The 144,179-nt window shown below is 47.4% G+C and overlaps 1 protein-coding gene and 1 long non-coding RNA gene across 2 annotated transcripts; one reads left to right on the top strand and one right to left on the bottom strand.

Moving 5' to 3' along the window:
- Nucleotides 1-46,206: 46,206 nt before the first annotated feature.
- On the bottom strand, nt 46,207-121,702 carry stoml2 (stomatin (EPB72)-like 2). The gene is made up of 10 exons (XM_072497117.1): nt 121,556-121,702; nt 79,745-79,897; nt 62,903-63,002; nt 61,198-61,256; nt 59,252-59,353; nt 56,809-56,943; nt 55,873-56,017; nt 49,998-50,077; nt 49,752-49,880; nt 46,207-46,908 (listed from the first exon to the last, which is right to left on the bottom strand). The coding sequence occupies exons 1-10, from the start codon at nt 121,592-121,594 to the stop codon at nt 46,753-46,755; spliced, it is 1,098 nt and encodes a 365-aa protein (XP_072353218.1). The 5' UTR covers nt 121,595-121,702; the 3' UTR covers nt 46,207-46,752.
- LOC140409591 (uncharacterized) lies at nt 81,565-96,534 on the top strand. Its single transcript, XR_011940411.1, has 4 exons — nt 81,565-81,655; nt 94,976-95,089; nt 95,188-95,231; nt 95,984-96,534. It is a non-coding gene; the product is annotated as an uncharacterized lncRNA (long non-coding RNA).
- Nucleotides 121,703-144,179: the final 22,477 nt, after the last annotated feature.

The following is a 144,179-nucleotide window of genomic DNA, read 5'->3' as shown; positions in this document are numbered from 1 at the left end:
ACTTTGCACCATCTCCTCCAGAACCACTGGTTGAAAGAAATTCTCAACTTTTACTTCCGGTTGAGGCTATGCCTAGGTAGGTCGCACGGTCAGCAGCTCCCGCCAATAACGGACTTTTGGGCCCTTTTAAGGAGCTCCAGCGGCACTTTGACGATGATTCCCGGTGTGGGAAGGTAACAGTGAGGGTCCCCCAGCGCTGTATGGAGTGGACCAGGAGTGGGGCGGTCAAAAAAGCGGCTTTGGAGAAGAGAAGAGAACGGGTGTGAAAAAGCAAGATGGCTGCTGCCGGGGATCAGGCAGTGTGGGCCCAGTGGTCACGGGAGCAGCAGGAGTTTTTAAGAAACTGCTTTGCGGATTTAAAGGCGAAGATGTTAGCCCCGATGAAGGCGTCGATTGAAAGGTTGGTGGAGACCCAGAAGATGCAGGGGATGGCGATTAAGGAGGTGCAGCAGAAGGCCTCTGATAATGAGGACGAGATTCTGGGCCTGGCGGTTAGAGTGGAGGCGCACGAGGTGCTGCACAAAAAATGGCAGGAGAAGCTGGAGGACCTGGAGAATAGGTCAAGGAGGCAGAACCTGCGGATTCTGGGTCTCCCTGAAGGCGTGGAGGGGTCGGATGCTGGGGCGTATGTGACCACGATGCTGGGTAAGCTGATGGGCGCGGGGACTTTCCTGCGGCCCCTAGAGCTGGATGGGGCGCACAGAGTCCTGGAGAGGAGGCCGAGGGCAAACCAGCCGCCGAGAGCTATGGTGGTAAGGTTCCACCGCTTCACCGACAAGGAGTGTGTCCTGCGATGGGCGAAGAAGGAGTGGAGCAGCAGGTGGGAGAACACCGAGATCCGTATTTATCAGGACTGGAGTGCAGAGCTGGCCAAGAGGCGTGCGGGATTCAACCGGGCCAAGGTGGTCCTCCACGGAAAGGGGGTGAAGTTCGGGCTGTTACAACCGGCGAGGCTGTGGGTTACATATCGGGACCGGCACCACTATTTCGACACGCCGGACGAGGCGTGGACTTTCATCAAGAATGAGAAGCTGGACTCGAGTTAATGGACTGCAGTATGTTGTGGGGGTTGTTGGTGGGGGGGAGGGGGAGGTGTTATGTTGGGGTTTTCCCCGTGTTTTCTTGTGTTTTGTGGCCCCTTTGCCCTGGGCCCTTGAGGCTTTGGGTGAGGTGGCAGTTGGGAAGAGCTGCGTCACAAGAGGTGGGGTCGGCCCAGACAGGGAGAGCGGTTTACCCGTGAAATGGTGGGGGTGGCACCTGAAGCTGGGGGTTTGAGTGTACGGTACTTTGTTTCGTTTTTCTTTCTCTGTCCACACGGGCGGTAGGGGAGGACTCTCTCTACCCCCACTTAGGTGGGGGGGGGGAGGGGTTGGAGATTTGTAAGGGGAACCAACAGGGGGATTGGAGGTGGAGGCAGGGGCGGCCGGGGTCAGCATGAGTCAGCTGACTTACGGGAGTACAATGGGGGGGCTAGGGGGGGTTAAGCGGATGCTTGACTGGGGGAGGGGTTAAGGGGGGGGGGCTGTGCTGACTGAGGAGGAATCGATGTTGAAGGGGAGAGTCGGGATGGGGAGCCTCCGCCTGGGGGGCTGGAGTGTGCGGGAGGCGCGGGCACGTGGCTGGCCTAAAAAAGAAGATGGCTAGTCGGCAGGGGTGTGGGGGGGGGGGTTGGTGACCAGGCTGATCACATGGAACGTGAGAGGCTTGAATGCGCCAGTCAGGGGCTGTTTAGCACAGGGCTAAATCACTGGCTTTGAAAGCAGACCAAGGTAGGCCAGCAGCACGGTTCAATTCCCGTACCAGCCTCCCCGAACAAGCGCCGGAATGTGGCGACTAGGGGCTTTTCACAGTAACTTCATTTGAAGCCTACTTGTGACAATAAGCGATTTTCATTTCATTTCATTCAAGAGGGCCCGTGTGTTTTCGCACTTAAAGGGGCGAAAGGTAGACGTAACCATGCGACAAAAAACGCACCTGAAGATCGCGGATCAAACCAGGCTGAGGAAAGGGTGGGTGGGGCGGGTTTTCCACTCAGGGCTGGATGCGAAGAACAGGGAGGTCGCAATTATGGTGAGCAAGCGGGTGCCATTTGAGGCGGCGGGTATTGTGGCGGATAAAGGAGGTCGATATGTTATGGTGAGTGGCAGGTTGCAGGAGGCCAGGGTGGTGCCAGTGAATATGTGTGCTCCGAACTGGGACGATGCAGGGTTCATGAAGCGGATGCTGAGTAGGATTCCGGATCTGGAGTCATGCAGTTTGGTAATGGGGGGGGACTTTAACACGGTCCTGGACCCGGCACTGGACCGGTCGAGGTCGCGATCGGGTAAGAGGCCGGCAGCGGCCAAGGTTCTGAGGGGGTTCATGGACCAGATGGGGGGATTGGATCCATGGAGATTTGCCAGGCCAAGGGAAAAGGAGTTTTCCTTCTTCTCCCATGTACACAAGGCGTATTCATGGATTGATTTTTTTCGTGGTAAGTAGGGCATTAATCCCGAGAGTGGAGGGGGTGGAGTATTCGGCCATTGCGATCTTGGACCATACCCCGCACTGGGTGGAGTTGGGGCTTGGGGAGGAGAGAGGCCAACGCCCTCTGTGGAGAAAGGACGTGGGACTACTGGCGGACGAGGAGGTCTGTGGGCGGGACCGGAGGTGTATCCAAAGCTATGTGGAGGCCAATGATAATGGAGAGGTTTTGGCGTGTGTGGTCTGGGAGGCGCTGAAGGCTGTTGTCAGAGGGGAGCTAATTTCAGTCAGGGCCCACAGAGAGAAGAGGGATAGGATGGAGAGGGGGAGATTGGTGGGGGAGATACAAGTATGCGGAATCCCCCGAGGAGGGGTTGTTGATGGAGCGCCGGAGCCTGCAGGCGGAGTTTGACTTGCTTACCACGGGGAAAGCAGAGGCTCAGTTGAGGAAGGTACAGGGAGCAGTGTACGAGTATGGGGAGAAGGCAAGTAGGATGCTGGCGCATCATCTGCGGAAGAGAGAGGCGGCCAGGGAGATTGGGGGAATTAGAGATGGGGGGGTAACACGGTGCTGAGCTTGGCAAGGATCAACGAGGTCTTCAAGGACTAAGGACTTTTATAGCAAATTGTACGAGTCAGAACCCCCGGAGGGGGGGGGGAGGGGGGGATGAGGCAGTTCCTGGATCAACTGAGGTTTCCACAGGTGGAGGAGGGGCGAGTAGAGGGTTTGGGGGCCCCGATTGAGATGGAGGAACTGGTTAAGGGGTTAGGGGGTATGCAGGCGGGCAAGGCCTCGGGATCGGATGGTTATCCCGTAGAGTTTTGTAGGAAATTCTCGGAGCTGCTGGGTCCGCTGCTGTTGAGGACTTTCAATGAGGCTAAGGAAAAGGGAATCCTTCCCCCGACGATGTCGCAGGCTCTGATCTCGCTTATCCTCAAGCCTTATCTGGAGAAGGCTCGTGTTAATGTGGAGGGACGCGGAACCCCCAAGCGTAGAGGCTTGGGTCAGTGGCATGGCGGGATTTCTCAGGTTGGAGAGGATAATGTTTGCCTTGCGAGGGTCCTTGCAGGGGTTCTCCCGGCGGTGGCAACCGTTCCTTGACTTTCTCACGGAATGTTAGGTGGAGATCAGCAGCAGCAGCAAATCAGAGGGGGGGGGGGGGGGGGGGAGAGGGGAGGAGGGGGAGGAGCAGGTGGGGGGGGGGGGTGGTTTGGGCAGTGGTTGGATTTTGTTTGTTAAGGGCAGATACCCCACCTATTTTTGTTAAATTGTTAAATGGTTAAGTTGTTTTCTGTTTTATTGCTATGTTTTCTTTCCGTTGTTTTTCTTAGTGGTTTGTAAAAATGATTGAAAAATTTTGAATAAAAACAAATTTAAAAAAAATGAAATTCTCAACTTTTCTCTAATCCTTTTACCTGTAGGAAAGAGGGACTTTTAAGAAATAGTGGCTTTTTAGAATTGTATGGAACGAGCTGACACAGCACTTAATTCTCTTTCTCGTGCTCTCTCTGAACAAAAACGTAGACAATACTAACGAGTCAGGGACCAAGACAAGGTAGAGATTTTTTTTATTTAGAGTTGAGCGTGCCCAATTAATTTTTTCCAATTAAGGGGCAATTTAGCGTGGCCAATCCACCTAACCTGCACATCTTTGAGGTGTGGGGGTGAAACCCACGCAAACACAGGGAGAATGTGCAAACTCCACATGGACAGTGACCCAGAGCCGGGATTGAATCTGGGACCTCGGCGCCGTGAGGCAACAATGCTAACCACTGCGCCACCATGCTGCCCTGACAAGGGAGAGATAAAGGTCACAAAGATTGCACACCCCACGCTGAGGTCACGAGACTCGATAAACATTCCAGCCCATTAACTCCTTCGCTCTTCACAGATGCTGCCTGACCCGCTGAGCAATTGCTCTTTTTATTTCAGATTTCCAGCATCTGCAGTATATTATTTTTGTATTCGGTAAGCTTTGTACCCTGCTTCTTAGAATTCCTGTCCACAGGTGAAGTAAGTGAGAGATTTCGGGTAAAGCACCATCTGGGGATTATTATACGGCTGTAAAGCCACATCCTATCATTTAAATAGCCTGCTGAAGTTTTAATATGCTGTTGTGGTATTTTGCCAGGAAAGTTTGTTATAAAAACAGTTTAACAACCTTCTGAAAAGTTATTAGCGCTGTGAAAAGCTGCAGGAAACAAATTGGGCTGCTGAAGCCCTGAATCAGGGATACCCAAGTCATTGCTGGATATGGTTTTGTCTCAGAGTCCATTGAAAAGAATTAACAACCATAGCACGGTAGCATAGTGGTTAGCACAGTTGCTTCACAGCGCAAGGGTCCCAGGTTCGATTCCCAGCTTGGGTCACTGTCTGTGTGGAGTCTGCACGTTCTCCCAGTGTCTTCATGGGTTTCCTCCGGGTGTTCCGGTTTCCTCCCACAGTCCAAAGATGTGCGGGTTAGGTGGATTGGCCATGCTAAATTGCCCTTAGTGACCAAAAAGGTTAAGTGGGGTTCCTGGGTTACGGGGACAGGGTGCAGGTCTGGGCTTGGGTAGGGTGCTCTTTTGAAGGGCCGGTGCAGACTCGATAGGCCGAATGGCCTCCTTCAGCACTGTAAATTCTATGATTCATATATCTGCAATTAGTCACTAAGATATTCAATTTAATGCTGAGAAATTTCTTAATCATTGTCAGTTGTTTTGCAGCTTGTGGAGAATAGTACCTCACCTGCGGTTTGAGTAAAACAGTAAGCTCCTCTTTTCATCTTTTATTTTTATTTGTCTGTTTCTCTTTGATTCTTTGGGCGAAATTCTCCGGAAACAGCGCGATGTCCGCCGACTGGCGCCCAAAACGGCGCAAATCAGACGGGCATCGCGCCGCCCCAAAGGTGCGGAATCCTCCGCATCTTTGGGGGCCGAGCCCCAACCTTGAAGGGCTAGGTTGGCGCCGGACGAATTTCCGCCCCACCAGCTGGCGGAAAAGGCCTTTGGTGCCCCGCCAGCTGGCGCGGAAATGACATCTCCGGGCGGCGCATGCGCGGGAGCGTCAGCGGCTGCTGACGGCATTCCCGCGCATGCGCATTGGAGGGAGTCTCTTCTGCCTCCACCATGGTGGAGACCGTGGCGGAGGCGGAAGGAAAGAGTGCCCCCACGGCACAGGCCCGCCCGCGGATCAGTGGGCCCCGATCGCGGGCCAGGCCACCGTGGGGGCACCCCCCAGGACCCCGGAGCCCGCCCGCGCCGCCTTGTCCCGCCAGTAAGGTAGGTGGTTTAATTTACGCTGGCGGGACAGGCATTTTAGCGGCGGGACTTCGGCCCATCCGGGCCGGAGAATCGAGCGGGGGGGCCGCCAACCGGCGCGCCGCGATTCCCGCCCCCGCCGAATCTCCAGTGCCGGAGACTTTGGCAACCGGCGGGGGCGGGATTCACGTCAGCCCCCGGCGATTCTCCGACCCGGCGGGGGGTTGGAGAATCTCGCCCTTATGTCTATTTTGTCTCTATCCCTCTCCTTTCTATTTTAAATAGAGAAAAAGTGTTTTGTTTCTTTTGTGGTGTAACGTCCACTACAGTATCTACATTTTGGATTATAGTTTTTTTGATGAATAGAACATTCACTTAGATGAGTGCCCCATGATGCTGAGCTCTTCCAATGTTGGGGGATTTACCCACAGACCAAGAAAGTCACAGATTGTCTGTGCTGGGTTCGCTGTTAGGCAAGGCAGGGAAGATGTGGGGCTGTGACAAATAGTCACAGTTCTCCTGAAAGCGAGAGGAAGTAAATTATTTTCCTTTTCTTTATTGCGATCTAGTTAATCTGATAGGAAGCGTATTTGTTTAGCTCTCTGAGTGTAAATGGATGATCATGTCAGAGAATAAAAATTTGTTTTTTTAATAGCCAACAAGTGGCACAGAATTGTTTCAAAAAAGTACGTTCATAAATGTTGAGAGCAAATCGTTCCAAGCCACTGTTACACAACATCTTCCGCAGACACGAGAGAGAACTAGTTACTGGCCCTCTCTGTTAAGAATTGGTGCATGGCAAAGAACTTGGAGGGAAAATTAGAGGGAATATTTCGAACCCAGAAAGAATTTCACACTAAGCTAATTAAGAACATAAAATATTTTAATTCAGATGTGTTATGAGTAACTAATTCTGCTCTCATGCAAAAACGCAAAGACAGTCAGAAAAAATTGTTTAACATACCATTCACTTCGAGCTTACCTATGCTAAATTCTTTGTGTGCCCTTCACAGCTCCTTTAAGGCACACTGTTTTACCATACATCATGATTTCCTCAGAAATTGAGATAAAGGCTGTGCCAGCCTCTAGATAAGTACTTTCTAGTAACCTTCAGGACACAAAAGATATCAGCAGACCAAAGGCAGATTTAAACAAAATACTGTTTTGAATCCACATTGGGAAAGTGCGTTCTCTTTTTTTGTCTGTGAATGTTTAATGATGATTGTTTTTCCTTTAAAATTCGGCTCACATCACCTTAGCTGTTGAAACATTCATTTAAAACAACCACTATCACATGGAGATCTCTGACATATTTACTTTAAAAATTGTCTCAGTAGGAATTTCCACTTTATAAAATCAGTAGAGGAACGTCATTTTAAATTTTTTATCATTTCAGTAAATATCAATTCACGGACCATTTATTTATGTGAGTAGCAGAACTGAGAGGAATCTTTCTGGTGCCAGGTTTCTAAGTTAGCTTCATTAAAGTGACTTCTCCATGAGTCTGCATTTACACCTACTTTGAGTATTAAAACAAAACGAACAGACAACCTCGAAAATCAAAGGCTGAATGTTACATTTGGAGAATCTTAATCCCAACCACAACCCATGAACACTGAGAGCCAAATTTTCCACAGGACATGGGTTTTACTAATTGTGGACCATGGTGGCTCAATAGTTAGCACTGTTGAATCAGCGCCAGGTACCCAGGTTCAATTCCAGCCTTGGGTGACTGTGTGAAGTTTGCACGTTCTCCCTATGCCTGTGTGGATGATATAACCTGCCTATTGGCTGGGGACAATTGGTTACCCCATGACTCTTGAGGAATATGAGTTCCCCCAATGGCGGGGGGGGGGGGGGGGGGCGCAATCGTTAACCTTTCAGCTGTATATGGAGCTGGCTAGTCTGGTACCAGCTAGAGAGAGAGAACCAGTAGTGAACTACAGGTGCTGTGTAAATATTGTTGTAAATAAAAGTTACTTTTTGTTCCACTCTACAAACACATGCTGGACTCTTCGTGGCCTTCACAAAAGTGGGTTTCCTCCGGGTGCTCCGGTTTCCTCCCACAGTCCAGAGATGTGCAGGTTAGGTGATTGGCCATGCTAAATTGCCTCTTAATGTCCAAAGGTTCAGTGGGGTTACGGGGGATAGGGCAAGGTAATGGGCTGAGGTAGACTACACATCGTGTAGACTCGATGGGCCGAATGACCCCTTCTGCACTGTAGGGATTCAATGATTCTATGATTGCAACCAACTGTACAATAAGTGCAGAGGGTCAGGCCTGCGGCCAGGGGTGGGCGTTGCACCGACATCAGCCATATGCAAGCAACCCGATAGCTTGTCAATCCAGAATTGAGAGCCAGAATTCCCAGCAGTATAAGGTTCTTGCGTTACACCTTCTGGCTCAGAGGTAGGTATGTGACCACTTAACCAAAGTCTCACTTGCATCTTGCATGTAAAGACATGTTACGTGTCAATGCGTATGTTGTGAAATAAAAATCAGCTTGTAAATCATTGATGACATTTAACTTCACACGAACAAAGCAGCCTGTGAGAATGTGATCAAGTGGTCAATATAGTTTTATGTAACTTTGAAATGTAAACCCGAAGCCACAAGTTTACACTTGCACTATTAGACATTTGTTATTGCTATCAAACTGATTTCACAAGGGCAAAAGGGATCAGAGGAGGTGCTTTAAAGATGTTTACTCAAATTATTGTGAACTACTTCTGCCAATATACAAAAAAGAGAAATTACATTAGGTATTTCTGAACAGGCGAGTAGTGTGGCAACTAGGGGATTTTCACAGTAACGTCATTGCAGTGTTAATGTAAATCTACTTGTGACAATAATAAAGATTATTATTATTCAAAAATAAATTGCTTTAAAACTCCAAGGGACAGAAAACCTACATCAATTTACATGTAAATCCTGTGGCTTTTTGCGGCATATAATCTATAAGCTCCTGGCCATCTACCACTTCAATTTTCCACCCACTCCTATTCTGACCGCTCATCAAAACTATTTTAATGAGACTCAACATGTGTTTGAATGACAGCAACCCACATTGGCTTTAATATTAACATTGATAACTTCAGAGTTTAACGACAGTTCCAGTTTTATCTCTGGCAGCAGGCAGTGGCAATATAGGGTGCATGCGACTGACTTAAAGCTGGGGGCGGATTTCTGCCGATACTGCGATCAAGGAGGGGGAAAGCTACCTGGACGCTTTGTACCAGAAGATGATCATAACCGTTAGGATAGGGTCTTTTTGTTTGGAATGTGGCCAGGGACAGGAGGGTATGACTGCAGCTGAGGCAGGTAAGGGGACTCAGAGGACAGCTGTGTCAGCCCCTGCAATTCTCCAACAGGTTTGAACTTCTTTCAGCTTGTTTGGATGAGAGTGGGAGCTGCAGGGTGACTGAGTTGACTGACTATGACACCGTGGTACTCCAAACCATTCAAGTGGGTGGGAACAAAAAGGAATGTAATGGTAGTAGGGGGACGGTATAGTGAGGGGGATTGTCACTGTGGTGATGTACATCACTGTAAGTACAGAAAGAGTTAATGTACATACACTACACCTAGCTAGACACTAGAGGGAACACCAGAGACATGACACACAGGCAGTCAACCAATAGGTCAGTAAGATAGGACACGACCAATGGGCAGTGACGATACACAAAGAGGTGACACTACCACAGAAGGGCATTACACCAACCCATATAAAAGGACACATCACACATGCTCAGTCTCTTTCCAGTGGAGACACTCAGCGAGTACAGACACAGGGTTGATTTAACATCACACCCACCACGTGGATTGTAGCAGACTGGTTAGTCAGTCTGAGTAGCTATAGCAGGATTAACAGTAGCGTCGAATACAAGTAGGAGAATTGTTAATAGTTTAATAAATGTGTTAAAGCTATCTCCAAGTCTGAACCTTCCTTTGTCAGAGTGCACATCAAGGAAGCAGCTTATGCTACGTCAAGAGCATAACAAAACAGTCACTTCCCTGAAACAAAGAGCGAGAGTCCAGATAGCTGTGTTGCCTGTTCGGTGCCTGGGTTTGTGATGTCTGCTCTGGGCTGGAGAGGAGTGCACAGTGGGCAGGGGTAGACCCAGATGTGATCCATATAGGTACCAACACCATAGGCAGGACAAAGAATGAGGTTCTGCATAATCAGTGTGAGGACCTAGGCACGGAACTAAGAAACAGAACCTCAACGGTCATAATCTCAGGATTATTACATGAGCCACATACAAATTGGCACAAGGCAAATCAGATTAGAGAGATGAATGCAAAGAACAAAAAAGAACAAAGAAATGTACAGCACAGGACATCCAAGCCCGTGCCGACCATGCTGCCCGACTAAACTGCAATCTTCTACTCTTCCTGGGTCCGTATCCCTCTATTCCCATCCTATTCATGTATTTGTCAAGATGCCCCTTAAATGTCACTATCGTCCCTGCTTCCACCACCTCCTCTGGTAGCGAGTTCCAGGCACCCACTACCCTCTGCGTAAAAAACTTGCCTCGTACATCTACTCTAAACCTTGCCCCTCTCACCTTAAACCTATGCCCCCTAGTAATTGACCCCTCTACCCTGGGGAAAAGCCTCTGACTATCCACACTGTCTATGCCCCTCATAATTTTGTATACCTCTATCAGGTCTCCCCTCAACCTCCTTCGTTCCAGTGAGAACAAACAGAGTTTATTCAACCGCTCCTCATAGCTAATGCCCTCCATACCAGGCAACATTCTGGTAAATCTCTTCTGCACCCTCTCTAAAGCCTCCACATCCTTCTGGTAGTGTGGCGACCAGAATTGAACACTATACTCCAAGTGTGGCCTAACTAAGGTTCTATACAGCTGCAACATGACTTGCCAATTCTTATACTCAATGCCCCGGCCAATGAAGGCAAGCATGCCGTATGCCTTCTTGACTACCTTCTCCACCTGTGTTGCCCCTTTCAATGACCTGTGTACCTGTACTCCTAGATCTCTTTGACTTTCAATACTCTTGAGGGTTCTACCATTCACTGTATATTCCCTGCCTGCATTAGACCTTCCAAAATGCATTACCTCACATTTGTCCGGATTAAACTCCATCTGCCATCTCTCCGCCCAAGTCTCCAAACAATCTAAATCCTGCTGTATCCTCCGACAGTCCTCATTGCTATCCGCAATTCCACCAACCTTTGTGTCGTCTGCAAACTTACTAATCAGACCAGTTACATTTTCCACCAAATCATTTATATATACTACAAAGAGCAAAGGTCCCAGCACTGATCCCTGTGGAACACCACTGGTCACAGCCCTCCAATGAGAAAAGCATCCTTCCATTGCTACTCTCTGCCTTCTATGGCCTAGCCAGTTCTGTATCCACCTTGCCAGCTCACCCCTGATCCCGTGTGACTTCACCTTTTGTACTAGTCTACCATGAGGGACCTTGTCAAAGGCCTTACTGAAGTCCATATAGACAACATCCACTGCCCTACCTGCATCAATCATCTTAGTGACCTCCTCGAAAAACTCTATCAAGTTAGTGAGACACGACCTCCCCTTCACAAAACCGTGCTGCCTCTCACTAATACGTCCATTTGCTTCCAAATGGGAGTAGATCCTGTCTCGAAGAATTCTCTCCAGTAGTTTCCCTACCACTGAAGAAAGGCTCACCGGCCTGTAGTTCCCGGGATTATCCTTGCTACCCTTCTTAAACAGAGGAACAACATTGGCTATTCTCCAGTCCTCCGGGACATCCCCTGAAGACAGCGAGGATCCAAAGATTTCTGTCAAGGCCTCAGCAATTTCCTCTCCAGCCTCCTTCAGTATTCTGGGGTAGATTCCATCAGGCCCTGGGGACTTATCTACCTTAATATTTTTTAAGACACTCAACACCTCGTCTTTTTGGATCTCAATGTGACCCAGGCTATCTACACACCCTTCTCCAGACTCAACATCTACCAATTTCTTCTCTTTGGTGAATACTGATGCAAAGTATTCATTTAGTACCTCACCCATTTCCTCTGGCTCCACACATAGATTCCCTTGCCTATCCTTCAGTGGGCCAACCCTTTCCCTGGCTACCCTCTTGCTTTTTATGTACGTGTAAAAAGCCTTGGGATTTTCCTTAACCCTATTTGCCAATGACTTTTCGTGACCCCTTCTAGCCCTCCTGACTCCTTGCTTAAGTTCCTTCCTACTTTCCTTATATTCCACACAGGCTTCGTCTGTTCCCAGCCTTTTAGCCCTGACAAATGCCTCCTTTTTCTTTTTGACGAGGCCTACAATATCTCTCGTCATCCATGGTTCCCGAAAATTGCCGTATTTATCCTTCTTCCTCACAGGAACATGCCGGTCCTGAATTGCTTTCAACTGCCACTTGAAAGCCTCCCACTTGTCAGATGTTGATTTGCCCTCAAACATCCGCCCCCAATCTATGTTCTTCAGTTCCCGCCTAATATTGTTATAATTAGCCTTCCCCCAATTTAGCACATTCATCCTAGGACCACTCTTATCCTTGTCCACCAGTACTTTAAAACTTACTGAATTGTGGTCACTGTTACCGAAATGCTCCCCTACTGAAACATCTACCACCTGGCCGGGCTCATTCCCCAATACCAGGTCCAGTACCACCCCTTCCCTAGTTGGACTGTCTACATATTGTTTTAAGAAGCCCTCCTGGATGCTCCTTACAAACTCCGCCCCGTCTAAGCCCCTGGCACTAAGTGAGTCCCAGTCAATATTGGGGAAGTTGAAGTCTCCCATCACCACAACCCTGTTGTTTTTACTCTTTTCCAAAATCTGTCTACCTATCTGCTCCTCTATCTCCCGCTGGCTGTTGGGAGGCCTGTAGTAAACCCCCAACATTGTGACTGCACCCTTCTTATTCCTGATCTCTACCCATATAGCCTCACTGCCCTCTGAGGTGTCCTCTCGCAGTACAGCTGTGATGTTCTCCCGAACCAGTAGCGCAACTCCGCCTCCCCTTTTACATCCCCCTCTATCCCGCCTGAAACATCTAAATCCTGGAACGTTTAGCTGCCAATCCTGCCCTTCCCTCAACCAGGTCTCTGTAATGGCAACAACATCATAGTTCCAAGTACTAATCCAAGCTCTAAGTTCATCTGCCTTACCCGTAATACTTCTTGCATTAAAACATATGCACTTCAGGCCACCAGACCCGCTGTGTTCAGCAACTTCTCCCTGTCTGCTCTGCCTCAGAGCCACACTGTCCCTATTCCCTAGTTCTCCCTCAATGCTCTCACCTTCTGACCTATTGCTCCCATGCCCACCCCCCTGCCATACTAGTTTAAACCCTCCCGTGTGACACTAGCAAACCTCACGGCCAGGATATTTATGCCTCTCCGGTTTTGATGCAACCCGTCCTTCTTATACAGGTCACACCTGCCCCGGAAGAGCTCCCAGTGGTCCAGATAATGGAAACCCTCCCTCCTACACCAGCTGTTTAGCCACGTGTTTAGCTGCTCTATCTTCCTATTTCTAGTCTCACTGGCACGTGGCACATGGAGTAATCCCGAGATTACAACCCTCGAGGTCCTGTCTTTTAACTTTCTGCCTCGCTCCCTCAACTCCTGATGCAGGACCTCATGCCCCTTCCTGCCTATGTCGTTAGTACCAATATGTACAACGACCTCTGCCTGTTTGCCCTCCCCCTTCAGGATTCCCTCTACCCGTTCGGAGACATCCTGGACCCTGGCACCAGGGAGGCAACATACCATCCTGGAGTCTCTTTCACGTCCACAGAAGCGCCTATCTGTGCCCCTGACTATAGAGTCCCCTATTACTATTACTCTTCTGCGCTTTGACCCTCCCTTCTGAACATCAGAGCCAGCCGTGGTGCCACTGCTCTGGCTGCTGCTGTTTTCCCCTGATAGGCTATCCCCCCCGACAGTATCCAAAGGGGTATATCTGTTCGAGAGGGGGACAACCACAGGGGATTCCTGCACTGACTGCCTGCCCTTTCTGGTGGTCACCCATTTCTCTGCCTGCACCTTGGGTGTGACCACATTTACATAACTGCGATCTATGACGCTTTCCGCCACCTGTATGCTCCTAAGTGCATCCAATTGCCGCTCCAACCGAACCATGCGGTCTGTGAGGAGCTCCAGTTGGGTGCACTTTCTGCAGATGAAGCCATCCGGGATGCTGGAAGCCTCCCGGACCTGCCACATCTCACAGTCAGAGCACAGCACCCCTCTAACTGACATTGCGTCAATTAATTAAAATTAAAATTAAAATTAAATTTTTTTTTTTTTTGGAATATTTTTTTTTAATTTCAAAGTTACTGTTCACTATCTGTTTCCTAGCACTAGATTTCTAATAGAATTGCGGAAGCTAAATATAGTACTCTCCGATCTCTGGCTTAGATGTCCCTCTAAATTATAATTAAGTAATTATGTTTAATTAGTTACCAATGCTCAATTTTTTAAATTTAGTGTAGAATCCCAACCAGGCACTCAGGCCACAGCTTTTCTGTGATGTCACTTCAGTTTCCCCCCGACACACACACAATTTGAAAAAGGTACAAAAGTAAAAATGAGTAAAAATCACTTACTTACCTTCTTAGTGTTAATAATAAAATATGGTACTTACCTCACACCAATGGGTTTTATTATTAGGTTAGAGGAGGAGGGCGGGTGGGAAACACTACACGTGTAGTGTCTCGGGTTTCCTCTCCACCAGAATTTATTGGTGAGGGTCTTCCCAGATGTCCGCGGGTCGAACTTCCTGTTCCCGCCTTAAATACTAAAATATTTTTAAAAACAGAAAAGAGGGACCGAAAACGGGACCAGGTAAGTGTTTTTAAAGGACAGACTTACCTCCCAGCAATCACTTCCGCACTGCCCCCGCTGAAATTGAATCACCAGCTCTTCTCCCGCCGAAATCGACTGGCCTGCCCCTGCAAAGACAAGTGTTTTTAAAGGACAGACTTACCTCCCAGCAATCACTTCCGCACTGCCCCCGCTGAAATTGAATCACCAGCTGTTCTCCCGCCGAAATCGACTGGCCTGCCCCTGCAAAGACAAGTGTTTTTAAAGGACAGACTTACCTCCCAGCAATCACTTCCGCACTGCCCCCGCTGAAATTGAATCACCAGCTGTTCTCCCGCCGAAATCGACTGGCCTGCCCCTGCAAAGACAAGTGTTTTTAAAGGACAGACTTACCTCCCAGCAATCACTTCCGCACTGCCCCCGCTGAAATTGAATCACCAGCTGTTCTCCCGCCGAAATCGACTGGCCTGCCCCTGCAAAGACAAGTGTTTTTAAAGGACAGACTTACCTCCCAGCAATCACTTCCGCACTGCCCCCACTGAAATTGAATCACCAGCTGTTCTCCCGCCGAAATCGACTAGCTCAAAGACTGGTGTGGCAGATGTGGGTTCTGGTCCGTGGGGCACTGATACCAGTACTGGAGTAAGTGAGATCTGTACCATTGGCACGGTCTACACCCAAAACACCCTGGGACCAATGCTCTTGTGAACCACATAAATAGGGAAGTAAATAGTGGGGCAGGGTATCAAATTGAGGAAGATGTGGTAAATCAAAGAGCAGAGACAAGGTGAAAGAGAAAAATATTATTACAGGAAATTAAAAGCAGACCAAGACAGGAAAGGTTAGAGAATACAAACCTAACAGTAAATTAATGATGAGACGAGAGGTTATAAAAATAAAAGGATAAAACTAAAATCTCTGGGCTGGATTCTCTGGTCGCCAATGTCAAAATTGAGTTTGGCGATCAGGCGGAGAATCACAGTTCCCAACCAAATCGGGGGCGTCGTCGCTTTCGCAATGCTCCGACCCCTCCAAAGCGGCCTAATCTGCGAGTACAAAAGAACAATAGAACATTACAGCGCAGTACAGGCCCTTTGGCCCTCGATGTTGCGCCGACCTGTGAAACCACTCTAACGCCCATCTACACTATTCCATTATCGTCCATATGTTTATCCAATGACCATTTAAATGCCCTTAATGTTGGCGAGTCCACTACTGTTGCAGGCAGGGCATTCCACGCCCCTATTACTCTCTGAGTAAAGAACCTACCTCTGACATCTGTCTTATATCTATCTCCCCTCAATTTAAAGCTATGTCCCCTCATGCTAGACATCACCATCCGAGGAAAAAGGCTCTCACTGTCCACCCTATCTAATCCTCTGATCATCGTATGCCTCTTTTAAGCCACCTCTTAACCTTCTTCTCCCTAACGAAAACAGCCTCAAGTCCCTCAGCCTTTCCTCATAAGATCTTCCCTCCATACCAGGCAGCATCCTGGTAAATCTTCTCTGCACCCTTTCCAATGCTTCCACATCCTTCCTACAATGCGGCGACCAGAATTGCACGCAATATTCCAAATGCGGCCGCACCAGAGTTTTGTACAGCTGCAACTTGACCTCATGGCTCTGAAACTCAATCCCTCTACCAATAAAAGCTAACACACTGTACGCCTTCTTAACAACCCTATCAACCTGGGTGGCTACTTTCAGGGGTCTATGTATATGGACACTGAGATCTCTCTGCTCATCCACACTACCAAGAATCTTACCATTAGCCCAGTACTCTGTATTCCTGTTACTCCTTCCAAAATTAATCACCTCACACTTTTCTGCATTAAACTCCATTTGCCACTTCTCAGTCCAGCTCTGCAGCTTATCTATGTCCCTCTGTAACCTGCAACATCCTTCCGCACTGTCCACAACTCCACCGACTTTAGTGTAATTCCCAAATTTACTCACCCATCCTTCCACGCCCTCCTCCAGGTCATTTATAAAAATAACAAACAGCAGTGGCCCCAAAACAGATGCTTGTGGAACACCACTAGTAACTGGACTCCAGTCTGAACATTTCCCATCAACCACCAGCCCCTGGCTTCTAACAGCTAGCGAATTTCTGATCCAAACTGCTAAATCACCCTCAATCCCATGCCTCCGTATTTTCTGCAATAGCCTACCGTGGAGAACCTTATCAAACGCTTTACTGAAATCCATATGCACCACATCAACTGCTTTACCCTCGTCCACCTGTTTGGTCACCTTCTCAAAGAACTTACGCCGCGTGACGTATCAACGGCCTCAGGACGTTGTCTGAGGCCCGCCCCCGATGCTCCGCCCCCGCAGCATTGTGGTCTGTTGGGCTCTGCACAACCTGGCACTGCAGGGTGGAGAGTAGCTGGACCAGGAGATGGAGGAGCACCATCTGCTTGGATGAGGAGGAGGGCGGTACGGGTCAACACCTGGAGGAGAAGGATCTCAGATGATGGCCCGGGCCTGCATGAGGCGAAGAACTAGGGACGCACTCAGTGCATCTTGTTTGGGGATGATCAGGACTAGGGAGTGAAGACCTCTTACACCATGGGGCCTGACATCAACTCACTAACGTGGTGCCTGTGGGAGCTGCTCGTTAAAGTTCCTACAAACACGTGCAAGGTGCTAAAGCCATTGGCCATACACTGCAGGGGAATGGCGATTACTTGCTTTGAGTACAGAGCAATGTTCCTTTCTTCCTCAGCGATATGTATCACTCCTGCCTGACAGAGAGCTGAATGCATCCTGCCAATTTTTGTGATTCAGAGAAGCTGTATAACAAATCTCGGCTATGACTGTCCCCTCTGAGATCAAGTGTCCTGGTGTTTGTCATGTTATGTACTTTGGGATAACACAGGCTGCAACTGAATGCAGCTTTAACCAAACGATACTCCAGACCTTGAAGTTAGTTCAATCTGATTTATTGAACCATTAGCACAGTTAGCACAGTTCTCTATGAGTTCGACTCTCTGTTAACCTAAGTGTGGTTCTCTGTCTGATTGAACCAGACTAGCTCTTAGCCACGTGCTGGAGGTGTGATACTGTACATACACCCTGACTCACTCTGTAGATGTTCATCAGTGGAAAGAGGCGGAGTGTGAGTGCCTCGTGCCTTTTATAGTGAGATACCACCCCTGAGTGTCCTGCCTGCTCATTGGTCTTGTCCTGTTCTCTGTGTTCATTAGCTGCCTGTCTGTGCCTGTCTGTATATCATTATCTGCATGGCTGCATATTATGACATCTCTCCTTTTTTTAAATGTTTCGTTGGCACATGGGAACGTACTGACATGTGGTGGCATATATTAACATATTTACAAGTGGTGGCAGGATCCCAGCGCTATGATGGCATTTCCGTTGTAGGACCTTGGGGGGCTTCTTGATGTGTTTAAAATCTGCCTGTGAGAGGAGGTTGGCAGAAACACCTGTGTCCAGCTTAAACTGGATGGAGCAGTGGGTGACCTGCATCACCGCACGCCATTCGTCCGCAGAATCCACAGCGAGGCTGGATTGAATTTGTGATGGGTTGGATGTGGCATATTCACATTTGGTAATGATGCCCACACAGTAGGCGGAGTCCAGGCATTCTTCCTCTGGATCAGTTGTGCTGCCAGGATCAGAATCCTGTTATCGTTGTTGCACACTCTGAATGCGCTGTCGTCGGAATTGGGAGCGCTGGCCCCTGACTGGTGGTGCAGACCTGCACAAGGCTGCATAGTGTCCAGGCTTCCCGCAGTTTAAACATCGCTTGCCTCTTGCAGGGCAGTGTTTCTTTAAGTGGGCGTTGACGCAGTTCGAGCACGTCATGACGTCGGCGTCCTGGCGCTCCGCGCGTCGTCGCACATGCGATGGGTGTCGGCCGCTTCGTTATCCCATTCGCATCGCGCATGCGTGGGACCCCCAGAAAAGCACGTGAAATGGCCGCTTTCGCCAATGCTGAGGCGCTGCATCTGGGAGATGGCCTGCACACTCATGCCTCGTGGGAAGCAAGTTTCTCATTTTCAGCCGATTTGTACTGGGCATAGCGATTTTTGGCGTGTTCGTGCACTGTGCATGTTTCAATCGTGACTGGCAGGATCATATGCTTGATTTTCAGTAGCTGCTCTCTTAGAGGATCAGAGTGAACTCCAAAAACGATTTGGTCTCTGATCATGGAGTCAGCAATATCACCAAAGTTGCAGGACAGCGCTAGCAGTCAGAGGTTAGTAAAGAAGGAGTTGAAAGATTCATCTTTACCTTGTAGACGGTGTTTGAATATCGAGTGCTCGAAGATTTCATTTTGATTTCAACTTCACAGTGACTGTCAAACTTGTCCAGGATGGTCTGAAACTTTGTCTTGTCCTGGCCTTCGGTGAAGTGAAAAGAGATGAAGAGTTTGATGGCTTGATCATCCGCTGTTGAGAGGAGAAGCGCGATCTTCCTCGCATCAGACGCACCCACGAGGTCTGAAGCTTCGATGTACAGCAGAAACCGTTGCTTGAATGTCCACCAGTTGGCACTGAGATTGCCGGAGGTCCTGAGCTGGTGAGGAGCCTGAATCTTCTCCATGGTGCCGGGATACATTCGCTGGTCGTCACGGAACAGACTGAGGTAAACCACCTAGATTAAGCAGTCTCCTGGTAGCATGTCGTGTTATGTACTCCGGGATAACACAGGCTGCAACTGGATGCAGCTTTAACCAAAAGATACTCCAGACCTTGAAGTTAGTTCAATCTGATTTATTGAACCATTAGCACAGTTAGCACAGTTCTCTATGAGTTCGACTCTCTGCCAACCTAAATGTGGTTACTCTGTCTGACTAAACCAGACTAGCTCTTAGCCACGTGCTGGAGGTGTGATACTGTACATACACCCTGACTCACGCTGTAGATGTTCATCAGTGGAAAGAGGCGGAGTGTGAGCGCCTCATGCCTTTTATAGTGAGATACCACCCCTGAGTGTCCTGCCTGCTCATTGCTCATGTCCTGTTCTCTGTATATCATTATCTGCATGTCTGCATATCATAGTAAGAAGTCTTACAACACGAGGTTAAAGTCCAACAGGTTTGTTTCGATGTCACTAGCTTTCGGAGCACTGCTCCTTCCTCAGGTGAATGAAGAGGTATGTTCCAGAAACACATATATAGACAAATTCAAAGATACCAAACAATGCTTGGAATGCGACCATTAGCAGGTGATTAAATCTTTACAGATCCAGAGATGGGGTGACCCCAGGTTAAAGAAGTGTGAATTGCATCAAGCCAGGACAGTTGGTAGGATTTCGCAGGCCAGATGGTGGGGGATGAATGTAATGCGACATGAATCCCAGGTCCCGGTTGAGGCCGCACTCATGTGTGCGGAACTTGGCTATAAGTTTCTGCTCGGCGATTCTGCGTTGTCGCGCGTCCTGAAGGCCGCCTTGGAGAACGCTTACCCGGAGATCAGAGGCTGAATGCCCTTGACTGCTGAAGTGTTCCCCGACTGGAAGGGAACATTCCTGCCTGGTGATTGTTGCACGATGTCCGTTCATTCGTTGTCGCGGCGTCTGCATGGTCTCGCCAATGTACCACGCTTCGGGACATCCTCTCCTGCAGCGTATGAGGTAGACAACGTTGGCCGAGTTGCACGAGTATGTACCGCGTACCTGGTGGGTGGTGTTCTCACGTGTAATAGTGGTATCCATGTCGATGATCTGGCACGTCATGCAGAGATTGCCATGGCAGGGTTGTGTGGTGTCGTGGTCACTGTTCTGAAGACTGGGTAGTTTGCTGCAAACAATGGTTCGTTTGAGAATGCGCGGTTGTTTGAAGGCAAGTAGTAGGGGTGTGGGGATGACCTTGGCAAGATGTTCATCGTCATCAATGACGTGTTGAAGGCTGTGAAGAAGATGACGTAGTTTCTCCGCTCCGGGGAAGTACTGGACGACGAAGGGTATTCTGTCGGTTGTGTCCCATGTTTGTCTTCTGAGGAGGTCGGTGCGGTTTTTCGCTGTGGCGCGTTGGAACTGTCGATCGATGAGTCGAGTGCCATATCCCGTTCGTACGAGGGCATCTTTCAATGTCTGTAGATGGCTGTTATGCTCCTCCTCGTCTGAGCAGATCCTGTGTATACGGAGAGCTTGTCCATAGGGGATGGCTTCTTTAATGTGTTTAGGGTGGAAGCTGGAGAAGTGGAGCATCATGAGGTTATCCGTGGGTTTGCGGTAAAGCAAAGTGCTGAGGTGACCGTCCTTGATGGAGACGAGTGTGTCCAAGAATGCAACTGATTTTGGAGAGTAGTCCATGGTGAGTCTGATGGTTGGATGGAACTTATTAATGTCATCGTGTAGTCGTTTCAGTGATTCTTCGTCCTGAGATGAGGCAGATGGGGTGAGTGTAGATGGGAGTCCCGCCAGGTCAGATGACGATGAAGTCTGGCATGCATGGGATGTGAGTGGGAGCGGGGATGTGAGGATCGGATTACCAACTGGAGGGGAACATGGGGAGTGGGGCGGGCACCATGAGAGGTATTGGGAACCGTGAGATGGCTGGGTGAAAGATTACTGTGGAGGTGTGAAGGGTGTGTATATTAAGGAGGGAAATAACCATACAGTAGGGTGGAGCATAAAGGAAGAAATAATTAGAGCTTGTCAGAAAGATATGGCTATAATCACGAGAGATTTTCATTTACACATAAACTGAAAAAGTCAGATGGGCAAAGATATCTAGATGAGGAGTCCATAGAATGTTTCCAAGATAGTTTCATAGAATGGCATGTTCTGGAGCAAACCAGGGAGCAGGCAAGACTAGATCTGGTATTGAGCAATGATATTGTTGTAATTAATGATCTCATAGTGAAGGCGCTCCTGGGTAATATCTACCATAATATGATTTAAGTTTACTTTTATTTTGAGGGAGAGAGGAGTTGGTCTGAGACTATCGTTTGAAATTTAAATACGGCCAATTATTAGGGCATGGAAGCTGAGCTGGCTAAAGTGAATTGGCAAAATAAGTTAAGGGATAGATCAATTGAGATGCCCTGCAAACCTTTAAGGGGCCATTTCAGAATGCACAGGATATATTTCAGCGAGTAAGAAAAATTCCAATGGATCTGTTGCTCCGTTCGGTCCCAACAGCGACGCCAATACTGTGGGTATTTCTATTTATCTTAGTGAACCACAGGCCTTCCCTTATATCGATCAAATGACCACACAACCAGTTAGTTGGTTCAAAAGATGTTTTATTTACATACACAAGAGTTATCTCAATATGCAAACACAATATCTACTACGAGTTAAACTACCCCTATCAGCTACAATAACCTCTACTTAACTTCAGGGCGACCGGCACTGTGCAAATGGTTAAGGCCTTTATCTGGATTTCCTTTGGCTGGTTCGAAGAAAGTGACTCTGTCTCTGCTGGGCTCATCCGTCAGGTAGCGATCGTTGCTTTTGAACTCAGCTGGCTGTTCCTGCTACAGTTGGCTGGCACAGGCCGGATCCAAAAGAGACACACATGGCTGTGCTCTCTTTTATCCCTCTGGGATTTCGCGCTCTTTGGGGAGGTCCTTAACCTTGGACCCAACAGTTCAACAGGGCTCTGATCACTCTCTTCGATTTCGGCCAATAAAGGGGCGGGTGCTTTGGTAGCTGGGCGGGTCCTCAGCAGTCATTGACATTGGCAGTTGTGCTTTCTGAATAAGGGGAGTGGTGCCGATCTGTCTGTGGCTGTACCGGCTGCTTGATTGGAGTTCTATTGTCCTGGGAAAATGGGCCATTAAAATGGTTTTTGCTCGTCATTTAGGGAGTCGGAGTGTCTGAATGACACGGTAGATTATTGCAATTACTAGAAGGGCCTCTACTATGTATGAAAGGGGGTTCCATTTGGCAATGTTTTTGCACCAGGTGGGGGTTTCGATGTCTGTCTTTATGTGTGGTGCAGTGTCCGGGCTGGTGGTGGTCTGTTGTGTGGTAATGTTCGGGGCTGGTGTATTGTTCGTTACAAAGGTTTGTTGCACGTGCAGTCGCAGAAGTCCAGCGATGATCCAAACGCTTGTCAGCAGTCCCTGCTTCATCCTGTGTCTTCTGTTTTCCGGGTAATCCTGGGGGTGCCAGCATAGTATCTGTTATTATCTTTGGTTAATATCTCATTTTATTAGTCTTTCTCTCCTTACTCCAGTTACCCGTTATGATTGTCACCATGTGTGACTCCCTCACTTTCTTTCAAAATACCATTTTGGAGAGACAAGAAATGCAAATTTTTTTTAAAGTACAGAGACCCTCGCAGCTTGTGGTTGATGCAGGGAGTGGTCGGACAATTTCTTCGACCAGTCTTTTCGTTACTCGCAACCAGTGGTGGTTGAGGCTTATCTTAACCAGCCGAATTTCAGGACGGCCAGTTTTATAGATTTTTGTCCCAGGGCTCAGAGGTAGTTCGCGTGTAGCAGTGTGTATAGCAGCAGTGATCAGTAACCAATTGTGTCATATGTGTAAATAGCATGTGGAGAACGACCAGGGGGTCGTGGGAGGTAAAGGAAAGAAGGGGTGAGTGTTCAGAACGTAGCAAAATGCATTCTTTATACCACAACCAAAGGGAGAGTAGTGAAGGTGAAACTAAGGCCTGCCAAAGGCAACGCAGAGTGGAGAGAACCATTCCAGAGCGTATGAAGTAATGGGAACATGAGGTGTGTGTGTGGGCCGCTGTGGGAGAAGAATGGGTGGAATCCCTGGGTAAGGTGGGGATTAGTGCCGTTACTCCACTACCCGAGCTTAACTGACTGGATGAATTTGGAGTCCTCAGGTAGGGCGCGGATTAGTGCCGTTACTCCCTACCTGGGTGACCTGGGTGGGCGATAAGAGTTTGTAGTCATGTGGAAACTTGCCATAAAGACTAGGAGAACAGTGATCTGTTTCTCAACAAACGTATGACTTTAACTGACATTGGGTATCGTACCCTCGAATCAGAAGAGTAATTTTGTGTTGGGCGACATGAATTAAAACCATGTAGTAGAAAAAAGCAGGAAGAAGGCGGGCAGGCTCCATCAGAACTGTGGACACCTTAATACTTAGGCGGTGTCTCTTTCTCATCATCTGGACACCTCAGGGTTCTTACCAAACAGTGTTGTAAAAAGCGTTACCGAAACGAGAGTCAGCATTTGAATCATCACCATCTCCCGGTGGCCATACTCATGTCTGCCCTTTCTGTGCCTTGGCCGTGTGGCCCGTCGGATGGTCCGAATCGTTTGTGCCTTACTAGTCTGCAAGAGTTGTCGCGGTGACAAAGAGGGGCTTGTTTGTTGTGAGGCGTAGGGGTGGTGGGAGTGGAGGGCAAGTTACTGTGGTCGGGCGGTGGCTGTGGCGGTGGCTGCGGGAGGCATATAGGGGGTCAAAGATATCTAAGTCGTGGTTCCGGGAGCTGGGGTGACTGGGGGCAGAGAGATTGCGCCAGTGTTCAGGGATAGTAATAAAATCAGGGAGGCTCTCGCTGTCGTCAAAGTCAAGTTCAAGGTGAAAGTCTGTACCTGTGGGCGGAGACATGTTCGGGTCTGTGGGCGTGGACGAGGAATAAATACCGGCATGGCTGAGGGAGGGTTGGCGTAGGAGTTGGACTAGTTTGTCGATGGGCGGGGCGTAATCGTCCCCTATTGCCAGAGAGATGTGGTGGGAGTGGCTACATTGTGATCCATAGACTTTGAGTTTACCGTTGGGATATGTTACCTTTGTCGGAAATGGAGTAGGGTCCTTCAAACTTTGGGGATAGGAAAGAACTGGGGTTGTAAAGTGAAACCATTACTTGCTGACAGACTGTGTACTCTACGGGGTGGACGGTTTTGTCAAAGCAGGCTTTACTCTGCTTCTTCTATCGCCTAATCGGACAGCTGCAGCGAGTTGTGCCGCTTTAATTTTATCTGTAACCTGTTGAACTGCTTTGTCGTGGGTGAGGGTGGTTACTGTAGGGCTTGCCAGATCGAGGCCTAATAAATATTCAACACCCTTCATGGGCCGTCCGGTCAGGAGAGTGTGGGGGATGAAACCTGTGGAACTGGAAACGGTGATCCGAATAAACATGAGAGCAAATGGGAGGACTGTGTCCCACGTGGTATTGTTCTGTTGCACCATCTTCCTAATGGTCGCTTTTAAAGTTCGATTCATTCTCTCGACAGTGCCACTGGATTGGGGGTGATATGCTATATGGAATTTCTGCCTGATCCCAAAAATTGTTAAAACATTTTGCATGACTCTGCCGGTGAAGTGGGAACCTTGGTCTGACTCAATGCTGCGGGGGAGACCCCAGCGTGTAAATATCTGTTGGGTCAAAATCTTAGGGGTGGCCTTTGCTGTGTTTGTCCGTGAGGGAAATGCTCCTACCCATTTAGTAAAGGTGTCGATTACAACCAGCACGTACTTGAAACCGTTTCTGCAAGGGGGAAGGGGGCCAATGTAATTGATTTGCAAATATGTCCAAGGGCCATTCACAGGTCGGGTGTGATGTAATTGTCCTTTCTTTGAGTAACGTTCGGGATTGTTCTGAGCACAGATAAGGCAATTCTTGACAGAATGGGTTACATCGCTTTTTAAATCGAGCCACCAACACAAAGGTCTTAAATGGGCAATGGTGACTTCCGGGTGCGGCGATGACCAGCTAAGTCGCACGTTTCGGCAGCTCCCGGTGGAACGGACTTTTGGGCTCTTAATAAGAGCCCCAACGGTAATTTTAACGGCTAAAAGTACTGTGCGGTAAACCAGAAGGGAATCCCCCCTGGATACAGATGGAAAAAGGAGAAGAAAGTGGCCGGATTGCGGTGGATCCTTTAGAGCAGCGGCAAGGAAGGCAAGCAAAAACCAAGATGGCGTCGGAAGGTGGCAGTTTAATATGGGGCCCTGAACAACACGAGTTTTTGAAACGCTGCATGGAAGAGCTTAAAAAGGAGATGAAGAAGGAGCTGTTGGCCCCGATATTACAGGCAATTGAAGGGCTAAAAGATGAGCAAAAGACCCAGGAGCGGGAGCTTCGGGTTGTGAAGGCAAAGGCTGCCGAGAACGAGGACGATATACAGGGCCTGGTGGTGAAGACGGAGATGCACGAGGCACACCATAAACGATGTGTGGAAAGGCTGGAGGTGCTGGAGAATAATGCGAGGAGGAAGAATTTAAGGATTCTTGGTCTTCCTGAAGGTGCAGAAGGGGCGGACGTCGGGGCATATGTGAGCACGATGCTGCACTCGTTAATGGGACCGGAGGCCCCGACGGGTCCGTTGGAGGTGGAGGGAGCATACCGGGTGATGGCGCGAGGACCGAGAGCAGGAGAAATTCCCAGAGCCATAGTGGTGAGATTCCTCCATTTTAAGGACAGAGAGATGGTCCTCAGATGGGCAAAGAAAACTCGGAGCAGTAGGTGGGAGAACGCGGTGATCCGCGTATATCAAGACTGGAGTGCGGAGGTGGCGAGAAGGAGGGCGAGCTTTAATCGGGCCAAGGCGGTGCTTCATAAAAAGATTAAATTTGGAATGCTGCAGCCGGCAAGACTGTGGGTCACATATCAAGGGAAGCACCACTACTTTGAGACGGCGGATGAGGCGTGGACATTTATTGTTGAAGAGAAATTGGAATAAGCGGGTTATTAAAAAAGAACGTTTGAGACAAAGTGGTGGGGTGAATATGGGGGGCGAAGAGGGGGGAAAAAGGGGGGAGAGATGATTTTTATGTTGTTAATCCTGCGACCCGGTAACTTTTCTCTCTTCCACAGGTTGTGGGGGAGGGAGGAAGGGAGGTGGAGGAGCTGGGGGCGTTGGCCATTGGGCGCGTTGCCAAAAGGGAAGCGCGGGCTTTGTTCCCGCGCTATGATAATTATGGCAGGAATAGGGAAGCAGGAAGGAGCGGGCGTCGCACGGTGCGAGCCGAGGTCACGGGGGGAAGCCGAGGTCGGCCAGAGTTTGCTGACTTCTGGGAGCAACATGGGGGGTGTAACTACGCGAGTGGGGGATCTAGCGGGGGGGAGGGGTGGGAGGGGGGATTTACTGGGTTGCTGCTGCTGGGGAGAAGGGGGAGCTGGTATGGGGTGGGGTGGGTGGGGCGGGAGGGCACCGCCTGGGGGGGACACAGCTGCGTGGGAACCGGGTGAGGAGCTGGATAAAAGGGGATGGCTAATCGACAAGGGGGGGGGTAAAGAGCCCCCCAACCCGGCTGATCACGTGGAATGTGAGAGGGCTGAACGGGCCGATAAAGAGGGCACGGGTACTCGCACACCTTAAGAAACTTAAGGCAGATGTGGTTATGTTACAGGAGACGCATTTGAAACTGATAGACCAGGTTAGACTACGCAAAGGATGGGTGGGGCAGGTGTTTCATTCGGGGCTAGATGCGAAAAATAGGGGGGTGGCTATACTAGTGGGGAAGCGGGTAATGTTTGAGGCAAAGACCATAGTGGCGGATAGTGGGGGCAGATACATGATGGTGAGTGGCAAATTACAGGGGGAGGCGGTGGTCTTGGTGAACGTATATGCCCTGAACTGGGATGATGCCAACTTTATGAGGCGCATGTTAGGACGTATCCCGGACCTAGAGGTGGGGAAGTTGGTAATGGGTGGAGATTTTAACACGGTGCTGGAACCAGGGCTGGACAGATCGAGGTCCAGGACTGGAAGGAGGCCGGCAGCAGCCAAGGTGCTTAAAGACTTTATGGAGCAGATGGGAGGAGTAGACCCATGGAGATTTTGCAGACCTAGGAGTAAGGAGTTTTTGTTTTTCTCCTATGTCCACAAAGTTTATTCGCGAAGAGACTTTTTTGTTTTGGGAAGGGCGTTGATCCCGAAGGTGAGGGGGACGGAGTATACGGCTAAAGCTATTTCGGATCACGCTCCACACTGGGTGGACTTGGAGATAGGGGAGGAAAAAGAACGGCGTCCACCCTGGAGAATGGACATGGGACTAATGGCGGATGAGGGGGTGTGTCTAAGGGTGAGGGGGTGCATTGAAAAGTACTTGGAACTCAATGATAATGGGGAGGTCCAGGTGGGAGTGGTCTGGGAGGTGCTGAAGGCAGTGGTTAGAGGGGAGCTGATATCAATCAGGGCACATAAAGGAAAGCAGGAGAGTAGGGAACGGGAGCGGTTGCTGCAAGAACTTCTGAGGGTGGACAGGCAATATGCGGAGGCACCGGAGGAGGGACTGTACAGGGAAAGGCAAAGGCTACACGTAGAATTTGATTTGCTGACAACGGGTACTGCAGAGGCACAGTGGAGGAAGGCACAGGGTGTACAGTACGAATATGGGGAGAAGGCGAGCAGGTTGCTGGCCCACCAATTGAGGAAAAGGGGAGCAGCGAGGGAAATAGGGGGAGTGAGGGATGAGGAGGGAGAGATGGAGCGGGGAGCGGAGAGAGTGAATGGAGTGTTCAAGGCATTCTATGAAAGATTATATGAAGCTCAGCCCCCGGATGGGAAGGAGAGAATGATGTGTTTTCTGGACCAGCTGGAATTTCCTAAGGTGGAGGAGCAGGAGAGGGTGGGACTGGGAGCACAGATCGAAATGGAGGAAGTAGTGAAAGGAATTAGGAGCATGCAGGCGGGGAAGGCCCCGGGACCGGATGGATTCCCAGTTGAATTTTACAGGAAATATGTGGACTTGCTCGCCCCGCTACTGATGAGAACCTTTAATGAGGCGAGGGAAAGGGGACAGCTGCCCCCGACTATGTCAGAGGCAACGATATCGCTTCTCCTAAAGAAGGAAAAAGACCCGCTGCAATGCGGGTCCTATAGGCCTATTTCCCTCCTGAACGTAGACGCTAAGATTCTGGCCAAGGTAATGGCAATGAGGATAGAGGATTGTGTCCCGGGGGTGGTCCATGAGGACCAAACTGGGTTTGTGAAGGGGAGACAGCTGAATACGAATATACAGAGGCTGCTAGGGGTAATGATGATGCCCCCACCAGAGGGGGAAGCGGAGATAGTGGTGGCGATGGATGCCGAGAAACATTTGATAGAGTGGTGTGGGATTATTTGTGGGAGGTGTTGAGGAGATTTGGCTTTGGAGATGAGTATATTAGATGGGTACAGCTGCTGTATAGGGCCCCGATGGCGAGCGTGGTCACGAATGGACGGGGGTCTGCGTATTTTCGGCTCCATAGAGGGACGAGGCAGGGATGTCCTCTGTCCCCATTATTGTTTGCACTGGCGATTGAGCCCCTGGCAATAGCATTGAGAGGTTCCAGGAAGTGGAGGGGAATACTCAGGGGAGAAGAACACCGGGTATCTCTGTATGCGGACGATTTGTTGTTGTATGTGGCGGACCCGGCGGAGGGGATGCCAGAGATAATGCGGATACTTGGGGAGTTTGGAGAATTTTCAGGATATAAACTGAACATGGGGAAAAGTGAGTTGTTTGTGGTGCATCCAGGGAAGCAGAGCAGAGAAATAGAGGACTTACCGCTGAGGAAGGTAACAAGGGACTTTCGCTACTTGGGGATCCAGATAGCCAAGAATTGGGGTACATTGCGTAGGTTAAATTTAACGCGGTTGGTGGAACAGATGGAGGAGGACTTCAAGAGATGGGACATGGTATCCCTGTCACTGGCAGGGAAGGTGCAGGCGGTTAAAATGGTGGTCCTCCCGAGATTCCTCTTTGTGTTTCAGTGCCTCCCGGTGGTGATCACGAAGGCTTTTTTCAAAAGGATTGAGAAGAGTATCATGAGTTTTGTGTGGGCCGGGAAGACCCCGAGAGTGAGGAAGGGATTTTTGCAGCGTAGTAGGGATAAGGGGGGGCTGGCACTACCGAGCCTAAGTGAGTACTACTGGGCCGCCAATATCTCAATGGTATGTAAGTGGATGGGAGAAGAGGTGGGAGCGGCGTGGAAGAGATTGGAGAGGGCGTCCTGCAGGGGGACTAGCCTACAAGCTATGGTGACGGCGCCGTTGCCGTTCTCACCGAAGAAATACACCACAAGCCCGGTGGTGGTGGCTACTCTGAAAATTTGGGGGCAGTGGAGATGGCATAGGGGAAAGACGGGAGCCTCGGTGTGGTCCCCGATAAGAAATAACCATAGGTTTGCTCCGGGGAGAATGGATGGGGGATTTGGAACATGGCAAAGAGCAGGAGTAACACAATTGAGAGATCTGTTTGTAGATGGGACGTTTGCAAGTCTGGGAGCGCTGACCGAAAAATATGGGTTGCCCCAAGGGAATGCATTCCGGTATATGCAACTGAGGGCTTTTGCAAGGCAACAGGTGAGGGAATTCCCGCAGCTCCCGACGCAGGAGGTGCAGAACAGAGTGATCTCAAAGACATGGGTGGGGGACGGTAAGGTATCAGACATATATAGGGAAATGAGGGACGAGGGGGAGATTATGGTAGATGAGCTGAAAGGGAAATGGGAAGAAGAGCTGGGGGAGGAGATTGAGGAGGGGCTGTGGGCTGATGCCCTAAGTAGGGTAAACTCATCGTCCTCGTGTGCCAGGCTAAGCCTGATACAATTTAAGGTGTTACACAGGGCGCATATGACTGGAGCACGGCTCAGTAAATTTTTTGGAGTAGAGGATAGGTGTGCGAGATGCTCGAGAAGCCCAGCGAATCACACCCACATGTTCTGGTCATGTCCGGCACTACAGGGGTTTTGGGTGGGGGTGACAAAGGTGCTTTCGAAGGTGGTGGGGGTCCAGGTCGAACCAAGTTGGGGGTTGGCTATATTCGGGGTTGCAGAAGAGCCGGGAGTGCAGGAGGCGAAAGAGGCTGATGTTTTGGCCTTTGCGTTCCTAGTAGCCCGGCGCAGGATACTGTTGATGTGGAAGGAAGCCAAGCCCCCGGGTGTGGAGACCTGGATAAATGACATGGCAGGGTTTATAAAGCTGGAACGGATTAAGTTCGTCCTAAGGGGATCCGGTCAAGGGTTCACCAGGCGGTGGCAACCGTTCGTCGAATACCTCACAGAAAGATAGAGGGAATGGAAAAGAAGAAGACAGCAGCAGCAACCCAGCGGGGGGGGGGGGGGGGGGGGGGGGGGGGGCGGGGACCAGAAGGACTCTCAGGGATGTTAGTGTATAAGTATAATATGTATAGGTTATTGTTGTAGGTAATTGTATACTGGACTGCCAAATTGTATTTTTGGAGAGTATTTATTTGGGACAAGGCAGTTGCCATTTAGTTTTGTTTTTTAATTTTGATGTTGTTTATATACTATTTATTTCTTGTTTAAAAAACTGGCCATTGTTATTTATATTGTTATATTACTGTGTGAAAGATACACAATGTACTGTTATGGTTGGCCAAAAGTTTTGAATAAAATATATTTTTTTTAAAAATGGGCAATGGTATTGTCGATCCCCTGATGTCCGTGTCCGTCATGAAATTGGTAAATGAATTGGTTTCTGTCCTGTGTGGGGACCACATAAATTCCGTTTTTTAAAACTGTGCCGTCCTGTACAGTCAGTGCGTCCTTCCATTTATCATAGGGGGCCGGGAAGTTGCTGTCTAAAACCTGTTTGAAGGTGTCGGCTGCTTTTTGGGCTTGAGATATATCCTCAATATTGGTCTGGGAAACCTGGACTGAGTGTATCGGTTCGCTTTCGGGTGGCTGCCAGAAGTGACCATGGCGTGATCCTGCTTTGGCTAAGGCATCTGCCCTTACATTACCGGGTGGTGAGTAGCGATGATGGCTTCTTACTTTAATGATACCGTATGTGCGATCTGAGGCTGTCTTAAGAATGTGCTTTAACAACGGGGCAGAGGGTAGGGGTTTTCCATTGGCTGAAACAAAACCTTGAGATTTCCCCAACGGCAGGAATTCTGTTAAGCTGTTGCACACATACAGGCTGTCCGAGTGTATGTCTGCGGGAGTTGGAAAAGAGTCGGGGTGCTGAATTACATTGGCTATGGCTGCGAGTTCTTCTGTTTGGGAACCTAGGTGGCCGGGCAATTTTAAAGAGATCTCTTCGAGTGGGCGTCCCTGCGCGTCTTCCACGTAAATTCCACAAACAGTAATTCTAACTCCGTTTTCAATTGTGGAGGAACCGTCGACATAAATTTTTAAAGTAGCCCCTGTGGTTTGGGAATCCTGTGTCTTACTGTTTGCTCGTGGGTGTAGTGACTTTGGGATAAAGGGTCCAGTGTGGTGTTGGGCTGCTATGATCTGGCACTCATGTGGGGTCCCTGCATAGTGGAGATTATCGGCCAGAAATTTGTGGGTTTTGGTGCGTTTTACCGTAATGTCCCTGCCTTGTAATAGTAGTGTCCAGTGAGATGTTCTGATTTGGCTGACTGAACCATCCTTTAATCTACCGTCTAGTAATAGTTGCGTGGGGGTGTGCTCGGTCAAGATCGTGACTGGGTCAAGGCCTGTGATGTACGCAAAGTACTGTACTGCCCAAAAGACTGCAAGCAAGTGCCGTTCGCAGGCTGAGAATCCTTGCTCTACGGTGTCTAATACTCTTGAGGCATGGGCTACGGATCCTAAGTGATCGTGTCGTACTTGCAGGAGCACTGCTGATAGGGGTCGGTCGGTGGTTGCTACTTCTATGGTATAGGACAAGTCAGGTTCTGGAACTTGTAAAGCGGGGGCTGTGCCTAGGGTGCGTTTTAAATCGTCAATGGCGTCTGTGTGCTGCGGAAGCCATTCCCACGGGCGTTCTTTTTAAGGACCTCTGAGAGTGGGGCTGCTTTGGTGGCAAAACCATCTATATAATTTCTGCAATATCCTACCAAACCTAGGAATGACCGGAGTGCAGTGACATTTTGGGGCAGGGGCAATTTAACGATGGACTCGATCCGTTTTTGCTCAATTTCTCTCTTCCCGTGGGTGATGATGGTGCCTAAATAAAGAACCTTTTCCTTTAAAATCTGGGCCTTTTTGGGGTTCATCTTACATCCGATTGATTGCAGTAGGCCTCGTAATTCAGATAAGAGCTCTACGTGTTCCTCTTTTGTGTCCGTTTGCAAGAGCAGATTGTCTACATATTGTATAAGGCATTCGGGTTGGGGAAATTTAGAAAGTCTGTTGGCCAATTGTCGGTGGAAAATGGAGGGGGAGTTATGGAATCCTTGTGGGAGGCATGTCCACGTGTACTGCTGCCCTTGAAATGTAAATGCGAATTTATACTGGCAGGCCCTGTCTAACGGGATGGACCAAAAGCCATTGTTGATGTCCAGCACTGTGAAATATTTTGCCTGTACTCCCTGTTTGAACATGATCGCGGGACTCGTGACAACAGTGGGGGCTGCTAAAGGGGTTACCTTATTAAGTTTTCGGTAGTCAATCGTTAGTCGCCATAAACTGTCGGGCTTTCTTACAGGCCAAATTGGAGCATTATTTGTGGAAGTTCCGGGTTGAATAACTCCTTGGTCTAACAAACTGTTAATAACCTTCAAAATCTCACCCTCGGCTTGCTGTGGGAAACCGTATTGCTTTTGCGGCTTTGGATCGGGACCTGAAATCTTTACCGTACCTGGGATCTTCCCACAATCGTGTTTGTGTTGTGCGAATGAGGCTTTGTGATTCCTGAGGACCTCTCTAATTGTCTGGTCTGCACTAATTGTTTGCGGATTAAACCAATAGTCCCCTACTGAGCAAGTCTTGTTTTCATAATCCCCTACTGTGAGCATAGCGGGAGCCCTAGCTGTTTTAGCCATTCGCCGCACACATTTGTTTACTGGGACAAACAAAAGGATATGGGAGCTCATGAAATCAATGCCTAAAATGTGCTCTGCGATTTGGGGTAAGTCAACTGAAACGACGGGGTGTTTGGTGCGAATGTTCCCTATCTGGATGGGCTTTGAGCGCTATGTCTTCCAGCAACTGGCAGGTCTTCAAGCAGAAATTCAGTCTATACATTGAGTCCTCAGGCCCCGAGGATGCGTCAAATGCCAGAAAGATCGCGCTGCTCCTATCGACTGCGGGGGACCAGGCCATCCAAATCTTCAATTCGCTCACTTTTGCCGACGGCAAGGACAAGACCAAGTTCCAGACCGTGTTAGCCAAATTCGACAGTCACTGTGAAGCCAAAATGAACGAGAGCTTTGAGCGCAATGTCTTCAGCAACGCCTTCAGGGTAAGGATGAGCCTTTCCAATCCTTTCTAACTCATCTCCGCATATTAGCGCAATCCTGCACCTACGGTGACACCGTTGATTCCCTCATCAGGGATCAGATCGTGTTTGGGGTCCAGTCCGACACCCTGCGGGAGCAGCTCCTAAAAATAAAAACCATGACCCTTCCAGTAGCCATCGAGACATGTAAAGTGCACGAACAGGCGGAAGGTCGCTACTCCCGCCTTAAAACGGCAGAACAGGACCAACTTGCCTCCCACGAGGCAGAGAGTGTACAGTCCATCGCCCGAATGCGGCGCCTTAGCATCGATGAAGGTGGCCATTTTGCGCGCTTTTCCCGGGGTCCCACGCATGCGTCGTCGCGCATGTGCAGTGTGGTCAGCCGCCGCTCAGACCTGCAGAGTGTGGTCTTTGGCCGCTTCGTTCTCCCGGAGAACGAAGCGGCCGAAGACCACACTGCGCAGGTGCGAGCGGCGGCTGACCGCACTGCGCATGTGCGACGCCGCATGGAGCGTTATGACGTCAACGTCATGACGTGCCCGAACTGCGGCACCGCCCACTTAAAGCAGCAGTGCCCTGAAAGAGGCAGGCGATGTTTAAATTGCGGGAAGCCTGGCCATTATGCAGCCTTGTGCAGGTCTGTACCTCCGATTGTGGGCCAGCGATCCCAGTTCCAACGCAAACGAGTTTGAAGTGTGCAGCAAGAGCTGGTGGATTTGGAACCTGGTAACACCACGGATCCAGAGGACGACTGCCTGGAGTCCCCATATCGTGTGGGCATTTTTACCACATATGACAAGGCCTCCTCAAATTCAGCAACACGCCTACCCATCCTCAACGTGGATTCTGTGGACGAATGGCGTGCTGTCGTACAAGTCAACCAATGCAGCATCCGGTTCAAGCTGGACACTGGTGCTTCAGCCAATCTCATCTCTCAAGCAGATCTTGCTCGCATCCAAAGGCAGCCAAAGATTCTTCCGCCGGCCTGCCAGCTGCTTGATTATAATGGCAATGCCATTACTGCGTTAGGGTCTTGTCACCTGCATGTCTCCAACAAGGCCATCAAAGCCACACTGCGATTCGAAATCGTCGCCTGGCCAGGCTTTCCCGCTTGGTGCCCATGCATGCAAGCTACTCAATCTCGTCCAGCACGTACATGCCATGTCCTCTGCCAATATGAATCTTGAGGCTGACATTGATGTAATCCTGGATGTGTTCAGTGGGCATGCCGCCGTACCGCTACAAAATCTTACTCAGGCCTGATGCCACGCCTGTGATCCATGCACCTCGCCGGGTGCCGGCTCCTCTGACGGACCGTTTAAAGGCGCAGCTGCAGGAGCTCCAAGAACAGGGTATAATCTCTAAAGTGACGGAACCGACTGACTGGGTCAGCTCGATGGTCTGTGTGAAGAAGCCCTCTGGAGAACTGCGCATATGTATAGATCCCATGGATCTTAACCGAAACATAATGCGGGAACACTACCCGATCCCGAAGCGGGAGGAGCTAACCAGTGAGATGGCACACGCCAAATTCTTCACGAAGCTAGATGCATCACATAGCTTCTGGCAGATACAACTGGACGAGTCCAGCAGGAAGCTCTGCACGTTTAATACACCTTTCGGAAGGTACTGTTACAACCGCATGCCGTTTGGTATTGTTTCAGCCTCTGAAATCTTTCACAGGATTATGGAACAGATGCTGGAGGGCATTGAGGGTGTGCGGGTTTATGTCGATGACGTCATTATATGGTCCACGACCCCAGAGGAACACATATCTCGTCTCCAACAAGTCTTTAGACGCATACATGTCAACGGCCTCAAGTTGAACAAGGCCAAATGCTCCTTTGGCATGTCATCAATCAAGTTTTTGGGTGATCAAAAATCCCAGCAGGGCGTGCAACCGGACTCGGACAATGTCAAGGCCATCAACACCATGAAGACCCCGGAAGACAAAAAGGCGGTACTCTGCTTCCTGGGTATGGTTAACTTCTTGGGAAAGTTCATTCCCAACCTCGCATCACACACCAGGGCTCTCAGGCATCTGGTGAAGAAGTCCACTGCCTTTCAGTGGCTACCCACACATAAAGCAGAGTGGCTCGAGTTAAAGGCAAAGCTCACCACTGCTCCGGTACTAGTATTTTTTGACCCAGAGCGGGAGACAAAAATCTCCACGGACGCCAGCCAGGACAGCATTGGTGCGGTGTTCCTCCAGAAGGATGACTCCTCGTCCTGGGCTCCAGTGGTCTATGCGTCCAGGGCCATGACTCCAACTGAGAAGAAGTATGCTCAGATAGAGAAAGAGTGCCTGGGCCTCCTCACCGGTATTGTAAAGTTCCATGATTACGTCTATGGTCTACCAACCTTCACAGTACAGACTGAGCACAGACCCCTAGTCCATATCATTCACAAGGACTTGAATGACATGACTCCCAGGCTACAGCGCATTCTCCTTCGACTCCACAGGTACGATTTTGAATTGGTTTACACACCGAGCAAGGAGCTAATCATTGCGGATGCCCTGTCTCGCGCCATCACCTCGCCCTGTGAACAGGTAGACTTCATCCGCCAAATTGAGGCACAGGTGCAACTGTGTGCCAGCAACCTTTCGGCCTCAGACGAACGAGTCGTCAACATTTGAGAAGAGACTGCCAAGGACCCTCTTCTGCAGCGGGTCATACATCACCTTGCAAATGGTTGGCAGAAAGGGCAATGCCCCCAGTTCTTTAATGTCAAGGATGACCTAACAGTTGTCGTGGGGATCCTCCTCAAGCTGGATCGTATTGTTATTCCTCGCAGCCTCCAGAGCTTAGTGCCCAAACAGATCCACGAGGGACACCTCGGTATCGAGAAATGCAGGCGCAGAGCCTGGCAGGCTGTCTATTGGCCTGGAATCAATGAGGACATATCCAACATGGTCCTCAATTGTGCGACTTGCCAGCGTTTCCAGCCTGCTCAGCCCAAAGAAACACTCCAGCAACACGAGATCGCGACCTCTCTGTGGTCTAAGGTGGGAATCGACCTTTTTCACGCCAATGGGCGTGACTGCGTGCTTATAATTGACTACTTCTCGAGTTACCCCGAAGTGGTGAAACTGTCCGACTTCACATCAAGGACTGTCATCAAGGCCTGCAAGGAGACATTTGCCAGGCATGGTATTCCGCTCATGGTCATGAGCGACAACGGACCCTGCTTCCACAGCCAAGAGTGGTCCAACTTCGTGAAGCTATACCAGTTCAAGCACATTACCTCGAGCCCACATTACCCGCAATCTAACGGGAAGGTCGAGAAAGGGGTCTATATCGTGAAGCAATTGCTCTGCAAGGCTGCGGACTCAGCTTCTGACTTTAACCTTGCACTCCTGGCGTACAGGGCAATCCCTCTGTCCACCGGTATGTCTCCGACACAACTCCTTATGAATCGTGACCTGCGGACAACTGTTCCGGCCATTCAGTTACCTGACCTGGATCACCTCCCAGTGCTGCAAAAGGTGCAGCAACTCAGAAACCAGCAAAAGCTGACATACGATGCTGATGCTACTGATTTGCCTGTGCTCTCTCTGGAAGATGCTGTTCGCACCAAGTTGCCTGGTGGAGGCTGGTCAGCTCCAACTGTTGTTCTTCGACAGGCTGCTCCCAGGTCGTTCGTGGTTCGAATGGTTGATGGATCCATTGTCAGGCGCAACAGAAGGGCACTACGCAAACTTGCCTACCCACCACCGGATCTCACGTTCCCAGCTGTCGTTATGCCTTTTTTGGCAATCCCGCCTGTCAAGGCATCGTCGTCCCCACCTTCACCTCTCAGGCAATCGACAAGGATCCGACACCAGCCCGAGATTGGACTTATAAATATTTCCTTCGTACATATTGTTCTGTATCTGCACGCTAGACACCTTACATGTACATATACCTTCACTCGCCATTTGCTGTAAATAGTTATATCTGTAAATATGCTCTAAGCAACCGACAATTTTTTAACAGGGGGATGTCATAATATGCACCCATGCACATCATGAGGTAAAAACAGGCAGTGACAGACACCCAGGTTAGCGACAGTCAGGGTGTATATATCAGTCAGCACCTTCTACACGTGGATCAGAGCTAGCCTGGTCTAGTAAGTTAGAGTTAGTACTTAGAGTAGTAAAGTGTCAACCCACAGCCAGCTGTGTGCATTGTTACAGAAGTTCATTAAATCGTATTGAACCAACGCCTACGTTTGGTGTATGCTTTACCGTTCATCTGCATCCTGTTGCCGTCTGTGTTATCCAAGGGTAAATAACACGACAGTGTGGTAACCGGATTCATGGGGGTTGAATTTTGAGTGCTGGTGTGTACTGCCTGTGCAGTCGGTGCAGCGGGTGCTTTTCTTTTTGGGGCATGGGGGCTTGATTTAGATTTTCCGTGTCCTCAACGTATCTTTGGGCGCTTTCATTTAACTCTTGCCAATCGGGAGCATCTTCCTAATCTAAATCCTGCCCGAAAGTGTACCTGAAGCCATTCTGTACTGAGAGTAGCGACTGGAACTTTTCTGTCCTCTGTCGGCATTTAGCAAGGACAACGGTACTCTGCCTCTGTTCCTTAGGGGAGTTGTGGAGCGCTCTCAAAGCTGCTTTTAAATCTGTGCATTTGCTAGTTAGCTGGGTGACCTGTTGTTCTGTTTCCTCTCTTACCAGGACAGCGCGCTGTGTATCTTTTTAGGCTTTATCGTATTGGGTCTGGAAGCTACTAAGGTGAACCAGACAAGATTGATGTGCGCGTTTTACATCGGCCATTTCCTTATCCTTAGCTGCTAACTGTTCCTGGAGTTGCTCAATTATCTTCTCGCTTTCGTTACTGTTTCCCTCGTTCTTTTCTTCCTTCTCAATTAACTGCCTACGGAGCATCTTCGCGACCTCCACTGTGCCAAACAGGACACTATTGCCATCGGCTTTCTGACTTTCCCTACATTTTTCTTGTGTTCTCCCATCAAGTCTGTCCTATCTTTCCTGGACGTGATTCATCATTAACGCAAAGATTTGACCAGAGGGGCCATCCTTTACCCTTTAAGTATTTCCTTAACTCTTCCTCCCATATGAGGCATTGCTCTGCTCTGTTGGTCGCTGCAACCTCGGGTTCCTGTGGATTCATCAATCTTTCCATTGCTTTAGTGGCCATTACTTCTCTTATCTCTTTCACTCCTTATAATTTGGGACAGGGGAATAAGGTGGCGAATTGAACAGTGGGTATGGCTTAAGCTATTTTCCGGCTCACAATCCCTCGATAGTTGTACACAATTCTAACGAGTTTACCTTACTCTTCCTGTTAAGTACGCATGCGGGTTAGTGCACACTTCCGAAATTCGGTTATTTGGTCGATATGGGACTTGCACTTGTGGTTCTTTCTCTTTCTCGCAATTGGATTCAAAGTTTGTGGGTTCTCTCAGAGTGACAAAGTCACTTCTAATCGAGTCCCGTCAGAGTTCGCCAATACTGTGGGTATTTCTATTTATTTGAGTGAACCACGAGCCTTCAGGGGCTGTTTAGCACAGGGCTAAATCGCTGGCTTTGAAAGCAGACCAAGGCAGGCCAGCAGCACGGTTCGATTCCCGTAACAGCCTCCCCGAACAGGTGCCAGAATGTGGCGACTAGGGGCTTTTCACAGTAACTTCATTTGAAGCCTACTTGTGACAATAAGCGATTTTCAATTTCATTCCCTTATATCGATTAAATGGCCACACGACCAGTTAGTTAGTTCAAAAGATGGTTTATTTACATACACAAGAGTTATCTCAACATGCAACCACAATATCTATTATGATTTAAACTACACCTATCAGCTACAATAACCTATACCTAACTTCAGGGCAACCGGCACTGTACAAATGGATAAGGCCTTTATCTGGATTTCAGTTGGCTGGTTCAAAGGAAGTGACTCTGTCTTGAACTCAGCTGGCTGTTCCTGCTGCAATTGGGCTGGCACAGGCCGGATCCAAAAGAGACACACATGGCTGTGATCTCTTTTATCCCTCTGGGATTTCACGCTCTTTGGGGAGGTCCTTAACCTTGGACCCAATAGTTCGACAGGGCTCTGATCACGCTCTTCGATTTCGGCCAATAAAGGGGCAGGTGCTTTGGTAGCTGAGCAGGTCCTCAGCAGTCATTGACATTGGCAGTTGTGCTTTCTGAATAAGGGGAGTGGTGCTGATCCGTCTGTGGCTGTACCGGTTGCTTGATTGGAGTCCTATTGTCCTGGGAAAATGGGCCATTAAAATGCAAATGAGCGGGAGTTCTGATTACCTGTATTTTAGATACACATAGGCTGTGTATCTGTCTGAGTCCTGGATTGGCCATAATTCCCATGGTCCTTTGCAGATGGCCATCTTAGATGGCTGCAGACATCATCCATGGTTAACTAAACATAGTATCAAACTATTAAAAAGAGCATTTAATTGTGCAGTTATGGTGGCAGAAGATTGTAATAATAATAATCTTTATTGTCACAAGTAGGCTTACATTAACACTGCAATGAAGTTATTGTGAAAAGCCCCAGTGCCTGTTCAGGTTCATAGATGGAGAATTCAGAATGTCTAATTCACCTATCAAGCACATCTTTCAGGACTTGTGGGAGGAAACCGGAGCACCCGGAGGAAACCCACGCAGAGAATGGGCAGACTCTGCACCGACAGTGACCCAAGATGGGAATTGAACCAGGGACCCTGGCCACTGTGAGGCAACTGTGCTAACCACTTTGTACAGAATATAAGGAAAAGCAAAGGATGACTAAAAGATTGAGGGAAAAAATCTGATTGCAAGAGAAAGTTTGCCAGACATATAAAAACAGACAGTAAGATTTTTTTTTAAAGCATTAACAAAGCAAAGGTTGACCCTATAGAAAGTGAGTCTGGAGAATTGATCATAGAAAACAAGGAGATGGCAGATTAAATGAACGCATTGCATCAGTCTTCACAATAGGGGATAGAAGTAACATCCCAGAAGCTTTTATTAACCAGGAAATGGAAGTGAGAGAACTCAGGAAAACTAGTCAACAGAGAAGTGGTATTGAGTAAATTGATGGAGCTGCGGGCTGTGAGCCTAGGTCCTGATGGTCTTCATCCTAGGATCTTAAAAGAAGAGTCTTGTGAGATAGTTAATACACTGGTTTTAATTTTCCAAAACTCCCGAGATTCCAGGAAGGTTCCATTAAGTTGGAAGATAGCAAATGTAACTCCATTATTCAAAAAGGGGAGGACAGGAACATATAGGCCACTTAGAGTGACATCTGCCATGGGGAAGGTGATAGAATTGATAACGAAGGAGTTTATAACTGGGCACTTAGAGAAACACATGGTAGTCAGGAAGAGCCAACATGGTTTTGCTGAAAGGAAATCATGTTTAACCAATTTATTGGAGTTCTTTGAAGGTGTAACATGTGATGTAGATAAAGGAGAGCCTGTAGATGTACTGTACTTCGACTTCCAGAAGGCATTTCACAGATGCCACATCAAAGGTTATTGTGGAGAAGAAGAGGTCATGGTGTGGGGGTAACATGTCAGCATGGATAAAAGATTGGCTGTCAGGCAGAAAACAGAGTATGTATAAATGGATATTTTTCTGATTGACAGGATGTGATGAGGGATCTTTACTCCACATTTTACAATTCTTATAAATAACTTAGATGAGGGGAACCAAGGAATTAAATTTGCCGATGATACAAAGATAAGTAGGAAAGTATGTTGTAGAGAGGATGTAAGGAGGTTGCAGATGGATGGAGATAGCTTGAGTAATGGGCAAAAATCTCACATTGAATATAGTGTGGAAAAATGCAAAGTTTTTCACTTCGGCAGGAAGAAGCATTACTAACCAGAGAATGCCTGCAGAATTCTAACGTGCAGAGGGATGTAGATTTTCTAGTGCATGAGTCACATAAAGTTGGTATGCAGATACAGCAAGTAATTAAGAAAGCTAATGGAATGATGTCCTTTATTGAGAGAAATTGAACATACAAGTAAAGATGTTGGGCTGGATTCTCTTCCCCGCCTTGTCACATTTCTGTTTCACCCCGCCGGCAGAATGCTCCGTTACGCCAGCTGGTCAATGGGGTTTCCCATTGTGGGGCAGCCCCATGCTGCCGGGATACCCCCGGGCTGCCGGTAAAATGGAGCATCCCACCGGCGGAGAATCCAGCCCGTTATGCTTCAGTAAGGTAGGACATTGGTGAGACCACATCTTGAATATGGTGTGCTGTTTTGGTTTTCTAGTAAGGAAGGATTGGAAGCAGCTCAGAAGAGGTTTACTAGATTGATACCCGGAATTAATGGGTTGTCTTCTGGGTTTGTGTCCACTGGAATTTAGAAGAGTGAGAGGTGATTTGATTGAAATAAAGAAGACTCTGAACGGTCTTGACAAGGTGGACATAGAAAGGACGTTTCTTCTTGTGGGTGTGTCCAGACTAGGGTGTACTGTTTTAAATTAGGAGTTGCGATGTTGGACAGAGATGAGAATTTTGCTCTCAGAGGGTTAAGCAACTTTGGGACACTTTGCCTCAGAAGGCAGTGGAAGCGAGGTCATTGAATAAAGGCAGAGGTAGATAGGTTCTTGTTAGGCAAGAGAATCAAAGGTTATTGGGATTCAATGTGAAGGTGGCATTTGAAACAAACCAATCAGCCATAATTTTATTAAATGGCAGAGTAGGCACAAGAGGTTGAATGGCCTACTTCTGCTCCTATTTCTTATGTTAGGATTGGAGATAGGTGCAGGTTGATTTTGATCAATGAACCTTCAACCATTTGTAATTTCATCACTTCAGCCTTCTTAATTACCTTTTGATCTTTCCATCCGACTCCACCAACCCTTCCCTCATTTTCCCTGGCTCAGTACTTAAATTACATCTCCAACATTTTCCTACTCTGATGAAAGTCACCAACCTGAAATCCTAGCTGCTTCTCTCCTGCACATGCTGCCTGGCCTGCAGTTTTTACTGCATTTTCTGTTTTAATTCAGTTTTTCAGGATTGTGTTTTTGCAATTAGACGAGGTGGCTGCAGTGAATTACAAACATGGCACATCAAATGAATAGTTTCTTTCTTTGGTGTAATTGTTATCATTCCATTGTTACAAAATTTGACACCACTGGTTTTGGTCACATGGGTGTTATTTTTGAACTAAAAAAAGTGGTAATTGTATGAAACACTCTCCCGATGGTGCTGAGGTGGAGATAGTTGACAGCTTCAAATATGACCAAGAAAGCATAACAGCGCCTATACTTTCTCAGGAAACTAAGGGAATTTAACATGTCCACATTGACTCTTGCCGATTTTTACAGATGCACTATAGAAAGCATCCTTTCTGGCTGCATCACAGCATGGTATGGCAACTGTTCAGCCCAAGACCGTAAGAAACTTCAGAGAGTCATGAACACAGCCCAATCCATCACGTGAACCTGCCTCCCATACATTAACTCTGTCTACACCTCTCACTGCCTTGGGAAAGGGGGCAGAATAATCAAAGCCCCTTCCCACCTGGGTTATTCACTCTTCCAACTTCTTCCATTGGGCAGGAGATAGAACACGCACTAACAGATTTCAATAAACAGCTTCTTCCCTGCTGTTACCAGACTCCTGAATGACTCTCTGACGGACAGAACTGATCTCTTCACACATCTTCTCTAATGAGTAGTACTGCACTCTGTATGCTCATCCGTTGCCTGTGCCTATGTATTTACATTGTGTATTTATGTATGTCCTATGTTTTTTTCCCCATGAATGGAATGATCGGTCTGGACTATACGCAGAACAATGCTTTTCACCGTACTTTGGTACATGTTACAATGAAACAAATCCAAATAAAAAGTAGATACGAGTTCAGTTAATAATTTTAAATTGGAGATCAATAAATCTTTATCACACAAAGATATAAAAGGATATATAAACAAGACAGGTGATTAGAGCTAACGTATGTTATCCAACTGAATGGTGGAAAGGTTGAGTGTCCTACTCCTGTGTATTTCTCCCCACTAACAGGGCCACGGTAATACTACTGCATGAAACAACATTTTGTCAAGGCAATGCGAAGGAGGACTCTTGAAGAGATGAACATCATCTCGGTTTATGAAAACAATGTGTGGAATTCTCCCAACCAGCCCATGAATGGTGGGCACGGTGAATCTGGCGGGAGTCAGAAAGTTGGGTACCCACCGGCGTAAAATCAGGTTGCAATTCTCCCAATGGGGGTCGTTCTTCCAGCTGTCAGGTAGCAAACACCATTTACACCTCATGAATGATCATAAAACTGTCCGCTGGCTTCCCATCAGGCCTTTCAATCTCTTGTCACACCAGCTGGAAATCACATCGGCATCAAACTCCATTGCTAACGAGTGGCATTAACAAGGGGGTTCGCAGAGCCTTCGGAGTGAGTGCCATAGTGTTGCACTGCTCCTACGTGCTATTCACCACTCTGCCTCCATTGGCCTTCATGGACAACACTCCTGTGTCGATGAGTTATTCAGTACTGCGTCTAGGGTTGGGGAGTACAGGGGTTTCCTCCCTGGTGCCACACAGCAGTGCTTAATTGGACAGGACTGTGCTGCGGGACTCAAGCTGCCACTGAATCAAGGTCCAAAGTTTGTGTGGGGATGGAGTGTAAGGTGAAGCCAGGTGTGAGGGAAGACAGGGGAGTAATGTGAAAGGGCCCACAGTAGCATGCAGAGGGGCAAGGAGATGAATGAAGATGATGAATAATGGAAAGTTGAGGGAATACAGAATGGTGGGACATTGGATCCCGAGAAGGCTGCATGAAAAGCTCATGGAGAAAGTGATCAGTGTGTACTGGACTGGTATTTAAATATGGCACCAGGACCTTCAAAACCGTCAGGTGAGGGCGGGCAGACAATCAGCTGCTGGCTCGCCAGGAGAGTTACGGGGAGCTTGGCTGTGCATAATTAACGTGCTTCCAAGTGCAGAATCTGACATGGGATTCTGCTATTCTGCTCAACAGGGCAGGTGCTCCAGGAGCTGCCCACCACCACACAGTCTAAAAATGAGAGAATTTCATCCAATGTCTCTAGGTTGCAGTTCATCTGCTGAAAAATACCTTGGACTCAGTCAATCTTCAATTTAGCATTGTTTCATGATAGCAGTGTTTTTTACTAATGGCGTGAACCACTGATGAAAGTTTAGCATGAATGCTTATAAATGCAGCAGCAGATGGGACGTCGGAGGAAGATTTCGCAACTCCAAGTCACCTTGGCGAGCACATGGAAATAGTGACTTTGCAGTGATGCTGGATGCAACAACAGTTCAAGAGGAATAGGAGATAAACCATGAACAGATACAGGATCTGGACAGTGAAGATATTTTGGCCACACTGTTTCGTCTGCTGTTCTCATATTGCAACATGCACCCAGAGAGAGAATCAGTTTTGGAGACCATCAGGTTGATCTAGCCTGTCCTCAAAACCACGGTTCTTTTGCTCAAACATATATTACTTCACAATTTTAATGCAGGTTGATTTCCAATTTAATCTAAATTACCCTTTTTTATTTTTAACTTTAATCTTTGAAACTGCTTTAGCATTGAATAGTTTATCTTATTTATGTATTTGACTACAGTTTAAATAAAACTAGCTGCATTACAGTCTTGCTTGGTTTCTTGTACAGTAATAATAATAATAATGTTTATTGGTGTCACACATAGGCTTACATTAACACTGCAATGAAGTTAGTGCAAATTCCCTAGTCGCCCCACTCCGGCACCTGTTCAGGTACATGGAGGGAGAATTCAGAATGTCCAACTCACTTAACAAACATGCCTTTCGTGGGAGGAAACCGGAGCACCAGGGGAAACCCTCGCAGACTCGGGGAGAACGTGCAGACTCCCACAGTGACCCAAGCCAGGAATCGAACCCGGGTCCCTGGCGCTGAGAAACAACAGTGCTAACCATTGTGCTACCGTGTATCATGCAATACTGGCTATCATAGAATTTACAGTGCAGATGGAAGCCATTCGGCCCATCGAGTCTACACCAGCCAATGGAAAGAGCACCCTACTCCACTCTATCCCCATAACCCCACCTAACATTTTGGACACCATGGGGCAATTTAGCATGGCCAATCCACCTAATCCGCACATCTTTGGACTGTGGGAGGAAACCAGAGCACCCAGAGGATACCCACACAGACATGGGGAGAAAGTGAAAACACCACACAGATTGTCACCCAAGGCCGTAATTGAACCCGGGTCCCTGGAGTTGTGAGACAGCAGTGCTAACCACGGTGTCAAAGTGAACAAATTTGGTTTGCACATACGTGCCCACGATAAAAGGTGAGAACTGTAAAAGGCATAGGCATACTTTGTCTAGTGTTTGTAAACCTGGAAACTGCATCTGCAACAAAGGCTACTGAAATTCAGTCTGTACAGCGATACCGGGAACTTGGGCATATAACTTTGCCGTATAAATGTGCAAGTTTCCCTGAGATGAGGTGAGCTCTGATTCAAAACAGCTAGCTCAGGTATACTTACAAGTACTGAAAACAATCTTACCCAAGAGAAATGGAGCTAAGGGGAAAGGAAGATAATATTCGAAGGATAAAACTGGTTTAAAGTACCTCAAATAGTCAGCATAAATTACAAACCATTTTGTGAAATATTGTTTGACTTATCGCAATCTGAATTGCTCCCGAAAGGTGACTCATTTCCTTCTTTAAAACAATAGGATACACAAGTATGGATTCCAAAATGCCAATTTCTTTGTTTCGTCTTTCATCACAATTATATCACTTGGTCACAATATTTACATTGGTTACTAAGCAACATAAGCAACAGTCACTGTTTAACCTTTGCCTTTTACTGATCTACTTATTTTTCCATAGACATGACATTTATGCTGCTAAAGTTAATATCTCATGCTGTGGTCACTTGCTCATTCAAGTTTAACCATTTGCAAGCATGGTGATTACCAGTACCATCCATCCACAAGGAAAATTAACACAGTGAAACGTTATTTGGTGGGAGGGAAAGAAATAATTAAACATTTATTTTCTCTTTCAGGACATTTAACATGCTGATCCCATCAGTTCAGAAAGACCTTTTTTTATATCCATGATGCAGTTGTACAGGTGGAAAATAAGCTACAGACACCCAACAAAATCAGTTCTTCCAAGAGTATAAAAGTGTTGTGCTATCAGCATGACACGTTTTCATCTCAAATTTCAAAACAGTTCGAATCTGACATTCTGCAGTTGCAATTTTCATCCGTCATTCAGTAGAAATTTCAGACCATTTTTGACTCTGGAATTTCATTCCTTGAAGGAAATGTTTGACTTCCACCAATCAGTTCGGGTGACTTGTCAATATGGAAGGCATCCATTGTTAGTTTTTCTGCTGTAGCTGCTGGTTTGTTAGTCAGGGTACTGTAAATTCCCATGGCCTGCGACGTACAAAATGCAGATAGTTTAGTATTCAACAAAAATAGCAATAGAAACAGCCAAAGCAATGACTGCACTAACAACATACATTTTAACACAAAGAACATACACCAATTAGGAAATGACAAAAACTCACGCATTAAATTCAGTGACTAATTTTCAGAAAGGAACAAGACTCCATAATTAATTTGGTTCATCATAATCATGAAATGAAAAAAATGAAAATCGCTTATTGTCACAAGTTTGCTTCAAATGAAGTTACTGTGAAAAGCCCCTAGTCGCCAAATTCCGGTGCCTGTTCGGGGAGGCTGGTACGGGAATTCTACCAAATAATAATGAAAAGATGACAGGACATTCCTAGCAAAGGATATAACTCCCTTGAGACCACCTCCACTCCCAGCCCTGTCATCATTTTGAATGTGGGTCTGGTCAACGTATCAGTGCATTATGTCCCATTTTAATCTTACCCCCCTTCACATAGTGCCTATCAGAAAACATGTGTTTACTGCAGAAAGAGAAAGTATCAGAGAATACCAAGAAAAGCACAGCACTGAAGTCTGTAAATTTTCAAACTGAATGTAAAGAGTTATTCAATTGATGTACATCAGAGTAATGAATAAGTTTGTTGGCAGACATAACTAAACTATCTCCGTACAAATTCTTTCTGTAGGAAAAAGAAGTCTTGGCTTCATGGAGGTGTTCTTTAAATAAAGTTTTCAAATTGTATGCAGAGGACTGCACAGAATCTATTAGCAAATATTTAAGGACTTTCAACTTGCTCAGAACAATACAGTGTAGTGTGGCTCTGAATGAAAGATCAAGAAATGTTTCCAGGTTTGGCCCCTGATGCATTAAGTTATCTTTTTCAGCCATGGCAGCAATGGATAACCAAACTGGGGTTCCATATCCTAGATGATGAGATGGAAAGGGGTCAGTCTGCTTTTCAGTGACCCCCATAGGGCAGTGTGTGCGCTGGACAAGATTGGATTTGGCAGTGATGCCAATAATGAAACAGCTTTAATCTTCTTTGGGCTCACAAATGAAAAATGACAGCTGCATCTTCGGAAGGTTGCTGCCACTTGTAGAAACTTCAGCCAGCAGACTGCAGGTAAGAGGTAAAAGAAATGCACCCAGGAACTTGAATTTGTAAACTGAACCCAAATGTGCTTTGATTTACAAGTGGCACCTGATGAAACACAAAAATCCATGTATGCAAACAACATCCATCGGTCTAAACCGCTGTGCAGATATTTCCTACAAAAAAACTCATTAGTTCAGCATATCCTCAGGCCTTTGTATATCCAAGACAATTGTCCTGATTAGCACAAGGAACTTTATGTATTCATTCATTTTATCACTGTGCTTTAGAAGTTTACTAATAATCAGTGCCCAGGGGCCTCCGATTTCCAGGCTTACCCTGTCCACCAGCCTTTATGAATGTACAATTTGACACCTTCAGTATAATTCATATTTTCAAAGATTTTTAGATAATCATGGTTTGTGTCACCACCAACTCCCAACCACTTTTGAGTTTTCTAAAATGCATAATAACTGACTTTAATATTTGCCACCCTTTAGAGTCCTTTGGCACAATTTCTATTCGTAAAGCTTTTTGGAAATTTTGATTGTTTGCATCGCTATTTCTTCAACTTTCAGGTATTCCTCAAGTATGCTGGGATGCACACCACCTGTGACTATTGTTAGTCTCATTTGTTTTATTCAAAGTATCTTTTTTGCATACTTATCTCTCGTAACACTCTTTAAAAGTTTCCCTCAAACACCCCTACAGTCCTACTCTAACCTTGTAGTGTGAACGCGTCACCCTCATTCCTTCATTCTCAAGTAATCCCATTCTTTCAGTTGTCTTTACAAAAGCCCAATTACTTTCCTTCCTGTTAATTAACAGCATTTTTACATTAACCCAGTGAAACATTATTTTTGTTCCTTTTCTATAACTTTCATACTTCAGTTTTATTCTGTATTGTTCTCTCCATATGTATTAGCTGCCTCTTTGTCAGTCTCATTTTTGCTACAGTCCCTCTATTTATCCATGGCTCGCCTGCTTTTGAAGTACCTCTTTGCTCCCATAACATCATAATATTTGAATTCCATTTTTCCAAACAATTAGCCATTGAAATTAGTTATTTCCCAGTCCAATACTTACCCGATTAGTTATTTCCCAGTCCAATACTTACCTGATATTTCTCTTATCTTCAACTAATCAATTAAATTAAGGACTTTAGTTCCCAAGTATTCTCCCCTCAGTTTATTTCCTGTTTTGTTACCCATCACGTTATTCACGAAGATTAATTCTGTGTTCTTCTCACAACCAACTGTTACTTATGTGGAACTGGCAATTAACACTCAAGTCCCATGAGATGAAGGTTGCTCATCTGCCCTTTGCATTGGCACAGCATAAAAATTCTATATTTCAATGACACTGGCAATCTATTTCCATCAAGTGGTTATCAAATTAAAATCAGTAATAGGTACCAAAATCTGAGATTAAAATTTAAAAATGCATGGTTTGATGAATTTTCTGATTCAAAACACTGATCCAAAGTTCTAATTTATCACCCTCACCGAGAGATGCTCAAAATACACTCAAACAAGACGTCATGGCCAAACTATCAAACCGTAACATAAATGGATAACTTCAAGACTCCTGAAAATATATATTTTCAATAGAAGAGAAACACATCAGACAAAAGCCTTTTAATGAATAAAATAGCAATACGTAAAACACCGTTTAGGTTGCCACTGATACAAGTTGTTTGTTTTGGGTTCCAAGTACTTAACAAGACTGCATCACCTTAAATCTAAAACGTTAGGCTATCAATCTTACCTGTGTCACCATGCTACTGATATCACCTGTATTTGTAGGAAGAAGAATCGTATTGGTCTGTTTGGCCAGGTTACTAAAGGCAGACACATACTGCTCGGCTACACTCAATGAGGCTGCTTGACTTCCACACTGTGAATCACATGAAGGGAAAAAAATAAGTGTAAATTCTTGTTCTTTCTTCATTCCATTTAAAATCAAAAAGCAGATTTTAATGTAATTCAGCTCTGAGGATTCACTCTTTAATACCTGTTGACGAAGAGCTTCAGAGAGCATTTGAATCGCTTCCGCTTTTGCCTTTGCTTTTGCTATGACTGCGTTAGCTTCACCTATGAACAGTTACAGAAATGAAATATGAAAATTCAACCATAAATAATCAAAGTCAGAAACAACATTTATATGCAGCAAACAATTCAATTCCATTTTTAGCATCAATATATTTTTTACCAACAAATATTTAATGAGATTGACTTGGCAGACTTTGGAGGATAGTGAACCAGATACCAAGTAAAATAGCAGAATTCCATAGACTAGGTCATAAATATATGAAATGAAAGGAAAATGAAAATCGCTTATTGTCACAAGTGGGCTTCAATGAAGTTACTGTGAAAAGCCCCTAGTCGCCACATTCCGGCGCCTGTTCGGGGAGGCTGATACGGGAATTGAACCGTGCTGCTGCCCTGCCTTGGTCTGCTTTCAAAGCCAGCGATTTAGCCCTGTGCTAAACAGCCCCTTATATATAATCTGGAAGATTAGAGACCTCTGAAAGGTAGTTTATTTTGATTAAAGTATTAAATGTAGAAATGATAAACAATGATATTGTCTTTCAAACAGAATGATTAACAAAAATAAAATTTAATTAAATCGCCTCTTTGTACGCATCAGTTTTGGGCTATTGATATGTGTAAATTTAATATAATCGAGACAAGAGGTTATAAATACAACAGACAACACATTAACTTGTGATCATTCCAACAGATAATTTTAAACTACAAGCTACAAATTGTGGCGGTGAAGCTTTAGTAATGTATAAATACCACTGTGATCAGTGAGGTTTGATTATAACCTTATATAGGTTATTTGTTTTAAGGCAAGTTTATTCAGAAGGAACGAGGGTCGGGATTCTCCGCAATGGCCCGACCCCCCCCCCCCCCCCGCCCCCGCCCCCCCCCCCCCCCCCCCGCCCCGCCCCCCCCCCCCCGCCCCGCCCGTCCCGGAACACCTTGGACCCCCCCTCCCCCCTTCCGTCCCGGGTGCATCTGGTGGGCAACGGGCTGGACAGGCTGGCAGCTCGCCATCCCAGTTGCATCGAGCCCACCCCTCCGCTGGGTCGCCCTCGCCATCGCCCCGGGCAGCCGAAGGGTCCGTGCGCTGCAGTGTCCAGGCCGCATGCAGGGATGGTCCAGGTGGAGGGTGGTACTGTGGCCATGAGTCAGACATAGTCTAACGATGTAGAGCCCGGAGCTCATCGCAGAGCGGGTTGTCATCATCCTCCATGGCATGCAATAGACACGCTTCCATTGGCGACCGTGTGAGCCCGGCCCGTTGTGCCGCAGGTGGATGTGCAATGGAGGGGTGGTGTGCATGCGGGTGATGTGAGGGTGGTTGGTGGTGGGTGGGATGAGGGTGGTTGGTGGTGGGTGGGTGGGTGAGGGTGGTGGGCTGGTGCCATACTGTGCTGTCTGTGCCCATACCCGGCGATTCCCCCTCTCCCCCCCCCCCCCCCCTAGTCTGTGAACCGGGCAGCTACCAACCCGTCCTGTGCCCGCTGGCCCAGCTGTTAACGGTGGGCAGCCTCCCGTCTATGTCCAGCCCGTCTGTCCTGTACATTGCCCCTATCCTCCTCATCTGGGAGGCCTGCCCTTCATTTCTCCGGCAGCCGCCCCACGCCGACCTCTACCACTGCGCTGACTGGCGTCAAACAACACGACTGTTGACGCCGTTAAATAAGTTGTTTGATTTACGCCGGCCCATCCGGCCCGGAGAATTGGAGCAGCCTCGGGGCCCATAGCGTCGCGCCGCCCCTCGCTATTCTGCGAGGCGCATGGCGCGATTCCCGTTGGCGCAAACTTTTGGCTGCCGGAGAATATCACGGGCAGCGGTGGAGAGGCGGGGTGGGATTCACGCTGCCCCCCGCCGATTCTCCGACCCGGCTGAGGGTCGGAGAATCCCGCCCGAGATGTCTGGAAACTTTTTGCTCAAACTTTAATGAAAACATAGCTCTTAACAGGTCTCTTATGATCATTTGGGAAAAAAAACGGATAAGGCCTTGAATGTAAAGAAATTAATTTTCTTATTAAATGTGGGCATACTCAGTTACAGATTCATAAAGTTAAACAGAACATAGGGAGCAGTATCATATCAAGTTCTGGGAGAAATTGAAGTGTGTGTTGGTTTGCACAGGAATAATCCAGCATTGTGTTGAAATAATCTAACGTCTGAATGGAAATAATTGAATCACCAAAACATGGTTAATCCAGAATGCTGGAAGTGAGTGTAACATACACGAGTACAGGGTATTCAGGAAAGATGCAGGTCTCGGAGAAATAGGGGAATTATTATATACAAGGATCACTCAAGGACTGAAGGTACTCAATGAGCAACACACGATCTTCTTGGTCTCAGAGCGGAGCTTCAAAAAACACATACTATCCACATTTAGGCCAGTCATTTCCACCTATGCTGCATTGCCATTGCCTACATCAAACCTCACTGATACTGACATCTTCATCAATGATTTATCACCTTCAGGCTCAATTTCTCCCATGACCTCCCATTTTCTACCTTTTGTGGATCACTCTCATGAATTAATTTCAATTGGGCAGCACGGTGGTGCAGTGGTTAGCATTGCTGCCTCATGGCGCCAAGGTCCCAGGTTCGATCCTGGCTCTGGGTCATTGTCCATGTGGAGTTTGCAAATTCTCCCCATGTTTGCATGGGTTTCGTCCCCACAACCCAAAGATGTGCAGGGTAGGTGGATTGACATGCTAATTTTCCCCTTAATTGGAAAAAATGAATTGGGTACTCTAAATATTTTTTAAAAAATGAATTAATTTCAATTGCCTATTGGGGGGGGGGGGGGGGGGGGGGGGGGGGGTGTTGTGTGTGTGTGCGCGCGTGCAAGTGCGTCTGGGGGGGGGGGGGGGGAGCCCCTTCTCTGTGAGGAGGGGCTTTGTTTTTGTGGGGTGTGGGGTATCTTTTCTTTAAATCGGAGATCGGTGCTCCCGGCATTCATAGATTCCCTACAGAAGGAGGCCATTCAACCCATCGAATCTGCACCTACCCTCTGGAAGAGCACCCACCCAGGCCCACTCCCTAGTACTGTCCCCGTAACCCCACCAAACCTTTGGACACTAAGGGGCAATTTAGCATGGCCAATCCACCTTAGCCTGCACATCTTTGTCTGTTGGAGGCACCCAGAGGAAACCCACGGAGACTTGGGGAGAATGTGGAAACTCCACACAGACACCCGAGGTCAGAATCAAACCCGGGTCCCTGGCGCTGTGAGGCAACAGTGCTAACCATACCTAAACATTGACTAGGATTTTCCAGTCCTGCGACGATGCCCGCTCCTGGCAGGGCCGGGAAACCCACTCACTAGCTTGGTTTCTCTCTCTTCAAATACTGCCAGATCTGCTATTTCCAGCATTTCCTGTCTTTAATTTTATATTTCCAGCTTTGCTCGTACTTTGGTCTTTCATCACTACATCAGACGTTTTTTTCAATTTTAAATTCATTCATTAATTTTACACAAGATGTAAGCATGCTGATGACATCTGACTCAACCTCAACAGCGCCTCTCCAAATTGTCAGACTGCTTGTCCAACATCCAGTATTGGATGTGCAGAATTTCCCTCAATTAGCTATTGGGAAGATAAAAGCCATCGTCATTGGTCCCTGCCATAAACTCTGTTCCCGGGCTATCAATTTCATCTCTTTCCTTGACATCTGATTGAGGCTGAATCGGATAGTTTGACCCCAAGATGAGCTTCTGGGCACATATCCACCATCACAAAGGTCACATAAATTCACCTGAAACACCACCTGATTCATTCTCTGCCTCAGCTCAAGTGTTGCTAAAAGTCTTATCCATGCCTTTGTACCTCCAAACTTGGCTATTCCAACACACTCTTGATGGTTCCCCATATTCCATCTTCCACAAACTTGGGATTATGCAAAACTCTGCTGCCCTTGCCCTGAATAGCACATCACCCAGGTACTCAGTGATTTACATTGGCACCCGGTTAATCAACACATTGATTTTTAAACTCTTGTCCTTATTTTCAAATGGCTCCATGGCCTCTCTCCTCTCTAAGTCGGTAAGGTCCTCCAGCTCCTTAATCCTCCAAGATATCTCTGCTTTTCTAATTCTGGCCTTTTGAGCATCCCTGATTTTAATCGCTCCACCATTGGAGGGCTGTAGCTTCTGCTGTCTAGGCCCTAAGTTCTGGAATTCTTTCTTAAATCTCCCCACCTCGCTTTCCTCTTTTAAGGCACTCCTCAAAACCTTGTATTTGACCTAGTGTATGATCATCTGCTCTAATATCTCTTTCTGTGCTTCGGTGTCAATATTTTCTTTATAATGCTCCTGTGAAGCATTTTGGCACATTTTATTACAAATTGTTGGTGCTGTTGAAAATGAAGCAAATTACTATTAACAGTGACATAGCAAAATCTCTAATTAGCTTCTCCTAAAATAAATTAAATTGTTACTTTCTAATTCTAATCCCTTTCGCAAACAAATAGGAAGAGTTTCTTGTTTTTTTTAAACTTTGCTTTCAGAGTGTGGTTGATGTTGGCAATATATTGCCCATCCCATGGCCCTTCAACTGCTACAGATGATATGCTGATGATGCCCCGTGATGATGTTGAGTAAGGAATTCTAGGAATTTAACCTGATGAGGAAACAGCAACATCTAAACCGTGTTGACCTCACTTTTTCTTGAGCTCCTTGGTGCAAACCTTCGTTAAATAATGCTCTCATTTCAAGTACAAGTGATCTCACTCTACTAGCCTTCAGCCTTGCTTCCAGATCTGGATCAAGGCTGTGCTGAGATCAAAGCTGTGGAGGTCCTGGCACAACCTTAATGCAACATCATTGATCTAGTTATCTTTATAGATGACTTCTTTCATCATTTAACTACTGGGCAATTTTCCATATGGTCAGTGTATAGCTTTACTGGGAACAGTTTAGCTTGGGAATGGCTAGCTCTTCTGTATTTGCATCCTGGCTTGTTATCGGTGTTCATAGTCTTTACTTGTCCAATACACGCTGCTGCTTATTTTTTTAAGTTCATCCATATTATGCAGAGTGCATCAGGTTAGGCATGTTATGCGGAGAGAAACAAATTGGCTGGACACTGGCATTTGCAAGAATTGTGGCAGATTGTGGCCTCTATTGGCACATTAAACTGAAATGTTTGCAAACATTTTAGCATCATCTTTTGCTGAAATGTGCAGGGCTAATCATCATGGAGTTTCCAATCACTGTGGGAGCTGCTTAAATTGGGTTATTAATTCAAGAACTCCCAAATATTCTACAAGAACAGCAACATTCCTTAATTAGTGCCTAAATCAGTTAACATAGCCATCTGTAACTTTCAGTAACTGCTGGCCACATTTGAAAATCACTGTCCACTCTACATATAACTGAACAAAAGCGATGCGGCCCCTTTCTCAGCCTTTTTGTTCAAACAAATTAAACTTGAAAAATTGTCTAATTAAGCTTGGTACAAGATTCTAGGTACTAATAGCCTTGAAATCCTTGTGCACTGTGGCTGACTCTAATGGGACATCTATCATACTAATTGAGACAAAAAATACTTTATTTTTGCTGTGTCGCAGGACCGGCAAGGGGGGTGGGGGGCCGGGGGGGGTATCACTGCAGGTTTGTTATACAGCTCTGGCATTAAGATACACTGGAGTTTAAGATAAGCTTCATTATGTATCACGCTAAAATGTAATCCAATTATTCTTTAAAATAGTTTGGATGTGTTTAGCCAGCGAAATCAGAATCTGCAATTTACTATGGAAAAATAAATTAAGTCATTTGTAAAGCGCAAGTGAGACCCATTTAAGCAAAAGAAAAGAAAAAAATCTGCAGTTTCAGCAGTGAATATCCAACCTGCAGCTTGGTTAATATTTTCTGCTTTTGTTGCCTCAGATGCCAGAATGCGAGATTGCTTCTTCCCTTCAGCTATATTGATTTCAGCCTCTCTGGTCCCTTCAGATTCCAGCACAGTGGCACGTTTTCGTCTCTCAGCTTCAACCTGAAATAATGTAACCCATTAACAAGCCACATTTCTCTTTGTGCCACCAAACCAGAAAGGTTAGTCAGAACCTTTACATATTTCTACAAAGATATTATACAGAACAAGAAAAACTATGCGACAATTGTTCTACATACGCACATGGCACATATATTGGAACCTGTACAATCTGCTCTGTGCGACATGGGCATCTAGTGGTGCATAAATGTGATGCTTCAGGAATGTAGAACTTACTCGTGATCATCATTGAGAAAAGTAGTGAAGACAAGAGATCGCATCATTAAGGAAAGCATCAGTTGTGGATGCTTCCTCAACAGGAATGAATGAACCTTCACCAGGCACATCATCCTTGTTCTCACGTATCGCCTTGTGGCTGACTTGCGGGCGGGGGCATTATCAAGAATTACGGACGCAGGTCACCTGGTTTCCTTCTCAGTTGGAAATAATGGATGGCACAGGGGGAAGCAATGGATGGCACAGGGAGAAATTTAGAGATGGAAAATAATTTTAAATTTAGAGGGAAGAAAATTGCTATTTTTAAAAAATAAAACTATCATAAATAAAGGAATATCTGGTTTTTGAATATTTCAGTAACAGATGCCAAATTCCTAATGCTTATTGTGACAAATAAAATAAATCTAATGAACGAACAGCACAATATTCTAAATTGTGATTTATTATGATTGTACCTTCTTTTGAAGGTTCTGACAAATATAAACACCTCCCAGACACAAAATGCTAAGCAAGCCAATTATGTTTCCCTTCGAGAAAACTTCAAAATTCACACGTACTTGCATTTGCATGGCTTCCTTTACTTTAGGTGGAACATGAATATCCTTGATCTCATATCTTAGGCAGCGGATTCCCCACGTATCTGCTGCTTGATTTATTTGAGTGACCATATTCATATTCAGTACTTCTCTTTCCTGCCATGCAATGATAGAGATAAGGGAGTTTTTGAGTCTTCAAAACATAACATGGAGATGACTTAACATCACTCTTCTCTGTGTGTCAGGAAGTCAAGTATGAACATTAAATTACATAGATTAACTTCAATACTTAATACAGTCCTTTAAAATCAAGAATTTTGCAGGATGAACGGCGAGGTTCCGCCGGGTAGGACCACACGTGAATGGTGCCGGCGGGACTTGGCCTAACTCTGCGGGCACTTGGCCCATCCAGCGCGGAGAATCGCCGGGGGGGGGGGGGGCCACGTAGAGCGGCCCCCGACTGCGCCAATGGCGCCGATTCTCCGGTGACCGGAGAATCGTCGGACCGGTGTCGGGGCGGCGTCACATGAATTGCCCCCCTCCACCCCCCGGCGATTCTCCGACCTGGCGCGGGGTCAGAGAATCCGGCCCCTTGTTTCTTGTGGACCAATGGGCGAATGGACATTTTCTGGCTCTGTACTTTCCTGCATTGCTAATGGAGATGTGTTTAATCTTCATAAACAATTTGTAGGTCTCCTTTTTTTATTGCAAAGCTTATGGACACCACCTTACTACAATTTATGAAATCTGCAACGCTCAACTGTCCAAGCACCAACAGGAAACACTTCCCCTTTCTTTTAACTAAGATGATACTGCTAATATTTTAGGAAAAGGAAAGTCCATTCAAACTGAAATTGAGGTTTAACAAAATGCTGAAATTAGAATAGTGAAATCAGGTAAGGCAAGAGGAATAAAAAAAGCAGATTATTACTTAAGTAGAGAACAACTGCAGAATGCTGAGGTAAAGAGGAATTTAGGTGTTCTTGTGCATGAGTCACAAAAAGTTAGTGTGCTGGTACAGCAAATAATCAAGAAGGCTAATGGAATGCTATCCTTTATTATGAGTGGAACTGAACATAAAAGTAAGGATACTACGGTTCAATTATACAGAGCATTGGTGAGACAACATCGCGACTACGGTCTGCAGTTTTGGTCCACTTATTTAAGGAAGGATGTAAATGCATTGGAGGCGGTTCAGAGGAGGTTTACCAGATTGATACCTGGAGTGAGCGGGCTGTCTTATAAGGATAGATTGGAAAGGCTGGGCTTGTTTCCCCTCGAGTTTAGAAGAGTGAGGGGTGACTTAATTGAAGTATAAAATATCCTGAATGGATTTGACATGGTGGACGTGGAAAGGACGTTTCCTCATGTGGATGTGTCCAGAGCTAGGGGGCACTGTTTTAAAATTAAGGGTCACCGTTTAGGACAGAGATGAAGAGAATTCTTTCACTCAGAGGGTTGTGTGACTTTGGAACTCCACTTCTCTGACTGAGAGAAAAGGTTTCTCATCTCCCTCTTTCTTAGAAGCAAATAGGTTAACATGAATAATTAACTATCAAAAACATTAAAATTCAACCGTTGAAAGACCGTCGAACTGAAAAGTTCACAGTTTCTCTATTCACGGCATTACCAGATAAAATGTGACTTTATCGCATTTCTACTTCTGTTTCAGATTTCCAGCATTTGCAATAGTTTGCTTTTGTAATATTAAAAAAAGCATTGGGGGTACTGTGGCTGGAATCTTTTGTTCTGGTGTTTAAGTTCAGTGGTGGGCGCTGGGAATGGGACGGCCAACCACATGCAATCTTGCACTATTTAGCTCATTAAATATGCATCTGCGAGGAGCTTGCAGATTCCAGTAGTGGGGGCAGACAGGAAGTTGCCATCCCCACCGTTATCTCATGGGGTTGTAGGACCGGGCACCATATTTAAATAGCACCCAGACAGCCAGTACTATCCCTTGCCACTTTGCACAGCCACTGCTCCAGCCTTCCTTGCTAATCCTCACTCCCTTCTTTGGTCATCCTCCACGCAACTTGCACTGCCACCGGTCTCAAGCATAGGCACATTTACAGACACTCCCCAAAGAGGACAATGCAGCAGCAACAAACCGTTAATTACGGAAGAAGTTGACCTTGCCAGGTGCTCACCACATATGTGCAGTTGTAAAAGTGAAGAACATTCTAATTTCTCGCTGGCGGGGAACTTAATTTGGTGAGGGTTCTTAATTCCAGAGGCATTTTAATGAGCATGCATGATTGTTGATGCATGCAAAAAGCTTTGTGACATTGTTCGCTGGGAAACTTGATCCACCTTTAAAGTTCCAAAAACATAATTCCTAAAGTTCATCCCAGTCGGGAAACTGATATTTTTGGCCTCATGCTAAATTAAGCTCCCCTTCCTGCCAAGCGTCCCGTTGCTGGCAAGACTGGAAGATTCCACCCTGAATTAGAAACTACTTTACCCTAAAAACACTGTCCAATGTGAGCTTCCCAAGTTCAGATCTCATGGTTGTTTGAGCCAGCTGAGTAACTGCATACTCAGGATCTTCAACTCCATAACTTGCCTGAAAGAGGAAGAGAAAATTCAAACATTCTTTTAGCTTTATCAAGCCATTATTACCGTACTATTTTAAAAGTATTACCGTCGATATTACCATCCCCACTTCCAAACTCCCACCCCACCAAACACAATGGATGGGAGAGGGTTAAAAATGAAAAACCATAAAACACGGTGCCAATCTGCCACTTACATGCAAGCCTCCCCTTTTACAGATTAAGAGGTGCACCTGCTCCCCAGCTTGGAGACGTGGCACATTTATTATTTATTATAATATTTAAAGGCGGAGGGAATATTCCTACACTGTCGCTGGGTAAAAATCCTGAAACCCCCTCGCTAACAGAACTGTGGGTGTACCAATACCTCATGGGCTGCAGCAGTTCAAGAAGGTGGCTCACCACCATCTTCTCAAAGGCAATTAAGGATGGGCAATAAACATAAAGATGTAGCCATCAACGCCCACATCCGGTTAAAGATACAAAAGATCTTTTTAAATAATGTTTCCACTGTGCAGTTATGAAACTGATTTTAATTTAACAGTTGCAGCCAGTGTTTCCCAGGACTCGGAGAACTCAACAGCTAAATGGAAAATTAAGTGATTGGCTGCAGAACATAAGTGCTTTCAGAGCTCCCTACAGCCCTTGCTGACCTCACCCTTCAATCCGTAATCATTCCATCCCTCCATTTCTATTGTCAGGCCAATCCATCAACTTATCCCATTTCCATTCTCTCCCAATTGTCAGGATCGTTCCCACTTGAACCCAGAATTATTCCCTCCTGATTGCAGATCCAACGGCCCCCCTACCACACAGCCACTCCATCCTAGTCAATGTGTGGTCTTTCCCACCTGACTGCTGTCAACACCCAGCTCTACCTCATCACCATCTCTGTTAATCCCTCCACTGTCTCTGAATTGTCAGACTGCTTATAAATATCTAGTATTGAAGTTAAAGATATTTCCTCCAGCTGAACGTTGGGAAGACCAAAGCCACAGTATTCAGACCCTGCCATTAACTCCGCTACGTAGCCAATGACTCCATCCCTCTCCCTGGCAACTACCCAAGGCTGAAACTGACTGTTTGCAACCCTCGTATCATATTTCACTCCAAGAAAGCTACTGACCACATGTCTGCACCTTCACTAAGACTGTCTATTTCCACATCTGTTCCATCGCCAGACACCATTCGTTCCTCAGCTCATCTGCTGATGAAATCCTAAACCATGCCTGTGTTTGACTGGACTATTTCCACACATTCCTGGCCGGCCTCTTATATTCTATCTTGTATATACTTAACATTGGATTCTAATGCGCACCAAGTCCCGTTTACCCATCGACCTGAGCTTGCTGATCCAAGGCTAAGCTATATCTTGATTTTAAAATGCTTGTCCTTTTTAAAAATTCTCTCCAAGCCTTCCTCCTACCTATTTCTGTTATCTTCCCCAGCCCTGCAATCCTCATATCTGCACTGCTCTAATTCTAGCCTCATGAGCATCCCCAATTTTAATCTCTTCACCATTGGCGGTTGTGCCTTCAGCTGCCATGGAGTTAAGCTCTGGAATGGTCCCGAAGCCTCAATGCTTCTCTACCTCTCATTCTCTTTTTAAAACACTCATCGGGGCGTATGGCCTACGTCTGATCCTTATTCTTATCTTTTAAATTTATTTTATATTTGAATGGACAAAAAACCAAATCAGCTTGTTTCATGACACAAATTTGCAGGAATGCCAAAATTTTATAAAACAGCTAAATTTATCCCAAAGCAAGTCGATTTATAGTGACACAAAAAGGTGAGGTTGTATTTTATTTCAAGCAGGCAATGACAAAAAAATTACAAACATCACTTTTACTACCTTGTATGGGTCTATTATTCGTAAATATAGTACACCATCAATCTGTAAAGTCACATTATCTGTAACAGTGAATGAAAAATGGTGAGCTTTACACATATTGATCAATGTTTGATGAAATTTCATTCAATACATGATTATTGAAACCAACAGTATTAAACAATATGTCACCCAATACCAATCTGGACATTTCAAACTATGAATACAGACAAGATTAAAAGATTGAGAGTTAATTTATAAAACAAAGCAAATTCTTTAAAAATTTAAGTCTATTATTTTAAAATTCATGCTATTTCTTTATTTCCATTGCTATAAAAGTATTAACAAAGACTCTGATTAAAGCTACATTATCTAGGAAACTCTGAAATGCAAAGTAATGGTCATGTTACATCTCTGCAATGTCACACCCCTGTTCGAAAAATGGGAGCAGGATAAGCCTGGTAACTACAGGCCAATCAATCTAATGATGTGGAGATGCCGGCGTTGGACTGGGGTGAGCACAGTAAGAGGTCTTACAACACCAGGTTAAAGTCCCAACAGGTTTGTTTCAAATCACTAGCTTTCGGAGCACTGCTCCTTCCTCAGGTGAATGAAGAAGTAGGTTCCAGAAACACATATATAGACTAATTCAAAGATGCAAGACAATGCTTAGAATGCGAGCATTTGCAGGTAATTAAGTAAAGACTTAATCTGTAAAGACTTAATTACTGCTGCAGAAACTCTCATCCATACCTTTGTCACCTCTGGACTCATCTCCCACATTTTACCCTCTGTAAACTTGACTCTGCTGCGCATATTCATTCATAGCAACAAGTCCTATTCACCTATCACCCACACACTAACTGACCTATATTGGTTACTATTTAAGCCTCCTCGAACTCCACAACCTTCCAAGAAATGTGCATCAGTCTAATTCTGGCCTCCTGACTTTTAATTCCTCTACCTTTGGTGGCCATGCTGTCAGCTGCTAAGGCCTCTAGAATTTCCTCTCTGCACCTCTCATTCTTCCTTCAAGATGCTCAATAAATAAATAAATCTTTATTAGTGTCACAGATATAGCAGCTGCATTTGTTGTTGTCCCAGGTTAAATCGCCAAAGGTGCCAAAAATATCCAAAGAAGCAAGAATGTGATTAGCTGAGATCACATTTCCAAGTACACACAGAATTTTAAAATTCTGTCATCATTGATGTGGAACTTTCTTAAAGGTGTGGTATAGAAATGCAGTAGGTATGTCATACACCCTTGCTGCGATACCCTGAATAAAGTGTTTCTCTGCGAATTGAGCACGGATCATGGAAGGAAGGATTTTTAATCCGTAAAGGAATCAAGAATTATGGGGATAAGGCAGGAAAGTGGAGTTGAGAATTATAATTTCAGATCAGTCATGATCTCATTGAATGGCGGAGCAGACTCGATGGGCCGAAGAGTCGATTTCTGCTCCTGTGTCTTATGGTCTTATTGAAGCAGAGCTCCCAGACAGACAATCAGTTACCACAGCAACCTCACCCAACACAATTAACCTATTTGATGATTGAGCAAGTTGACGGGCAATGACTTGCACAAAAACATGCCACAGCTCCAATTACTTTACGCTACATGAATACTGCCTATTCCATATGTTGTAGAAAGTTTATACCAAGCACATTATGACAATTTTGTGAAGAAAATTCAAACTTAAATATTTATTAAACATTTTACCGCACTTACCTAATGAAACAGCAGATTGTTCTGGAATATCAATAACAATCTCCTTTAAGCTCTGTACGTATCTTATCCGATCTACAATTGGAATCAAGAAATTCAAGCCCTGTGTAAACAATAATTAATTTGAGACAGATGTATACAATGTGTCTTTTCATGTCATAAAAGCACTAAGGAAGAAAGAAAAATCTTAGTCTTAATGCACAGTAATAGCTAATGAAACAACTTTGAAGATTAAATCACAGTTTGTATTAGACAGGAGTAATAACATTATCTGTGACTGTGATGTTTGACTTCTCTTCCTCGCCTCAAGAACTCCATTTGCCAAGTCCATTGTCCTTTGCTGGCTTTCCTCTGCTGTTCAGCTCGACAGGATTGCCCTGTTTGGATGAACTCAGCACAATTTCAGCAACATAATTCTCTTTCATAATTTTCTGTCTCACTGCTCAGTCATGTATAAAATCCCTCAAGGGTGAAACCAAAGACTTCCAATCCCCCTTCTCTCTATGCTACTCCGTGTCGATATCACCTACAGACATGGATTACCTGTGCTGGTGACGTATAGATCCATTTTTCTAGCATTTGTGCTGTCATTTCATCTACCCGAGTGAGAGGGAGACCGTGAGTACATTTAAGAATTTGGTTCAAAGTGAGAATTGTTTGCACAGGGGGGAAAGGGGTGCTTAGGTAAGGTTTACTGCAAGAAGTGTGACTTAGAATAGATTGCTGGGAGTTGGGTAATTAAGGGAGTTGGGAAGGGAAACGAAAGAGGGGCCCTTTTGCTTTTTGTTTTCTACTTTTCAGGAAGTGGTCTTTTTCAGGAATGAGAAGCTCGTTATTTGGTAAGTGACTCCAGTTAAGTCTATCCCCAAGGTTCAAAATAGTCTAGTAACTAGTGGTAAGGTTGATAAAATACATAAAAACAAAAGTAAAATATATAATTGAATAAAATAATTAAGTAGCTAATTAGAACACATTAAGGATGGCAGGGCAGGTGATTTGTCACCGCTGCAGCATGTGGGAGCTCCTGGATGCCAGTATGATCCAGGGCAAACATGCCTGCAGATTCTTTGTACCTAGAGGCTGTCACATCTCTAAGGACAGGGTCTTCTGATTTAGTCAGTGGTCAGGGACAGGCGTGTACGACTGCAAGTGAGACAGGTAAAGGGACTCAGAGGGCTGGAGAAGCAGGGGTGCCTTAGTCATTATAATTGCCCAACAGGTTTGAGGTTTTTTTCATCTTGTTTGGATGAAAATAAGGGGGTTGCAGGGTGAATGAGCAAACTGACCATGACACCATTGTACAGGAAGCCATTCAAGTGGGTGGGAACAAAAAGGAAATGTAGTGGTAATAGGGGACATTACAATGAGGGGGATTGACACCGTTCTCTGCAGCAAAGAGCAAGACTCCAGATGGCTGTGTTGCCTGCCCGGTGCCAGGGTTCAGGACATCTGCTTCGGGCTGGAGAGGAACTTGCAGTGGGAATGCATGGCTTGTGTGGAAGATGTGGGTTCCAGTTCATGGGGCACTGGCATCAGTAGGGGGGAAAGTGGGATCTGTACCATGGGGACGGTCTACACCCGAAGTGTGCTGGGACTGGTGATCTTGTGAACCACATAAATAGGGAAGTAAAGAGAGTTTTAAATGAAACAGTGAGGGCAAGGGATCAAATTTGGAAGATGTGGTAAATCAAAGAGGAAAGACAAGGCAGAAGAGAAGGGTATTATTACAGGAAATGAAAAACCGAGCATGACAGGAAGGGGAACAGTAAATCAACAGATGAGACTAGAGGTTATGGAAAGAATAAAAGCATAAAACTAAAAGCTCTGTATCTGAACACACATGCATTCTAAATAAAACAGATGAAGTGAGAGTGCACACAGACGCATGATTTGATAGTGGAAGTCTTATGGCACAGTGGGTAGCATCCCTGCCTCTGAGCCAGATGCCCCTAGTTCGAGTTCCATATCAGGACTTGATGGCCAAGAAAGGTGCGCTTATAACATGGTCAAACAGCTTGGTGCGTCAACCTGCAAATCTTCCCAAACACGCCAATGGCTGGTGGTAAGAGCGACAGAGACTCCTGGTCAGCTACGCTTGCTGTGGAGTGGTGCCCCTCAAGTCATAAGTCTAGCGACCTGTCCTGGGAATTACGATGGAAACAGACAAAAGTCTGCCTTAGTACACTACTAGGTCCGGGAAGAGATTAATAGCCATTATGGAGACATGACTGCAAGGGGACGACAGGAGGACCTGAATATTGAGGGGTATACAATATTTGTGAAGGACAGAAAGTGATGAAAAGGTGGAGTGGTGGCTCTGTTAGTTAATGATGGTTTTAGAACAATAGAGAGGGATGGCCTAAGTTCAGGAAACTAGGATGAAGAAGTACATAGAACATAGAACATAGAACAATACAGCGCAGTACAGGCCCTTCGGCCCACGATGTTGCACCGAAACAAAAGCCATCTAACCTACACTATGCCATTATCATCCATATGTTTATCCAATAAACTTTTAAATGCCCTCAATGTTGGCGAGTTCACTACTGTAGCAGGTAGGGCATTCCACGGCCTCACTACTCTTTGCGTAAAGAACCTACCTCTGACCTCTGTCCTATATCTATTACCCCTCAGTTTAAAGTTATGTCCCCTCGTGCCAGCCATATCCATCCGCGGGAGAAGGCTCTCACTGTCCACCCTATCCAACCCCCTGATCATTTTGTATGCCTCTATTAAGTCTCCTCTTAACCTTCTTCTCTCCAACGAGAACAACCTCAAGTCCGTCAGCCTTTCCTCATAAGATTTTCCCTCCATACCAGGCAACATCCTGGTAAATCTCCTCTGCACCCGCTCCAAAGCCTCCACGTCCTTCCTATAATGCGGTGACCAGAACTGTACGCAATACTCCAAATGCGGCCGGACCAGAGTTCTGTACAGCTGCAACATGACCTCCCGACTCCGGAACTCAATCCCTCTACCAATAAAGGCCAACACTCCATAGGCCTTCTTCACAACCCTATCAACCTGGGTGGCAACTTTCAGGGATCTATGTACATGGACACCTAGATCCCTCTGCTCAGCCACACTTTCAAGAACTTTACCATTAGCCAAATATTCCGCATTCCTGTTATTCCTTCCAAAGTGAATCACCTCACACTTCTCTACATTAAACTCCATTTGCCACCTCTCAGCCCAGCTCTGCAGCTTATCTATATCCCTCTGTAACCTGCTACATCCTTCCACACTATCGACAACACCACCGACTTTAGTATCGTCTGCAAATTTACTCACCCACCCTTCTGCGCCTTCCTCTAGGTCATTGATAAAAATGACAAACAGCAACGGCCCCAGAACAGATCCTTGTGGTACTCCACTTGTGACTGTACTCCATTCTGAACATTTCCCATCAACCACCACCCTCTGTCTTCTTTCAGCTAGCCAATTTCTGATCCACATCTCTAAATCACCCTCAATCCCCAGCCTCCGTATTTTTTGCAATAGCCTACCGTGGGGAACCTTATCAAACGCTTTGCTGAAATCCATATACACCACATCAACTGCTCTACCCTCGTCTACCTGTTCAGTCACCTTCTCAAAGAACTCAATAAGGTTTGTGAGGCATGACCTACCCTTCACAAAGCCATGCTGACTATCCCTGATCATATTATTCCTATCTAGATGATTATAAATCTTGTCCCTTATAATCCCCTCCAAGACTTTACCCACTACAGACGTGAGGCTCACCGGTCTATAGTTGCCGGGGTTGTCTCTGCTCCCCTTTTTGAACAAAGGGACCACATTTGCTGTCCTCCAGTCCTCTGGCACTATTCCTGTAGCCAATGATGACATAAAAATCAAAGCCAAAGGTCCAGCAATCTCTTCCCTGGCCTCCCATAGAATCCTAGGATAAATCCCATCAGGTCCCGGGGACTTATCTATTTTCAGCCTGTCCAGAATTGCCAACACCTCTTCCCTACGTACCTCAATGCCATCTATTCTATTAGCCTGGGGCTCAGCATTCTCCTCCACAACATTATCTTTTTCCTGAGTGAATACTGACGAAAAATATTCATTTAGTATCTCGCCTATCTCTTCAGACTCCACACACAATTTCCCATCCCTGTCCTTGACTGGTCCTACTCTTTCCCTAGTCATTCGCTTATTCCTGACATACCTATAGAAAGCTTTTGGGTTTTCCTTGATCCTTCCTGCCAAATACTTCTCATGTCCCCTCCTTGCTCGTCTTAGCTCTCTCTTTAGATCCTTCCTCGCTACCTTGTAACTATCCATCGCCCCAACCGAAACTTCACACTTCATCTTCACATAGGCCTTCTTCTTCCTCTTAACAAGAGATTCCACTTCCTTGGTAAACCACGGTTCCCTCGCTCGACGCCTTCCTCCCTGTCTGACCGGTACATACTTATCAAGAACACGCAGTAGCTGATCCTTGAACAAGCCCCACTTATCCAGTGTGCCCAACACTTGCAGCCTACTTCTCCACCTTATCCCCCCCAAGTCACGTCTAATGGCATCATAATTGCCCTTCCCCCAGCTATAACTCTTGCCCTGCGGTGTATACTTATCCCTTTCCATCATTAACGTAAACGTCACCGAATTGTGGTCACTGTCCCCAAAGTGCTCTCCTACCTCCAAATCCAACACCTGGCCTGGTTCATTACCCAAAACCAAATCCAACGTGGCCTCGCCTCTTGTTGGCCTGTCAACATATTGTTTCAGGAAACCCTCCTGCACACACTGTACAAAAAACGACCCATCTATTGTACTCGAACTATATATTTTCCAGTCAATATTTGGAAAGTTAAAGTCTCCCATAATAACTACCCTGTTACTTTCGCTCATATCCAGAATCATCTTCGCCATCCTTTCCTCTACATCCCTAGAACTATTAGGAGGCCTATAAAAAACTCCCAACAGGGTGACCTCTCCTTTCCTGTTTCTAACTTCAGCCAATACTACCTCGGAAGAAGAGTCCCCATCTAGCATCCTCTCCGCCACCGTAATACTGCTCTTGACTAGCAGCGCCACACCTCCCCCTCTTTTGCCTCCTTCTCTGAGCTTACTAAAACACCTAAACCCCGGAACCTGCAACATCCATTCCTGTCCCTGCTCTATCCATGTCTCCGAAATGGCCACAACATCGAAGTCCCAGGTACCAACCCACGCTGCCAGTTCCCCTACCTTGTTTCGTATACTCCTGGCATTGAAGTAGACACACTTCAAACCACCTACCTGAACGCTGGCCCCCTCCTGCGACGTCAAATCTGTGCTCCTGACCTCTATACTCTCATTCTCCCTTACCCTAAAACTACAATCCAGGTTCCCATGCCCCTGCTGCATTAGTTTAAACCCCCCCAAAGAGCACTAACAAATCTCCCCCCCAGGATATTTGTGCCCCTCAGGTTCAGATGTAGACCATCCTGTCTGTAGAGGTCCCACCTTCCCCAGAAAGAGCCCCAGTTATCCAAAAATCTGAAACCCTCCCGCCTGCACCATCCCTGTAGCCACGTGTTTAAATGCTCTCTCTCCCTATTCCTCATCTCACTATCACGTGGCACGGGCAACAACCCAGAGATAACAACTCTGTTTGTTCTAGTTCTGAGCTTCCATCCTAGCTCCCTGAAAGCCTGCCTGACATCCTTGTCCCCTTTCCTACCTATGTCGTTGGTGCCAACGTGGACCACGACTTGGGGCTGCTCCCCCTCCCCCCTAAGGACCCGGAAAACACGATCCAAGGTAGTTTGGGTAGAGATGAGAAATGGTAAAGGCAAGAAGTCACTTGTGGGAGTCGTGTACAGGCTCCCTAATAATAACCATTTGATAGGATAGAGCATAAAGGAAGACATAATTGGAGCTTGTCAGAAAGGTACGGCTATAATGATGGGAGATTTTAATTTACATAGATGAGAAAAGTCAGAGGGCAAAGGTAGCCTAGATGAGGAGTTTATTGAATGTTTCCAGGATAGTTTCTTAGAATAGCATGTTGTGGAGCCTGAGATCTCGCGAGATGTCATGATTTGGATCTCGCCATTGAGCGCATTTAAATATGTCGTCGCCCAATTCTCCCGAGGCCTTGGAATGCCCGCGCCCGAGAGACCTCGCATGGCACGGTTTAGTACAGGTGCACACAAATATAAACTGGGCATAATGGCACTTGGAGGGGGGGGGGGGGGGGGGGGGGGGGGGTCTCCCAGTCAATAAGAGATCAGGCTATGGGCAGGGCGGTATCCTGGCACTGTCGCTGCCACCAAGGCATTTTGGTACTGCCAGCCTAGCACCACACACTGCCACCTGGGCACCCTTGTAGTCCCATCAGGTGGCACTGCCAGGTGCCTGGGTACGAGACTGTCCATGCCAGGGATTGGGCCCGGGCGTGCCCTTAAGAGGTGGAGTGAGAGGAAGGGCTCGAGGACTCCCTAAGTGGTAAGGTGGGGCAGTGTGGGGGGTCCGATGGCCGAGTGTGGTGTCCGAGGGGGTCGAGAGATTGGGGCGCCTTTTACAAATAGTGCCCCAATTTCTTCCTGCACAGATGAGCTTCTGTTTCTGACCAAAGCCAGAAAAAAAAAGTCCCGTTTGATAGCAGGGTCGTTCTTGGCGCTGCAAGTGCTGAAAAAGACTCCGCTTTGTACGTTCAAAATGTGATTCTGTTTTTGTGTGTTAAATCTTGCCCATAATTGCAATTGTTGCATACATTGCTCATTCCCATGTATTCCATATAACAGATGTTAGGAAAACAAAAGTAGTTTTAGGGGATTTATATGTGTGTTGGTAAACATTAAAAATAATGTATAGTTTTAGGTGTGTTTAATTTAATGTTTCTATGCCTTGAAGGATAAAACCTAAAGTTAGATTCATGCTGGACAAAAGGTGTTTGTATGTGTGGGGGCTGGTTAAGCTCCAACTGTGTTCCTAGAAAGGGCTACGATGTGAAAAATAAACAAAAGGCATTAACATGTGGGTGTTCTAAGGTAAAAAGCTTTTAGGTTTTAGTTTAGCTGCACCTGGGTTCAATCCCAGCCTGGGTCACTGTCCGTTTGAAGTTTACACATTCTCCCCGTGTCTGCGTGAGTCTCACCCCCACAACCCAAAAAGATGTGCAGTGTACGTGAATTACCACGCTAAATTGCCCCCTAATTGGAAAAAAAGGAATTGGATACTCCTTTAAAAAAAAAGGTTTAGTTTGGCTAATTTGAGAGCAGTTGGAGCCAGGTCACTGAGGAGTGAACAGCACTAAACTCTGAGGATAAGTTGGACAGGACAGGGTAGTTGCAAAGATGCAGGCTTCCTAAAGTTCATGTTGCAGTCCAAATAACCAGAGAATTGGGACAGAAAGAGTATCTAAGAAGTTTGGAGTTAAGGGAACTGAGACCAAGGTATAGTTTAGTAGAATTCAAGGAAGAGTCAACAAAGTGTTTTGAGTTAAAAAACACAATTGCAATAACTAGATATAAAGTGGGACAGCAGATTTCAGAGGTAGATGACACATTTTGATGTTATTTTAATACAGTCTGGGGGTCAAAGGTTAAAGCAATTGTGAGCTATTTGTACATGGGTCAAGACCAAGAAATCCTAAAGAGGTTGATGCGAAATCCTGGACTGGATTTGCTGTTAAAAGTGGAGAAGTTTTGTTTGAAAATGTCATTTGTAAAACCTAGACTGGATTTCAGAATGCAAACGGCCAAAGGAAAGTATTATCATGAGACAACATTTTAAAGCGTGTTTTTGGAAGTGGTGTCTGGAAACTCTCATGTGACAATCATCTGGAAGAATTCTGAGGAGAAAATCACAGACACCAACTTGGATTCAGAGAGGAGAGTGTACTTGACCACAGGCATCTTGTGTGATTAAAAGGGATTTTTTTGTGTTAATGAGACAATTTTATCCCATGATGTACTTTGTAATCCACGTTAATCTTTAAATCTGTGTGTATTTGTTATGATAAAGGGGAGTAAAGGATTATTGTATAATAATCCAACTTTTGATATTTAATAAATGTTTTCTTGTTGTTAAAACAAATTAGCGGTTCTGTGACTCTGCTCCTCCATGTTTTACACAAAAGTAAAAGTTGAAGTCTTTTGAGCCAGGATACAATTCTGGGATCTTCCCATCCAGTTATTTAAAAAAAAATAAAAAATTTTAGAGTACCCAATTAATTTTTTTCCAATTAAGGGGCAATTTAGCGTGGCCAATCCACCTAACCTGCACATCTTTGGGTTGTGGGGGTGAAACCCATGCAGACATGGGGAGAGCGTGCAAACTCCAGAGTGTCCACAAACTCGGACAGTGACCCAGGGCCGGGAGTCAAACCTGGGTCCTCAGCATCGCAGTCCCAGTGCTAACCACATGCCATCCTTTCCCATCCAGTTACAACATCAACTGGGATCGTAGGACAGACGATAAAGAAATAAGTAATCAGGTTAGTTTTAAGTTTGCTACTGTCATCACTATTGATTTGTCTTTATATTGCAATAATTTAGCTTTTGTTTGTTAAATAGAAAAAGTGTGATTTAAAAAAAAAAAAATGTTTTTTATTGGATTTTTGCAGAGTCTATTTTGCCGTTATGTACACAGGATATGATATATATATGTAAGTAGGCATCCGTTTGTGCCGGCGAGGCAGTTCCGGAGGACAATCCTCGAGTGGGTCTGGTGCCGATCTTGCCCCTCGCTTCTCCTGGCCGGATTTCGCCGCCGTTGTCTTCTCGTGCATGCTGCCGCTTCAGCCGGCCCTCCCGTCCTCCACCTGTATTCTCCTTTTTCTCTGTTCCTGTGGATGTCAGGTTGGTTAACGTTTCCCTGCCTGCCCCCCCCCCCCCCCCCCCCCCACACCTCCCTGGCTCTGCTCTATTGTTCCATGTCTCTTCCCTCCTCCCCCTGACCCTCTGCGGTCTGCCGTCCCTTTCCTCCCGCCCCGGTGGTTCGCCTTTCCTTCCTCGTAGACTGAGTTGCTCTCCACCCCTCCCCCCCCCCCCTCTCCCGGTCACTCCCCCTCATGCTTTGGCTGCTTTCCCCTGGTTCCTGGCTACCTGGCTATTCTTCTGCTTGTTTGTTGGCCACAAACAAGTCCCGGAACAATTGGGCGAATGGCTCCCACGTTCTGTGGAAGCCGTCGTCTGACCCCCGGATGGCGAATTTAATTTTCTCCATTTGGAGAGATTCCGAGAGGTCGAACAGCCAGTCTGCAGCTTTGGGCGGTGCTGCTGACCGCCAGCCGAATAGGATTCTACGGCGGGTGATCAGGGAGGCAAAGGCAAGGGCGTCTGCCCTCCTCCCCAGAAATAGATCTGGCTGGTCTGAAACCCTGAAGACCGCCACTTTCGGGCGTGGCTCCACCCTCACCCCCACCACTTTGGACATTGCCTCGAAGAAGGCAGTCCAGTACTCCGCCAGTCTGGGGCAGGACCAGAACATGTGGGCGTGGTTGGCCGGGCCTCCTTGGCACCGTTCACATCTATCCTCCACCTCCGGGAAGAACCTACTAAGGGTTCTTGTTAAGTGGGTTCCATGTGCCACTTTTAGTTGCGTCAGGCTGAGCCTTGCACAAGTGGAGGTGGAGTTGACCCTATGCAGTGCTTCGCTCCAGAGTCCCTACCCTATCTCGATGCTCAGGTCCTCCTCCCATTTCCTTCTTGTTGCGTCCAGTACGGTGTCGACCCCTTCTACCAGTCTGTCGTACATGTCGCTACAGTTTCCTCTCTCTAATATGCTTGCGCCCAGTAACTCTTCCAGTAATATCTGTCGTGGCGGTTGTGGGTAAGTCCTTGTCTCCTTTCGTAGGAAGTTTCTGAGCTGCAGGTACCTTAGCTCGTTCCCCCTGGCCAGCTGGAATTTCTCTGTCAGTTCATCCAGTGTCGCGACCCTGCCGTCGGTGTACAGGTCCCTGACTGTCAGTGTTCCCTCGTCCTGTCCCCACCTTTTGAAGGTGGTGTCGGTCAGTGCTTGTGGGAACCTATGGTTGTTACAGATGGGAGCTTTGTCTGACATTTTGGTTCCAGGACTATAGGTGGCTATCACCACTGGGCTGATGGAGTGTGTTTTGGGTGTGGATGGGAGTGCCGCCGTGGCGGGGACCCGGAGGGAGGTCCCCTTACAGGAGGCCTCTTCCGCGCGCACCCACTCGGCTTCTGGCTCCTTGATCCGTCGCCGCCCAGTGATAGAATTGTAGGTTTGGGAGGGCTAGCCCTCCCCTTGATTTTGTTTTTTGTAAGACCTTCTTTGGGATCCCAGCATACTTCCTCCCTCCATACAAACGCCATGATTAGTTTGTCTGCTGTTGAAAAAAGGCCTTGGGGATGTAGATCGGGATGGCGCTGAATAGGAAGGGGTACCTGGGTAGCACGTTCATTTTGATCGTCTGGACTCTCCCCGCGAGGGAGAGTGGGAGTGTGCTCCATCTTTGCAGGTCCTTTTTTACTTCCTCCGTCAGACTGGTGAGGTTCCATTTGTGGATCCCTTTCCAGTCATAGGCTATTTGGATCCCCAGGTAGCGGAATTTGAGTCGGGCTTGTTTAAAAGGCAGTCCCGTTAGTGCTGCCCCACCTGCTTGTGGGTGTACCGGGAAGATCTCGCTTTTGCTCATGTTGAGTTTGTAGCCCGAGAAGGCGCCAAACTCTTTCAGGAGCGCGATGATTCCGTCCATGCTGCTTTGAGGGTCCGAGATGTAGAGGAGCAGGTCATCTGCATAGAGTGAGACTCTGTGCTCTCTGCCCCCCTTTGGATCCCCCTCCAGCTTTTTGCCGCTCTGAGCGCAATTGCTATTGGCTCGATCGCTATGGCGAACAGCAGCGGGGACAGTGGGCATCCTTGTCTGGTGCCCCTGTGCAGCTGGAAGTATCGGGAGTTGGTGTTGTTTGTCCGTATGCTCGCCATGGGAGCATTTTTTGGAGCTTTACCCAAGAGGTGAATCCTGTTCCACGCCTGAGCCACTCCAGAAACTCTATGAGGTATTTCCATTCGACTCTGTCGAAGGCTTTTTCTGCGTCTAGGGAGACGATCACCTCTGGTGTTCTTCTTCTAGCCTTTTGGCTAGAATCTTGGCCAGTATTTTGGCATCTGCGTTCAGCAGTGAGATTGGTCTGTATGACCCACATTCCGTTGGGTCTTTGTCTTTCTTAGGTATCAGCGAGATTGAGGCCTGTGCTAGCGTGGGTGGCAATGTGCCCTTGGCCAGGGAGTCTGTGAACATCTCCCACAGGTGCGGGGCCAGTGCTGTCGTCAATATTTTGCAGAAGTCCGCCGAAATCCACCCGGTCCCGGTGCCTCCCCCGCCTGCATGGAGCTAAAGCTGTCCATGATCTCTTCCAGTGCTAGTGGTGCTTCCAGGCCCCGTTTTCTGCCCTCCCCCACGACTGGTATGTCCAGTCCATCAAGGAACCGTTTCATCCCGGCCTCCCAGTTGGGGGCTCGGAGGTGTACAGCCCTTGGTAAAAGGCCCTGAATGCCTTGTTGATCTTTTCTGGCTCTGTTTGTAATGCGCCTCTAGTATCCCTGATTTGTGCAATTTCTCTGGTGGCTGCCTGCTTTCTCAGCTGGTGTGCCAGCAGGCGGCTGGCTTTGTCTCCGTGTTCGTACAGGGTACCTCGTGCTTGTGGAGTTGAAGCACTGCTTTCCTGGTGGAGAACAGATCAAAGTTCCTGTGTGACCCTTTCCTCTCCCCCAGGTGCTCTACGGTCGGGGCCTCGGAGTATTTATGATCTACCTCCAGTATGGAGTCAACCAGCTGCTGCCTAGCTGCCCTTTCCTCCCTATCTCTTTGCGCTTTGAAAGCGATGATTTCCCCTCTTAGTACGGCCTTTCGCGCTTCCCAGAACGTGGAGGGTGAGACCTCCCCGTTCTGATTGTTCTCCGTGTATTCTGCTATGCCCCGCGATATCTTTTCGTTGAAGGCCTTGTCAGCTCATAGGGCAACGTCCAACTTCCATGTGGGGCGTCGGGCCCTGCCCGTTTCCAGCCTCACATCCATGTAGTGTGGAGCGTGGTCTGATATCACAATTGCGGAGTATTCCACTTTGTCTATCCCCGGAAGCACCGTTTTCCCCACCACAAAGAAGTCAATTCTGGTGTATACGTTGTGTAGTGGGGAGAAGAAGGAAAACTCCTTCTCCCCTGGGTGGGTGAACCTCTAAGGGTCCACCGCTCCCATCTGTTCCATAAAGTGACCGAGTTCCCTTGCCATGTTTGCGGTTTTCCCCATCCTGGGGTTCGATCGGTCAGTCGTTGGATCCTGCACACAGTTGAAGTCCCCCCCCCCCCATGATTAGCCGGTGCGTCGCTATGTCAGGGATTTCTGCCATAGTCTTCTTGATGAAGCTCGGGTCGTTCCAGTTGGGCGCGTACACGTTAACTAGTACTACCGGTGCCCCGTCCAGGGTCCCGCGAACCATGAGGTACCGTCCCCCTGGGTCCGTAACTGTCTTTGTTGGCCTAAACATCGTCCATTTGCTGACCAGTATTGCCACCCCCCTGGCCCTCGTCCCAAAGCAGGAATGGTAGGTCTGTCCCACCCAGCCCTTTCTTACCCGCAGTCGGTCCTGCTCTCTCAGGTGCGTCTCTTGAAGGAAGATTATGTCTTCATGTTTCTTAGGTGGTTGAGGACTTTGGATCTTTTCACTGGGCAATTGAGTCCCCTTATGTTCCAGGTGACCATCCTGATGGGGGGCTTCTGTCCCCTCGCTCCTGTGGGATTAACTATATTCACCTGGTGGACGCGTCTCTGCCCTCCGGGGTTCCCCCTTGTTAAGGGGTCGTCCAGGATGGCTGCTGTCACTGCTCTCTCCATGCGGTCGGGCCCCTGCGCTCTGGGGCTTCCCTCCGTCCAGGGGGCTCCCTCCATGGTCACCCGCTGTGCGGCCGCCATGCGGGTAGCTCCCTTCACTTTGGGGTTTCCCTTCGCCCAGAGGCCGTACTGGGTGGATGCTTGCAGCGATTCTTTGTTCTGAGCCCTTGGTTGCGGCAGTCTGTAGCCCTATTGCTGTTCCTTTTCTAGCCTTGTTTGTCCCTCCGTCCCTGTGTTCCGCCCCCCCCGTGCCCGCCCCCCAAATCCCTCCCTTTCCTCCCCCTTTCTCCCCCTCTCCCGTGCATCCCCTCCTTTGTCCCTCTTTCCCCTGCTCCTGCCTCCGTTTGCCCTCCCGCCTCTGTTGAGTGGTCCCACCCGCCCTCTGCCTGGCACCGTCCCCTCTGTTGGGGGCGCGCTGCGGCGCTGCTTTTTTGCATGTCCCCGGTGCTAGCTTTCTTGCTAGTGCGGCGGTCCCCCTCTAGGGAGTTACTGTCTCGCTTCTCCCCTGCCCAGCCTCTGCGTTTTTTCGCCCACTCTTCCCCCGTACTAACCAACGCTCTCCCTGTTTGCTCACCCTTCTCCGTCACTCTCATACCCTTGTGCTGGGGCCTGGTTTCCCACCTATGTCGGTTCGTTGGGTAGCGGTTTGCTTTTTGTTTAGGGTGCGCTTGCCATGTTGGGGGTGGGGGCCTAGCATCGCCTCACCGCCCCCCCTCCCCGTCGGCGTGTTGTTGCCCCTTACCAGGGGCCCCGTGTTTCTACCCTCGCTGTTGGGTTTCCAGCCCATGTTCTTCGACAAATTTGTTTGCGTCGGCGGGGGCTGTAAAGAAATACTCTCTTTCTTGGTATGTGACCCAGAGTTTTGCTGGGTACAGCATACCAAAACGCAGGTTGTTCCTGTGAAGGGCTGCTTTCGCTCTGTTGAATTCGGCCCGTCTCCTGGCGAGGTCTGCCCCAATGTCCTCGTAGACTCTAATGAGGTGTCCTTCCCATTTGCAGGTTCTGTTTTGCCTGGCCCAGCGCAGGATTGTTTCCCTGTCTTTGTACCGGTGCAGTTTGGCTATAACTGCCCTCGGGTGTTCCCCGCCCTGGGTTTCGGCGCAGCGACTGGTGCGCTCTGTCCATTTCTGGTGGGTTGGGGAAAGTTTCCCTCCCACTAAGTTGCCCAGCATCTCGGCCACGTAGGCTGTGGGGTTTCTACCCTCGATCCCCTCTGGTAGGCCCACTATCCTGACATTTTGTCTTCTTGAGCGGTTTTCCTGGTCGTCCACCCTGCCCTTCCGGCTCCCCTGCGTTGTGCCCAGTCTCGCCACCTCTTTCTCCAGGGCCGTGATCCGGTCGCTCATGTCAGTCGCAGCCCTCTCCAGTTTAATGGTCGCCTTTTGGGTTTCCAGTTTCTCCCCCAGGGCTTCCAGTTTCTTCCCTGCTCTCTCCGATCGCTTCCTGGTCTCTGGCCCCCGGCTCCTACCACGTACCTTTCCTCCCCCCCGGGCCGCAGCTTACCGCTCAGGTCCCTTGCGGCCTCCTCTCCTTCTCCCCGGGGGGACTCTCCGCTCGTGCTTCTTCTGCCGCTCGCTTCGTTCCCGAGCGCCCGGGTCTCCGGCCCCGCTCCCTCTCGGAGCCCGGGTCGCTCCTCTTCTTTCTCTCCCGCCGTGCGGGGGCACAGTCGGCCAAGCTAACGCACCCAGGCGCACGTTCTTCATGGGGGGGAACGGGACGCGCCTATGTTGCCCCCTCCGGAGCTCCTCTACGCGCGAACGCTCCCCTCCGCCGCCGGAAGTCGAATCAAAAGTGTGATTCTTAAGTTGTCATGTCTTACAATAGCTACAAGGAATTTTAAGCTACTAAACATTTGAACTGAGACTAAACCTTCATAATTGTGAAGTAATCATTTGCAAATTAATAAGAGACATGTGTGAAAAAAGTGTAACAGCAGCACACAGCACACAGAAACAGGGCAGGCAGAAAAGTTCCGTCTCTGAAAAAGAGGAAGAAGAAGAGAGAGAGAAAGAGAGAGAGGAACAGGGTTCTTAGAGGGTTCTGTAACATAACCACTGGCATCTTAATGATGGTATGAACCCTGATAAAGACTACAGCCTGGTTTCGCAAAGGTAGGGCGTGCACCTCCTGTTGTCAAGTTATCGGAGTAAGAAACAAAGATGTTTTGAAGGCTCCATTTTTTTTCCCACCCCTATGTATTATTGCATAGTCTACAATAAATAACACTGATGAGAGAACAGTTCAGTGATGTTACAGAAGATTGCAATCAGTCCACATTTAAAGCAGTAATTTTAACATAATTCTTGCAATCCTACTTTCCTGACTCAAGCTACAATCAGAATACATGGTAGAATCAAAGGATATGACTCATATCCCAAACACTAAAATAACCACAACTCATTAGTGAGTTCGATGCTCGCGTTATCATGTCATCTAATTTACAGAATATATGTTTAAAATAACGTGTTTCATGAATCTTTAAATACCAAAAAAAGCTTTAAATCTGCCATACATCATTAGTATTAAGAGAGGATCAAAAGAGGAAATAAATACTCAAAAGCTTGGGACTGAAGAAAGGTCAAGGCAACGAATTTCAGAACCAATGTTTCCAAAATCAGACAAGGATCCTCATTCAGTGAAGCTGAGCAAATTCCCAGAGATTCTCATCAACAGGCAGCTGCTCTCGATGACAGCAAAAGAAGATCAAGTGTAATGTAGATTGAGCCTTTGGTTCAGATCTGGTATGTCTCTCTTGTGGGGACCATGAATTGGATTCAATTTGAATTAGTTTTTTGGGGCAGGCGAGGAGCTGGATTAGGGGTTCGCCCCTGACCCACACTCTGAGCCCTGGCTTGGTAACTCAGAAAAAGTAATTTAAAAAAATAAACAAAAACAAAAAAGCTGGGGAGCTCCATTTTGATCTCGGTGCACTTGAGCTGGAGTTCAGAAATGTTGCTGAACTCCAATTGATCAACACCAGTGTTGTATAAAATTGGATATAATAGCATTTTCAAAGAGTAAATGAACCATACTATACAATTTAAAGTAATATTTTTCAACATTTATTTATAGAATGCTCATCATTTACTAAATTTACAGCAATATCAGGAAAATTGTGACAGACATAGATCTTTCTCCTGAAACTGCGACTACTCTCAAAAGCAGAACCTAATGAGATTCCAAAGAATTTGCTTTTAATTTCATTGATTAGAAAAGTATTTTAAAAATCTATTTCATGTTTTATTTTCAGAAAATTGTTAAGCACAAATTCCAAAATCTAGGCATCTGCTGGAGTCCCATTATTTATCAGACTATGGAAATGAATCCTTACAGATAACAAATTAACCAAATAGCAGTGATATTGAAATGAAATGAAAATGAAGTGAAAATCGTTTATTGTCACAAGTAGGCTTCAAATGAAGTTACTGTGAAAAGCCCCTAGTCGCCACATTCCGGCGCCTGTTCGGGGAGGCTGTTATGGGAGTCTTCCAGAGTGGTCGATAGATCACTAGTTTAAAAAAAACACATGCATGCAATTGCACAGTACAACAAATTAATCATCAAATACAAAGTTAGTAAATAGTTAATATGGTTAACACATAAACATGTAATGTTTTTGCCTCATACTATTTAGGGTATTTGCTCCTCCCAGGCTTTCTGAATAGTGAAAGGTGGCATCTTAAACATTAACATTGTGTAATATGGTCAGTATGTTGGAAAGCTTAAGAGTCAACCTGGAGGCATGCAAATGCAGAAAGCTGATTTGTGGCTCTGTGTGACACTGTACCTTCCAGGGTCAGGCAGCTGCAAAGTATCATACCTGCTACAAACCACTGAAGCAAGTGTTTTGGAACAATTGCCTTAATCATCAGCAGACGCATTTAAAATACAACCTGCATTGAAATGCTTTCAGTTAATAACTATTTCCAAAACCAAATCAGAAACAAACAATACAATCAATATTAAAAGTCAATCATCATATCTATTTATAAGGCCCATGATAAAAAGCAACACCATCTTGTCTGCTTCAATTAAAATATGTTACCACTTACTGGATCTAGTATTCTGTGAAAACGACCCATTCGTTCTATCACCCACGCCTCCTGATGTGGAACAAACAGCATAACTGTGTTCATGGGTAGGTTCGATGCCCATCGGTGCTGTGTCGTTACTAACCATGTCTGTGGTATTCCTCTTCTAGAATGCTGAAGTAAAAATTAAAACAGAAATGAGCAAGCCCCTCCTAAAAAGAATAGTTTTCTCCTTAACTCTGTCATAAATACATGCACTTATGCTGTGATAGATCATGGGCTGGATTTTAAGTTCACAAATCAGGCGCTTTCCCCACGCACTGACAAAAGTTTTGACGTGATGATATTGGGTCAGCAATACAGAGACAAAATGTCAGAAGGCAAGCAGGCATCGAAATTGGCAGCCCAACCGCTATTTTGAAACAACAAATTGACAAGTTACAATTGTCCGGCATATTTTATTGAGTCCCAAAATATTCAGTGGGTAGAGATAAAAGAAACGCGATTTTGGAGTGTTTTACAGCAGCGATGTTGTGGTGGCACAAGGACAGAAGAAAAGGTCTGCCACCAAGACCACGGTTGAATGTAACATCAGAATCAGCTGGGAAAGCAGCACACCCGTATGGTTTTCTTAAGTCTTTTTTAATTTTCTTTTTAAGCTTTCAATACAAAATAAAGACCGACTACGACAGCAGGGGGCCTTTACAATTCCAACAAAGGACAGCTTCTTGTTCGCGGCATGACCCCTCTGCCGCATGATGTCCTCCTGGCCTAAAGTCTCAATTGGACACGGAGCCCCTATCTACTTTGCTCCTGTAATGGGTCTCCTCCCACCAGATGGCCACGAATTGGTCATCTGATGTATGATTGGACAAGCAGAGATGGCAGGGGTGGGAGTGAGTGGCCCACTCAGTTTCAGTTTCTCTCACCCTGCTGAGAAACAGAAAATCCAGCCCCATGTTACACATCAATATCCCTCTATTTACCTTGCCAAAAGGTCAATCTGCTGCTGCAATTCTGGAAAGTGAGGGTTAAATGTTTTTCCACTGTGTGGACATTGTGGTAGCCAAGCTGAGTTTGATGTTAACTGATAGTTATACATATCCTTTCCATCAGGGGTCACTGTACTCAATAATCAGACAAACAATTAGCAGGCTCAAGGAAACAGTTCTGCCACGTTCAGAGCTGTTAGCTTCTCCTAGTCAATAGCTGATAGGAATTTGCAAAGACATATTGCACAATAGTATCCCCTCTTAAACCACAAAACAAACCCCAAAAAAACTTTCCAAAGCTAAAGAAATATCAAAACAAGCTGGAATATACCCATTCACCTTCGATTTCCCTTCAACGCTCTCCTTTCAGTCGTGACACATGCTGAGGTAGACAGACTGTGGCCCTTGGCTACCTAGCTGTATTATAATCCTATGTAAACTTGGTTAGAATATGTCAACAGTGTACTGTCTCCAGATCTTACAACAGCAAGCCCAGTCCTTTCCTCAGCTGGAGTACACAAAAATGCACTTGCCACAAATGGAAGTTGTTTTAACTTTCCTTCTTTACCCTGCTGCACAAAGTACAATTTTCCAAGACATCAGTGTCAGCAAATTGACAATCTGTAAAAGGCAAAGTTGTATTAAGTTAAAGCCACATTTTTAAAAAATCATTAAATTCAGAATGATAAACTGTAGAAGTTACATTTGTCAGTAATATTACAGTGAACTTGGTGTTATCCAGGGACTCTTTATCAACCAGAATTCTCTGACAGCTCGAATTTTTATTTAAAAAGCCGATTCTTTCAGTGTTCACATAATCTCTCTCCTTTCAGGTACTCTGCCGCAAGAGGGTTATGGTGACCATAAACCTCCATGTTAACCTTGCTCTGGAGGCGTGGATCATCTTCATTGGTGATGCATTGATCTAGTTTGCATTCAGGTAATGCATTCTTTTTTTAAAATGCTGATTCTAACAACAATAGATTGTAAATCTGCAAAGCTATTCTCAATTTTTACATTGAAATTATTACATTTTTGGGTCAGTTTTGGTTATTGTACCTAAACAAGGGATATACTGCATCTTGTGTTATGTCCAGAGAAATGTTACTCCAAATTAATCGGCATTTTTGATTAACCAGCACCACCCATTCCCCAAGGATGCTGGATGACAAAGATTTTACTGTACCTATATTTTATTGCTGTTCTTCAATCGGAAAAATAAAATAATCTGCTTCCATTCTGTTTTAACTGCCATGAACCATTATAAAGTTCTGGGGCCAGGTATATTTTCTTTGACTGAAGGGGAACTGCCAAAGTTCAGAGAAAAAGCATGGCCATGGCCAATGCTGGCTCGTAATGAGGCACTTGTTGGTTTATATATTGCATGGAAGATATGGCACAGAAATAGGCCGTTCAGTCTAAGCAATCCATGCCATGTTTATGCTCAACTCAAGCCTGGTTTATACTGGCTTCCCCCCCTGATTTTCACATCCTTTAATAGGAAAGGACCTACTATTATTTAGTAGCAGCCTCAAAAAAATGACTGAAATCAAGAACTAAGCAAATATTTTTATCTAAAGCACTGAATATTCAAAATAAATCCTAGTAATTGTTTTAAATCATTTATTCGGCACAATAAAAAAATACCAAAAGAAAAACCACGAGTGAAAATTCCTGAGCTGGAAGTCTGTTTGACTGATGTGGTAATTCACTGTTTCTAATAAAGCTCCTATCTCAACTTCAGCTTTTCCTTCCATGACACCCCTCCCTGATCCACATCAACAATATGTCTAGACACTGAATTCAGTGCTGCCATTCTACTGACCCACCAGGAGGCACAAAGCAGCAGCCTAAGGAAATCTTTGACAGATGAATTTTTCTTTATTCCACCCCAACTGCTGTGCTGAATGTACCAAGGGACCAGCATTGTCATTACCAGGTTACCCCAAGTCAGAAGGTTTAAATATTGTTATACAAACCTAGAACAAGAAAATGTTATAAATTCAAATATTTCCCAGTACCAATAATTGATTACAATTTACCCGAGTAAAATTTCCAATTAATTTATCAATTCGGTTTTAATTTCTCTCAGAACTTGCAAAGCATTGTTTACTGAGCTAAAATAACCTAGAAATTCCTGTTGCCAATAAGAGATGAAAACTTGGTAAAAACGTCACTATTTTAGTAGGGTCATTAATCCAAAATGTACATTATAATGGTGAACAAAGAGTATCTATTAACATTTTTCTGCTGATATCATCCATAGTAATTTATCACAAAATCACAGCTATACAAGGAGGCTATTCAGCCCAATGTCTGAGCCAACCCCCTGAAGAAGCTCCACATTTAACTACAAACTGCATTTGCCTGCCCTGCCCTTTCCCTTGAACCGTTTAAGATTATATTTTTTCCAAATATTTATCCACTTCCCTTTTAAAAAGCTGTTCAGGTTTCCGTCTTCATCACGGTTTCTACATTCTACATCCAAAGAACCCGTTGTGTAAAAACCAAAATTATCCGAACCATTATTTATTTTTTTAAAAAGTATTTTTATTTAACATTTTTACAATACAATAGCAATCCGACAAAAAATCCCCCAGTCCACCCAAACCCCCCTCCTCAACAGTCAACATTAACCAACTCCCTTACCTCGTTCATATGGGGAGGGAAGGTGGCCAGAGTGAGAAAGGTGCTGCTGCAGAGGGGAAGGCAGGCAGGGGGTTTGGGTCTCCCGAACCCGTTGTACTACTACTGGGCGGCGAATGTGGAGAAGGTGCGGAGCTGGGTCAGAGGGGTTGATTCCCAGTGGGTCAGAATAGAGGAGAGTTTGTGCAGGGGGTCGGGGCTGAAAGCACTAGCAACAGCGCCGCTCCCAATCGCTCCGGGGAAATACTCAGGGAGTCCGGTAATAATAGCTTCATTGAAAATCTGGAGGCAGTTTCGCCAACACTTCAGGTTGGGGATAGGGTCAAGGGAAATGCCAATTCGGGGGAACCACAGATTTGAGCCAGGGAGGTGGGATGCAAGTTTTCGGAAATGTGAAGAGAGGGGGATTAAGACGCTAAAAGATTTGTTTCTTCGGGGTCGGTTTGCAGGATTGAGGGAGCTGGAAGCAAAGTATGGGCTGGTACAGGAAGAAGTGTTTAGGTACATGCAGGTTTGGGATTTTGCCAGGAAGGAGATACAGAGCTTCCCAGAGGAACCGGCCTCCACATTGCTGGAGGAGGTGCTGACGACAAGGGGACTGGAGAAGGGGGCAGTGTCAGCGGTTTACGGAGTTATTTTGGAAGAGGATAAGGCACTGCTGGAAGGGATCAAAGCAAAGTGGGAGGAAGAGCTAGGAGAGGTTATAGAGGAGGGGGTCTGGTGTGAGGTGCTCCGGAGAGTGAATGCCTCCACCTCATGTGTGAGGTTGGGGCTGATACAACTGAAGGTGGTATATAGAGTGCACCTCACGAGGGCGAGGATGAGCCGATGTTTTGAAGGAGTAGAGGATGTGTGTGAGCGTTGCGGGAGAGGCCCCGCTAATCACGTTCATATGTTTTGGTCCTGTCCAAAGCTAGGGGAGTACTGGAAGGAGGTGTTTGGGGTAGTTTCCAAGGTGGTGCGTGTGAAACTGGACCCGGGTCCCTGGGAGGCCATATTCGGGATGTCGGACCAGCCAGGGTTGGAAACGGGAGCGGAGGCAGATCTCATAGCCTTCGCCTCTTTGATCGCCCGAAGGCAGATCCTGCTGGGATGGAGAGCAGCCTCTCCACCCAGTGCCCTGGCGTGGCGGGGGGACCTGTTGGAATACTTGACCCTTGAGAAGGTTAAGTTCGAACTGAGGGGAAGAAAGGAGGGGTTCTACAAGTCATGGGCACTATTTATTATGCACTTTCAAGAACTGGATAACATCGAACATTAGTTGGGTTGGGGGGGCGCTGTGTATATTAAAGGCAACTATGGGTAATCCCGGATTCCTTTTTGTCCTTTGTTTATGTAAACAAATGGGCTGATGTTTGGGGGTTGGTGGGAGGATGGGATCGTTGTTATTGTTATGGGGATTGACATATCTGTTGCTGATTATTGTTTATTTTTGGTGGGTGTAAATGCGGGAGAAAATGTGAAAAAGGAGAATAAAAATATATTTTTAAAAAAACATTAACCAACTCCCGAAAATGCATGGTGAACAAACCCCAACAACTGTAGAACCCCTCACTCGCCGCCCCCCCCCCCCCCCCCCCCCAGAGCAAACTTCACCAGCAGGCCCCCCGCCACTCCGAGGCACAGGGTGGAGAAGCTGACCTCCACCCCAACAGGACCTGCCTATGAGCAATCAGCGAGGCGAAGACTAAAACACCTGCTTCGCTAATCCGACACCCCGAAAATGGCTTCTCGGGAACTGGGCTCCATGGCAACATGTAGAACCCAGAGATGGTGCTGAACACGATACGCCAAAATCTTTCCGGCTTTGGGCAGGACCAAAACATATGCACATGATTCGCACAGCCCCTCCCACATCACTCACAGACCTCCTCCACCCCTTTGAGCAGCCAGCTCATCCTATCCTTTGTGAGGTGTGCCCTGTACACTACCTTCAGCTGTATAAGCCCTCGTCTTGTGCACAAAGTCGAGGTATTTACCTCCCACAGCACCTCACACCACAGACCCTCCTCTCGCCCATTCCCCAACTCTCCCCCCCACTTTCATGGATACCCCATCCTCTTCCAGGATCCTCCTGTAAATTGGCGAGACAGCCCCCCCCCACCCCAACTTCCCTTTACGAACCCCATCTGGATCTCTTCAATCACCTTTGGGAAGCATCCTTCTAACCTTAACACCAACAACTCTGCAGGTATCGTGGCATCCACATTCAGCATAGAGATGGGCTAATGTGACCCACACTCCACCGGATCCTTGTCCTTCATTAGCATTGGCAAGTTGGAAGCCCGCCCCATTGTTTGCGGCAAGGTACCCCTAATCATCGCGTCCTCAAACATTCCCACCATCAACGGCGTCAGCTTATCCTTAAACCTTGTGTAAAATTCGACCGGAAACCCATTGGGCCCCGCCATCTTTCCTGTCTACATCCTCACAATCGCCACCTTCATCTCCCCCACCGGTTCCCCCAACTCTGCTTTCTCCACCTCCCCCAACCTTGGACACTCCAGCCCACCCAGAAACTCCCTCATCTCTTGCTCATCCTGTGGCAGCTCCGACCTACACTGGTCCCTATAAAACACTTCGAGGTGCCACCAACTCCCCAATCTTATCCCGCACTATCTCCCTTGCCGCGGCTTCCCTCCGACGCCGATCTGCCAACATATGCCCTGCCTTCTCCCCGTACTCACAGACAGCTCCCCTCGCCCTTCTCAACTGACACACGGCTTTCCCAGAGGACAACACGTCAAACCTCGCCTGCAACTCCTTCTTTGCCAGGAGACCCGGATAAGGGTCCCCCATGTTCCTCCCATCTGCCTCCAAAATCTCTTCTTTCAGTCGTTGCCATTCCTCCCTCTCCTCCCTATCCACCTTAGCCTTAAACGGGATCACCTCCTCTCTCACCACTGCCTTCAGAGCCTCCCAGACCAGCGACTGTGAGACCTCCCCCATGCAATTGAACCCCTCATACTCCGCAATCACTTTCCCTATCTTGTCACAGAAGCTCCAGTCCACCAGTAACCCCATATCTATTCTCCACCCTGGCTTCTGAGCTGCTCCCTTCTCCAAAACCATATCCATCTAATGCGGAGCATGATCCGAGATCACAACTTCCAAATACTCCAACCTTTTAATCACAGCTAACACCGCCTTTCTCACCACAAAAAAGTCAATCCTCAAAAACACCTTGTGCAACGGGGAGAATAATGGATGTAAAACCCTCCATTGGTCCGTCCACTCGGCCCCCATTTTCCTCATGAGCCAGCCAACGTTTTCACCCCATCACCCCCAGACTCGGTCAGCACCAGCAGCTTCCCCTTCCAACGCATCCGTCACTATCGCGTACTTGCCCTCCTGATCAGCCATCATCTTCTCCACATGAAACTTCACCCTGAATCAAATAGAAAACCCTTCATAAAAAAACACCATCCCCGTCCAAATTCCAACTCTCATCTCAGTCCCAGTCCTTCAGCTATAATGGACATCTTCTCTGCCTCCACTATCTCAAAATAAAAATTCCTCGAATTGGGCTTCACTCTCAACTTCAAAGGGTAGACCATTCCAAATCTCACTCTGCTGCCATACAATGCCGCCTTCACCCTTCCAAAGACCGACCGCCTTCTTGCCAGCTCCGCAGTCAGGTCTTGATATGTTCGTATACCAACGCCTTCCCAATTCACTTCTCGTCTTTACTTCACCCAGCTCAAGACCTTCTCCTTCACATGGAAACTGTGAAAGCAGACTATAACTTCCCTTGGTGGTTCATTCATTTTCGGCTTCGGCCTGAGCGACTGAAGTGCCCTGTCCAATTCGTAGCAGGAGGACCCCCCCCCCCACCCAAACAACCCCCCACCAATCAACTCCGCAAACATCTTTGCAAAGTACTCGGTCGGCCTCGGGCCCTCCACATCCTCAGACAGGTCCACAATTCCAGATTTTGCCTTCTCGACCTGTTCACCAGGTCCTCCACCTTGGCTCTGAGCCCTTTGACGGCCTCCGCCACCCTCCGAAGCTCCTCACCCATCGAGGTGAACTAGTCACTGTGCTACGACAACGTCTCCTTCTCCACCTACAACTTCTCTCCTTGTTCGCACACCTCGACCGACGTCTTCATCACTGCCGCCTTCACTGGAGCAATTGCCTCCTCCACCACTCTTTCATTGCAGTCACCATCTCCCTCCAAAGCACCTCCATATGCTTGGCAAACAGTCTCTCGAACTCCACCGACATCACCTAGGTCAGAGTTTCTACCGTGAGGGGAACGCCCCACACATCAACCCAGCCCCCGCCATCTTTATTCCTACAGGACTCACAGCCACGCACAACGGCGGACATTCGCTCGCTCCCTTCTTCTGGGTCTTTGAAATTTCACGTCTTCCTTATGACTTCCCACACCAACTCATTCACAAAAGGGCGGCACAGTAGCACAGTGATTAGCACTGTTGCTTCACAGAACCAGGGTCCCAGGTTCGATTCCCAGCTTGGGTCACTGTCTGTGCGGAGTCTGCACATTCTCCCCGTGTCTGCGTGGGTTTCCTGCGGGTGCTCCGGTTTCCTCCCACAGGTCCCGAAAGCCACGCTGTTAGGTAATTTTGACATTCTGAGTCCTCCCTCAGTGTACCCGAACAGGCGGCGGAATGTGGTGACATGGGGATTTTCACAGTAACTTCATTGCAGTGTTTCTGTAAGCCTACTTGTGGTAATAAAGATTATTATAACTACCCTTAAAACTGGGCATAAGTCCAAAAATCTGAAACTCTAGCAGGAGCCACCTAACATGCGACCTTTACCTACATGTTGCCACTGCAAGTCTGCCGCCTAGCCTTTATTTTGGTAATATTGAAGTCATACCGCCTGGTTATCGACTCTCTGACTGGTGGAGACATTTTCTCTATTGATCTGATCAAAATGACTGATAACTTGCACACATTTATCAGATCTCCTCAACCATGTTTTTCTCTATTCGCTCGTCCTAAGGGCTCCCCATGTCTAGCATTTTATTGAATCTCACTAACGCTCTCTTCATGGCCTTGGCACTTTTGTCTAAATAAAAGTGCTTGTGACAAAAAAGTAATTTTGTCTGTGGTGTGTTATATTCTGTACTGTTAAAAAGATTAACACAAGGCCACTAAAGTACATGTTTTAATATTAAAACCATCCACTGGAGAGGGCTCCAAAAAGTATAGACTTTTATGATGAACAATGTTCTGCGTGGGGTATTCATTTTGAATTGATCAGACCCATAACATACATCTACAAATATTTTTGGGAAAGTCAAAGAAAGATTTAGTGTCCATGATGAATGATTTCTTGCAATTGAGACATCAGCCGTTGACTGCTTTTGTCTCAGTAGAGATGCAGTCCTCATCCACTGTCATGTTGCCACAGATCAACTATTCAGGCACCACTCAGACAGTGGATGTGATTGACAGTGGTGTCTGAAACTGGGAAGAGGACAAGGTCATCGAATAGTTGCAGTCCTCAGAAAGACACCTCAGTTATCAAGTTCTTTTAGCGTGTTTAGCATAAAAGCTGAGCTAGATTTCAAACAGTAGCTTTATCGACAGGGTGAGAAATTATTCAATATTTTATAATCTACGTTTAGAGACAGCAAGTGGCATCCTTTTTACTTGATGGATTGACAAGGTTAGAATAATGTATACTTCATATTAAATTGTTTGCTGTTCATTCCTTTGCCGAGGAGAGAATGACAGGGCACCATATGTTTTTTTTTAATTTAGAGCAGCCAATTATTTTTATTTTTCCAATTAAGGGGCAATTTAGCGTGGCTAATCCACCTAACCAGCACATCTTTTGGGTTGTGGGGATGAAACCCATGCAGACATGGGGAGAATGTGCAAACTCCACACGGACAGTGGCCCAGGGCCATGATTGGAACCCGGGTCCTCAGCGCCGCAGTCCCAGTGATAACCACTGCGCCACATGCTGCCCTCAGGCACCATATGTAATATTCCAACAGCCAGTGTACAAACCATTATAATCTATTTTTTTAACCATTTGTCCAGTTACGTGAATTTAAATTTTTTTTAGTCATCAGAGGGTAGAAAGTCCACAGGGCTATGAGTCAACAACTAGAGGGTGGGTTAGGCTGAATAGCTCTTTTTCAGCCAGCACAGAAATGATGGGCCGAATCGTCTCATTCTGTGCCATACATTTTTCTAGGTTTCCAAAGGCAATTAAAATGCTAATGAGCTAGGTTTTGATGTTAGTTCCCCCAAAACAATAAACACTTGACCAGCCTTCTTCATTAACTCTGTAAACACCTCACATTCATTTCACAATCACCTTTCCTTCTGGCTGTGAATGTGGCCATTAAACATTAACAGACATAGGTATGAACAGTCAGATCCAGCAACGGTTGCAAAAGGTGAGAGAGGCAGTTAGGATCAGTTGTAAAAGACACATATGTCCAGTTCAGATCTTAAGGGAGTTAATTAACTGTTACACCCCTGGGTTACACTCGTGTGCAAGTTCGATACTGGGCAGTGAGAGTCTATTCTGATAAGTGAAGATTGTGGGCTCCACATATGGATGTGATTATTGTCACTGAACCCAGAAAGGTATCTGCGGCAGACAAATTTGTCACAGGACACCTAGATCATTCTATTATTTACCCAGATATTGTACAAAAAAGGGTGCAGTCTGGATCTTAGGAGAATGAGATGCACTGACTGAACTGGCCAGTGACGCTGTAACCCCTAACACGGTGGTGCAGTGGTTAGCACTGCTGCCTCACCAAGGACCCGGGTCGATCCCAGCCCCTTGTCACTGTCCGTGTGGAGTTTGCAAATTCTCCCCGTGTCAGCGTGGGTCTCACCTTTCCAACCCAAAGATGTGCAGGGTAGGTGGATTGGGCAAACTAGATTGCCCCTTATTTTGGAAAAAAAGAATTGGGTACTCTAAATTTATTTTTGAAAAAGTGATGCTGTAGCCCCCCAAAATCTAACCCAAAAACGTGATACTGCCAAAACAGGGTAGATTGTACGATGAATTGTCTTGACAAAGTGTTATCCATACTCAAAACATTAGCCCTGTTCTCTCTTCACACATGCTGGGCATGATTCTGCCAAACAATTTCTAAGTTAATTTGTGGTGGGTTTTTCAGGGAGTTCCCCACTGCTATTCAATGACACTTGGGCCCTGGGGAGTTTCTCACCAGTTTAGCCCACACTTAGAATTTTTTGTTAGCACTGGGAGCTGAACTCAGAGATCTGGCAGCCATTTCACAGCACCAGTGCCCCAGGTTCGATTCCCGCTTGAGTCACTGTCTATGTGGAGTCTGCATGTTCTCCCCGTGTCTGTGTGGGTTTCCTGCGGGTTCTCCGGTTTCCTCCCACATGCCAAAGATGTGCAGGTTAGGTGGATTGACCATTCTAAATTGCCCGTAGTGTCCAAAAAATGTTAGGTGGGGTTACAGGGATACGGGGAAAGGGTGGAGGTATGGGCTTAGGAGTCAAGGGTCGGCGCAGACTCTATGGGCCAAATGGCCTCCTTCTGCATTGTAAATTCTATGATTCTATGATTTCGAAAGGGTGCCCCCCCTCCAACCTCCCAGAGGCCCCTACTTACCTGTCTTGCACTCGCCCTTCCTTCAAACCCCCTTCTAACCTAATTTTATGGGCTTGGTTGCCCTCACGCCCTGGTCCTTGGCAGAGCTCCTGCTGGCTTGGCAGTGCCAGGGTGGCAGTGTGAAGGTGCCAGCTGGGCAGTGCCAAGGCACCCACGTTCTGGGGGTGGTGGGCGGAAAGAGGGCCAGGGAGCCACCCTGCACTTATCCTGACCACCCAACGGTCTCCAATGTCCCGGGAGACCCTGGGTGCCGTTCCGACCAGCACTCATTGGCGCCCAGCTGCAGCCTCCCTGTGGAGGCCGGTGGATCCTGCATGAGGAGGTCTTAAGTAGGTTTACGACCGACTTCCGGGAGCACCATTTGGTCACGCCCATTTGGGGCGGAGTTCTGACTCTGGTGTCTCGTGGGACTTAGGAAAACCCTGCTAGGCGCGGAGGCTGTCGGGAGGCTCGCTGGAAGCCTCTCCCAGCATTCACCACCCCCGTTGCGCTCTCCCTCGAGTGCAACCTGGCTGAAGAATCATGCCCGCTGTCAGACCTACTGAGATTTACCAGAATTTTCTGTTTTGTTTCAGATTCCAGCATCCGGAGTAATTTGCTTTTGATTGTATGAAATACTGTCTCACCAATGATTTGCAGAGATTCACTATTACAGCTTTCCTTTTGCACTCCTTGATCCTGTTATCAAACCAATTATTCAATTTTATAAAACATAAAGGTTATGGATGAGGTGCTAAACCGAGGTCCTGTCTGCTCTCCCAATGGATGTTCAAAATCTCAAGACACTATTTCAGAGCAGGGCAGAGACTTATTTCAGGTGGATAGTCAATATTTATCCATCAATGTACAAAACAAATGAGCTGGTCAGTATTTCTTTGCTGTTTATGGGACCCTCCTGTGCAGATAAGTGGCTATATTTGAAAGCAGTTCAAAAAGATTGTAATGAAAAGCCCATCAATTACAGGGCAGTCAGTTTAACTTCAGTAGTGGGGATGCTCCGAGAAACAATTAGTAGGAATAGAATTAATACTTTAGGAAGGACGTGAATGAATTGAAGAGAGTGTAAAAGAGGTTTATAAGAACGATTCCAGGGAAGAGAAACTTCAGTTATGAAGATAGAACGGAGAAGTTGTAACTACTCTCATAGAATCAGAGGATCTCCACAGTTCAGAACGAGGCCCATCGATTCTGCACCGACCTTCCAAAAGAACACCCTCCCCAGGTCCATGCCCCCACCTCTTCCCCATAACCTTTTGGACACTAAGGGGCAATTTAGTATGGCCAATCCACCTAACCTGCACATCTTTGGACTGTGGGAGGAAACCGGAACATCCGCGCAGACATGGGGAGAAAGTGCAAACTCCACAGACAGTGACCCAAAGCCAGAACAGCGGCAGTGACCCAGGATCAATTCTGGCCGACACTTGATACCATCTTATTACACAAAGCTCCTTTAAACAGAAGTGGCGATTCTGTAATACGCTGGTCTGTCAGAGCTATGGAATTCGTCATATGGCTGGATTGCACTCTGATGGTGACACAGTAACAATTTTAACCATGTACTCTTTCAGAGTTTGTGGGTTGCTCCCCTTCCTGAAAAAGCACTTAAATGCTGGAAGAACATTTGGTTGGAATTAGCTAAGATGGATCAAATAGTTAAATGACTCAACACACAAGCTTATGGAGAGATTTAGGAAGGAAATTCTAAAGCTTAAGGCCTTGGATGCTGAACGCATGGTCACAAATGATGGAGCAGTTCCAGTTGGCCTTTAGGGGGTCTGTGCAGTGGCCGGGGATTTGAAAGGGAAGCAGGGAGCACCAGGTGCCGTTGTACGCGGACGACGTTATTGTTTGTGTCAGACCTGCTGGAGTGTATGGGTAGGATCATGGGAATATTTGAGAGAATTGGGGCTTCTCTGGGTATAAGTTAAATGTCAGGAAGAGTGAGGTGTTTCCGGTGAATGCAGCGGGGCAGGAGGCCAATTTGGGTGTTGCTGTTCAAGGCAGCTAGGGAAAAGTTCAGGTATTTGGGGATTCAGGTGATGAGGGAATGGGTTACGATGAACAGGTGGAATTTGACAACATTGGTGGAGAAGGTCAGGGTCTTTTTTCAAAAAAAAAGAGATGGGACACATTACTCCTGACATCGGCAGGAAGGGTTCAGGTGGTAAAGATGAATGTGCTGCCAAGGTTCCAGTTTGTTTGCCAGGCCCTCCCGATTTTTCTCCTAAGGCCTTCTTCCAGAAGTTGGAGACAGTGATTTCGGAGTTTATATGGGCAGGGAAGGTGGCAAGGGTAAAGAGGGCTCTGTTAGAGACAGAAAGAGGAGTTGGTGCTCCTGAACCTGCTGAACTACTACTGGGCGGCGAATGTAGAGAAGGTGAGGCGATTGGGGGGGGGAAGTGGGTCAGGATGAAGGGGGAGTCCTGTAGGGGTTCCAGTCTGAGGGTCATGGTGACAGCTCCGATGTCACTAGCTCCAGGGAAGTATATGGGGAGCCTGGTGGTACAGTCGACGGTCAGGGTGTGGAATCAACTTTGGAGGTGATGTTGGTGTTGACACCACTGTGTGAGAATCATAGCTTTAAGCTGGCGGAGTTGGAGGGATGTATGGGAAGTAGAAGAAGGCAGGGATGGAGAGGTTGCGGGACTTGTACTCGGAAGGGTAGTTTGCAGGTCTGGATGAGTTACGGGAGAGGTTTGAGTAGCCAAAGGGAGTGAATTTAGATATATGCAAGTGAGGTACTTTGCACGAAAAGAGTGGAGGGTGTTGCCCAGGTGGCCAGAATACACTTTATTGGAGCAACTGCTGCTCCCAGAAGAGTTGAGGGAGGGTAGGATTGGAATATATACAGGTGATTGGGGGAGCAGGGGGTGAGGGGATGCAGGTGGTGAGAATAGAATTTACAGTGCAGGAGGCCATTCGGCCCATTGAGTCTACACCGGCCCTTAAAAAGAGCACCCAACCGAAGCCCACACCTCCACCCAATTCCCGTAACCCAGTAACTCCACCCCACCTTTTGGACACTAAGGGCAATCTAGCATGGCCAATGCACCTAACCTGCACATCTTTGCACTGTGGGAGGAAACCGGAACACGCGCGCAGACATGGGGAGAAAGTGCAAACTCCACACAGACAGTGACCCAAAGTCAGAACAGCGGCAGAGACCCAGGATCAATTCTCATCCCAGGGTGAGGATGAGTAGGTTCTTCCAAGGGGTGGTTGACGAATGTGAGAAGTGTGAGAGTGAGGGCTGGCTAATCATGCACACATATTTTGGGATTGCGAGAAGCAGGAGAATACGGAGAAATGGTGTTTGGGACGCTATCTAAGATTGTGGGGGTGGAGATCAGGCTGGATCCAATGACAGCGATCTTTGGGGTATTGGAAGTGACGAAGCTGCTGGAGGGGGAGGGGGCCAATGTTGTGGTCTTCTGGGCAGCACGGTGGCGCAGTGGGTTAGCCCTGCTGCCTCACGGCGCCGAGGTCCCAGGTTCGATCCTGGCTCTGGGTCACTGTCCGTGTGGAGTTTGCACATTCTCCCAGTGTTTGCGTGGGTTTCGCCCCCATAACCCAAAGATGTGCAGGCTAGGTGGATTGGCCACACTAAATTGCCCCTTAATTGAAAAAAATTAATTGGTACTCTAAATTTTTTTTTAAATGTTGTGGTCTTTGCTGCTCTAATTGCCCAGCGAAGGATCTTGCTAAAATGGAGGTCGGATACGCCACCGGAGGTGGGGGCTGTGGACTTATACGACTTTCTCTGGTTAGAAAAGATTTTTGAATTGTGGGGTGTCAGTGGAGACCTTCGCGATGCAGTGGGGGTTGTTCATGATGATGTTTGAGGAACTGTTTGTCGTGCGGGGGGGGGGGGGTAAAAATGGGAAAAATTGGACAAACTGTGAGTTTATGGAGTGTATTTGCATATGTTGCTGTTTTTTCCCAGTGTTGGAATAAAGTACATTTTTAGAAAAACAAACGATGCTGCAATTATAATCGTCATTAATTTCAATTGTCATTTTTTTAGCCCCTGAATCCTCCACGTGTCAGAAGAGCTTTCCTGAACTCAAATTCTCCATGCCTTGAAAGATCCCTGTCAAGACCATTCATTCCATCCTTCTCCAGACTGCCATGACCTGGGGTAGGTAATCTGTCCTCATGATCAAGCCTATGTTCAGAAATTACTCTTGTATCTCTCCTCTGTACTACCAATAATCCTCCATTTTCCCTGTAACACAGAGTACAAAACGAAACACAGTGCTCGAGATGCTGCCTTACTATAAGTAAGTTACAAGTTCCTTGCCTCTTTTGAGTTGGAAGTTACACCTTTGGCAGTACAACCCATTTCATTTACTTTCCATGTTATGAAGCAACATTTTAAAACCCATCTCTACTTATCACTTCACCTATCTGGGAAGTACAAAGATTAGAGTTTTACAGCAACTAAAGAACAAAAAAGACTTGCATTAATAGGACACCTTGTGCAACCCAAGGCACTCCAGTGTTTAACAAACAACAATGTATTTCTCTACTGTTAAAATGTTGAAATGTAGGACATACAGCACACAATTTACACACAGCAAGGTCCCACAAACAGCAATGTGATAATGACAAGGAAATCTGGGTTGTCTGTGAAGCTGGTTAAGGACACAAGGATAATCCCAACTCCTCTTCAAAATAGTGCCATCCACCTTTGAGGGCAGACAAGATTTTATTTTAAACTGCAACAATGGCATAACCTGAAAAGTTTGTGATTTATCAAAATATTCAAAATGAAACAGCATTCACTTAAGCATGCACAGTACCCTGGTTTCAGTTTCACAGAGGTTCAAGTACACATCATCGGACCTCATTCATTTCCATGGAATTATTTGCAAATTTTATGTTTTAATATAAAACTGCTTATTGTTTGTAATTTGGCGTACATGATACAGAGTTTGGACTACAAATCAAGTGTGGAAATAAACTCCAAAAGAGCACAAATGTCTTCAGTCTTTCAATAAATGGACAATTAAATAATTGTGCTCTTCTGCAGATTAAAGGCTATGCACCAAGAATTGTTGATACCAAATCCTATCCGGCTGCATCACAGCTTGGTATGGCAACTGCTCGGCCCAAGATCGCAAGAAACTGCAGACTGTGGTGAACTCAGCCCAACGCATCACACAAGCTTGCCACCCTCACATTGATTCTGTCTACACCTCCCGCTGCCTCAGGAAGACAGACAGCATTATCAGAGACCCCTCACACCCAAGCTTTGCCCTCTTCCAGACCCTTCCATCAGGCAGAAGATACAGAAGTCTGAAGAGTCGCACATCCAGACCTAGGAACAGCTTCTTCCCCACAGCTACTAGACTCATCAACGACTCTCCCTCGGACTGATCTTTTCCCTGTAAGAACACTATTCACAATGTCCTATGCTGCTCTTACTCATGTATTAGCTTTATTTGGGCCTTGTTCCTCACTGTAACCAATCACTATTTGTTGATGTACCACTAATCTGTCGATTATTCTTTTGTCTACTATGTACGTACTGTGTATGTTTCCTTGGCCACAGAAAAATACTTCTCATTGTACTTCGGTACATGTGACAATCAATCAATAAATAAATACAATTCAGAATATAATTAGAAGTCTTGCAAATAGTCTGAATATAGAACATCATAGCTAAGTGCAGCTCAAGATTCACATGTCTTGGGGCAAAGGATCATGAGTAACTCCAATAACAACCTACATACTAAGTCAGTATTTTTCAAACTTTTTTTTCCCGGCACCCGCTTTTACAAACCGTCTGACCTTCACGAGCCACATAGCCCAACCTTTGCGAGCCACCATTTTCACCTTTAAAAAAAAAAAATTTAGAGTACTGAGTTTTTTCCAATTAAGGGCAATTTAGGGTGGCCAATCCACCTACCCTGCACATCTTTGGGTTGTGGGGACGAAACATACACAAACACGGTGAGAATGTGCAAACTCCACACGGACAGTGACCCAGAGCCGGATCGAACCTGGGACCTCAGCACCGTGAGGCAGCAGTGCTAACCACTGCGCCTCCGTGCTGCCCTATTTTTACCTTTCTTTAATGCGACAGGTGAGCCTGCTTGGTCCTCACGATCTCATTGCAATCAGGTTCACAGGAGGAGATGGCAATGCTCATATCAGGTGCAGAGTTCAGCTGGTTCCTTTCTACTGTCTTCATCTTTGTGAGGACAGAAATTCCAACCTCACATATGTAGGTTGTTGTGAAGAGCAATAGCAACAAAATGCTTGTTTTACTCAGTAATGGGTACTCCTCGGAAACACTACTCCAGAATTCTGACAGCCTCATGGATTTGTGGCGTGTTTTTTAATGAACTGTCACAGATGAGGCACAGAAGTTCAGTCTCTTCATTTGGAGTCAGCTGTAAGTTAATAGTTGACTCTGGGGACTCAACTCAAAAGGATATTTCACCCGCCTCTTCTCTTTCAAAATCTGAATCTTCTCCTCTGGAAAGTAGCGACAAAACTGTTGATCAGCGCAGCCAGATGTGACTGAACAAGGCTTCCCTTTCTAACTTATTATTAACTCTGTTTTCTTCGATGAGTTGTAGCAGTATGGGGAACATGTAGTAGTTTTGGCTTTGTACTCGCACTTGCAAGACTTTTGGAAAGCAACTATTTCTTCACAGTGTTGAAAGCAATCATCATCCTTTCCTTGCAATTTGAGATTAAGTTAATTTAGAATTAAAAATATATCTGCAAGGTAAGATATAATTAGCATCCAACTCTCATTTGCCAGTACTTTCCTGCATATAATACACATGGGCTTTGCATCCTTTTTTACATTGGCACTATTAACAAAGCCATACATCCAGAAATCATCTTTATACAGTTTCTTCTTAATGGGAAGTTCACCAGAGGCCCTGGAGCTCTGTCTCCAGCTCACACTAGCACTGCTTTGTCCTGCCGTGGGCTCTCCTGGCAGCTCTCTCCAACAGATTCATTGTGAGATCCTGGCCAGTTTGTGTCTCTGGCTCTCTCTTCCTTATTACAAAATGACCCATCTTCAGCTCTTCACAGTCCTGTTGCTTGCATTCTGACAGCGATAAACTGGAGGCATCTCTCCTCCATGATTTCACGCCCAAAGCATGGATGGGCCCGGCGTGTGACCTGCTCTCTGCCGCCGCCTTTGGCGGGAAGACTCCAGCGTACTCATTTAAAAGCTGGGCGCGGCCAGCATTCTTAAAAGCTGGTCACAGCCGGCATCCTTAAAAGTCGGTCGCGACCATTGGGCGCTTCTCCCACAATCGAGAATACCGTGACTGATCGCTCTGCAATCCTCCCGACACCCACCCACGACTCGTGGCCCCTAGTTTGAAAAACCCTGTACCAATTAGCAAACATCTGGTAGGCAAATTTGAACATATAAAACAGTAATAACTATAAATGGGGAAAGCAATCAAATGCTCAATACTGCTTTAAAAATAACTGAACCAGCAAGGAACACTCAAACAAAATCCAATTTTACTAATAATTGTTTCACACTGCTTTGTCATTTTTTTAAAGCTTAGATCAATGCCTTGGAGTGTTTCATTACATTGAAGGTGCTGTACAAATACAAGTTGTTGTTGCTTATGCTCTGTCACTGACCATTTCTTAACACAGCACCTCAACATTTAATAGTCTTTTGTCTCATGATCAATCTTTCGTAATCTCTCCTTTTACACAAATAGCAGCCTATTCCTTCCATTCACTTATTTCAACAGCTCTAGTAAGCTCAAGGCTAAATAAATTTGGATGTTGCCAAAATTGGACATTTCAAACCTTGTTGGCACCCATGTAATGCAGCACTCTCTGTCATTCATGTATATCAACTGTTTTGCAAAAGCCACCAACTACCAGGGAAACAAAACCAAGTTCTTCAGTTAGCATCGTGTGTCACCAGATTCCCTGGTAATATATATATATTTTTTAAAATATATTTATTCAAATTTTTCAACATATTTTCAACAAACCACCCCCCCCCCCCAAACAAAAAGAAAGAAACAAGAACACAACAATCAGAAATTATACATTGGATTTCCCCCACATACAATAATCCCCCATATAACATTTAAAAACACAAATAGGGAAAAAAGAAAACACCTTCACCCAAACATCACCTCAAAAGACCCCCCCCCCCTCCCCCACGCCCTTGGGCTGCTGCTGCTGACCTCCTCCTAACGCTCCGCGAGATAGTCTAGGAACGGTTGCCACCGCCTGAAGAACCCCTGCACAGACCCTCGCAAGGCAAACTTTATCCTCTCCAGCTTGATGAACCCTGCCATGTCATTGATCCAAGCTTCCACACTAGGGGATTTCGCATCTTTCCATAGTAGCAAAATCCTCCGCCGGGCTACCAGGGACGTTCACCACCTTGGACATAGTCCTTGCAAAACCCCTCCAAAACCATCCAGCGCCGGGCATGACCAGAACATATGGACGTGATTTGCCGGGCTCCCCGAGCACCTCCTACATCTGTCCTCCACCCCAAAGAACCTACTCAATCTCGCCCCTGTCATATGCGCTCTGTGAGTAACTTTGAACTGTATTAGGCTGAGCCTGGCGCAAGAGGAGGAAGAATGAACCCTACTCAAGGCATCAGCCCACAGACCCTCATTTATCTCCTCCCAAAGCTACTCCTCCCACTTGCCCTTTAACTCCACCACCGAGGCCTCCTCCTCTTCCTTCAGCTCCTGGTAAATCGCTGAAACCTTGCCTTCTCCAACCCATACACCCGAAGTCACCCTGTCCTGAATCCCACGTGCCGGAAGCAGCGGGAATTCCCTCACCTGCCGCCTCACAAACGCCCTCACTTGCATGTACCTGAAAGCATTTCCCGGGGGTAGCCCAAACTTCTCCTCCAGTGTCCCTAGGCTCGCAAACGTCCCATCGATGAACAGGTCCCCCATTCTTCTAATCCCTGCCCGATGCCAGCTCCGAAACCCCCCATCCATCCTTCCCGAGACGAACCGATGATTCTCCTGAATCGGGGACCAAACCGAGGCTCCCACCTCGCCCCTGTGTCGCCTTCACTGCCCCCAGATCTTCAGCGTCGCCGCCACCACCGGACTCATGGTGTACCTTGTCGGCGAGAGCGGCAGCGGTGCCGTCGCCAGCGCCCTCAGGCTCCTGCCCGCACAGGACGCCTCTTCGACGCCGCCCCCTCTCCCTCTATTACCCACTTACGGATCATCGCCACATTGGCTGCCCAATAATAGCCACACAAATTCGGCAGCACCAGCCCCCCCCCTGTCCCTGCTACGCTCTAGAAACACCCTCTTCACCCTTGGGGTCATATTCGCCCACACAAATCCCATGATGCTCCTGCTTACCCATTTGAAAAAGGCCTTGGGGATCATAATGGGAAGGCACTGGAACACAAAGAGAAACCTCGGGAGGACCGTCATTTTGACCGACTGCACCCTACCCGCTAGTGAGAGTGGCAGCATATCCCATCTTTTAAAATCCTCCTCCATCTGCTCCACCAACCGCGTCAAATTGAGCTTGTGCAGGGCCCCCCAACTCCTAACTACTTGGATCCCTAGGTACCAAAAGCTCCTTTCCGCCCTCTTCAGCGGTAGCTCGTCTATCCCCTTCCCTGGTCCCCTGAATGCACCACAAAGAGCTCACTCTTCCCTACGTTGAGTTTATACCCCGAAAAGTCCCCAAACTCCCTAAGGATCCGCATGACCTCTGCCATCCCCTCCATTGGATCCGCCACATACAACAACAGGTCGTTGGTATACAATGACACCCGGTGTTCCTCTCCCCCCCCCGGACCAGTCCCCTCCATTTCCTGGACTCCCTCAGTGCCATGGCCAACGGCTCAATTGCCAGTGCAAACAACAAGGGGGATAAGGGGCACCCCTGCCTCGTCCCCCGGTACAGCCGAAAGTACTCCGACCTCCGGCGGTTCGTAGCCACAGTCGCCACTGGGGCTCTATATAGCAGCCTGACCCAACTGATGAACCCCTCCCCAAACCCAAACCTCCGCAACACTTCCCAAAGATACTCCCACTCCACCCGATCAAAGACCTTCTCAGCGTCCATAGCTGCCACTACCTCCGCTTCCCCCTCCACCGAGGGCATCATAATCACATTGAGGAGCATCCACACATGTGTGTTTAGCTGCCTACCCTTCACAAATCCCTTCTGGTCCTCATGAATCACCCCCGGGACACAGTCCTCAATTCTCGTAGCCAGCACCTTCGCCAGCAACTTAGCGTCAACGTTGAGGAGCGAGATCGGTCTATACGACCCACATTGCAATGGATCCTTGTCCCACTTCAAGATCAAAGAAATCAGCGCTCTGGACATTGTCGGGGGCAAGGTCCCCCCCTCCCTCGCCTTATTAAAAGTCCTCACTAGCAACGGGCCCAGCAGGTCCACGTATTTCCTGTAGAATTCAACCGGGAACCCATCCGGCCCCGGGGCCTTCCCCGCCTGCATGCTCACCAATCCTTTAACCAGCTCCTCCAGCCCAATCGGTGCCCCCAAACCAGCCACCTCCTCCTCCTCCACCCTCGGGAACCTCAGCTGATCTAGGAATCGTCGCATCCCCTCCTCCCCCACTGGGGGCTCAGACCTGTACAGATCCCCATAGAAGTCCCTAAATACCTTGTTTATTCTCACCGCACTCCGCAACGTATTCCCCCCTCTATCCTTAACTCCACCAATCTCCCTCGCTGCCTCCCTCTTACGAAGCTGATGTGCCAGCATCCGACTCGTCTTCTCCCCATACTCATACATTGCCCCCTTCGCTTTCCTCCACTGTGCCTCTGCTTTCCCCATGGTGAACAGGTCCAATTCGGTCTGGAGGTTCCGTCGCTCGCTAAGTAGGCCCTCCTCGGGGGCCTCTGCATACCTCCTGTCTACCCTTAGAATCTCCCCCACCAACCTCTCCTTCTCCCTCTTCCTCCCCTCTCTCATCTCCCTGTGGGCCCGAATGGAGATTAGCTCTCCCCTGACCACCGCCTTCAATGCCTCCCAGACTACTCCCACCTGCACCTCCCCGTTATCGTTGGCCTCCAAATATCTTTCAATACACCCCCGCACCCGCCCACACACCCCATCATCCGCCAACAGTCCCACATCGAGGCTGGTCCCTCTCCTCCGCCAACTCCAGCTCCACCCAATGCGGGCGTGGTCCGAGATGGCTATGACCGAATATTCCGTTCCCTCCACTTTGATTAGCGCCCTACTCAAGATGAAAAAATCTATCCGGGAGTAGGCTCTATGGACGTGGGAAAAGAAGGAAAATACCCTGGCCAGTGGCCTGGCAAACCTCCATGGATCCACTCCCCCCATCTGGTCCATAAACCCCCTGAGCACCTTGGCCGCAGCCGGCCTCTTACCTGTCCTGGACCTAGAACGGTCCAGTGCTGGATCCAGCACCGTGTTGATGTCCCCCGCTCCCCCCCCCATTATCAAGCTTCCTACCTCCAGATCCAGAATCCGACCCAGCATGCATTTCATAAATCCGGCATCATCCCAATTCAGGGCATATATACGTTCACCAGTACCACCCGCACCCCCTGCAACCTACCGCTCACCATCACGTATCGAGCCTCTCCCGCCATTCCATCGACCCCCCAGTGTGAAAACCCCCCCACCCCTTGGCAGTCAGTGTGCACTCCTCTCCAGCACCGCCGCCCCCCCCCCCCCCCCCCATCCTTCCCTCACGCGGGAAAAAGCCCGCGCTTTCCTGAGCTGGCCCCGCCCCCTCTGGCGCAGCTCCTTTTTGCGGCCTTACCCCAACTCCCCATCCCCGGGCTGCCACCCCCACTCTTCCTCCATGGGGCCCTGCCACTCCAACCCGACGCCCACACTCTCCCACAGCCCCCACATCAAATCCATTCACCCATCTCCACCCAGCCCTCAAACAAAAAGAACATTCCCCAAACGCAGTAAACACAGTAAACATCCGCCCACGACAAACCCTCAATTTGAGTCCAACTTTTCAGTCTGTATAAAGTTCCATTCCTCATCAGGCGTTTCAAAATAGTGGTGCCGATCTTGGAACGTGACCCACAATCGCGCTGGCTGCAGCATCCCGAACTTCACCCCCTTCCGATGGAGCACCGCCTTAGCCCGGTTGAAACCAGCCCTCTTCTTAGCCACCTCTGCACTCCAGCCCTGATAAATTCGGATCTCCGTGTTCTCCCACCTGCTGCTCCGCTCTTTTTTGGCCCATTTCAGGACACTCTCTCTGTCCACAAAGCGGTGGAACCTCACCACTACAGCCCTTGGCGGCTCGTTGGCTTTGGGTCTCCCTGCCAGGACCCGATGAGCCCCATCCAGCTCCAGGGGCCTCGGGAAAGCTCCCGCGCCCATCAGCTAATTGAGCATCGTGCTCATATATGCCCCGGCATCGGGCCCCTCCACTCCTTCAGGGAGACCCAGAATCCGAAGATTCTTCCTCCTCGACCTATTCTCCAGGTCCTCGAATTTTTCCGCCCACCTCTTGTGCAGCACCTCGTGCGCCTCCACCTTCACCGCCAGGCCCAAGATCTTGTCCTCGTTCTCCGAAGCTTTTTGCCGCACCTCCCGGATCGCCGCCCGTTGGGCCTTCTGGGTCTCCACAAGCTTCTCAATCGCCACCTTCATTGGCGCCAGCATTTCTGTCTTCAGCTCCTCAAAGCAGCGTTTAAGAAACTCCTGCTGTTCCTGCGACCACTGCGCCCACGCTGCTTGGTCTCCACCCGCCGCCATCTTGCTTTTCCTCCCTTGCACTTTTCGCTGCACCAGGATCACTATTTTAGCCGCTCCACTCCTGGTTCAATCCATATAATGTCGGGGGGACCTTGCTGTCACCTTCCCACACTGGAAGCCGTCGAACAATTGCCGTTGGGGCCCCTCTGAAGAGCCCAAAAGTCTGTTCCTGGCGGGAGCTGCCGAACGTGCGACCTACCTAGGCATAGACGCAACCGAGTCATTCCTTGGTAATATTGAGAACAATTGGAGCGCTGTGTTTTGGGAAGAAGAGCTCTACTGTCATAGCACATCACAGAATGCATGGTCACTTAGAAGCACCAGAGAGAACAGGAATAGAGAAGATAACAAACTATTTTTCTTGTTTGTTGAGCAAGTAGCTCTTCAACTTCCAGGTCACTAGAAACCCAACAACTGAATGATATTCTAATAAACATGCCTGCAGTGTGACTAATATGCAACTCCTGTCAAATAGCAACATGGTTAATTTTTCTCTGCAGCTCAATTAGGAATGAAATAGAAGCCTAGCAAGTGACATCCATACTCATACCCACTGCTGTAATTTTAGCACTTTAAAAACGAGCAGCATCAATTTGCACACATCTGTGGCTGATTCAACAAGTGGAGTGTGTATTGGCCAACACGGAGCTAGAGGATGCTAAAATTCAACAATGACTGGATGTCAGGCAAGTCATCTAACAACACAAAGGCAGTGAAAGAGGTCAAGATGTCACGTCACTGAAACCAGGATTCATGACCTTAAATCTATTTTGGTGCTCGAAAGGAAGTGAGAACCAACTCAAATCTGCTGAAGAGATGGCATACATCAGTTTTAGCAACTAAATTTGTGTAGTTAAATCCCCAATTCTCTCCAATAAGACAAACAGAGGGTCCTCCACTTCATAAACAGATGTTCAGTGTGTCCCATCCACCACCACCCTGCTCCACCTGGCCGACTTGCTCTCACATTGAACAAACTTCTGTTTTGATTCCACTCACTCCCTCCCTCCAAATAAAAAATGACCCGTATGGGCCCGAGCTTTGTCTGCCTATATGTGGAAAATTATTTATTCCAGTCATACTCTTTTTCTGGTACGTTGATGACTGCATCAGGACCATTTTCCTGTTCTCACCCAAACTGGAAATATCATTAACTTTGGTTATAATTTGCACCCTTCATGTGTCCCATTGACGAATGTGATATAAAATAGTTAACTTTAAAGATATTAGTTACTGTAATGTAGATATAGGCCGGTCTAATTCATGTTAGTTCACAGACAAAGGATTTCAGAGAGCATGGTAAAGGAGGGGGATGGGCTGTTTAGAGAATGAGGAGAAAAGGATGCTGGGTAATAAGAGGCCAGGGAAGGAATGAGAAGTGAGCCAATTAGGATGTATGGCCAGGTCAGAAGGGGTATAGGATGACCTATGGGAATCGTGTATGTGAAACTTGATGCCATTTGAATGTGTTGGTAGAGATTTCTTTGATCTACAGAATCACTCGATTCTGTAGACCTAGGAGACTGCTGGTGTTCTAGGTGTATGTGAAACGAGTCAGACTTGCAAGTCGAATAAAAATAACTAATGCTATGCCTACAAATCCATCTAGAGTTTTATTGAGGCCAGACTGATGGGTAAAGAACGTTATGTTTTCTCACCATCACCAACTCCTTCCTCAACTTCTCTCTCTCCATTTGAGGATAAACTATCAATATTGACTATCGGCCCATCTTTGCAGGCATCAATTCTTGGTGACAATTCTGGTATTCCCATTCACCCACCTCTAGTCCCGTTTGTTACTTCACTGTCTCAAATACCAGTTCCCTTTGCCTTGTACCATCATCCCTTTTGTCATTTAATCACTCTCCCACCTTCCAACATATTACAGACCTATCCCCATCTCTGGAATTGTTTAAAAGCTTATAACTTTTTCCAATTCTGATACAGGATCATGGACCAGAAAAGTTATCTTCCTCTCGCAATAGATGATACCAGACCTGCTGAATGTTCCCAGCATTTTGTTTTTATTTCAGATTTCCAACATCCACAATGTTTTGCCTTTGCCCCAAATCTCTCTGTTCTGCTACTCGTTTTCAGTATGGCTGCTACACTTGATGCTGGTGTCTATGTATTTACATTGGGGCCCTTGTGTTGCCCTTTTATGTATTTTCTTTTTATTTTATGTTAGTTTCATGTACTAAATGATCGGTTTGAGCTGCTCGCAGAAAAATACTTTTCATTGTACCTCGGTACACGTGTCAATAAACAAATCTGATCCTATCCAATCCAATTCTTCCTTCCAAACTAGGTCACCTCGTGTCATATCCAGTAAAGTCATGTCCTACCCGTAGCTTTTAAAATGTGGGGCTGGATTCTCCGGTCGCCGACGCCGAAATCGCTTCCAGCGAATGGCCGGAGAATCCAAGTTTTCGATCAAAGCGGGAGCGCCGCTGCTTTGCCCCTCCAAAGCGGCATACTCAGAGAGTACGTCGCGCCATGTATCGATGGCCTCAGGACATTACCGGAGGTCGCCCCCCAATGCTCCGCCTCCGACCGGCCGAGTTTCCGCCGGCATGGGTCTCGCCCGTCGGAAACTCGGCGTGGCTGCTGCGGACTCAGTCGGACCCGCCACAGTCGGGGGAGGGCATTATTCGGGGCTGAGGGCACTGTGTTGGGGGGGGGGGAGGGGTGTTTCGGGGTGTGCGAGCCGGCCGAAGGGGGGGACTACTTCGCGGGCCGGGTCCGTGGGCTGCGTCTGCTTTGAAGCGCGGCGGCCGCAGACCGTGCCATGTGCATGCGTGGCCACGGACGCGGCAATTCTCCAGGGCGTATCGGCAGCCAGAACCGGATGCTCAACGCTGCCGTCTGCTAGCCCCCAGCAAAACGGGGACTCGGTGGTCATTTTGCGCCAGTTTTCCTGACGTAAAATGCCATCGTTCTCACACCAGCCTGGGGAAATAGCCCCAGAATTGGAGAATCCAGACCCTGAACTGTAATCAGAGCAAAATGTTCTTTTCTTTTTAGAGAAAATGGATATTACAATGCCGCAAAAGATGGCCACTGAGAATCATTCGACTTGGTGAATGGATTCCCTACTGTCTCAAAAGGACAAAGGATACATTCCAGACTGAGAAGCGTCATTACTCATCCACTGAAACCATCCAAAAGATGTTTCCTGACTTGAATGAGTTGCTCTGAAACCAAGACAATGATTGTCTCAAATGCCACAGTAAATGCCTACAAATAATAACCCCGGTTGTAGCTAATCCACTGAAGCATGTTTGGAAAAGAGGACTGCGAGAAGATATAGCCAATGCATCCACTATCTCTGCAGCCACTTCAAGATCCTAGAATGCAGGCCATTAGGTCCATGGAATTTGTCATCTCTTAGTCCCATTAGTTTAACTGATACATTTTCTCTGGTGTCGGTGATTGTTTCTAGTTCCTCTCCCCCTTTTGCCCTTTGATTTTCTTGGGAGTGAAATTTGCCTTCTACCCTGAAGACAGATATAAAATATTTGTTCAAAGTCCCTGTTGTCTCCAGTTTCCCATTAATTCAGGTCTGACAGCATCTGTGGAGAGAATGGCCATCTCTCCACAGATGTTGTCAGATCTGCTGAGATTGTCCAGTATTTTCTGTTTACTTCAGATTCCAGCATCCGCAGTCATTTGCTTTAATCCATTATTAATTCCCAAGTCTCATCCTCTAAGGTTTATTTTAGCTTCTGTCTTCCTTTGTATATATTTGTAGAAGCTCTTGCATACTGTTTTTATATTTCTTGCTTGTTTATTTGCAGACTCTAATTTCTCCCACTTTTTGCTTAGTCATCCTCTTGCTGGTTTCCAAAATGTTCCCAATCTTCTGGCCCACCACTAATCTTCACAGCATTGTAAGCGTTTTCTGTCAATTTGATTCAAGAAAGAGGTAGTGTTTTTTATATTTTAGTGGCATCAAGGAGTACAGGGGGAAAGCAGGAATATGGCATTGAAATCGAGGATCAGCCACGATCATATTGAAAGGGGGAGCAGGCTCAAAGGGCCGAATGGCCTACTCCTGCTCCTAATTTATTTGGCCACGGATGATGCATTCTTCTCATAGGATATTTCTTTCTCGGTGCAATATATCTTTGTTGAGTTTGAAATAGCTCCTTAAATATTTTCCACTGCTTAGCTACTGTTTTACCGACTTGAACCATAGCCACTTTAGCAAACTCTTGCCTTCATACCTTCTTTTTTATGAATTTAGAGTATCCAATTCATTTTTCCCAATTAAGGAGCAATGTAACGTGGCCAATCCACCTAACCTGCACATCTTTGGGTTGTGGGGGTGAGACCCACGCAGACACGGGGAGAATGTGCAAACTCCACACGGACAGTGACCCAGGACCGGGATCGAACCTGGGACCTCAACGTCGTGAGGCAGCAACGCTAACCACTGCGCCACCGTGTTGCCCTTGCCTTCATACCTTGCTAATTTTCTTCATTGCAGTTTAAAATACCAGTTCCAGGCCTAGGTTTCACACTCTAGAACTAAATGTGAAAGTCTATTACGTTATGATCTCTCTGAGATGATTGGATTGGATTAGTTTGTCACGTGTACCGAGGTACAGTTAAAAGTATTTTTCTGCGAGCAGCTCAACAGATCATTAAGTACATGAAAAGAAAAGACAAAGAAAATCCGTAATAGGGCAACACAAGGTACACAATGTAACTACATAAACACCGACATCATGTGAAGCATACAGGGGTGTACTGTTAATCAGGTCAGTCCATTGGAGGGTCGTTTAGGAATCTGGTAACAGTGGGGAAGAAGCGGTTTTTGAGTCTGTTTGTGCGTGTTCTCAGGACTTTTGTATCTCCTGCCCGATGGAAGAAGTTGGAAGAGTGAGTAAGCCGGGTGGGAGGGGTCTTTGATTATGCTGCCCGCTTTCCCCAGGCAGCGGGAGGTGTAGATGGAGTCAATGGATGGGAGGCAGGTTCGTGTGATTGACTGGGCTGTGTTCACGACTCTCTGTCGTTTCTTACAGTCTTGGGCCGAGCAGTTCCATAACAGGTTGTGATGCAGCCTGATAGGATGCTTTCTATGGTGCATCTCTAAAACTTGGTAAGAGTTAATGTGGATATTCCGAATTTCCTTAGTTTCCTGAGGAAGTATAGGCGCTGTTGTACTTTCTTGGTGGTAGCGTCGACGTGGGTGGACAAGGACAGATTATTGGTGATTGGGCCACTGGACGGTAATCATTGAGGCACGTTGCCTGGTTCTCTTCCAACCCCCATTATTTCTTGATGGAAAAGTCACCAGTCCTGAGGACGATAGGCTGCGCTCCCCTTTTGAGGATAGTAAGAAGTCTTACACCAGGTTAAAGTCCAACAGGTTTATTTCAAATCACTAGCTTTCGGAGCACTGCTCCTTCCTCAGGGGAGGAAAGCTAGTGATTTGAAACAAATCTGTTGGATTTTAACCTGGTGTTGTGAGACTTCTTACTGTGCTCACCCCAGTCCAATGCCAGCATCTCCACATCATGGCTCCCCTTTTGAGAGAGAGCTGACTGAGCTGACTGATAGTTATTTAACCTGAGGGTCACTACATCTTCGGCGAGGGGCAAGTTTGGGAAGGCGAGGTCTTCAGGGAGAACCTCAGCCAGCACTGGAATTGAACCCTCGCTGTTAATGTCGCTCGCATCACAAACCAACCGTCCAGCCAACTGAGCTAACCGACTCCCCGTTTTCTTGATGTACACTCTGTCCAACAGCATAACTACTGTTATGGGGTTTATTATCAACTCCCACCTGTGACTTCTTTCCTTGACTATTTCTTATATCCACCCAAACTGATCTTATATGTTGATCTTCTATGCCAAGATCATTTCTCACTGCTGGATTAGTCTCATCCTTTATTAACCTCATTCTTCCTATCCCTCCAAAATGTCAAATACTTTTGAATATTTAGTTCCCAGCCTTGTTCATTCTGCAATCAGGTCTCTGTAATGGCTATTAGATCATACCCATTTATTTCTATTTGTGCGATCAATTTACCCTTGTTAAGAATGTTCTGTGAATTCAGGTAAAGAGCCTTTAATTCTGCCTTTTTAACACCATTTGTCCCTATTCTGGCCTCATTTGCTGGTGCACCCTTGTTTGTATGCTCTGACCCTCCTTGTCACACTAAAGTTACCATTACCTGTATCACTATCATGCATTATTGCTTTGTCCTTTCTCTAACTTTCTAAATCTACCCTCATGTGAACACTCACCCCACTACTTAGTTTAAAAGCCCCTTCTATAGCCGTAATTATACAATTCACCAGGATCCTGGTCCCCGTACAATTCAACTGAATGCTGTCTCAAAGGTCGTATTCCCAGGGCAGCATGGTGGCGCAGTGCTTAGCACGGCTGCCTCAGGGGACCGATGTCCCAGGTTCCATCCCGGCTCTGGGTCACTGTCCGTGTGGAGTTTGCACATTCTCCCCGTGTTTGCGTGGGTTTCGCCCCCACAAACCAAAGATGTGCCTGGTAGGTGGATTGGCCACGCTAAATTGCCCCTTAATTGGAAAAAATGAATTGGGTACTCTAAAATTTAACAAAAAAAGGCTGTCCTCCTCTTTCCCCATTCCTGGTGCCCAGGATACAAAACTAATTTCTCCCACGTAAAACAGTCAACTCGCTCATCTTATTTACCCTATGTCAATTAGCTCCTGGCTCAGGTAGAAATCCAGAGATGGTTAACTTTTGTGCTTCTGTTTTTTTAAATTTAACCCCCAGCTGTTTATACTCCTACAACAAAACCTCTCAGTTTTACTTAAGTGTTTGGCAGGATCATAACAATTAGATCCTTCCTCTCACACTCCAGTTTCCTCTTCAGCCTGGAAGAGGTCCTAAAGGATGGTACCGAGCAGGCAACACAGACTTCAGGACTCACGCTCTTTATTTGCAGCACGACTGAAATGGTTGTAAATACTATAATTTCAGAAATGCAATTGAAATGTCTGTATATTTTTCTGCCGATTGTTTAGGTCCACTTATGATTTCATATTACAATGAAAAGATTTCTTTGCTTTTTTTTATTTATGGGATTTGGGTGTCGATGGTTAAGCTAGCATTTATTGCCCAACCCTAGTTGCTCTTCAGAAGGTGGTGGTGAGCTGCTTTCTTGAACTGCTGCAGTCCCTGAGGTGTAGGTGCACCCACTGTGGGGGACGAAGTTCCAGGATTTTGCCCTCGTGACAATGAAGGAACAGCAATATATTTCCAAGTCATGGTGGTGAGTGACTTGGAGGGGAACCTCCAGGTGGTGAGGGTCCCAGCTATCTGCTGCTCTTGTCCTTCTAGGTGGTAGTGGTCGTGGGTTTGGAAGGTGCTATCTAAGTAACCTTGGTGAGCTACTGCAGTGCATCTTGTAGATGGTACACATGGTTGCCACTGTTCGTCGGTGGTGGAGGGTTTGAATACTTGTGGAAGGGGGAGCAATCAAGTGGGCTGCTTTGTCGTGGAAGGTGTCGTGCTTCTCGAGTGCTGTTGCAGCTGCACTCATCCAGGCAAGTGGAGAGTATTCCATTACACTCCTGACTTGTGCCTTGTAGATGGTGGACAGGGTTTTGGGGGTCAGGTGGTCAGTTATTCGCTGTAGGATTCCTAGCCTTTGACCTGCCCTGGTAGCCACAGTATTAATATGGCTATTCCAGTTCGGTTTCTAATCAATGATAACCCCCAGGATGTCTACTGTGGGGAATTCAGCGATGGTAATGCCATTGAATGTCAAGGAGCAATGGTTAGATCCTCTCTTGTAGATGGTCATTGTCTGGCACTTGTGTGGTGCAAATGTAACTTGCTACTTGTCAGCCCAAGCCACAAGTTGTATGCTGTGTTTGAGCAGCAGATAGAGCCTGTTGATATGGCAAGTCATGGTCTGCAACTGCTGGCTTGTAGTGATCACATTCAGCCACTGAGCAATGTGCAGTCATCAAACAAAATAGTTGTTTTAATTTAACTGATCATTTGTAAATAGACCAATTTGTATGATGAAGGGATCTGGAACCTGGCGTCAGGCGAGAGTGATTCTCCAACTTAAATGTGCCAAGGATCTCAGGACATATCACAGAAGGTACAGCCTTCTCACATTTAAGGAGTTTGATCATTTTTTAGAATTCTTTCACAGGATGTGGGTGTCCCTGACTCGGTCGGTGTTTGTCACCCATCCCAAATTGCCCTGAGAAGCTGGCGATGAGCCATCTTCTTGAACTGCTGCAGTCCATCTGATGCGGATATTCCCATGGTGCTTTAGGAAGGAATTTCCAGGATTGCGATCTAGCAACAGTGAAGGAACAGCTAAATCGTTCCAAATCAGGATGGAGCAGAACCTGATGGTGGTGGTATTCCCATGCATCTGCTTCCCTTGTCCTTGTAGGTGATCAAAGTCGTGGATTTGGTAAGTGTTGCAGAAGGAGCCTTGGTGAGTTGCGACAGTACATCTTGTATATAGTACTTGTTACAATGGGCTCTAGGCTGGCTACAACAGGCCACACGTGGCAACATAGAACAAAATGACACAGCAAGCAGCCACTTTGGAGGGATCCCATACAAAAGGAAACCCTGGAGGGCAGGGGCTCACCCACATGGAGTACACACAATTGGCGGCCATGTTGGGTGGTCCCTGTACAAAGGGAAACTCTGGAGCACATGGGTCCGGCCTCATGGGGAGTACGTTGACCGTGGCCATTTTGGATGGCTCCCTAATAGAGGGAAATCCTGGAGTGCAGGGGCGCATCTACAAGGTAGGCATGGTGATCCTTCTGGGGGGGGGGTTCTAAAAAGAAACCATCAGAATAGTCACCTGGAACATCAGGGGACTTAACAGCCCATGAAAAGATCCAGGGTCTTTGCCCACCTGAAAAGTATGAAAGCCGACATAGTCTTCCTCCAAGCGACACACCTGAGGAAGAAGGACCAACTGCGGGTAAGAAAAGAAAGGCTGGGTGGTACAGACGTACCATTTTTCTATGGGACACAAGCTAGGGCAATAGCCATACTGTTAAATAAGAGGACGGTGTTTACAGCGACGAGGACGGTTACGGACCCAGGGGACAGTACGTCATGATCAGCGGTGTCCTGGAAGGGGCACCAGTGGTCCTGGTTAAAGTGTACGCGCCCAACTGCGACAACACGGAGTTCCTCTCCCTAGTACACTGGGTATACTCCACTTCTTTGTAAAGGGAAATTGGTGCTTCCAGGGTAGTAAAAACGTAATATTCCATGATCGTAATCACCAACCACGCTCCACTCGACATGGATGTGAGGCTGGAGACAGGCCATGTCCAGCGCCCCCCCATGGAGGTTGGATACAGCTTTCCTTGCCAAGAAGACATTTTGCGAGAAAATATCGCAGGCGATAAACAGGTACATCACCAACAATCAGAATGGAGATGTCTCACCCTCCATGTTCTCGGAGTCACTGAAGGCCGTGATTAAGGTGAGATAATCGCTCATAAAGCAGGCAGAGACAGGCAGGAGAGGGCAGCTGGGGCAACAACTGGTCGACTCCATACTGGAAGGGGATCGGCGATACTCCAAGGCCCCGACCGTAGAGCTTCTGGTGGAGAGGAAAAAGCTACAAATGGACTTCTACCTGCTCTCCACTGGGAAGGCAGTGCACCAGCTCCACCAGACACGGGGAACCTGCTATGAACACTGAGACAAAGCCAGCCGCCTGCTGGCTCATCAGCTGAGAAAGCAGGTGCCACGAGGGAAATAGGTCAGATTAGGAACAACAATGGCAGACTAGTAACTGAGCCTAAAAAGGTCAATGAAACATTCAAGGGGGACTCGAGGATGAAGCAGTTTTTGAATGGACTGGACATGCCAATCGTGGGGCAGGATAGAAATCATGGGCTGGAAGCACCACTAAAACTGGGAGAAATCATGGAGAGCATCAACTCCATGCAGGTGAGGAAAGCCCTGGGACCAGACGGATTCCCGGCAGACATCTACAAAACATTTACACTAGCACTGGTCCCGCACTTGTGGGAGATGTTCACAGACTCTCGAGCAAGGGGCATGCTGCCACCAATGCTAGCACAAGCTTCAATCTTGCTGATAACAAAGACCCAACTGAATGTGGGTCATACAGACCCATTTCACTGATCAATACAGACATGAAAATACCAGCCAAGATCTTAGCCAAAAGATTGGAAAACTGCATGCCAGAGGTGGTCGCAGAGGACCAGACGGACTTTGTTAAGGCTAGACAGCTAACATCAAACATCAGGCATCTGCGGAGTGTGATAATGACCCCACCCAGGGACAGAACACCAGAGGTGATCATCTCCCTGGACACAGTAAAGGCCTTCGACAAAGCCGAATACCTCATAGAGGTACTGAAACAGTTTGTGCTTGGAGTAGGGTTCACTGCCTGGATGAAACTCCGAGACAGAGCTCCCACAGCGAGCATGCGGACTAACACCACCAGCTTTAAATACTTCCAGCTGCACAGGGGCACAAGGCAGGGATGCCAGCTGTCCACGGAGGCAGGACAAAAGGCATGTGCGAACTACGACCCTTCAGACCCGGCACACAATGAAGTGTGGGTACTGAAGCGATTATCTAGAGCTTGGGAACAGTCCCTACAGAAAAAGACAGACCAGGAAAGAGTAGACGCCAACATGAATCCAGTAAGGGCACACCAAGACCCAGCATGGGTAAATGAAGGCAGAAGTAACACACAGCACCCTAAAGCGCAGGAATGCTACAATCGCGGACAGACGGGACATTACGCCCGAGAATACCAAGGCCCCTCGAAACAGCAACAGAATCAGCCCACAAATGCCCCCCCTAGGAACAATGCCAGACCCATCCACAGCGTTAGCCATAAATCTATTTGGCCATAAATGGCACCGACTGACTGTGTTCAGACTCCCCAATTTGGGTCTGCGACACAAAAGTCCGGAAGACCGGTAGTTGCAGGCATAGTCCGGGGACACCCAGTAGAGTTCCTTTGGGACACAGGAGGGTCCCGAACCACGTTAAACTCCTCCACGATGTACCAGTGAGATATATGGCCCACTACAGACACCATTACTCTTAGTGGCTTTACAGGTCACCTGCAGCAGGGACACATTACAGCCCCCGTGGATATCCAGATCGAAAACATTAAAACTAAGCACTCAGTCGTTTTGGTAGATTTATCCCAGACAGCACAACACATCTTGGGAATAGATTTTATGAGCTCACACAACCTTTCTTTCGACCCCGTAAATAAATGTGTGTGGAAAATGGCTAGAGTAGCATGAGCCCCCGCCACGCCTACAGTAGAAGACTACGCACACAGGATTAGCTCAGTGGGAGTACTGGTTTGATCCACAAACCATTATCACAGACAAAACAGTTAGAGAAGTCTTGAAGAGACATAAAGCATCGTTTGCCCAACACAAGCACGACTGCGGTAAAATTCCAGGAGTGGTCAACATTACAGGTCCCGACCCTAAGCCCCAGAAACAATACGGTTTTCCATAGCAAGCCGAGCACGAGATAGCCAAAGTAATTCAGAGCTTATTGGACCAAGGAGTAATTCGGCCCGTAGCAACAACGAACAATGCCTCGATTTGGCCCGTAAGAAAACCAGATCGTTCATGGCGACTGACCATCGATTATAGGGAATTAAACAAAGTAACTCTGTTAGCAGCCCCCACTGGTGCCATGAGTCCCGAGACCATGTTAAAACAGGGACTTCAGTCAAAAATTTTCACGGTTTTGGACATTAGCAATGGCTTTTAGTCCATCCCACTGGACAAAACGTGCCAGTACAAATTTGCGTTCACTTTCCAAGGACAGCAGTACACGTGGACGTGCCTTCCACAACTCCCCCTCCATTTTTCATAGACAATTGGCGAACGGATTAGCAAGATTTTCCCGACCTGAATGCCTCGTGTGTGGACGACTTTCTCCTAGACTGACACCAAGGAAGAGCACATTTTGCTTCTTTCAGAACTATTAGAACTCCTCAAAGAAAATGGATGCAAAATTAACCCCCAAAAGGCCCAAATTCTCCAGAAAAAGGTCACTTATTTAGGTACGGTCATCATGCATGGTAAGCGTGAGATAGAACAGAAACGGATAGATTCAATTGTAAAATTGCCCTTGCCCCAAAATGTTACAGCACTCTGGTCATTTTTAGGATTGGTCGGTTACTGCAGGAACCACATAGACGGTTTTGCCACATAAGCAGCCCCACTTTCCGAGCTCCTTAAGAAACAGGCCCCATGGAAATGGCTTCCACAGCACACGGATGCCGTAGGTACATTGAAACGCGCCCTAAGCTTTGCAGGCCACAGATCCACACTCCCCAAACGTGATAGAGGGACCCTTTCAGCCGTATTCCTACAGGAAAGGCACAATCGTTTAGGACCCGTAGCCTATCCTTCACGAGTTTTAGATCCCGGAGAGCAGGGATTTTCAGCCTGCGAAAGGCACTTGCTCGCAGTGTTTTGGACCGTACAATACTTCTCATACATAACAGGACTCAACCCCGTAACCATTTTGACCGAGCACACCCCGACACAGCTACTATTAGACGGTAGAGTAAATGACAGCGCAGTAAGCCAAATTCGAGCAGCACGCTGAACCCTACTCCTACAAGGACGCGACATTACGGTAAAAAGGACAAAGATGCATACGTTTCTGACTGACAATTTACACTATGCAGGAATCCCACATGAGTGTGAGATCATTGCACCCAAGCACAGCACAGGCCCCTTTGTTCCCAAATCGGTGCCGAAAAAGACAGGCATCCGACTACAGACGACCCAGTCCACAGACAAAGCTCTAAAAATTTATGTAGATGGCTCCTCCACAGTTCTAGATAGAAAAAGGATCACAGGATGTGGAATTTATGTAGAGGACGAGCAGGGACGCGCGTTAGAGGAAATCTCATTAAAGTTGCCTGGACATTTAGGTTCGCAGGCAGCCGAGTTAGCAACCATCGCTTACATTGTCCAGCACCCCGATTCGTTCCCGACCCCAGCAGACATATATTCAGACAGTTTGTATGTCTGCAATAGCTTGACAGAATTCCTGCCCCTGTAGGAATCTAGAGGATTTATATCCACTGACGGAAAACCCCTACCCTCAGCGCCATTACTCAAACACATTCTCCAGACAGCGAAAGGTAGAAAATACGGAATCATAAAAGTTAGAAGCCACCATCGTTCCTCCCCACCCGGTAACGCGAAAGCAGACGCCCTAACGAAAGCAGGCTCACGACATGGCAACCCCCCCGAGAATGCCTCAGTACACGCGTCCAGGTCTCACAGATCAACATTCAAGATTTAATCCAGGCACAAAAAGATGAGACGCTAAAGGAAATTTTAAAAGGAGACGTCCCAGCTCCCTATAAGTTTAAAGACACGTTAACGATTCACGAGGGAATCGTTATAAAGGATGGTATTTATGTGGTCCCCACCCAGGACAGGAACCAGATTATTTGCCAATTCCATGACAGACACGGATACCAAGGGACAGAATCCACCCTTGCCCACCTCAGAGCTCTCTGCTGGTGGCCCGATTTAAAAACCGACGTATCCATTACATTGAGAATTGTTTGATTTGTGCCCAGAACAACCCGGACAGATATGCAAAGAAAGGTCAGCTAAGACACACCCGCTCTGTTAATGACCCATGGACGAACTTGCAGTTAAGACTATATTGGTCCCCTCGCCCCCTGCAGAAATGGATACAAATATGTGTTGGTCGTCATCGACACAGTCACAAAATGGGTAGAAGCATTCCATTCAAATCAAACACAGGCAAAGCCACGGCAAAAATTCTAACCGAGCACATTTTCACTAGATGGAGACTCCCCCGTAGTACTGAGTCGGACCAAGGTTCGCACTTCACAGGCAGAGTCATGAAAAATGTCCTGACGATTTTTAGCATAAAACAGAAGTTTGACATTGTCTATCACCAGCAGCCCAGTGGCATAGTGGAACGCATGAATCGGACCCTAAAGGCATCACTTAGGAAGATGGTACAGCAGCATAATACGACATTGGACACAGTGCTCCCATTCGCACTGATGTTTATTTGAAACACGGTGTCGAGTTCGACAGGATACACCCCCCATACGCTCATGACCAGACGACCCATGAAGGGTACCGAGTATGTATTTAGACTTGATTTGGCCAGCCCCGCAGTCACCGCCCTTACCCACAAAAAAGCGGTCCAAAACATAATGGAGAATATTAAAGCAGCACAGCTCACTGCAGCTGTTCAACTAGGCGCTAGAAGAAAGCAGAGTAAGGCCTGCTTTGATAAGACAGTACACCCGATAGAGTGTAGTCGGACAGCAAGTCATGATCTCCCTGTACAATCCTAGTTCATTCCTCTCCCCAAAATTTGCAGGACCCTAAAGTAAGCCCCTCAGTTTACAAGATCACATATCCTAATGGAAAATCAGGATGGTTCCATATAAACCAGCTTAAGGTTTATGGAGCGCAGTGCAGCCACTCACACCACCTCTCACTGGCAATGGCAGACAACGGAGACCCGCCGACTGACAACCCAATCCAGCCCTCCCCCAGCCAGGACAGCACGTCCACAGACACGACCTTAACACCACCCCCAGACTCGAATTTCACCCCAACACTTGATTCGGCCGCTAGTGATAGCGAAAGCACAACGGAAGCCCTTGATACTCCCGAACAATGGGAAAACAGACCAGGCCCCAGTCACTACAGCCCCACCACCCGACGATAGTGATGCCCCCCCCCTTGCCCCTACAGAATACGAAACAATGGCACCGTGACAATTCTTGTCGTCTGACAAGGAACGACGAGATGGATCCCACATCGGCCCACGCCGCATTGGCACTGAAACTCCAGGCATGAGTTTGGCACCCGGGAGATGGTGATGACTCCGAGTCTGACTCCCACCATGCTAACCCCTTTGAGACCCATTTTAGAATGGAACCTGGAGGTGTCCAGATGATGAGAGAAAGGAACCGATTGTGATTTATGGTGTCCTACTCCCTGATGGAACCTGTCCGCTTTCTTCTTTAGTTTTGTTTTTTAATGTTGAATGTTCTCTCTCTTGTACGACTTTGTTTGTCGATCTCACAAAAATTTCTTGATAGTTATGACTACTCCTCTGACGCCACATGGCAGTTAAAGGCACAAGTTTGCAGAAGTCCACAAATATTCAAATTCTTACCGTTCTTGGAAGGTCATTCAGGCAGTGGAGTAACGGCACTGATCCCCGCCCTGCCTGAGGACCCCCTATGTATTTGGTCAGCCAAGCTTGGGTAGTGGAGCAACGGCACTGATCGCCGCCCTACCCGGGAATTCCACTCATTCTTGCCCTGCTCATACGCACCCCATTCGGAAAATTATTTTCGAAACTCTTTTGCTGTTCTTTTTTTTTTTTAAATATGGTTTAAAGAATGCACTTTGCCACAACTTTTATTCCCTTTCCGGCGACCCTTCGGTTGCTATCCCCCACCTGCTATTTACATGTTAAAACATTTGGTTGAAACGAGTTTGCACTGGACGGAGAAATTGTCTGCCCACTCAGCCCATCAAACACAGGCTGCGAGAGTGCTCGCACTGTGACAGATTTTTTTCCGATGTCTTGTCTCCCAAATGGTTGTTTAAAAAAAAATGAGGGCGTCACATATGGTGACGATTCTAAATGGGAAATTGACGTTAAGAAGAAACAGACAGACAAACGAGATATTAAACAAGATAATAACAGATATTATGCTTGTACCCCCAGGAAGATACGAATATACCAAAAGACAGAGGAAGATACAAACAAGGTGAAGACGAACCTGATGATCTGCATCATGATCGTCGTTGGATCAATACAGTTGCGTGCGTTACCCACCCCTACACCCCCCACCACACAGGCCCTAAACATGACCACCCAACACGACACCCCTAGCCTGGACACTACACCATACATAGACACAGCCACTGATACTCCCACATGGTGATATCATAAAATGGTACTCCCTTTCGTACACAGTAGCCCTATTGGTTATAGCTATACTTTGCAGTGTCAACCAGACGATCAGACTTCGGAAATGGCGAAGGTGAGCCTCCCGCCCTCCAGTATACACACTTAGAGCCCCTTTCCTCGGACTCCAGCAAACCCCACACTCCTTCTGAACTTTTTCCTCCCTAATAAATTCCGCGTTTTGTTTTTAATAAAGTTACTTTCTCTGTAAATTGACATTAGTGTTAAGTAGGAATGTGATGCTGCTATTATTTTGTATTGTAATATAAGTTCTTTGGTTATTAGATAGCAGCATGAGTGTAGTTTATTTAAGGACAGTTAGAGGTTCCCCTTTTTGTGTAAAGAGACTGAAATGTATGTTTGAATGTTATAGTGCCCCCTTAGAATTTTTTAGAGGTATGTGTTGTATTAGGGAAAACTTAGGTAAATGTTTCAACCCAGAGGACAGAGTAGGATAGAACCTGTCCTTGATTGAGGGTACCCGGCATGTCAGAGAACAGGAGAAGATCCAGTAGTGTGATCCTACACGCTTCACATTGAGGATCAAGAGGATGGACTGTAGCCATCTGGGATGGCCACTTACAATAAGGAACATGGACGGTCGCAAAGCATAATGGGAAAAATGGACAATGCAAGGTTCAGGCAGGCTCAGGGCCTGAATGTATATTTGTGAGCGAAGAATCCAGACGGTATCAAAACCCCCAACCGATTAGCATTTTGCTGGCCCAACTCCGTCAGACAAAAGACTGATACTTGAGCAACCTATACAATCCCAGACATTTCGGTGCCACTCCCTGTACTCAGGAAGCGTAAACAACAGGGTCAATGACCGCTTAGGACATGCTCAGCCATCAAGGCACCCGCCCCTTTATTGGTTTGAATCAAACCCGGTGATCAAGAATTACCCAATTAGTGGGGTCCAAACCGAAGGACCGCCCAAAAGAGCGCGAAAACCCCCAAGGATAAAAAGAGAGACCACCATGTGTTCGGCCTCTCTTGGACCTGGCGCTCCGGCAACGTCTACTTCCAATTGCAGCATCACCAGAAGCAAGTTCAAGTTCAACACCCGCTACCAGACTGATGAGCCCAGCTGAGCAGCAGTTACTTCTCCAGACCGGATAGATCCAGATCTGAAAAACGGCCACTGTTCCTCTGACCTAAGCTGGGTGCCTGAAGTTAAGTACAGGTTGTCATAGTTGATAGGTGTAGTTTAACTACTAGTGTTTATGTTGCATGAAAGTTGTGTGTGTAAATAAAGTACCCTTGATCTTGAACTAACTGGTGTTTGGCTCTTTGATCGGTATCCGATTGAACCTTGTGGTGGTATCATTTGATACCTGGCGACTCTGAGCAATATATCGATATCCAAAGAAAGAAGGGCAACCTTACTGACGGCCTTATTTATAGTAGGTAAAAAAGGCAACAAACTGACACCCAAACCCTCTCCACTGACTGTAACTCCTGCATGAGCTGACACCCAAATCCTCTCCACTGACTGTAACTCCTGCATGAGCTGACACCCAAATCCTCTCCACTGACTACCTCCCGCATGAACTGACACCCAGACCCTCTCCACTGACTGTACCTCCCACATATACTGACACCCAAGTCCTCTCCAGGCTGTATCTCCCGCGTGAACTGACACCCAAACCCTCGCCACTGACTGTACCTCACCCCATGAACTGACACCCAGACCTTCTCTCTATTAACCCCCTCCACCGTGACCGCTCTGGCCTGGCGCACGAGGCGGGCGGGGAATCGACGCAAATAGGTGAATCCGGTCGAGCTAAATGACAAAGCGGCGACACGCGCCGGCTCTGGCCACTCGCCAGACCACCCGGGCCGGGTGACCTCCGCCCGGAGTTGCCATGGTTACCTGCAGTAAGGCCTGGCCCCGGATCAATGAGCGCAACATCTCAGCAGTGGCAACAGGCGGACAGGAAGAGCGGAACTCCGGCAGAAAACTGTTCCGGGCTGCAAGCTACTTCCTCCGGTGGGAAACATAGAGCTGGCGATAAAAGTTCCGGCACCACCAGGCCCTCCTGCCCTTTTTTTAAAAGTTGCAAATCTTAACCAGAGTGACCCGCCCATTTCTGAACCATTGCCGATATGTTTAAACACCACTTGGTATTGCTACTGATATAATTTCGTATTAAAACGAATTAGCTTTACCGACCCTCCAGCACTGTTCTCTAGTTTCCAGGAATTAAATATTAACTTTCTGCACACGACTGCCAGCTCACCAGGAGAATTAAAAACTGTATGTTCTTGTCATTTTCTTTGAACACTTTATATTATATTGTTCGTACATGTAGAGTTTGGAACGTTATTGTTATGCACAATTATATCCAGTATGCCACATCATTCATCCTGCACTACAGGCAGCTGCCAATAATGTGTTGGTCTGCAGCGTATGGTGAGATCTGACAAATGTATTGATGAAGTCCAGCATGTTGTAAGGTATGGGGCGTAGTTTGGTAGGTCTTATCAAGGTATTTGTAGTCTTAGGTAGTTCAACAGTAAGTATTTGTTAACTACTAGAAACTATATACATAGGTGCAGTCCCAGCTAGCAGCTTCCTTCTACACAAGGCTCTGTCCAACACTGCACTGACCCCGAGGTGCAGGCCATGAGTTCTCTTACATCACTCTCTGGGCAGTACTGTACAGTCCCAAGTTAACCCTTTATGTCCCAGACCCTTGCGCAGTATTTGAGTTGAGGGGACTGGTTCAGCTCAATTGGCTAGACAGCTGGTTCATGATGCAGAGCGAGGCCAGCACGTGAGTTCAATTCCTATACTGGCCGAGGTTACGCATGAAGATCCACCTTCTCAACCTTGCCCCTCGCCAGAGGTGTGGTGACCCTCAGGTTAAATCACCACCAGTCAGCTCTCCTGAGACAAAATAGCAACTTTGCAACTTTACATTTGAGTTAAAAAATGTGATCCACAGAATCCCTACAGTGCAGAAACAGGCCATTCAGACCATTGAGTCTGCACCTACTCTCTGAAAGAGCACCCCACCTAGGCCCTCTCCCCTACACTATCCCCATAGCCCACCTAACCTGCACATCTTTGGACTGTGGGAGGAAACTGGATCACCCGGAGGAAAGCCACTCAGATACGGGGAGAATGTGCAGACTCCGCACAAACAGTGACCCAAGCCACAAATCGAACCCGGATCCCTAGCACTGTGAGGGAACAGTGCTAACCACTGTGCCACCATGCCACCTCTATTATTCAAGATAGAAAGTAGGAATGAAAGAGGCCTGTAAGTCTAACATCAGTGGTAGGGAAATTATTGGAAAAAGCTCTGAGAGACAGAATTAATCTTTTTAGAGGGTTCACTTGGGAGAGTAGCACAATATATTTATATATATATATATTTTTAAGGCTTAATGGATGTTTAATCTTTTCTTTTATTTCCCTCTTTAAATCTCTTTGTGAATTCAGATCAGCGGGGATGGAGGCTAGGGCAGTTGCATGCTCCTCCTGTAGGATGTGGGTGGTACGGGATACCACCGGTGTCCCCGCTGAATACACTTGCGGGAAGTGCACCCAACTCCAGTTCCTCAGAGACCGTGTTAGGGAAATGGAGCTGGATGAACTTCGGATCATCCAGGAGGCAGAGGGGGTGATAGAGAAGAGTTACAGGGTGGTAGCCACACCCAAGGTACAGGACAAGAGTATCTGGGTTACAGTCAGGGGAAGGAAAACGAACGGGCAGACAGTGCAGGGATGCTTCGTGGCCATTTCCCTTCAAAACGTATACCGTTGTGGATGCTGTTGGGGGGGATGACCTACCGGGGGAAGGCCCTAGCGGCCAGGTCTCTGGCACTGAGTTTGGCTCTGTGGCTCAGAAGGGAAGGGGGGAGAATAGAAAAGCAATAGTGATAGGAGACTCAATGGTCAGGGGAATGGATAGGAGATTCTGTGGTCGCGAGCTAGACTCCCGGAAGGTATGTTGCCTCCCGGGTGCCAGGGCCAGGGTTGTCTCGGATCGAGTCTACAGGATTCTTAAGGGGGAGGGGGAGCAACCAGAAGTCGTGGTGCACATCGGCACCAACAACATAACTAAGAAAAGGGATGAGGATCTAAAAAGTGATTTTAGGGAGTTAGGTTGGAAGCTAAAGAGTAGGACAAGCAGAGTAGTGATCTCAGGATTGCTACCGGTGCCACGTGCAAGTGAGGCAAGGAACAGAGAGCGAGTGCAGCTGAACACGTGGCTACAGGGCTGGTGCAGGAAGGAAGACTTTAGATATGTGGATCATTGGGATATCGTCTGGGAAAGGTGGGACCTGTACGTGAAGGACGGATTGCACCTAAACTGGAGGGGCACCAATATCCTGGGTGGGAGGTTTGCTAGAGCTCTTCGGGAGGGTTTAAACCAGTTTGGCAGGGGGGTGGGAACCAGAGCTATGGATCAGAGGATAGGGTAGCTGTTGAATAGGCAGAAATAGTATGCAGCAAGTCTGTGAGGAAGGATAGACAGTTGATAGGGCAAAGTTGCACTCAGTGGAATGGGTTAAAGTGTGTCTGTTCAATGCAAGGAGTGTCAGGAATAAGGGAGATGAACTTAGAGCATGAATCAGTACTTGAAACTACAATGTTGTGGCCATTACGGAGACATAGATTTCACAGGAGCAGGGATGGTTGTTAGATGTTCCGGGATTTAGATGTTTTCAGAAGAATAGGGAGGGAGATAAAAGAGGAGGGGGAGTGGCACTGTTAATTAGGGAGTGCACCACAGCTGCAGAAAAGGAGGTAGTTGAGGAGGGTTTGTCTACTGAGTCAGTATGGGTGGAAGTCAGAAACAAGAAAGGAGCAGTCACTTTATTGGGAGTTTTCCATGGACCCCCCAATAGCAGCAGAGAGATAGAGGAACAGATTGGGCGGCAAATCTTGGAAAAGTGCAGAAGTAACAGAGTTGTTGTCATGGGTGACTTCAACTTCCCTAATATTGACTGTAACCTCCTCCGTGCAAATGGTTTGGATGGAGCAGATTTTGTCAGGTGTGTACAGGAAGGATTCCTGGCTCAATATGTAGACAGGCCGACTAGGGGGGAGGTTTTATTGGACTTGGTGCTTGACAACAAACCGGGTCAGGTGTCAGATGTCTCGGTGGGAGAGCGTCAATGACAGTGACCACAACTCCTTGACCTTTACCATAGTCATGGAGAGGGATAGGAACACACAGTATGGGAAGGTATTTAATTGGGGGAGGGGAAATTATACTGCTATTAGACAGGAGCTGAGGAGCATAAAGTGGGAACAATTGTTCTTGGGGAAATGCACAACAGTAATGTGGGGATTATTTAAGGAGCACTTGCTGCGAGTGCTGAATAGCTTTGTCCCACTGAGACGAGGAAGGAATGGTAAGGTGAAGGAACCTTGGATGACAAGAGAAGTGGAGCTTCTAGTCAAGAGGAAGAAGGAAGCTTACATAAGGTTGAGTGAGCAAGGATCTGACTTGGCTCTAGAGGGTTACAAGGTAGCCAGGAAGGAACTCAAAAATGGACTGAGGAGAGCTAGAGGGGTGCATGAAAAAGCCCTGGTGGGAAGGATTAGGGAAAACCACAAGGCGTTCTACACTTATGTGAGAAATAAGAGGATGATCAGAGTGAGAGTAGGGCCGATCAGGGATAGTGGAGGGAACTTGTGCCTCGAGTCTGAGGAGATGGGGGATGCCCTAAATGAATACTTTGCTTCAGTATTCACTAGAGAGAGGGACCTTGTTGCTCATGAGAACAGTGTGAACCAGGTTAATAGACTCAAACAGGTTGATATTAAGAAGGCGGATGTGTTGGACATTTTGAAAAGCAGCAGGATAGATAAGTCCCCTGGGCCTGACGGGAAATACCCAAGGTTATTACGGGAAGCGAGGGAGGAGATTGCTGCGCCGTTGGTGATGATGTTTGCGCCCTCACTCTCCACTGGAGTAGTACCGGATGATTGGAGGGAGGCTAATGTTGTTCCCCATTTTAAGAAAGAGATAAGGGAAATCCCTGGGAATTACAGACCCATCAGTCTTACATCTGTGGTGAGCAAAATATTGGAAAGGATTCTGAGAGATAGGATTTATGATTATTTAGAAAAACATAGTTTGATTAAAGATAGTCAGCATGGCTTTGTGAGGGGCAGGTCATGCCTCACAAGCCTCATTGAATTCTTTGAGGATGTGACGAGACACATTGATGAAGGTCGGGCAGTGGATGTAGTGTATATGGATTTCAGTAAGGCATTTGATAAAGTTCCCCATGGTAGGCTCATTCAGAAAGTTAGGAGGCATGGGATACAGGGAAATTTGGCTGCCTGGATACAGAATTGGCTGGCTGAAAGAAAACAGCGAGTGGTAGTGAATGGAAAGTATTCCGCCTGGAGGTCAGTGATCAGTGGTGTCCCACAAGAATCTGTTCTGGGACCTCTGCTCTTTGTGGTTTTGATAAATGAATTGGATGAGGAAGTGGAAGGGTGGGTTAGTAAGTTTGCCGATGACACAAAGGTTGGGGGAGTTGTAGATAGTGTTGAGGGTTGTTGCAGGTTACAACAGGACATTGACAGGATGCAGAGCTGGGCTGAGAAGTGGCAGATGGTGTTCAACTTTGATAAATGTGAAGTGATTCATTTTGGAAGGCCGAATTTGAATACTGAACACAGGGTTAAAGGCAGGATTCTTGGAAGTGTGGAGGAACAGAGGGATCTTGGGGTCCACGTACATAGATCCCTCAAAGTTGCCACCCAGGTTGATAGGATTGTTAAGAAGGCGTATGGTGTGTTGGCTTTCATTAACAAGGGGATTGAGTTTAAGAGCCGCGAGGTTTTGCTGCAGTTTTATAAAACTCTAATTAGACCACACTTGAAATATTATGTCCAGTTCTGGTCACCTCATTATTGGAAGGATGTGGATGCTTTGGAGAGGGTACAGAGGAGATTTACCAGGATGCTGCCTGGACTGGAGGGCATGTCTTATGAAGAAAGGTTGAGGGAGCTAGGGCTTTTCTCACTGGAGCGAAGAAGGCAGAGAGGTGACAGGATAGAGGTGTACAAGGTGATGAGAGGCAAGGATAGAGTGGATAGCCAGAGACTTTTCCCCAGGGTGGAAATGGCTGTCACGAGGGAACATAATTTTAAGGTGATTGGAGGAAGGTATAGGGGAGATGTCAGAGGTAGGTTCTTTACACAGAGAGTGGTGGGTGTGCGGAATGCACTGCCAGCAGAGGTGGTGGAGTCAGAATCATTAGGGACATTTAAGCAACTCTTAGACAGGCACATGGACAGCTGTAAATTGAAGGGGAGTAGTTTAGGTTGATCTTAGATTAGGATAAATGGTCGACACAACATCGTGGGCTGAAGGGCCTGTACTGTGCTGTACTGTTCTATGTTATCTGTTCTATGTTCTAATCTCTGCTTGGAGAGGCATAGCTTTGTCAAGGGGAGATCACTTTAGGACGGGGTAATCAAGAAAGTTATCTTATTAAAAAAACATTATGTCTTACCTTTTGTCATTTTTAATGGGATGAGTGATGCTAGAAAGCTGATTCTCATATCAGACACATGCACCTCTCTCTCACTCACACACATCACCCCCTCTCTCACACACTCACCCCCTCTTTCTCACACATTCCCCCCATCTCTCACACATACACCCCGCTCTCATACACACTCACCCCCCCTCTAAGACACACTCCCCCCTCACACACTCACCCTCCACTCTCACACATGCATCCCCTCTCTCATACATACACATTCCTTTCATACACTCATCCCTCTCACACAAACATCCCCTCTCTCACACACACTCACCTCCCACACCCTTCAGCCCCTCTCGCACACTCAACCCTCCTTCTCTCACACTCACCCACCCGCTCTCTTATGCACTCACCCCCTCTCTCACACACACTCACCTGCGCTCTCACGCACTCACCCACTCCCTCACGCACTCACCCCTCTCACACACACTCACCCCTCCTTCAAGCTTTGAGGCTGGCTCCACCTGCTCTACCCTCAATCCCCCGAGGCCCCTCTGCTCCCTCCTCCCCGAGGCCTATTGCCCTACCTCCTCACCGAGGCCTACTCTACTCCGCTCCACCCACTCAATGCCAGCATTGCACTTCCTGATGCCCGCTCCCCCCCCACGAGGTCCACTTTGCCCCCCGTGCCACGGCCTACTCTACCACCCCAACGCACGCTCTTCTCCCCCCTGAGGCTGCTCTGCCCCCCAAGGTCTGCTCTATTCACTCGCCCCCTTCTAGGCCCGCTCTGCCTCTCTCCCTAAACTGGAGAGGCATAAATATCCCGGACGCGAGGTTTGCTAGTGTCACACGGAGGGTTTAAACTAGTTTGGCGGGGGGGTGGGTACTGGAGCAGTAGGTCAGAAGGTGAAAAAATTGAGGGAGCACTAGGGAAAAGGGCCACTATGGCTCTGAGGAAGAGCAGACAGAGAGATGTTGCTGAAAACAGCGGGACTTATGGCCTGAAGTGCATATGTTTTAATGCAAGAAATATAACAGGTAAGGCAGATGAACTTAGAGCTTGGATTAGTACTTGGAACTATGATGTTGTTGAGGGAAGGGCAGGATTGGCAGCTAAACGTTCCAGGATTTAGATGTTTCAGGTGGGATAGAGAGGGATGTAAAACGGGTGGAGGAGTTGCCCTACTAGTTAGGGAGAATATCACAGCTGCACTGCGGGAGGACACCTCAGAGGCCGTCGAGGCTTATGGGTAGAGATCAGGAATAAGAAGGGTGCAGTCACAATGTTGGGGGGTTACTACAGGCCTTCCAACAGCCAGCGGGAGATAGAGGAGCAGATAGGTAGACAGATTTTGAAAAGGAGTAAAAGCAACAGGGTTGTTGTGATAGGAGACTTTAACTTCCCCAATATTGACTGGGACTCACATAGTGCTAGAGGCTTGGACGGGGCAGAGTTCGTAAGGAGCATCCAGGAGGGCTTCTTAAAACAATACGGAAATAGTCCAACTAGGGAAGGGGCTGTACTGGACCTGGTATTGACGAATGAGCCCGGCCAGGTGGTAGAAGTTTCAGCAGGGGAGCATTTCGGGAACAGTGACCATAATTCAGTAAGTTTTAAAGTGCTGGTGGACAAGGATAAGAGTGTCCTAGGTTAGATGTGCTAAATTGGGGGGAGGCTAATTATAACAATATTAGGCGGAACTGCATACAAGATGATCAGAGGATTGGATAGGGTGGACAGTGAGAGCCTTTTTCCTCGGATGGTGATGTCTAGCATGAGGGGACATAGCTTTAAATTGAGGGGAGATAGATATAAGACAGACGTCAGAGGTAGGTTCTTTACTCAGAGAGTAGTAAGGGTGTGGAATGCCCTGCTGGCGCAACATCGAGGGCTGAAGGGCCTGTACTGCGCTGTAATGTTCTATGTTCTATGAAGAACCTAGATTGGGGGTGGATGTTTGAGGGTAAATCAACATCTGACATGTGGGAGGCTTTCAAATGTCCGTTGAAAGGAATTCAGGACCAGCATTATCCTGTGAGGAAGAAGGATAAATACAGCAAATTTCGGGAACCTTGGATAACGAGAGATATTGTAGGCCTCGTCAAAAAGAAAAAGGCGGCATTTGTCAGGGCTAGAAGGCTGGGAACAGACAAAGCCTGTGTGGAATATAAGGAAAGTAGGAAGGAACTTAAGCAAGGAGTCAGGAGGGCTAAAAGGGGTCACGAAAAGTTATTGGCAAATATGGTTAAGGAAAATCCCAAGGCTTTTTACACGTACATAAAAAGCAAGAGGGTAGCCAGGGAAAGGGTTGGCCGACTGAAGGACAGGGGAGGGAATCTATGTGTGGAGCCAGAGGAAATGGGCGAGGTACTGAATGAATACTTTGAATCAGTATTCACCAAAGAGAAGGAATACAAGACAGAGTAGTGTCCGGTACCTGGGTGGGGGAGGGGAAGGTGTTGGATACCTACCAGGAACTGTTGGAGGTGGAGAAATCCCGGTGGAGGAGCTTAAAAGCAAGTGGGAGGAAGACCCCTTGACACCAGTGGGCAGAACAGGGGGAACTGCAATGCAAGTTGGTCAGGCCCTCTGGCTCCAGGCCCCACAGAGGACATGTGTCAAGGGCATCAAAGACCTCAGAGCGCAAGAGGCAGTAGGTTACCCCCCACCTCCGATGTGCATCCTGAGGTAACACCTTGACTTAGCGGCAGAACACGGAAGATTAAGAAGATAGAGGATCACGGCATGGGGGTGGTGGTGGGGGGCACCATCTATAGCTAGGGACAATGGAAGTTTCAATTGTTCACCATTAAGCATCTCTAAAACATGAGACACGTGAAGCCTTTGTCACGTTATTCTGCACATTCCCCCCCCCCCCCATGGTCCTAGAGCAAGTGCTCCCAAAGCAGACCCCATGCAGAGGATGGGTGCGAGCGTGCTGTCAGCATAAAGACAGGAGTCAGACTTTGACATAGACTGAGGAACACAAGAGCTCACCTTACAGTCGATTGTCATCACTCTCCTGACTTGTACATTGACCCGCTGACAGTATCGACACAGGCCCATCACCCTGGAGTGATGTTACCCTGATCCTGAGAGGGTGGAATAGGGTAGTTGGGGATGCGGGGGGTGGTGAGGGAGTGTGGGGGAATGGGGAGTAGGAAGGAGGGAAATGTGTGGGGTGGAGGGGAACGGAGGTGGGGGTGGCCAATGGGGGAGGGGTGAATGGGGGGCAGTTAGGGGGGAGAAGTGCGAGGGGGCGAGCTGACGGACAAAGCCTTGTCTTAGGAGAAACAGGCAAGGATGAGGGCCTCCTTGGCCCTCCGGTAATGCCAGATGCTCGCTGCTGCCTAACCTCCATCTTCGGCTGCTCCCGTGTCCTCCCTGGGCTCGTCCTCCAGCTCCTCCTGGTCCGTCTGGTTCATCCTCATCCTCCTTAGACCAGGCTGCATGACCCTTCTCCTCCTCCCTGCTGCTGTGTCAGGTTGTGGAGGGCACAGCAGACCACCACAAAGTGGGAGACCCTCTGGGGGGGTGTACTGTAGAGGTCCAAGCGACGTAACCACAGTTTCAGCAGCCCAATGCACCACTCAACGACAGCACAGGTGTCAACATAGGACTCATTATATCAGGTCTTTGCCTCAGTCTCTGCCCCGATCTTTCAATAAAGTCAGCAACCCTACCATGGCCACCGGACTCCCCACTGCACCCAACCTAGCTCTTACAGGATCCTCAAGACCCCCCTCACTCCACCTTTTATGGGCAAGGCACCCCAGGCCCGACCCCTGGTACAAGTAACCTGGTACCTTGCCCCTGCAAGGTCTGGACATGCTGGACAGGGTGGCTTTAACAGAGTGCTAGGTGGCAGTGCTAAGGTGCCCTGGTGCCAGTGGGACTGCCTGGGTACCACCCTGTCCAGCGCCTGACCACCCAGGGGTCTCTAATGACCTGGGTCTGTCTCCCCCCCCCCCCCCCCAGGTGCTGTTATGCCTCGCCACGCTTGTGTGAGCTAGTGCTAAACGGCACCCTGGCGACGTCTCCCAGGTGTGACCATTAGGTCTTTGATGCGGGAGAATCCTGCCCAGGCATATTTAAATAAGCCTAATGGCTCACTTAAATATGCTGATGATATCTCACCCAGTGAGAGCTTGATGCACATCATGGCATCTCGCGAGATTCAATGGAATCTCGGGAGATGTTTTGAGCATTGCGAATCTGGCGAGAGGCCCCTCGCTAGATTCAATTGCCTCGTCCTGACACCAAGTCCGATAAATCGCGCCATTGTGTTAAGTTTAATAAGGTGATGTAGTTAATTGGAGGAGCCAGGGGATGAAGACATTTCTGGAGGATCAGTTCAGTTTTGGATCTGTCTGTGAGCAGACTAACTTCTTTCCCAGCAGTTTAGTTTTGGATGTGAACAGAACAGGTTTCTGAAATGGCAAGAATCTGCAAGCTGTTTCCTGGAGGATCTCTTTCTCAAAGTGGCTTATCCAAAACATCTCTTTTCAGCAAGTATTCCTGAATCTGCGAACTGTAGTTAACAGTGAATTGTGACCTGAGATGGGTTTTGCTTGAGTGGAGATAAAAGATAGCAGTTAGGAATTACAGTTTCATTGTCATTGTTTAATAGGTAATAATTGTAAGCTATTTTCTTGTGTCATGGTAAAGATATTTTAATACTGTGTACATAATAACGTTTGTTTTAATATACCATAGCCCTATTTGTGTGTAGAATCACTCCTGGGGGGTAGAATCAGTAAGTTTGCGGATGACACAAAGCTAGGCCGGGTAGTTAACAGTGAGGCTGAGAGTCTTGGGTTACAGGAAGATGTAGACGGGATGGTCAAATGGGCAGAAAAGTGACAGATGGAATTTAATCCTGAAAAGTGTGAGGTGTTACACTTTGGAAGGAGCAATTTGACAAGAAAATATTCAATAAATGACACCACACTGGGAAGTCCTGAGGAACAAAGAGACCTTGGCGTGTTTGTAAATAAATTTCTGAAGGTAGAAGGGCAGGATAGTAGTTGGTGAAAAAGGCATATGGTACACTTGCCTTTGTCAATCGTGGGATAGATTACAAAGCAAATAAATCATGTTGGAGTTATATAGAACATCGGTGAGGCCACAGCTGGAGTACTGTATGCAGTTCTGGTTGGCACATCATAGGAAGGAAGCAATTGCACTGGAGCAGGTGTAGAGGCGTTTCACCAGGATGTTGCCTGGGATGGAACATTTAAGTTATGAAGAGAGGTTGGATAGGCTTGGGTTGTTTTCACTGCAGCAGAGAAGACTGAAGGCCGACCTGATCGAGGTGTACAAGATTATGAGGGGCACGGACAGCGTGGATAGGGAACAGCTGTTCCCCTGAGTTGAAGGGTCAGTTACAAGGGCACACAAATTCAAGGTGAGGGGTGAGAGGTTCAGTGGAGATTGGAGGAAAGAAGTTTTGACCCAGATGGTGATGACAGTCTGGAACACACGGTCTGGGAGGGTGGTAGAGGCAGGTTGCCTCACATCCTTTAAAAAGTATCTGGATAAGGGCAGCACGGTGGCGCCGTGGGTTAGCATTGCTGCCTCACGGCGCCGAGGTCCCAGGTTCGATTCCGGCTCTGGGTCACTGTCCGTGTGGAGTTTGTACATTCTCCCCGTGTTTGCGTGGGTTTCGCCGCCACAACTCAAAGATGTGCAGGGTAGGTGGATTGGCCACGCTAAATTGCCCATTAATTGGAAAAATGAATTGGGTACTCTAAATTTATAAATAAGAGGAAAAGAAGTACCTGGATGAGCACTTGGCACGTCTTAACATTCAAGGCTATGTACCAAATGCTGGCAAATGGGATTAGGATTGGCAGATCTGATGCCTTTCATGCAGCGGTGCAGACTCAATGATCCACTGTATTTTTCCATGATTCTGTGATTTTATCCTTTCCTCACAGTCTTACAAACTAAATAAAATATTGGTGTTTCTGTGCAGCATCCCGGCTGGGGTCTGGTCCGGGATTGTAATGAAGGCAATTTAACATTATTTACAAAACAAACAACTAGATATTAAAATAGGGAAGTGGTGGTGATTGTGGAATGGTGGAGGGGGTGGGCAAATGGGCTGGGGGAGGTGAATTCTCTGACATATACAAACAACAAAGAAACGTACAGCACAGGAACAGGCCCTTCGGCCCTCCAAGCCCGTGCCGACCATGCTGCCCGTCTAAACTACAATCTTCTACACTTCCTGGGTCCGTCTCCCTCTATTTCCATCCTATTCATATACTTGTCAAGATACCCCTTAAATGTCACTATCGACCCTGCTTCCACCACCTCCTCCGACAGCGTGTTCCAGGCATCCACTACCCTCTGTGTAAAAAAACTTGCCTCGTACATCTCCTCTAAATCTTGCCCCTCGCACATTAAACCTATGCCCCCTACTAATTGACCCCTCTACCCTGGGAAAAAGCCTCTGACTATCCACTCTGTCTATGCCCCTCATAATTTTGTAGACCTCTATCAGGTCACCCGTCAACCTCCGTCGTTCCAGTGAGAACAAACCAAGTTTATTCAACCGTTCCTCATAGCTAATGCCCTCCATACCTGGCAACATCCTGGTAAATCTCTTCTGCACCCTCTCTAAAGCCTCCACAACCTTCTGGTAGTGTGGCGACCAGAATTGAACACTATACTCCAAGTGTGACCTAACTAAGGTCCTATACAGCTGCAACATGACTTGCCAATTCTTATACTCAATGCCCCGGCCAATGAAGGCAAGCATGCCATATGCCTTCTTGACTACATTCTCCACCTGTGTTGCCCCTTTCAGTGACCTGTGGACCTGTACACCTAGATCTCTCTGACTTTCAATACTCTTGAGGGTTCTACCATTCACTGTATATTCCCTACCTGCATTAGACCTTCCAAAATGCATTACTTCACATTTGACCGGATTAAACTCCATCTGCCATTTCTCCGCCCAAGTCTCCAAACGATCTAAATCCTGTTGTATCCTCTGACAGTCCTCATCGCTATCCACAATTCCACCAACCTTTGTGTCGTCTGCAAACTTACTAATCAGACCAGTTACATTTTCCTCCAAATCATTTATATATACAACGAACAGCAAAGGTCCCAGCACTGATCCCTGCAGATCACAGCCGTCCAATTAGAAAAGCACCCTTCCATAGCTACTCTCTGCCTTCTATGACCGAGCCAGTTCTGTATCCATCTTGCCAGCTCACCCCTGATCCCGTGTGACTTCACCTTTTGTACCAGTCTACCATGAGGGACCTTGTCAAAGGCCTTACTGAAGTCCATATAGACAACATCCACTGCCCTACCTGCATCAATCATCTTTGTGACCTCTTCGAAAAACTCTATCAAGTTAGTGAGACACGACCTCCCCTTCACAAAACCATGCTGTCTCTTGCTAATACGTCCATTTGCTTCCAAATGGGAGTAGATCCTGTCTCGAAGAATTCTCTCCAGTAATTTCCCTACCACTGACGTAAGGCTCACCGACCTGTAGTTTCCTGGATTATCCTTGCTACCCTTCTTAAACAAAGGAACAACATTGGCTATTCTCCAGTCCTCTGGGACATCACCTGAAGACAGTGACGATCCAAAGATTTCTGTCAAGGCCTCAGCAATCTCCTCTCTAGCCTCCTTCAGTATTCTGGGGTAGATACCATCAGGCCCTGGGGACCTATCTACCTTAATATTTTTCAAGACGCCCAACACCTCGTCTTTTTGGATCTCAATGTGACCCAGGCTATCTACACACCCTTCTCCAGACTCAACATCCACCAATTCCTTCTCTTTGGTGAATACTGATTCAAAATATTCATTTAGTACCTCGCCCATTTCCTCTGGCTCCACACATAGATTCCCTTGCCTATCCTTCAGTGGGCCAACCCTTTCCCTGGCTATCCTCTTGCTTTTTATGTACGTGTAGAAAGCCTTGGGATTTTCCTTAACCCTATTTGCCAATGACGTTTTGTGACCCCTTCTAGCCCTCCTGACTCCTTGCTTAAGTTCCTTCCTACTTTCCTTATATTCCACACAGGCTTCGTCTGTTCCCAGCCTCCTAGCCCTGACAAATGCCTCCTTTTTCTTTTTGACGAGGCCTACAATATCTCTCGTTATCCAAGGTTCCCGAAATTTGCCGTATTTATCCTTCTTCTGCACAGGAACATGCTGGTCCTGAATTCCTTTCAACTAACATTTGAAAGCCTCCCACATGTCAGATGTTGTTTTACCCTCAAACATCCGCCCCCAATCTAGGTTCTTCAGTTCCCATCTAATATTGATATAATTAGCCTTCCCCCAATTTCCACATTCACCCTAGGACCACTCTTATCCTTTTCCACCAGCACTTTAAAACTTACTGAGTTGTGGTCACTGTTCCCGAAGTGCTCCCCTACTGAAACTTCTACCACCTGGCCGGGCTCATTCCCCAATACCAGGTCCAGTACAGCCCCTTCCCTAGTTGGACTATCTACATATTGTTTTAAGAAGCCCTCCTGGATGCTCCTTACAAAATCTGCCCCGTCTAAGCCCCTAGCACGAAGTGAGTCCCAGTCAATATTGGGGAAGTTGAAGTCTCCCATCACAACAACCCTGTTGTTTTTACTAGTTTTGAAAATCTGTCTACCTATCTGCTCCTCTATCTCCCGCTGGCTGTTGGGAGGCCCCAACATTTGTGACGGCACCCTTCTTATTCCTGATCTCTACCCATGTAGGCACGCTGCCCTCTGAGGTGTCCTCCCGAAGTACAGTTGTGATATTCTCCCTAACCAGTAGCGCAACTCCGCCACCCCTTTTACATCCCCCTCTATTCTGCCTGAAACATCTAAATCCTGGAACGTTTAGCTGCCAATCCTGTCCTTCCCTCAACCAGGTCTCTGTAATGGCAACAACATCATAGTTCCAAGTACTAATCCAAGCTCTACGTTCATCTGTCTTACCCATAATACTTCTTGCATTAAAACATATGCACTTCAGGCCACCAGACCCGCTGTTTTCAGCAACATCTCCCTATCTGCTCTTCCTCAGAGCCATACTGGCCCTATTCCCTAGTTCTCCCTCAATGCTTTCACCTTCTGACCTATTGCACCAGTACCCATCCCCCTGCCATACTAGTTTAAACCCTCCCATGTGACACTAGCAAACCTCGTGGCCAGGATATTTATGCCTCTCCAGTTTAGATGCAACCCGTCCAGAGGCTGTTTAGCACAGGGCTAAATCGCTGGGTTTGAAAGCAGACCAAGGCAGGCCAGCAGCACGGTTCGATTCACGTAACAGCCTCCCCGAACAGGCGCCAGAATGTGGCGACTAGGGGTTTTTCACAGTAACTTCATTTGAAGCCTACTTGTGACAATAAGCGATTTTCATTTCATTAATTTTCATGATACAGGTCACACCTGCCCCGGAAGAGCTCCCAGTGGTCCAGATAACGGAAACCCTCCCTCCTACACCAGCTTTTTAGCCATGTGTTTAGCTGGTCTATCTTCCTATTTCTAGCCTCACTGGCACATGGCACAGGGAGTAATCCCGAGATTACAACCCTAGAAGTCCTCGCTTTTAACTTTCTGCCTAGCTCCCTGAACTCCTGCTGCAGGACCTCATGCCCCTTCCTGCCTATGTCGTTAGTACCAATATGGACAATGACCTCTGTCTGTTTGCCCTCCCCATTCAGGATGCCTGCTACCCGTTCTGAGACATCCTGGACCCTGGCACCAGGGAGGCAACATACCATCCTGGAGTCTCTTTCACGTCCACAGAAGCGCATATCTGTGCTCCTGACTACAGAGTCCCCTATGACTATTGCTCTTCTGCGCTTTGACCCTCCCTGCTGAACATCAGAGCCAGCCATGGTGCCAATGCTCTGGCTGCTGCTGTTTTCCCCTGATAGGCTATCCCCCCTGACAGTATCCAAAGGGGTATACCTGTTCGAGAGGGGGACAACCACAGGCGATTCCTGCGCTGACTGCCTGCCCCTTCTGGTGGTCACCCATTTCTCTGCCTGCACCTTGGGTGTGACCACATTTATATAACTGCTATCGACGATGCTTTCCGCCACCTGCATGCTCCTAAGTGCATCCAACTGCTGCTCCAACCGAACCATGCGGTCTGTGAGGAGCTCTAGTTGGGTGCACTTTCTGCAGATGAAGCCAACCGGGATGCTGGAAGCCTCCCGGACCTGCCACATCTCACAGTCAGAGCACTGCACCCCTCTAATTGACGTTGCGTTAATAAATTAGTAAATTATTTTATTTTTTTAATTTAAAAAAAAGTTACTGTTAACTATATGTTTCCTAGCACTAGATTTGTACTATAAATGTGAAAGCCAAATATAGTACTCTCTGATCTCTGGCTTAGATACCCCTCTAAATTATAATTCAGTAATTATGCTTAATTAGTTTAACAATGTTTAATTTTCAAATTTAGTGTAGATTCCCAACCAGATAATCAGGTCACAGCTTTACTGTGACGTCACTTCAGTTTCCCCCCCCCCCCCCTTGAAAAGGTAATAAAAATATAAAAATCACTTGCCTTCCCAGGATGCTGAATGAGGAAAATGGTCTTGGTTTTTTAAAAATACCCAAATATTTTTTTTCCAATTATTGGGCAATTTAGCATGGCCAATCCACCTAACCTGCACATCTTTGGGTTGTGGGAGTGAAACCCATGCAAACGCGGGGAGAATGTACAAACTCCACACCAACAGTGACCCAGGGCCGGGATTCGAACCTGGGTCCTCAGCGCCGTAGTCTCAGTGCTAACCACTGCGCCACATGCTGCCCCCGAAAATGGTCTTGTTAATCTATATTAAGCCTTTGATATTATTCCTCACCTTAAAATCTGTGTTCCCTTTACGTAATCCACTAAAATACTGTGTTGCGTATTTAATGCTATATAATTTGAATAATGTGATTTCTATTTAGGTCTAACTATATTCTTGATGCATTTGCTTTGCTTATTATCCTCTTTGTTGTTTGGGTGGGATTTGTTTGTCAAAGGCAATGTTGCTCTTATTTAAATTCAAGGCGTTTACCGCATAAAACCAATAATGCTATTTTTTTTCTAAATCTGAAGTGAGACTGACAGATTGGCCACTTTCATCCTTCCTTTTAATGATACAATTAGGATGACGAGAAAAGCAGACGGCACATCAGATGTCATTCACTTCAGTTTTAAAATGTGACCTCTTTCAAGTGCATCTAGATTAAACGCAGCTGCATAATAGGTTTTTCCGTCACTGTCTCCCTCACTCATCATAAATGTCACTCTTAACATTCCCCCAATGTTGACAGCATTATGGAGGAAAACAGGTGAGTTCCAAATTTCTTAAATCAATTACAACCCACATGGCCGTGGAAAAATTAAAAGGGAAAGAAAAACAAGAGCAGCTTTGGAATTTAAAAAGTCACTGTTCAATATAATATTAAATGCACAACACAGTATCCTGATTTAAAGAAACCATACCTTTAAATCTGTTATTACAAGACTGAATTGGAAGAACAAGACCCTTTGCTCTATTCTGGCTCATCTATCAGAGAAGAATCTATTGACAGCCTTGGTTTTCCCCACTACTTGAGAATTTTCATTCAGTGTTAAAATGGCCTCCGAACCACAAATGGAACAATTCCACAGAAATTGACAAAATAGACTTCATTTTTACCACTGAGTTTTCAGCATCTGTCTTGGCATTTAAAAAATTTCCAGTTAGGTTGCTAAAAAGTCACCAAAGTCAACATCGAGCGGGTGGGACCCAGTGTCCTGTTTTGCTCAGACTGATAATTAGTGGAGTTAGAAGCCGCCCAAGTCCAACATAAGTATCTTCTCCAGGCAACAAGAGGGAAGTTGTCACTAACGCGTACAAACAGTCTGTCCAAATTAAAAGCCTGAAGTAAAAACACAGTAACTTTAATTACAACTGTCAGATAAAATTGAAGGAAGTAGCAACTCCTGTACCACACTCATGCGTTGGCATGAAACCATAGCAACGTCAGATGATTGGCAAAGTTGTCATTTTTAAAAGAAAAACCAAAATGAATAGAATTGGAACCAATTAAAATGAATGAACATCACAGTTGTCAATGTCGGTGAAATGTTAAATATACATTTATTTCAAGGGGAGGCAGTGGCATATTGGTATTGTCATTGACTAGAACCCAGAGTAATGCTTCAGGAACCTGGGTTTGAATTCCACCATGGCAGAGGGTGATATTTGAATTCAATAAAAATAGAAATTAAGAATGGGAGCTGAGGCCCCCTCGGGCCCCCTGGAGGTGGAAGGGGCTCACCGGGTCCTTGCGAGGAGACCAAAGGCTGGAGAACCACCAAGGGCGATAGTGGTGAGATTTCACCGCTTCACCGACAGAGAGGCGGTTTTGCGCTGGGCCAAGAAGGTACGGAGTAGCAGGTGGGAGAATGCGGTGATACGAGTGTATCAGGACTGGAGCGTGGAGGTGGCGAGAAGGAGAGCGAGTTTTAATCGGGCCAAGGCGGCGCTACACAAGAAGAAAGTAAAGTTTGGGATGCTGCAGCCGGCTCGATTGTGGGTCACGTACCAAGATAGACACTACTACTTTGAAACGTCGGACGAGGCATGGACCTTCATCCAAAAAGAGAAATTGGACCAGAACTGAGGGACTGATGCTGTGGGGGAGATGACGATGTTGATGTACAGAAATGTAAATTGGGGAATGGGATGTTCACAGTATCGAGACAATAAATGGGGGGTTCTTTTCTCTTCTTGACGGGGGGACACTGAGAAATGTGGGCGCCGGTGGAAAAAGGGACAGAGGTGGGGGATGGGGAATGGGGGAGCTACGCCATAGGGGGCGGGGCTGATCCAGGAAAGTGCAGGGTTTTTCCCGCACTAGGGAGATGATGGCGGGAAGATAGGCGCAAGGAGGATAAGAGTTCCACACACGGGGGGGGGTTAAGGAGAGAGCGGGGGAAGCCGGGGTCAGTTGGAGTCAGCTGACTTTTGGAAGCATTATGGTGGGAGTAACCATGCTAGATGGGGATCTAGCGGGGGGTGGGGGTGGGCAACTGGGTTGCTGCTGCTGGGAGCGAGAGGGAGCTGGCAAAGGAAGAGGTGGTCGGGACGGGAGTGCGCCGCCTGGGGGACGGGCGGGTGCGCGGGACCTGGACGTGGGACTGGCCTAGAGTAGGGGATGGCTAGTCGGCGGGGGGGGGGGGGGGGGCAGCCCCCCAATCCGGCTGATCACGTGGAATGTGAGGCGCTTAAATGGGCCGATTAAGAGGGCCCGAGTGTTCGCGCACTTAAAAGGACTGAAGGCAGACGTGGTCATGCTTCAGGAGACGCATCTGAAGGTGGCGGATCAGGTTAGATTAAGGAAAGCATGGGTGGGACAGGTGTTCCACTCAGGGTTGGACGCAAAAAATAGAGGGGTGGCGATATTGGTGGGGAAACGGGTGTCATTCGAGGCTCGGAATATAGTGGTGGACAACGGTGGTAGATATGTGATGGTGAGTGGCAGGTTGCAGGGAAGGGAGGTCGTGCTGGTAAATGTATATGCCCCGAACTGGATGTTGCGGGATTTATGAAGCGGATGCTGGGACGTATCCCGGACCTGGAGGTAGGAAGCCTGGTAATGGGGGGGGGATTTCAACACTGTGCTGGATCCAGGGTTAGATCGGTCCAGATCCAGGACCGGAAGAAGGCCGGCAGCGGCCAAGGTGCTCAGGGGATTTATGGAGCAAATGGGGGGAGTGGATCCGTGGAGATTTGCCAGGCCGTTGGCCAAAGAGTTTTCCTTTTTCTCCCATGTTCATAAGGTATACTCCCGGATAGATTTCTTTGTTTTGAGCAGGGCACTGATTTCGAGGGTGGCAGGAACGGAGTATTCGACCATAGCCGTTTCAGACCATGCCCCGCACTGGGTGGATCTGGAACTAGGAGAGGAGAGGTAACAGCGCCCACTCTGGCGACTGGATGTGGGACTATTGGCGGATGAGGAGGTCTGTGGAAGGGTGCGGGGATGTATTGAGAGGTACCTGGAGGCCAACGATGATGGTGAGGTCCAGGTGGGGGTAGTATGGGAAGCGCTGAAGGCGGTGGTTCGGGGAGAGCTGATCTCCATTAGGGCTTACAAGGAGAAAAAAGGGCAAAGAAAGGGAGAGATTAGTGGGGGAGATTTTGAGTGTGGATAAAAGATATGCGGAGGCCCCGGACGAAGGACTATATAGAGAGAGGCGAAGACTTCAGACGGAGTTTGACCTGCTGACCACAGGGAAGGCAGAGGCACAGTGGAGGAAGGCACAGGGGATGAGATATGAATATGGGGAAAAGGCGAGCCGGCTGCTGGCCCACCAGCTTCGTAAGAGGATAGCGGCGAGGGAAATAGGGGGAGTTAGAGATGAAACGGGAATTACGGTGCGGAGAGCAGGGAAGGTAAATGAGGTGTTTAAGACCTTTTATGAGAGGCTATATAGGTCCCAACACCCAGAGGGAAAAGAGGGGATGCAACAGTTCTTGGACCAACTAAGGTTCCCGAGGGTGGAAGAGCAGGAGGTGGCAGGCCTGGGGGCGCCAATCGGGGTGGACGAGGTGACTAAAGGGCTGGGGAACATGCAGGCAGGGAAGGCCCCGGGACCAGATGGGTTCCCGGTGGAATTTTATAGGAAATATGTGGACTTGTTGGCCCCGCTGCTGGCGAGAACCTTTAACGAGGCCAGAGAAGGGGGGGACTCTACCCCCAACAATGTCGGAGGCGACGATATCACTAATCCTGAAGGGAGATAAAGATCCGCTGCAATGCGGGTCATATAGGCCTATCTCGCTCCTGAATGTAGACGCCAAGTTGCTGGCAAAAGTGCTAGCGACGAGGATCGAGGATTGTGTCCCAGGGGTGGTGCATGAAGGCCAGACAGGGTTTGTAAAGGGGAGAGAATTGAATGTTAACGTGCGACGACTGTTGGGGGTGATAATGATGCCCCCAGTGGAGGGGGAGGCAGAGATAGTGGCAGCGATGGATGCAGAGAAGGCATTTGATAGGGTAGAGTTGGGAGTATTTATGGGAGGTGTTGAGAAGGTTTGGGTTCGGGGAGGGGTTTGTCAGTTGGGTCAAACTCCTATATGGGGCCCCAGTGGCAGTGGCAAATCGGCAAAGATCGGAGTATTTTCGGTTACATAGGGGAACAAAGCAGGGGTGCCCCCTGTCCCCATTACTGTTCGCGTTGGCAAGTGAACCACTGGCCATAGCATTGAGAGACTCTAGGAAATGGAGGGGGGTGGTTAGAGGGGGAGAGGAACACCGGGTGTCACTCTACGCAGATGACCTACTGCTGTATGTGGCGGATCCTGTGGAGGGATGACAGAGGTTATGCAGATATTGAGGGAGTTTGGAGATTTTTAGGGATATAGGCTTAACATGGGGAAGAGTGAGCTTTTCGTAGTACACCCCGGGGACCAGGGAAGAGGGATAGATGACCTGCCATTAAGGAGAGCGGAAAGGAGCTTCCGATATTTGGGGATTCAGGTAGCCAGGAGCTGGGGAACTTTACACAAACTCAATCTAACACGGCTGGTGGAGCAGATGGAGGAGGATTTCAAGATATGCTGCCGCTCTCACTGGCGGGCAGAGTGCAGGCGGTCAAGATGATGGTCCTCCCAAGGTTTCTTTTTGTGTTTCAGTGTCTCCCCATTTTGATCACTAAGGCCTTTTTTAAGAAAATAGATAGGAGTGTTATGAGCTTCGTGTGGGCAGGGAAGACCCCAAGGGTAAGGAGGGGGTTCCTGCAGCGCAGCAGGGACAGAGGGGGACTGGCGTTGCCGAATCTGGACGATTATTACTGGGCCGCCAATGTGGCGATGGTTCGCAAGTGGATGAGGGAGGGAGCGGGGGCGGCGTGGAAGAGGCTGGAGATGGCGTCCTGTAAAAGAACGAGCCTAAAGGCACTGGTGACGGCGCCGCTACCGCTCTCCCCGAAAAGGTACACCACGAACCCAGTGGTGGCGGCAACCTTAAGGATCTGGGGGCAATGGAGGCGACATAGGGGTGTGACGGGTGCCTCGGTGTGGACCCCGATTAGGAACAACCATAGGTTTGTCCCAGGAAGGATGGACGGAGGGTTCCAGAGCTGGCATCGGGCAGGAATTAAGAGATTGAGATTTGTTTATTGACGGGACGTTCGCGAGCCTGGGAGCGCTGGAGGAAAAGTATGAGTTGCCCCCGGGAAATATCTTTAGATACATGCAAGTGAGGGCGTTTACGAGGCAACAGGTGAGGGAATTTCCGCTGCTCCCGACACAGGGGATCCAGGATAGAGTGATTTCCGGGGTATAGGTCGGGGAGGGCAAAGTGTCCGAAATATATCAGGAGATGAGAGATGAGGGGGAGGCGCTGGTAGAGGAGCTGAAGGGAAAATAGGAAGAAGAGCTGGGGGAGGAGATTGAGGAGGGTCTGTGGGCTGATGCCCTAAGTAGGGTAAATTCCTCTTCCTCGTGTGCCAGGCTTAGCCTGATACAATTCAAGGTACTACATAAAGCACACATAACGGGAGCAAGGCTGAGCAGGTTCCTCGGAGTGGAGGACAGGTTCTTGGGAAGCCCGGTGAACCACACACATATATTCTGGTCGTGTCCGGCACTGGATGAGTACTGGGAGGGTGTGGCAAGAGTGATTTCAAAGGTGGTGAAGGTCCGGGTCAAGCCAGGCTGGGGGTTAGCTATATTTGGGGTAGCGGAGGAGCCGTGAGTGCAGGAGGCGAAAGAGGCCGATATTCTGGCCTTTGCGTCCCTGGTAGCCCGGCGAAGGATCTTACTCATGTGGAAGGAAGCGAAACCCCCCAGCGTGGAGGCCTGGATAAACGATATGGCAGGGTTCATAAAACTGGAACGGATGAAGTTTGCGTTGAAAGGATCAGTTCAGGGGTTCTCCAGGCGGTGGCAACCGTTCCTTGACTATCTTGCGGAACGTTAAGGGAAAATAGATCGGCAGCAGCAGCAGCCCAGAGGGGGGGAGGGGGGAGCACTATTTTTTGTTACTTTGTTAGTTCACTATTT

The sequence above is a fragment of the Scyliorhinus torazame genome, chromosome 3 (assembly GCF_047496885.1).
Source record: "Scyliorhinus torazame isolate Kashiwa2021f chromosome 3, sScyTor2.1, whole genome shotgun sequence".
Taxonomy (NCBI): domain Eukaryota; kingdom Metazoa; phylum Chordata; class Chondrichthyes; order Carcharhiniformes; family Scyliorhinidae; genus Scyliorhinus; species Scyliorhinus torazame.
The sequence above is the reverse complement of the archived record's forward strand: the minus strand, read 5'-3'. Positions and strand labels throughout refer to the sequence as shown.

Excerpts from the sequence above, each read along its gene's own strand:
- stoml2 (XM_072497117.1), bottom strand. The coding sequence starts at position 121,594 with ATGTTGCGCTCATTGATCCGGGGCCAGGCCTTACTGCAG. Across the intron at positions 63,003-79,744 it reads TTCACAGAATACTAGATCCA|GGCTTGAATTTCTTGATTCC; the intron begins GTAAGTGGTAAC and ends TTGTTTACACAG. Across the intron at positions 56,018-56,808 it reads AGGAAGCCATGCAAATGCAA|GTTGAAGCTGAGAGACGAAA; the intron begins GTACGTGTGAAT and ends ACATTATTTCAG.